Source organism: Pseudorca crassidens, chromosome 16, assembly GCF_039906515.1.
Source record: "Pseudorca crassidens isolate mPseCra1 chromosome 16, mPseCra1.hap1, whole genome shotgun sequence".
Taxonomy (NCBI): Eukaryota; Metazoa; Chordata; class Mammalia; order Artiodactyla; family Delphinidae; genus Pseudorca; species Pseudorca crassidens.
Genome location: NC_090311.1, coordinates 18804343 through 18926238, shown reverse-complemented (window position 1 = coordinate 18926238; position 121896 = coordinate 18804343). Strand labels below are relative to the sequence as shown.

At 42.9% G+C, this 121896-nt stretch overlaps 1 protein-coding gene, 1 long non-coding RNA gene and 1 pseudogene across 3 annotated transcripts; all 3 read left to right on the top strand.

Moving 5' to 3' along the window:
* Positions 1–4728: 4728 nt before the first annotated feature.
* Positions 4729–102027, top strand: LOC137208405 (uncharacterized). 2 transcript variants are annotated; one of them, XR_010935620.1, is made up of 6 exons: positions 4729–4845; positions 7000–7098; positions 7181–7270; positions 15748–16309; positions 17133–17196; positions 101903–102027. It is a non-coding gene; the product is annotated as an uncharacterized lncRNA (long non-coding RNA). The 2 variants fall into 2 exon arrangements; XR_010935619.1 differs by lacking the exon at positions 4729–4845 and adding an exon at positions 5182–5310.
* On the top strand, positions 5466–5976 carry LOC137208404 (oxaloacetate tautomerase FAHD1, mitochondrial-like). Its single transcript, XM_067708868.1, has one exon. The coding sequence runs from the start codon at positions 5466–5468 to the stop codon at positions 5886–5888; it is 423 nt and encodes a 140-aa protein (XP_067564969.1). The 3' UTR covers positions 5889–5976.
* Positions 102028–110009: 7982 nt separating the features above from the next.
* On the top strand, positions 110010–115169 carry LOC137209496 (NADH-ubiquinone oxidoreductase chain 1-like; annotated as a pseudogene).
* Positions 115170–121896: the final 6727 nt, after the last annotated feature.

Genomic DNA, 121896 nt, shown 5'->3' with positions numbered 1-121896 from the left:
CACCTGCATACAAAACCCGTGTGTGTGTACATGTGCGTGTATACCTGTCTGATGCTTGATTTATTGTTATATATTTTTCTCAATAAAGATACTGTACATTCTAGATTATAGCAGCCCAGGGTAAAAGTAGGGTCTTGATGATAGTGACAAATAAGAATTTCTGTCTCTACCTCATGTGTTCTGTGGAGACGCCAGCATCCCTTAAAGGGCTCATGAACACATCTGCTCGCCTCCTGGTAACCCAAGGCACCTGCCGTCTCTGACACTCTGGTTTTCCCATCTCAGGGATGCCAAGAGTGGCGGCTCTGCCTCCTGTCTTCTGGCTGCCCCTGCTGAGCCGTCTGTGCCCGGCTGACCAACACCAAGAGGCAGAGGATGATGTCTGCATCCAGGGGCTGCCTTCGGTAGCACCTGAGTCTGCCCAGGGTTCCAGCAGTTTTCATTTTAATGGCTCTGTAATTTTACCTTCCGTGGCCAAGATTCACGTGAATCTTTGGGGATTGGGCAGGGGGATGATTTGATGGGCGGCTGTATGGGAAGCCCCTTGCCATCCTGACACTGGTTTACTCTGTTTGGAGACGATGTGGGCAACTCTGCACCTCTTCTCCTTTCCTGGACTCCTTGTTCCTTCAGGCAAAGTCTTCTTGCCCTGATATGACTGAAGTCTAGGATGAACACAGTTTATCGGACACGCTGACCCACTGAGGACTCACATGATGGGTTTCCAAATGGGCTCCAAAGCCAGCTGGTTTGGTTCGTACCATTTATTAGCTGGGTGATCCCAGTCACATGGCTTCACCTCTTTGGGCCTTGTTACTCATCTGTAAAGTGGAGATAATAGTACTTACATCATAATATTGCTATAGAGATTCTCTGAGTTAATATAAATGAAATGGTTAAAAAAAGTGCTAGGTAGATGCTAAGCACCTAGGTCAAAAAACAACAACTGTTATTTTAACTTCAGGCTCATTCTCCTGTTTTTTAGATTTTGCTTGATTGGAAAGTTCTAATCGACATGGACTCCTCATGGACTTCAAAGGGTTGAAAGATGAAAACAGAGGGAAGCCACTCAAACAGTGCTGGTCATCACATCTACCCAGGTTCGGGGCTACATTTGAGGACCAGTGGCTTGGCTAGACCAACTTTCCTTCTTGCTTTCCTGTGTCCTTCCTTAAATATTTTTTGGACAGAACAGACTTGTTTCCTGTTCTCACTGAGCTCCAGTTCTTATAGAGAAGGAATAAAAGGAGAGAAAATAATTGGGAGAATGGGAGAGAAAAGAGATTCATAGGGTGGGCAGTGGTGTTGGGCATACAAGTTTTGGAGTCTGACAAAGACTGTCCTTGTCATCTCTAGTGTGACCTTAATTGCTTAGCTATTTAGAACCCAAGATCTTTACAAGGGGGTTACTCTCTACCTATCTTATGGGGTGGGGGTGAGGATTAAAGGAGAGAACTTATATGGTAGCTACTCAATAAATATTAATTTCTTACCTCCCTCCTGTCCTTACCCTAACAAGATAAAGCCAGGGTCATAAGTTGCCTGCCCATGACATAGACCTTGGAAGAATTCAGAAGCCTTCAAAAGATTATTTTAAAAGAGTTTATCTAGCAACACTCATTCCGTAATGATTTCCCTTAACAGATTTTTTTTTTTTTTTTTTTTTTTTTTTGTCTTTTAAAGCCGGGGGCTGGTCTGAAGCAGGTACAGGTGAAATCTGCCAACGGTAGCTGGATCCAAAGATGGCAGTTCCCTCACTTGGAAACTGACTTCTTCTGACTGCTGGTGTTGTGAAATGATGTTGGCAATTGACACATTTTGTCACTTTCCATCTGCTCCTTCCTCTCCCCACCTTCGTTGGTATTTTTGGAAGAATGGTTAAGTACATCAACCTTCAAAAAAAAAAAAGTAATTACTAAATCTTTCTTGTCATCAAGATGTAGTGGGGTTGTGTGTCATGCATAACTCTTGGCAGTGATAAATCTGGATTCTAGAAACAAGATGAATTTTTTCCTTGGCCCTTTTTTTCCTTTTAAAAAAGTTCAGCTTCTGCAGGAGCCTGATGGTTACCTTTCAGAGCTTGTCTTGATTTGATCGGTAGCAAAATGACTTTCCCATTTTGAACAGCTCTGCCGAGGTCCACCAAACCACACAGAGCTGGGTGGTGACTACAATGAACTTTGCCACTTACAAAAAATAGTTTTTTGGTTTATTAAACTTTTATGTCTGGAGTCTGAAATATGGAGCTTCAGCAATATGCTCACGTGAGCCTACTGGCTGGTTGGGCTGCTGGATGAATGAAATGGTGCTTAAGGGGGTTACTATGGAGAAGTAACTACCGCCATTTTTGAATAAGCTCACCCTGTGCGAGCAACTGGAGAAGTAATTTAGGTGCCTTATTTCCACTGAGACCCTCCAAAACCGCAGCTAGTATTTATCGAGCGTTTACTGTGCATCAAGTTGTGCTCAGTGATTTTATAGCGTCTCATTTGACCTTCATATCTTCCTAGGAAGTGTAATTACCTAGTGAGGATGCAAGGGAGAGTAACTTGACTCAGCTCTCTTCAATTTCCAAGCTAGTTTTATTGGATGATGAAACTGAAAAAGAAAAAAAGTCTTTGGGATAAATCTGGATAGCTTTAGGCCTGGCTGTATCCAGGTGCTCAAATGATATGATCAGACCTCTCTCTCCTCATACTGCTTTGCCTTCCTTTATATTGACTTTGTTCTCAGCAGAAACTCTCTATGAGAGTGGCTCTGGCTTATATCCTCCCAGCATAGAGGCCCAAGTAGAAAGAAAGTGCTTTTGCTTAGTGGCTCCAGCAGTCACTCTGAGTGTACTACATTTGGTTGCATGCTCCAAAGGTAGTCTTCAAACCTGAACCAGGGAGGTAGACTAGATTGAGTGGCCAGAGCTGGGTCATGTGCTTATACCGGGTCCTTTGAGGGGAGGAGTAAGGTCCACTCCATCCATAGCATATGAAGTGAGACTGGGAAGGGATGGTATTCCCAAAGAAAACTGGGGCCCTTTAATCCAAAGAAGACAAAATATCAGGCATCCACCACAGTTCTATTATTGGGCCCATTTCACAGACGAAGAGACTGAGGGTCAGAGAATTTGTGTAATTTAAGATCTCTCCACTGGGAAGTGCCAGAACTGGAATTTGAACCCTCAGTCTGTCTTCCTTCCATTATTTGGCCTATTTTGGGCCTGACCAAATATATTACAGTCCCTGACTCAGGAGCACCTCTTGCGTCTTTCCACGGGCTTGGCTTCCTACAGGTTAGTGGTGAGCAGTTAGAGCCAGTTGTCAAACAAGAAGTAATCCAGTTACGCAGGTGGAAGATTAGAAAAAAGCTCTGCTGTGTGCTGTGGATCTGATTCCTGTACATGACGAATCTGCCCCCAAAGAACCTTGGCAGAGCGGACAGGCACAGAGCGAGTTCCTTGGGAAGCAGGGAAGGTGCATGAACTTGCCACCCTAATATGTCACTAGGGAGCCTTCTGCTGGGCTCTGTTCTCGGGTGCATAGGAAACATGAGGCAGGTGGGCTGATTCTGCTGTCCTCGCGGTTGGGGTTGGCAACTCCCTGCAGTTGAACCAGGACCACTTGCTCCGGACACTGAGCGATCACTGGGAAGGAGATCTGTGGGCTCCCAGACCACCCTTCCACAACCTGCAGTGTTGTATCTGCAAGTGTTGGATGGGAACTTCTGGTTGCACAGGAGAGGATTCAGATGGGATATACACAGCGGTAGCATTATATTCCAGAGAGCACATGGTGAGAAGTGTATTCCGTCCCCTGTTCTCTATCAGTCCTTCTGGTCAGCATCTCCCCAAGACTTTGTCCTTGATGGAAGCACATCCCAGCACCAAATCACCACTCTCTCATTTTCTTTCTGACACTAGCAGGATGGGCCTCACGCTCAGCGCCTTTGGCAGGCAGTAGCATCCAGCTGGAATTCCATGGCACTGCTTTTGTTTTTATTGTATTTATCTTTATGGTTTCCTTCCATTATGGCAGGTGGCACTGGTTTTCTACTTACGATAGGCACATACATTTTGTGCACAAAGTACATTTCTTTTAGTAAAATAAGGTGAGTGGGTTGAAAGAAAACCTTCTTAATTAGATGTGTCATATGCGTCAGTCAGGGTTCAACCAAATAAACAGAGGCAGAAGGAAATATGTATGGCGATTTATTGCAAGGGGCTCACATAGGTGTGGGTCTGGCTAGGTGAGCTTGAAATCCATAGGTGGGTGGTCAGGGAGGGCAGGCTGGGCTGAACCTGCTTCCACAGGGGGAATTCCTTCTGCTTCTGGGAAACCTCGGCTCTCAAGGTGTCTGAACTAATTGAATCGATCCATCCAGATCATCTGGGATCATCTCCCTTACCTAAAGTCAACTGATTATGGACTTTAATCCTATCTACAGATGCTTTCACCTAGACTAGTGTTTGATTGAGTAACTGGGGCTGTTGCTTTGCCAGGTTAACACACAGGAGTTCCCACTAGATAGCGGCACAGGTGACACAGCTTAGCGGAGGTTGTGAAGGAGGTAAGTCAGTGATGGGCAGTTACTACCTGAACTAAGCAGGTGGGGCAAATGACTAGGATATTTAAGTCCTGATGAGGGAGCTGGGCGTTCAAGCCGGAAGTGAGGCTTTCTGGGCTTGGAGATGGTATTTTAGCCGTGTGGGTGCTGGCAGGAGCCTTGGGGAGTGGCGCAGGGAGAGCAGAGCACAGCAGCCTGCCTTTTGGACCACCTTCTCTTAGGCACATTTTCTATGGGACCAGCTCCTGTCTGCCTCTCTTTTCCTAATTTCGTCTGTTCAGCTTAAGAGAGGTAAGTTTGGTCTTTTATTTTTTTTAACATCTTTTCTGGAGTATAATTGCTTTACAATGGTGTGTTAGTTTCTGCTTTATAACAAAGTGAATCAGCCATATGCATACGTGTCCTCCCTCTTCCGTCTCCCTCCCACCCTCCCTATCCCACCCCTCTAGGTGGTCACACAGCACCCAGCTGATCCCCCTGAGCTATGCGGCTGCTTCCCACTAGCTCTCTATTTGACACTTGGTAGTGTATATATGTCCATGCCACTCTCTCACGTGGGTTTCTTCTCAGAAAAAGTCTGCAGGCCCGGTGTGGGGCTGCTGAGGGCCACCTGAGAGGCAGCGTCGGCTGGAGAGCTGCGCCGGAGCCTCCGCCTCTCTCCGGGGACCAGGCTGCGTCCCCAGGCCGGGCAGCGCACAGGGAGCCACCAGACAGCGGCTCCCAAGGGGACTCGCACCGCGACTCCCAGGCACCGAGGTCAGAGTCAGGGGGACAGCGCTCCGAGGTAGTCGGTCCTCTCTGGGCAGCTGTAGGCGTCCGATGGCCGGCCAGGCAGAGTCCACGTGACTCCGGGGGGCACGGGTAGGAGCGCGGCAGCCGCCAGGCCGCCGTCCCGCTCCTGAGGGTGGGGGATGAGCATCGTGTGCTCGGGCAGGAGCCGCGCGGCCCCTGTCGGGGAGATGCAGAGCGCCCTGCAGAGAAAGCCAGCCCTGCAGAGAAAGCCAGCCGGAGCTCTTCCCCGGAGCCTCCACTGCCTGCGCTCGCGGGTCCTCGTGCCCACCTACGCGTATAGCCTGCACCACGAGCTCCAGCTGGGGGTGGTGATGCGCAAGCGCTTCTGCGCCGGCCGGGAGGCCGCGGTCGTGGACTGCGTGGCCGGCTACGCTCTGTGCTTGGACGAGACCGCCAGGGACATGCAGGAAGAGTGCAAGAAGGGGCTGCTTGCGACTCAGGCCGAGAGCTCCACGGCCTCCTGCCCTGTCAGAGTGTTGGTGCCCAAAGAGAAGATTCCTGACCCTCAAAGCCTGAAGCTCTGGCTCAAAGTCAATGGCTAACTCAGGCAGGCGGGTGAAATATCCTTCATGATTTTTTTCCATCCTCCTATACCATCAGCTACGTTTCGAAGATAATGAACTTGAAGAAGGAGATATTATCTTGACCGGGACGCCAAAGGGAGTGGGACCTGTTAAAGAGAACAATGAGATCCAGGCTGGTATACAGGGGGTCGTCAGTATGATATTTAAGGTGGAAAGGCCAGAATATTGAGTCTATACAAAGCACCCTAAGTTCTTAACAGAAGTTTCAGGGGAAAAGGGAACAAGAGAAAAGCAAGAAAAGGTTATTTAATTAAATGTGATAATCCTTTAATAAGAAACCACTCTTTAAAAATGACTGGACTGCCATGCCTCAAGGAAAAACCTGATCTAGAAGAGCTGGGCCGGAAATGGAGATGAGAAACAGTGTCTTCTAGGAATCAACGAACCAAATGTTCAGAAGACTTACTTTCCTTTCCTAGAGCTGGACTGGATAAGACTTTTCACTGAGTCATTCTGGGACCAGGTGTTCAAGACTTAAAATCTGCAAAGAAAGCAGAAAAGCACGTTTCATCAGCATTTCCCAAATTTCCTTGATCATTAAAATCACCTGGAAGTATTTGTAAAATTAAAATTTCCAAATTACTGGCCCATCCCAGGCCCCATGTATTAGTTAATGGAATTAATCTCTAGCACTCCAGGTGATTCTTATCATGGAAATGTGGGAAAACACTACACCGTCAGTTAATTAAAAGTTTTATTTAATAAGTGAGCAATTAATGAGGACCTCACTCATTTGCTTAGGGGGTGAATTCTGGCCCATAGATTCTGGTTTCAGGATAATTTTGAAACTATTGTTTCCCAAATAAATACTCTGTCTTTTGTTTGCTCTGCACCCCACCCCCCAACAAAAAAGAAAAAAGTGCAAAAGGGTAGGACTCCAATCATATAACCAGGTGGTGACTGTGATTCTCATGAAGCCTCCCCTCATCACCAGGGACACCCCTTTACTAAACTCTTCACTGTCAGATGGACTTCATCTTTGAAGCCCCGAGGTGGTCCCATCCAGTGATAATGGTCATTGAATTGGAAATGTAATTACATGATTATTAATCATTTTTTTTCCCTCCAGATTGAAGAAAAACTGAAAAAGTCCATGGGGAACTTCTTCTTGTTGTGACAATTGGAAAAGGCTGTGGAACTTGCACTTAGATGAGAAGATTGATTCCAGGTGAGTTTCCTGGGGATGTGAGGGGAGGGGAGGGCAGTTGGTTTCATTTTTTAAAGACTGGAATTTTCTGTTTCCTTTGGAGGCCTTAATTAACTTTCTGGACCATGAGCCATGCCTTCATAGAACACAGAACTGATCAGATTTCCAGTGCTTGACCCACGGAGCAGTGATGGTAAGTGAACGTCTTTGCTAACATTCTGAGATTGATATTGTGACAAGTGAAGTGTGGCCTGGAAATCTTTTCCATCACTGAGAATGTACAGTGTTTGTCACGGTGATTGCCCTGGTCTAGCCCTCCTCCCAGAGCTTCAGAAGCAGGAGTTCCCCCTCTGGTGACCAGAGGAAGGACTGGATCACTTGGATCACTTTCTAATATGAGCCACAAAGAGATGGGTGGGTTTGGGTGCCTGTTTCATGTTTACCGGTATCTGAAAGGCAAATCATATTCTGGGGATCCCTAGGGGGAAATCGTCTTACTTAAGTCTGTTGAGATGAGAGGAAAAAGCATGTTGCAGCTTTCTTTTCCGTGGCCTAAAATCTTCAAGTTTGCAGATGACATCCAGCCAGGTAAATAGGTCTCATTTCAAGGGCCAACCTCACCTGAGTGGTAGGGGCTGCCTGAGGCCAGGGAGGATGCCAGGCCTTCCCTAGGCCCAAAGGGGAAAGTCCTGAGACTGTTGCTGATGTCTGTCATGGGTGGTGGGCATGGGGGTAAGAGTGGCCTGGGGACGAAGCCACAGAATGTAAAGATTAATGTTTAGTTTAATGTTTAGATTATGGTAGAATTTCTGTGCTTTTTTCCCCTCACTTAGATTGTAAACTAAGTGAGGCAGGGTTTGGGAGTCGCTCATTTATAGTGCAGGTGACTGCTTCTTTTGGACAGCCTCTTCTCTTGCCCTATGCATGCTTTAAACACGGAGCAACTCTCTCATGCCCACCTCCCTCCAGAAGCCCCTCTCTGACCCTGCCAAGGCTCTCCAAAGGCATCGGGGAGGGGATTTCACTGAACGTCTCGTCCAAGGACAAGGAGTCCCATTGCTCACTCTCCGTCTGCATCTCCTCCGGATTATTTTGGGACTTGGGCTTGGCTGCAGGGAGTGCTAGCTTGACTCACAGGGCTTAATCCCATGGGAGTTTATTTTTCTCTTATAACAAGGATTCTGGAGGTGGGCTTCCCACGGGCAGCAGCTCCACCTTGGTGGAGGTTTTCCTGGCTTCCTCTGTCTTCGAGCTCTGCCATCTCTAGCACATGGCTTTCATGCGCAGGCTTATCATGTCATGGTAGCGAGAGGACTGCTTCCCCTGCGGGCCTCAGGTCCATATTCTGGAGGAAGGAGGGGAAGAGAGGAGAGCATGTCACGTTGCCAGTTAGCTGGTCCCTTTTTATCAACATCCAGCAGGTTTCTGCTTCCATACTTCCATCTCTCCAGGCAGAATTGGGTCACATGGCCGCTTCCAGCTGCACGGGAGTCTAGGGTGTTTCTGGGTTTCAGCAGGAAGGGCAGAGCACACACTGGCAGGCAACCAGCCAGGATAGGCACAGCCTCCCAGCCACCTCCTCATCTTGCCTCTGTGGCCTGAAGACATTCCCCACGCCTCCAGCCATGTTGATTCCAGACTCCCCTTCCCACCCCAAATATCCCCCCACTCTGGGGGGTCATGGAGGTGCCCTGCTCGGATCTCCTTGCTGGGGCACAGCTGCTGCACAGCCTCAGCTGCCTGCCTTTCGATTCCCCGCCATGTTCATGGTGAGACCACATTTCCCCTGTGTCCACCCGGCCCCTGACTGAGTGCAGCAGGGTCACTAGAGTTGGCCATTCCTCCTCAGCGTGGGACTCTTCTAACAGACAGCCTTTTCTCAGAGCCTTTCCATCAGCCTGGCCAAGGCTTTCCGGGAGCTGCCCTGAAGTCTAATTTTCCTTCCCCCCACCCCCTCCCTCCCCCCCACACCGCCTCCTCTCCTGGGGGTTAGGCCCGCATCATGGTCTGAAGGCTCTTCTCTCCCCTCCTGCTTCCTCCCCTTTTATCCTTTACAGGCATTTCCCCTAAATAAACCTCTGCTCATCTAACGCTGTCTTGTTGTCTGCTTCTCGGAAGGCTGACACTGACTTGCCTCCCTTCCCACGTCTTCAGAGCCTTTCCCTTATGTGGAGAAATTTCACTTGCTGGGATCTCCAGTTTGCAGTGAGAGCCACATAGTTTTCCTTGTAACCTCTTCATTACCCCTTGACTTCTAAAGAAGGTAGTGCCCGAGGTAGATTCTTCGTTTGAATTCTTTTAGGAATATTTCCCTTGCCACAAAATGAATCAGTCACGCTTATTGAGAGTTTGTTATGCGCCAGGTCTTGTTTTAAGTGCTGGGGGAGACTAAGATTTATCAGTCTGGGTCCCTGCCCTGCTGGCGTTCACAGGCTAGTGGATTTAGGGAAGAGCCTTGCTTTTTCATTGGAAGGGGGTGTGCCCTGTCCACCTGCAGTCTCTCTAAACCCTGGGGTCCTATCCAGCATTTCTACCTCGAGCCTCTCTGCCACTTTCCTGGCAAATTACAGAAGAAGCAAAGCAGCTGTTGCCCCTGCAACCAGCACATCAAAAGTCCAGGTAACACGGGCTTGGTGTAACCATGGCAACCTTAATGGGGCACAATGACCCAGCATAAATCCAGCCCCAAGCTCACTGTAAAATGTGAGGGAGCTCTGTCTCTGCTCCAGAGCGTTTGGAGGAAAGGTGCCTTGCTCTCCGTGCATGCCCAGTAGGTTTCCCTAATACAACAGGAGTATCAGGTGATGCTACCCTCAGAGTGCAGAAGAGCAGGAAGCCCTGTTGTTAGTGCAGGATGGTTTTCCGTGGCCTGTGAACTGGGTTGATAGATTCATCTGGCCATTTATTTACATGCTCTGGATCTGCCTTGGGCTTGCTAAATGAAGCCAGATGGGCGCTCTAGCCGTGGAAGGAACAAGGGACGTCTTATATGCAAATATGCATGTACAAGTGCGCACAGTGCCATGCATGTGGATGAGTCAGAACTGCCCTGTGAGTAATTCCTTACATCTGTCTGTTGTCTCTTTTCACCTTGCATGGCTGGGAATGGCTCCATCGCTATGCCTACTGACGCCAGTGATACATTTTCTGCTCCCTTTGCTGAAACCTGCCTTCTTCATAGCCTCCAGGTTTTGCCCCAGGTGTCATGTGCTCAGAGTGGCCCTCCCTGGCTATTGTAGCAAGCCCCCAGCCCCCAGTGACCCTCTCTTCCATCACTCTGTCTCCCCCATAGTCCTTAACCTTTTCTGCATCTAACCTTTCTCATTTGTGTGCTTTTTTTAATAGATCTTCATTGGAGTATAATTGCTTCACAAGACTGTGTTAGTTTCTGTTGTACAACAAAGTGCATCAGCCATATGCATACATATGTCCCCATATCCCCTCCCTCTTGAGCCTCCCTCCCACCCTCCCTATCTCACACATCTAGGTCATTGCAAAGCCCCGAGCCGATCTCCCTGTGCTATGCTGCTGCTTCCCACTAGCTAACTATTTTATATTCGGTAGTGTATATATGTCGATGCTACTATCACTTTGCCCTAGTTTCCCCCTCCCTCGCCTTGTCCTCAAGTCCATTCTCTATGTCTTTATTCTTGCCCTGCCACTAGGTCCATCAGTACCTTTTTTTTTTTAAATTCAATATATATGTGTTAGCATACAGTATTTGTTTTTCTCTTTGAAAAAGGAACCCTCCTGCACTGTTGGTGGGAATGTAAATTGATACAACCACTATGGAGAACAGTATGGAGGTTCCTTAAAAAACTAAAAATAGAGCTGGTTTATTTTTGTTCTCTATCCGCACTTGCATGTCACTTGCATATCTATCGTGTTTTATCTCCTGAGCATCTAGCAAAGGGCCTGGCACAAAGTAGGTGCTCAATAAATACCCATTGAATGACCAATTGAATACTTCTTCCAGGCCCTTGGTGTCCAATAGTGGTAGCAGTATTTGGAATCCATAACCAGGGCAGTACAGGGAAGACCCCAATCTTGAAGGACTTTTTCCCTCCTTTTTCTGGAAGCTCCCCCTCTTGCCCCTCCAAGTGCCATGACCTTTAGATGTAGTTTGGCTGTAGACAGGCTGTCAGTTCTCACCTGTTGGAGAGAGAGCAGGGGAATCAGTGATTGAGGGGAAGTGGGGGGAGGGCAATGGAAAGGGGGTGGCTCCACTCTCCATCTTTTGGTGTTTATGCATATTTCCGAATCTTTATCCTATTATTAAAAAGGGCTCTGGGCTAAGTACAGCAAGCTGGGAGGTCTCAAGTAGAACCAGACAGATGTCTCTGTTTAACTCATAAGCTGATTACATCCTGCTGTGTCTCAAAAAATCAAATGAAAAATAAAAACTCCTCAACCCCTGCCTCTTCACACTTCATTTGACAAGACACGAGTCACGCTCCTTTGGTAATAGCCGTACCAAAGGAAAGGCTGGAAAGGCTTACTTCTACTGTTACTCTGCTGCGTGTTGACTTCCTTCCACAGTTGCAGTCCTGACAGGGGATCATCAAGGTTATCGAATGTTTGAATGGCTTTGGGCTGGAAGATAATTTATAAATGGGATTGACACCCTTCTGTTTAGCATGATGCTGGTGATACGACACTGTGACCAGGGCCTGGGTTAAATGCCCTATGGCAGATGTTTTGGAGAGAAGACAATGGGATTGTCTCACATTCCTTTGACAAGTGACTGCAGTCGTAGAATGACATTTGTACCAGTCCCAGTGACGCTGCATGTTGGTTGAGCCTGACCCTTGCCTTCTCCCTGATTAGAGAGGCCAGCATGCAGGCAATCTACCTGGAGAGCTGGGAAGTCCATTCCATCAGGATGGATGGGGAGGGGCTGGCAGCCTCTTTAGCAGCACCTCTGCCAGCCTGCTCTTGCCCTCTGCCACCCCTCCACCTGCATCCGGTTGTTATGGCTGGATGGTAATGGCTTGGTCCCTTGGCGAGGACTGCTCCCTCCTTTGGGTTGAGCTCTCCGGCTCTTGAGAGTTCCAAAGGCTTTACTCTGCCACTCACTCCCCTGTGCTTGTGGTCCTGGAGCAGACAGGCTTGATTGGTCCTTGCTGAGGCTGATGTGATGAACTCTCAGCCTCTGTCCCCAATCATGTCATTTTCTAGGTGCTTTGGAGTTATTGAATGGTTTCTTTTTCTGGCTTTACTTGTCCCTTCAGCTATGATCTTCACTTTCCTCCTCTTCTGGCAGCCAAAGGCTTTTGATGTCAAGCCTACTTTCCCGAAATCTGATGAAAGGCACAGAAGCTGAACTGTCACCCAGTGTCAGGGATCAGGTGTTGCTTGCTCCCCCAGTGACTCTTCCTGTTCTTCCAGCAAACAATTTTGGAACTGCTTAATTGCTCAGAGCCCATCTGAATTCTCCTGGTGTGAACAGGGCTGTATTCTTGATCACATTAAGACATTTAAAATGGACTTCAGGGATTTCCCCGTGAGCACCTACTTTGTCTCATTGCCAGGGGCAAGGGTCTCCTTGGCTCTCCATTGAAGGGTGAGATTAATTTTCTCTGCAACGTCTTTAAGTCTCAGGGGTGGTGAAATTGTGATGGTTGGCTCTGTACTGGGAAACCTTGAGAAGACTCGTGGGCTTGAAGTATAGAGGTAAGACCAAAGAGGGGAGAGAAGCCATTGGCATGTGAGATTGACAGTTGATGAGCTGCGTCCACACACTTGTCCTTGGGAACATAATTCTTATGGTTCTGATGTTTCCTGACAACAAAGTAGGACAAAGTGAATCAAGTGTGTGGTGTCAGGTATTGGACATTGGAGTTAGGTGAAGGCAGAGAAAATCTGTGCGAGATCTCTGAGGTTGGATTTGTGTGGCGGGCATCATTCAGTTTAGCTTCAAGACAATGGTGTTTTTAGGAAGAAAAAGGAAGAACTATAGCCTAAACGTGTCCAGTGTACCAACAAATATTCTGATGCTTAATTTAAAAAAATACTTTTTATTAATTGAGCTCCTACTGTTTCTTAAAGAACTTTGCATGTATTATCTCCAATCATTACAAAAGCCATTCAGGCTGGTGGAATTATCTCCACCTTACAGGTAAGACCCAACACATTGAACAGGTCCAAGGGGACGTCTTGATGCCCAGCCTTGCCCATCTGAGCAAAAGGCACTGCTCTCCCCTTGTAGAAGCTGCAAAATTGGCTGTTGTCCCAAATTTCCTCCCCCTTACCCTGACCTTCAGTCTGTGAGTGTGTGTCAATTCCACCTCATCCCTGGGACTTCTACATTTCTCTGTTTCCACTTTTACTAGCCTCATCCACATCTGCATGGTCTTCTGAGTTTGTCTCTTGCCCCTCCAAATGTCTTCTCCACTCAGCATCAGAGCAGTCTTTACAAAACACAAACCACCCATGGTACTCGACTGCTTAAGATTCTTCAAGGACTCGCCATTCCCAGCCCGCCCCTTCTGCCCCATCCTATCTGGTTTCCTTCTCACCCACCTCCCATTACACCCCCCTTCCACTCTGAAGCATGCCCCCATGTAGTCTTCCTGCGTTGGTTTCCCCTGCCTCAAGCACTCTGCATCCTCCTTCTCCCAGGTCAGTGCCTCTTCTTCTTTAGGTCCTGTCAGAAGCCTCCTTGGGCTCCCTTGTTATTCTCCATCAGTGGATTCATTTTAATTTCCTCACGTTCAGAATGGGGCTGTGAAATCTGCATTTTGACTAGCTCCCTCGACCCTATGATTCTAATGCAGGCGGTCCATTACTTCCATGGAAAACGTAAGGGCAGTTTTCTTACATGCTGCTACAGCTCAAGACAATTTTTTGAGAAATGCAAGCAGAAAAGGAGTCCTCTTTGGGCAGTGCCTGTAGAAAAGCCAAATGAGATAAGAGACTTTCTATGTCCTTGATAATATGTAGGAGGTATTATGAAAACCAAAACATTATGTTACTATGCTTGACCTTCCAGTTAGGCACCAGGCTTGACCCCAAATGTTTTTTAGACACTTCCCCAAGGCCTCATTCTTTGAACCTCAACAGGTAAAAGTAGCCATGTACTACTTTTAGGTTATGTACGTAAAGATAGTTGCAAAGGTGGTTTGGATAGCAGCTGTATATTAGGAGTGTTCGATCTCTCAGGGTGACAGCTGTGGCGGGGTTGCTGGTTGTGGAATGGATGTGTTTGGATGTTTGTCATGTGGTCTCATTACCCTCGGCAGCCCTGAGCCCAGGTAACATTGGACTGGTGTGAACCCTGCTGCACAGACTTTCCAATCTGGCAGCTGTTTGGACATTTCTCATTTTCAGTTGACAGATTCGATGCTGTCCCACAGCAATGAATTCTAGAACTACACTGATGCCACCAAAGATCTGGAAAATTTTTAGTGTCCCCAAAGGACCTGTGCGGTTTTTGGAAGAGGGGAAAAAAAGGGTTATTAAAAGAAGATTATCACACAAAAAGTGCAGTAGACATGAGGGATTTCTTCAGTTCTTTGTTTATTCCTGTTATTTGGAATCCAGGGAGATGGTGGTTTGCCATAGTGAGTTGAGTTTTCTGAACATGGTCTTGATTTTTAATTGATGCCTTTCCTTCAAAGGGTTCCATTTTTGTCAAGTTTTAAGTGTAAGCCTAAGCTTGGATTTTTGTGGATTTCCTTATTAAAGTAATGAGGAAGAAATAAAATATATTGATATTTATATGTACACAAATGCACATACTTCTTCAAAAACAACTTTCCTTCAAGTCATCTATTCCTATTCCATCTATTTCCTTCAAAACATCTTCAAGTCAAACTATTTTTCCTGTATTCCAAACATAAAGGAGAAATTTGTTCAAAACAGAACCAACTGTCCTTCTCACTGATTCTCCCTCTTTATTTCCCATCTGTCCTCCCAAGGACCTTTACTGAGTGTTTTTCTTTGCGTCTATCTTGTTCACAGTTGCATACATAGAAAGTAGGATATCATCTGGTATAGTCTCTGCCCTCACTGAGTTTACAGTTTGGGAATTGGGATGAGGGAGGGGGAGATAGGCATTTAATAAATTATTTAAGAAATGATTACGTTTTCATAAATACTATGAAAAAATACAAGATGCTGTGAGAGCTCTTTACAGAGGGTCAGGAAAGCTTCCCTGAGAAGGTGCCATTTAAGCTGAGACCTGAGGGACGATGAGGGGTTGGCTGAGTGACCCCGAATAGGGCCCCAGCATTCCATGCAGATATCAACAAGCAGCATGTGCAAAGGCTCTGGGGCAGGAAGCACAGAGCATTTGAGCAAACAAAAGAAGGCCAATATGTTAGGGGAGACATTTGCAGGGGTCAGACCTATGCAGGCCTCTGTAAGCCAAAGCCAAATCTGTGTACTTAATTCTAAAAGCAGTAGGAAGCCATGGGAACGTTTATGCAATGGTTTGTGTTCTTAAAAGCACGTTCTAATGTTGAAGCTAATTGAAGAGAGTCAAGAGTGAGGAGTGGGAAGACTGGCCAGGAGGCCATTATAGCTGAGTCATGAAATCATGGTGGTTTGAAAGGGTAGTGAGGTGGGAGAGTAAAGAATATATTGGAGAAATGTCCAGCAGGTAAAATTCATGACTGAGGGAGAAGGAGGTGTCAGAATGACTCCAGCATTTCTTCTTTGAACGTACAGAAATGCCATTTTCTATGATGGGGAACCTGGAGACGGTTGGAGGTGGGGAAGAAGGCCAGTTTGGTTCTGCGCTTGTGGAGCTGAAGCTGCTTTGTCACCCCGGTGGAGCTGTCGAGAAGGCAGGTGATGTGTGAGACTGTGCTTGGAACACAGATCTGTCCCAGAAAGATGCATTTTGGAAATTTCACCATTTGCTAGAACAAGTTTTTCTTGACTCTGAATGTCCCTTACCTAAAGAACATTACCACTTCAGCTGCAATGCAGGATTCACAAAAGTGCCAAACACTTGTTCCACCAGCTTGGACTTTGAATAATAGGTGTCTGAAACCCCTTCAAAGTGGACGAGAGAGAGAGAGAGAGAGAGAGGGTGAAAGAGACCCTGACACATACAATTAACCATCACCATCGGACACTAGAGTCTACAGAGCTGGGGCAGCAGGCAGTGGTCACGAGGCACCGTGGTACCAGGGCTTGTCATGAGCTAGGGAGAGGATGAAGACAGCCCATCTGAAGTCTCATCTAGAGAATGATCCACAGGTTTCAAAAGTCAATGGAGAGCCAGGTAAGCAAGCTCCACGGAAAGAGAAGAATGATACCAGAGATGAGCAGGGAAAAGCCCTGAGTCAAGTATTCAGAGAGGCTGGTAGGGCAAATTAATAGTCAAGTATTCAGAGAGGCTGGTAGGGCAAATTAATAGCCTGTGAAATGCCCAGGATACGGGTCATAAATACATGATGCTGGGAGGGTAGCAGGTCCATGCCTCCTAAAAACTCTCCCGGGAGGAAAAAATTTTAACTGTTGCAACTCTAATAGATTTTCAAAATGATCTGAAACCGCTACATAAATTGTGAAATGTAGTGCCTAGTTCTATTTGTATTGCCACAGTGTAAAAAGCATACTCCTCCCAGCCATCAAAATAGCAAAGCAAAGGAGAAAAGGAAGGGTTTTGTTTGGACATTGGAAAGGGTCTTTCACTGGCTGACTCTATCCTTTTACTCTCTCTCTCCCCTCCCCACCCCCCTGATCCTTCTCCCTACATAAGCCCCTCCCCCAACCTCCCTCTTCACTCCTTCTGCCATGTGAGTTAACATTTCTGGGAGATTCTGGAATAATTAGGTGGAGTCATAAGAGACAGAAATAGCTGTGTTGTGGTGCAAAGTGAGAAATCACGGTTAAAGACCGTGACGTGTGTGATGGTGGAGGGCACTGTTAGTCTCGGTACATACTGAGGCAGGCTTCTGCTTCCCCTGCCTCTCCCCCAAGAACTTCTTATTTGTTTATTTAGAGAAGGTGGGTGCCTGGGTGAGAGAAGGTGAGTGTACTTCACTGTAAAGCGTGTTCATATTGACTCGGTGCATAAATTCATTTTTCTTTCTTTTTTTCAGTTACAAAATTATGAGACCCCGGTTAGATTCTCAAAGCTGTGTTTTCCTGGCCATGTTGTCTTGGGTGAGTCACTTAGTCTTCCTGATTCTCGGTTTACTGAAAATCTGAGATGACAGTGGTAATCCCTGTCCTACCTTCATGACAACTTTTAAAAATTGAGGATTAAATGAAATGACACATGTAAATTCTTTATAAAGTAATTAGTTATTGTTATTCCCCTTGACATGAATTTGAATTCAGTTGCATATACAATAGAACTATAGAAATATGGGTTAAAAAAACGTAAGAAAGCAATGCAATGAACACTAAGGAGGGCAACTGCATATAGCAGAATCTGAGGCCAAAGAGAGTTCTTATCAGCACTGAGTGTTGAACTTCCTAGCAAACGAGGCATAAAGGGAAATAAGCTAGTAACGATGCTTATCTAGCAGGAGTCATCAAATTTTTACCAGAAATTACAGCTGGTAATTGTATGCCCTGCTTCTAGCTTAGGGTAGGCTCAAAATATTTGCTGAATTGAACAAATTCAAATAAGACCTTGCCTTTAGCCTAGCGGGAAGGAGTTTGTCATGTGTATCCTCGTATATTAAGGGACCACATACAACACAAGGGGCCAGTTTCCAAAAGCTGCTTTAGCAGTGGTACAGAAATTGTATTCTTAGGACCATCTCTTTTATTGACTCCCATTGTTTGGTCAGTTAATCATTTCTGGGGCACTGTTTGCTACGGACACTGCACCGGTTCTCTGCAGAGGGAAAGGAGAGCGGTAAGGACCCAGACTTTCAAGTTCTAGAATGTAACCCAGAAAAATACTCCCTGTGGGCACAAAAAGATACGCACAAAAAAGTTTACAGTGGTATTGTTTGTATAACAAGGAAAATGGATACAATGCAGAAGTCCTTCCGTAGAAGAGTAGGTAAGTAAACTATAGGACCTCCCAAAGATGGAGTACTGTGCAACTGTTAAAATGAGTAAGGCAGAGCCACATACTTCATGAGGGAAGTGTGCTCCTGTCTTATGCTACTTAGTGGTAAAAGCAGTTTGCAAAACAGCATGTAGGTGATGGTTTCATCTTCAGGAAAAACTATAATTATTAATAATTTATATTTTTTGATACACAAATTGTTGACAAAATACGCACCAAACTGGCAGTGGTTATCTTGTGACAGAAAGATTCTGGGGGAAGTTTCATTGCCTACACTCTGTATCTCTCTGAGATGTGAATTTTATATTGCCTTGTATTACATGTGTTATCAGAAGGAGCAATAAAGATACTAAGTACTGTGCAGGGAGCTGTGGATAACATGTATAAGTTACTGTCCCCACCCTTGTAAAGGTCAAAGTCCAGTAGGGGAGAAAGCCACTGAAGGAATGATGCCGTCATGTGAGCCCTGCAGTGATAGAACTGTGTCTAGGGGGCACAGGTGCCATGGGAAGGGGCGGGGTGGGGGAAAGGGTGATTGGAAGGGCATTGCAGGGAAGTTGATCCTGAGCATGGTCTGGAAAAACACCCAGCGTGACCATGACCAGGAAGCTACATCAACAAGCACCCAGTGAGGAGTCAAAATGGTCACCAGCATGTTGGTAGCTCAGGAGGTATCTCCGTCCCTGGGACATTCTGACTCATGAAATGCCACAGGAGGCCAGACGATGGAGGGGACACTTTAAAGACACATGTTCTAAGGGAGTCACAGAGGGTCAACTCCAGTTTTCTACAGGCCAGTCACATGGTTCTGCGCATTCCCCCGTTTGAAAGAACTTGGCATTAAATCAGAGCTTAGTTGGTGATCTAAGGATGAATTTCGATAATCCTAATTAATCCCTAAGCTTCCTGCATCACATTGTTCTTAAATCTTGACTTTATAGTCCACAGGTAAGACCCAAGGGTCATCAGTGCGTATATTTATTCTGAGATGAAATCACCAAGATACTTTGATTGATAGCAGGGTGAAGGACAGGGCCTCAAGTTTCTTACTGACAGAAAGAACATGTTTTCCCAATGTTTTCACATTTGTTTATCCCATGAAGAGCTTTGGCGGACACATTGGTGACCTGCCTGTTTTCTCTGGTCTTTAGTGTTGGTCTTCCTGGCACTGCATTCCCCCCGGAAAGCTGCTTGTTAGACTTTGGCATCCTGACTTGGGAGGTGGTTAGGAAACACAGTTTGGGATGGAGTGAGTCCAATGTGAGCTGTCTCTCTCCAACCCTATTCTCGTGCAGAAGGACTAGAGATGGAAAAGGAGAGAGAGAAATGGGAAAGGTGGGCCGACTGAGTCAAGGACTGCTCGCCAAAAGGAGCTGTTCTAACCAGAGCCTTACATCCCGGCTGATTGGGGATCTTTATTTCCTCCCAGTTTTGCTTCCACTGGCTGACCCCATACACAGGCTCTTGGACGCCATTTGATCAGTAAAGTGTGTGTTGGACGGTGCTCATATCTCTCTTGGTAACCTATATACATGCCTTCTAGAGGCATGTATATAACTTTCTGTCCCCCAGTAAACTTATTAATGCGTATAACATACATTTAGAAAGGTACACAAATCATAAATGTATCACGTGATGAAAATTCACAAACTGAACATACCTGTCAAATCAGCTCCAGATCAAAACACAGAATACTATCAGCACCTTGGATGCCACCCGCCCTCCTGACACAGATTACCCACAACCCTGCCTTATAATGCCTTAGATCAGTTTTACCCGTTTTTGAACTTCAAATTATACTTTTGTGTGTTTCTGATTTATTTGGTTCAACATCATGCAATTGTATTTTTATGAATACTCACCTTACTCTTGATGGACATCCTGGTTATTTGAATTTTCGGGTATTACTATGGTACGATGAACATTCTTGTACATGTGTTTAGGTGAACATATGTACCCATATCTGCTGGGTATGTTCTTGGGAGTAAAGTTGCTGGGTTGTAGGAATGCATATGTTCGATTTTAGCAGATACTGCTAAATGGTTGTTCAACATAGTTGTACTAATTTGTACTTTTACCAGCAGCAGTGTGTAAGAGTCTCAGTTGATTTACATCCTTTCCCACACTTGGCATGGTTTGCCTTTTTCATTGTAACCATTCTGGTGGGGGCATGGTGGTATCTGTAGCTTTTTAATCTTGCTTTTCCCTGATGACTAACTGAAACCAATCCCCTTTTCATCTACGTTAGCTAATTTAGATATTCTCTTTTGTGAAGCACCTGTTCAAGTCTTTGGCCTATTTTATTGGGCTGTGTTTTACTTAATGATTACAGGATTTCTTTATATATTTTGGATGAGTCTTTTGTTAGATAAGTGTATTGCAAATACATATATCTGTGGCTTTAAAAAAAATCTCTTAACCATGTCTTTTGATGAAAATTTCTCAATTGCAATGTAGCGTAATTTATCAATCTTTTCCTTTATGGCTAGTGCCTTTTTAAAAAAATATATTCTAAAATATTTATTTATTTATTTTTGGCTGCATCTGGGCTTAGTTGTGGCACACGGGATCTTTCGTTGTGGCATGTGGGCTCTTCACTGCAGTGCACAGGCTTCTGTCTAGTTGTGGCTTGCAGGCTCATTAGTTGTGGCACGTGGGCCTAGTTGCCACACAGCATGTGGGATCTTAGTTCCCTGACCAGGGATCAAACCAACGTCCCCTGCATTGCAAGACAGATTCTTAACCACTGGACCACCAGGAAGTCCCCTGGCTAGTGCTTTTTGTGATACTGGTTAAGACATCTTTGTCTAGTCTAATGTCATAAAAATACTCTCTGTGTTTTCTTATAAAAATCTTATGTTTTTCCCTTCGGCATTTAGGCCAACTGTTCATCTGAAACTGATGTTTGTGAGTGGTGTGTGGTAGGGGTCATGTTTCCCCATATGGATATCCAATTGAATTAGCGCCCGTAATTTAAAAGAGTGGCCTTTCCTACTGTGCTGCGTATTCACTTTTGTTATAGCCCAGATGACTGCATCTTTGTGTGTTTATGTCCCTAGACTGTCTTCTGTGTCTTTGGTCAGTTTGTCTGTTCTTATGCCAATACCACCACACTGTCCTAATTACCGAAGGTTTGACTTCAGGTAATGTAAGTCCTTTGTTGTTATTCTTCAAGGTTTTTTCTTTGCACATTTCCATATAGATTTAGAATCCCTTGTCAATTTCCAAAGGAAAACCTGCTGGAATTTTGAGTGAGATTACTCACAACTGGTAGATTAATTTGGAATTTGACATCTTTTCGACATTGGCTCTTCCAGTTCACCAACATGATATAGCCCTCCATTTATTTGAGTTTTCTTTACCTATTTCATAATGTGTTGTAGTGTTCAATGTAGAGATCTTCTTTTAATTTGTTTCATTTTTCATTGTATTTTCTCTTTTATTGGTCAGTTGTCCTAGGAGTTTATCCGTTTTATTAATCTTTCAAAGTTGAACTTTTGGATTTGCTGATTGAAGCCATATTTTTTCCCCCTTTTTCCTTTTGCAGTAATTCTAGATTTACAAGAAGAATTGTGAAGATAGTACAGAGAGATCTCACATATTTTCCCCTCAGTTTCCTCTAATGTTAACTTGTTATATAACCATGGTACGTTTTTTACAACTAAAAAATTATTGTTGGCACAATACTGTTAACTATATTGTAGACATTTTTTCTTATCCCCCAAGTTTTTCCGCAAGTATCCTTTTTTCCCCCCTGTTCCTGGATCCAATCCAAGATACCACCTTACATTTATTTCTCATGTCTTTCTAGTCTCCTCCAGCCTTTGACAGTTTTTTTGGGTTTTCCTTGTCTTTCGTGACCTTGATACTTTGGATGAATGCTGGTGAGGTATTTTGTAGAGTGTCTCTCAATTTGGTTTTGTCTGCCATTTTCTCATAATTAGACTAAGGTTATAGATTTTGGGGAAAGATACCTCAGAAATGATAACTCATTACATCAGATTGTGGGTTACATGATGTCAGTATGACAAGACGCTGGTGTTATTAACTTTGATCACTTCGTGAAGGTAGTGTCTGCCAGGTTTCTACACTGTAAAATTGCTATTTTTCCCTTTCCATACTTTGTCCATTAGAAGTGAGCCACTAAGTCCAGCTGTCACTCAAGGTGAGGGAAAGTAAACTCCACCTTCTAAAGGGAGAAGTGTCAAAGAATTTGTGGACGTGTTAAGATTTCCACAGTAGTTAACAAAGATTTTAGGAGACATACTTTGAGGCTATGCAAATATCCTGTTTCTCCTTAAAATTTCACCCATTAATTTTAACACTCATTAAAGGATATTGTCTGCAGCAACTATGACTGTAGTGTTCTAATAGTGTTTTTCTGTTTCTCTCATTCCTTATGTTTTTTTACATTGGAATTTTTCTGTAGTACACGATTGTTAACTATAGGTACAATGTTGTCCAGCAGTTCTCTAGAAGTGATTCATCTTGCTTGACCGAAACATTTTGCCCAATGACTAGAACCCCTCCCCGTTTCCTCCTCCCCAGCTCCTGGCAGCTACCATTTCACTTTTTGATTCTATGAAATCTGACTATTTTGCATACCTCATGTAAGTGGAATTGTGCAGTATTTGTCTTTCTATAACTGGTTTATGTCTCTCTCTTTTTTTTTTAAAGCAGTTTCTTACTTTATAGAACTGTGAGATGCTTCAGGCCCTTTATTGGGAAATGGTATTTAGAAACCAAGATCTGGGTATTAGCTGTGCTCATTGCCACTGGGATGTCATTGATTCTAGGCTTTCTGAGTGGACAGAGCTAGGAAATGATATATACAGCATACACATACACAGATCTATGGATCTTACTCTTCCATATCTACATTTATTTCTGTGTTCATTTGTATATGTGTTTGAAAAAATCAAGAGTTTCTACTGATATCTCTGACTCAAATCCAGCAGGGCTCATTTTAGACACCCCCCCACCCCCCCACTTGTGGTTTATCTTCTTTCTCTCATAGTGAAAAACATGGTTCTCATTATGTTCAATGTATTTATTTATTGTTCAGTCCTAGTATATAAGTAGTTTTAGACTTGTTAACCTATGCCCCTGTGAGACAAATTTACCAACTATAATACTCTGCCTTTATGTCTTTAGCATTACAGTATCTAGATAAAACCCTGTTTTTCTAGAGGTTGTGTCATAAATCAGCTTCATTTGTCACATGTGTAAAGTTTAATCAGGAAAAACTTGTGATCTTGGTGGAGCAGATTATGAATCCAATAATATATTGGAAAGGAGGTTAGGCAAGGCCTCTACTTTTCTCAAGATTCTGACCAGCTGGAAATAGACACAAGTTGCCAAATAGGAATTGGGTCTAGTATCACATTCGATACTGATGAAGATGCATTGCAGAATACAGTGGGACAGCTTCCTCTCAAGGGGAAGTCACAGCTGTTCTGAGGCAGAGGTAGAAAACAGTGGATCTGACTTGCAGTGGGATAGGATGAGTGGAAGGTGGGGAGAAGCCTGTCTAGGTGAGGAAGAATTCAGACTTTGCTTAGAGAGTAAGAGAATAGAAGGAGAGGGACAGGCAGAGAAGGAGGTCAGTTCTACTTTGAAGTGCTGTTGGGTTACAAGGACTAATTGTATGTCAGGCTCTCCAGGAGGTGAAAGGGTGTAGTGTAGTGAGCAGAAGCAGGTGTATTCATTCCAGGACTGGAGTCATCTGGAGTAGAGTGGGGATCTCTTAAGTGGCAAACCTGGGTAGGAGGTGTTCCCTCTCTGAGTTACTTTACCTGATCAACAGACTTTAGGGAAGACAGTTCTGTCTTTCCTTGGAGAGCAAGGCACTGAAATTCTTCTGAAATAAACACAGAAGTGGTAATTTTAAAAATAAGGTTTTGATTTTCTGATTATATCTTGTGCTCATTAAAAATATTTAGAAAATATAAAATTAAACAACTATAAATGTCCAAGAAAAAGAAATGTTAACATTTTGGGGTATTTTCTGTTTTTATTTTTCCTCATTTATTATTTTTTTCAAAGAACTGGCTTTTGGTTTCATAGATTTTTCTCTTTTTGTCAGCTCTGTTTCATTAATTTTTGTTCTTGATCTCATTTCTTCTACTTATTTTGGACTTAACTTTTGTGTTTTTTTTCTAGCTTTTAATATGGAAATTTAGACCTTTTATTTTAGATTGTTTTTCTTTTCTTGAATATATCTTTAAATTTCCCTCTAAGGACTGCTTTGCTGTATTGCACAGATTTTGATACATTGGTTTTTCTTTTCATCCTGTTGAAAATATTTTCTAGTTTCCTTGGTAATTTCTTCTTTGGCCCAGGGGTTATTTACAAGTCCATTTACTTAATTTCTAAATAATTGAAGATTTTCCAAATTTTCTCTTGTTTATTACTAACTTAACTTCAATGTGGTCAGAAAAGCTACTCTGCATGTTTCAGTCCTTTTAAACTTACTGAAATTTATTTTATGGCCCAGAAGATTACTTATCTCAGTGAAATTTCCATGAGCACTTGGGAACAAAGTGTATTTTATTGTTCTTGGGTGTAGTGTCTATAGTCAATTAGGTTAAGTTGTTGCAAAGTGTTCAAATCTTTTATATACTTTACTGATTTTTTTGCTACTTTAATTAATGAGAGGACTATTAATATCTCTAACTATAATTTTAGATTTGTCTGTTTTTCCTTTTAGTTTGTTAAGTTATTTGAAGCTTTGTGTAATTTGAAGTTTTCTTATTTAGTACGTAGGCATTTAGGATTATGTCTTCTTGATTAAAGACATAATTCTTGAATTTGAGGAAAGCAGATTGCCCTTCATAATGTGGGTGAACCTCATCCAATCAATTGAAAGTCTTAATAGAACAAAGACTGACCTCCTTCTCTCCTGTGAGAAGGAATTCTCAAAGGAGATGGCCTTAAACTTGAACTGCAACATTGACTCTTCCTTGGGTCTCTAGGCTGCCAGCACATCTTGCAGATCTTGGACTTCCCAGCCTCCATAATAATGCAAGGCAGTTCCTTAAAATCAATCCCTATCTATCTCAAATTGGTTCTGTTTCTCTGTAGAATTCTGATACAATTACATTCAGTAAATTTTTCCCTTTTGATATATTTTTCATGTCTAGAGTTTCCCTTTGGTTCTCTCTCTCTCTTTTTTTTTTTTTTTTTTGCGGTATGGGGACCTCTCACTGTTGTGGCCTTTCCCGTTGCAGAGCACAGGCTCCGGACACGCAGGCTCAGTGGCCATGGCTCATGGGCCCAGCCGCCCCGCGGCATGTGGGATCTTCCCGGACCGGGGCACGAACCCGTGTCCCCTGCATCGGCAGGCGGACTCTCAACCACTGCACCACCAGGGAAGCCCTGGTTCTCTTTTTTATGTTTTTAATATCTGCACTTATTATGCTAATGTTATTCTTTATTCTTGAGCATGTTTCTAATAGATGTTTAAAAAATCTTACCTGCTATTTCCATCACTTCTGGATCTGTTTCATTTGATTGATTTTTCTCCAGTTGAGTCACATGGCTTTTCCTTTTGTGCATGCTCCCCTATGTCTCTTCCTTTTCTTATGAAGACCCTAGTCATATTGGATTAGGGCTTATGACCTCATTTAAGCTTAACTACCTCTTAAAAGGCTCTATCTCTAAATACAGTCACATTGAGAGGGCTAAAGGCTTCAGCATATGAATTTTGGGGGGGGATACAATTCAGTCCATAACATTGTTGTTTCGTTTTGTTTTCCCTTAATGAGTGTCATTTAATGAGGCTTTGTTCTGGCAGGGAGTTATGTTGCTTGGGGAACAGCCTAATTCTTTCAGGGCTTGTTTTCAGTTTTGTTAGGGCAGTTCCATAGAAGCCTTTACTCTAGATCTGGTTAGCCCCACTGCTAGGGCATGGTCCTTCTGAGTGGTGATCAATGATGAGTCACTACCCTGGCTGGTCAGAACGTAAGTTTCTTTCAGTCCTTTCAGCTGTCAGTGTTCAGCTTACAAATCCCTGGCTATTATATTCCTGGCTCTGGAGTTTCACCCTATTAATGCACACCTTAATACTGGGCAGCAAAGTGAAGGGGGCTCGGAGGAGTTTTCTGAAACTCTCTCTGCCTAGCTCTCTCCTCTCTAGAATTTTGCCTCTACAAAGTCCAGCTGTCCCAGCCCACTCAAATTCAGATGTCTGTATCCTCAGTCCATCAAGATTGTCCACCTGCTTGGGACTCTCCTCCCTTTCTGTGGTCTATAAAGTTCCTCTGGTCAAGAGCTAGGGCAAAAACAGGGCTGATCTTGTTTTCCTTTTTTCAGAGATCATAGCCCTGCAATGACTGTCGCTCAATATTTGGAAACCATTGTTTGTATATTTTTCCAACTACCTAGTTGCTTACAGTAAAAGGAGATATGTATTCCCAGTTACTCTATCAAGGCATATTTGTTTATTCCCACATATTTAAGACCTACGAAAGAAACAGAAAAAATTTTTTTTAAAGAAAAAACCTTATGGTGTCTAGATGTTGTATCTCTTTGTTTCAGTTATTTTGTCTCAAAACCATTTCCCTCATCATTAAAAACTCCTTAGGATACTGTGTTAATAGGAGGCTGTATGTTTGGACTGAAGAATAAGGCCAGGGACTTGGCCTCAGTCCTGATGAGGCATTGGCACACGGAGAGAGGGGCCACTGGGCTGTGGAAGGTAGGACACTGGGGCCCTGGGGCTCCATGAGGACAAACGTCTTGTCCTCCCTTATAGCTGCACTTTTATCCATTCTCTCCAATCATATCCTGACTTTTCATCTTAGCAAATAAATACCTCTGGTTTTAGATAAGTATCTTGCTGTCCAGGCAGCTGGATGTAAACTGGAAAAGCATGGCCTTTAGATGGCAGACATATTTAGCCTTGAGGCTCTCAGCTCCTTTACTCAATAATAAAGTGCTCTTGGGAAAGCCGTGGTACCTCTGCAGAGCCTCTGCTCACCTGTAAGACAGGGAATGAGGATAATGACCTCACTGGGCTATTATCAGGTCTAATTGAGATAATATCCTCAAGAGCACTGGGTATCATGTCTGATACAGGATAGGTTTTCTCTAGCTGCCTATAGGGTTTCTTTATAAAATTGGATGTAAAGCTGTGAGCTGGGTGTGTTCAGGCCTAAGGTGAGCTGCAGGGGACTTGAGGACCTGAACGACTCTCTGTATCATTTCTTGCCTCTCTTTGTTCACGGACCAGAAAATAAAACCAGGCAGATGATCTCTACCAAGGTTATCATCAAATTCATGGCTGTGAGAGTCTAGCCAGGTGAGGCTTATCTTTATCTGACAGTTTTCAGAACTGGCTGCCCAGGCAGCAGTTTCGGTCCCTCACACAGCCTGGGACGCCAGTTGTCCTGCCTTTCATAGTGGCTGCCAGCAGCTATGCCCAGGACAGGCTGTGGTGGCTGCTACACATATGAGAATAATAGGGATCATTACAGAACAGTCTGCGTTTGGGTTATAGGCGATTAGGGGCTAGACCTTTACAAAAGACTTTTCATTCACCCAAAACAAGAAACTCAGATTTCATCTATTGTTCTTCTTCTTCTTTGCCTTGTCTTTTAGCTAGTTTCTTCTCTTTCATCATTGCTGCTGCTCTAATACGTGTGTGTCTTTTGTTTCTTCCTCTTGGAATGCCCACGTCTCCATCCTTGTCTGGCTGCCCTGATTCATCCTTCAGAACATGGCCCCTGATTGGCTCACATTTCCCTCCTTGACACTTGCTCTCATCCTGGCTCTTACTGTACTACTTAGTCATTCCCTGTTTGCTCATACATATTTTCTGGCACCTGGCAGGCATGTTTTTGAATAGCTGAGGAAATAGGGAGGGAAGATGGTTAATCAGTTAATCTGATAAGTAAAATGAATAGAGGTCGGAGGGATGACACAACTTGTTTTGTACCCACCACCATCTAGGAGGGAATTGTCAAAGAAGAGAGTTCCTTCACATTATAGGAAAGTCACATGTGAGATGGTCACAGATGTGTGGCAGCATGAGAAGATTCTGAAGGTTCTCCAGAATCTGCTTGAGGCCTGTCCAAGTACTCCTTGCTTGCTTGTTCCTTCATCCACTCATTCAATATTTATTAATGTATATGTGTGTCAGGCACAGTTCTAGATGCTGGAAAATCACTGGTGAACAAAACCAAAAATTCCTGTTTTCCTGGAGCTTATACTTTAGTCAGGGGCAAATGATAATGAAAGAAGAGCTCTAATAAGCGAGGTGGCAATAAGTCCAGTGAAGAAGAATAAGGCTTCATTAGGGAGGGGGGGATGGGAGGAGCTACTTTAGCTGGAATGACCAGGGAAACTTTCTTTGAGGACATTTGAATAGAGACCTGGATGAAGTGAGGAGTCAGGCATTCATATTCTGGGGAAAACAGTGTTCTAGGTAGAAGGAGGAGGAATGAGAAGGCCCTGGGGTGGGACCAGGCTTGAGAGCAGTTCATCATCATATTTTTCTCAATGGTAAGATGAGCACCGAACTTTCATTTTGTATTTTATCCTTTTGCATTATAGCTCTCACAAGATAAACCAAATAATGTCGTAGGTCCGCTTCACTATATACAGTGGGTATATTCCGGGAAAAGTGAGCCTATCTATGTGAAATTTTGTAATTAAATTCCATTCTAAAGGCAAACAAGGACCTTGTCCTTTTAAGGGATCCCATGGCTAATTCTTTCAATAGGGTGAATAATCATCCTTAGACGATCCCTTAGGTTCTTCTCATTTTAAAAATCCTATGGTTTTATGTCTCTACCGAGGCTGAACTTTCATATATTTTCATGAAGGTGGAGAAAACACAGCACGAAGTACATATAATTGGCAGCCAGCGGTTAGTCAGGTAAAATTTCATTGGAAGAGACTGAAGGGTTTTTTTCCCTGAAATGTAAGGCTTATCAATCTCTACCTTCCTTCCCCTGTTATGCAAAGGTGGCAAATTTGGGCATAAAGGAAGTAGAGATTAGAAGTCAGAGGACTGGGAAAAAAGGCTGTAAAGTAGCTGTTTCCTAAATCTCTATTTAAAAGAGCAAAAGCCCACATTTCTTCTCTTAAGGGAAGTAACTCCTTTGGAATTTCAGTTCGTGTGGTCTGTGTTATGATAAGAGCAAGTAAGGACGGTCCAGTTCTGAATTTTCTTCAGTTTCCCAGTATCATCTTGATTATTGTAAACAAACAAATGAGGCATAAATGAATCATGCAGAGTGTGTGTGTGTGTGTGTGTGCATGTATGTGTGTGTGTGGAGGAGGGGTTGACAAATGAATTTTTTACAAGTCTCCGTGTAAAGGTCCGGGTTGGGCATGGTGACTACACTTAAGAGGGCAGGGATGACATTGGCAATGTGGCTCATACTGGAGATGCTTTTGGTGAATGGATGGTTTGCTTGGGTACCCAACTCGTATGTCATGTGACAGCCTCACATGCTTTTTAAACTATTCATTTAAAATGATTCATTAGCTACTAAAGCAAAAAGGGGAAAAGAAAAGAGATCAATTACGTATTATTCACAAACAGAGTAATTTTCTGGCTTGAACAAGGAGCCAGTCCTCAACAAAGCGAGTGCAGAAGGTTCATCCTCCAGCCATTCAAGGGTCTTCCCGAGCCACCGTCACCCGCCCAGCTCATTGGTGCTGCGTGGACTTCATTTGCAGCCTACTTTACTTGACTGTGGATGGGAGGGAAGACTCTTTTCTTTTGTCCTCCTCTTTTTACCATTAGTGAGTCAGTAGGAATGCTGGTTCTGAAGACAGTTTCCTATGCTGTGTACGTTTCCCACCTCTTTACAAAGGGAGCAGTTTCGTCATGATTTTGTTGTGGTTTCTAAACCTTGAGAGGTATAGGCAGTTCCACACTCGGCCCCAAAAGTGAACAGAGACGTCTAATGCTGAGGGTAACTCCCACCAGCAGAGCCGTTTGTTTGGTATCTATAAAGTGCCTCACCGCAGTCCTATAGGTATCATCTTCATCTCCGCTCTCAGTGTGACAAGGGAACAAAAGAAGGTCTGTCTGAAATTACCTTTGGGTGAAGTTCTTAGCCTCGCCCTCCTCCTAAAACATCTTCCGAGCTCTCTCTCTCTTTCGAGTTGACATAGCTCTTGTCTGGCCCACTGGTCTGTTGCTCTTCCAATCCAAATGTTGGGTGGAATTTTTCCATGTTTGTGATATCTTTAGATGGTAAAGGCCACTTACTCATTTAGCCAAAAATAGATATCTATGGCTGCTCTGGGCCAAGCACTGCTCCCGTGTCCGGCTGTGTGGATTCCCATGGTCATGGCAGTGCTGCTTATTAATCTAGGGTCCACTTACCTCTGGCAATTTCATAGATGGACACTGTACCTCCAACAGTGCCTGATTCATTGCTCATGTGCTAGTGCTGGTGGGAACACAGAGGCTTTTAGGTCCAGTGGGCTTGCAATGAATGTTGATATTGATAAGGCAGGTGGCGATGGGATGGTTGTCAGAGATCAGAGAAAGACATTAAGGTCACTTAGTGCACTTTTATTCATTCCTCTCATATCCTCAAGGTCAACATCTCTCTCTCTCCCCCTGCTCCTCTCTTTCTCTCAAACCATATTGGATGGTTTGGCAGAGAACTCCCTCGCATTTTGAGCTCTGACAAAGAGCTTTTCTATCAGGGCTTTTTTAAAAAGCAAATTAAACAGAACCCAACAAAGTTTTTAAAAGTATTTTTTCTCAACATGTTATTATGGAACTAAAGGTTTTGTGAGAGATTAAAAGCAAAATAATCATGTATGGACCTCATTGTATTTTTATTTTTTTTGCGCGGAACGCGGGCCTCTCACTGTTGGGGCCTCTCCCATTGCGGAGCACAGGCTCCGGACGCGCAGGCTCAGCGGCCATGGCTCACGGGCCCAGCCGCTCCGCGGCATGTGGGATCTTCCCGGACCGGGGCACAAACTCGTGTCCCCTGCATCGGCAGGCGGACTCTCAACCACTGCGCCACCAGGGAAGCCCCTCATTGTATGTATTTGATCTAGTCCTGGAAGATTGCATGTAAACCAAAATTTTGTAACCCAAGTTCTATTTTAAGTCCACCCCGAACAGTTGTTATTTAAAGAAATCCTGTAAAAAGAATAACCAGGAACCCCTGAAATTTAGAGCTCGTGGAGGCAGCAGGTGTTTTCTGTGAAGGAAGGTGGGAACATGACTCTTACAGCCATCTTGGTTTAGCCCCAGACTGGTGTGTGGCATGAGAATCATGATTTTATTCTTAGGGAATTTGGGGAATCAGGAAAGAGACAATGGATCAAAAGTTATTCAAAGAATGGACAATGGCTTCATTTTTCTCCTGTGGGAAAAATTGACTCCCTGACCCTCCCTTCCCAGAAAGGATTCAGGGAAATGGCCGCAGTTCGTTCTGAAATGGCAGGAAGGAGAGCGGGGTATGGCTTGCTTTCACAATACCCAGTCACTGGACAGGGGATCATTTCTCAGGAGCCCCAGGATGCAACATTATAGGGAAAGGGGGGATTTCTACTCCTGCAGGGAAACATTCCTGAGGATGTAATTGTAATATTTTGTTTAGAAAAGAGGCAAGATCGTTTGTTTGAATATCTGGATTGGCTATAGGAACTTCATAATTTGCATTTGTTGGGGCATTTTGTGGGTTGTTATCTTGAAGAAACAAAGAAAAATTTGGTTTCAAACCCAACGTTCCACAAGGAAATGGAAATTTCACTGTTCCTTTCTGACATAAAAGGTCATCTTGTTGTTTATCTACAAAGCCAGGGGAAATTGGCTGTTGAGTATTTTGCGTTTGGAAAGACTGGCCCAAATTCAAAGAAGTCTGATGCTTTCTCCCCTCCCTGCCCTGTTTTTATTTAAAGATGCTGGACTCATGAATCACTGGGTGAAAGCTTGAAATACAGCTCCTTCTGTTTCAGAAGATGAGGGCTTCAGTGCAAAAGGAGGAACCCAAGGTCAAGGATGCCTTAGAATGCCTAAGAATGTAGACACTGAGAACATAGTTGCTATAAAGCTCCTGGTTTCTGGGTTACAGGATACACTGTACTCTCTTGTACTTGATGAAATCACTATAAAAATCTTTGACAAGATGGGGATCTCAGGCCCATCCTGAAATTTACTACAAAGCCTCAGAATAGTTACCCTTCAAGCAGGGTAGTGACATAATTGGCCAAATGCAGAATGAAAATGTGGGGTCCTTTGTTAAAAAAAAAAAAAAAAGTTAAAGGGGTTAAAACATCAACCTTTTCCTTTAAAAATACGTTATTACTTATAAAACGTAATGGTGTAATTGTGATATATCAGCAACAGCAATTATAAATAGTAAAAAATAGGTTTGTTGCCATAATTTTATATACTACAATAAAAAATAATACCTTATCAATGTGATATCTTGATTGACCATAAGATTTTTCTGGCTCTCTCTTCTGGAAATCCATTTGTCAGATTTATGAAAATTTATACTTTTAGCAATTTCATTTTCAGTTGACATAATTGAAAGCAGCATGAGTTGCTCTTTGCAAGTGCAAGATCACAAATAAGTTTTGATCATTTTAAATTTTAAAATGGATCTTTCTGCTGACGTAACTGTTACTGGGAGTTAAGCGTGTCTTATTGGCTATAATAGCATTAGGATAAATTTCTAAAAAATTATTTTGAAATATAGACCGGTACATCCAGAGCTGATGATTCTGGCCTAACAGGTTTTCTAAAAAGATTTAACTCTTCATACAAATTAGTTCTGTGTAAATTTGGATTTAATTTTAAATGTAAATTTTCAGAGTGTCATTTTAATGTTTTCTCTGACATTTTCTGTAACTTGTAAAGATTCCATAAGCAACTGAAAGTGGTCTCACAAGTCATATATATTTCCAAATGCTTGTTTAGGTCATCTATTGTCTTTCTTCATACAAGGATGAATTAATTTAAAAACTGTCCTTCTTTTAAAATTGGTTATTTTAAAGTTTCATATGAAAATGTTCTTTTCCGTGGAATGTGACCACCTTTAAATTCAATTTCTGTTTCGAAGCCTGTGGATACTTGCTTTGCAATGTTGCAGTTTTCAAAACTGGATTCTTTGAAGAATCCTAATAACTCGTGGATATGCTTTATTGCAATGTCCATGTGTACATTTTTATTTTGTGATAATTTACTGACAAAGTTTATTGCCTGAGCACCAGCAGTTTCCGTCCTGGCACTCAGGACAGGGAGTTCATATTTATGCAGATGTCACAGAGCTGGGCTCTGAGGACTGACAGGTGAGCAGGCCTCCTGCTTCCTGGGCTGTTGCAGCCGCTCTTGCTGCTGTAACTGCCCTTGCCATCCCCACCTGGGCTCAGGTCCCAGCCCTGGCTTCCCCCACAGGGTCCCATGACATCCTGGATGCCCCTGGCCTATACTGCTGCCTGGTGTACATCCTCTCTGCTCGTATGTATCCTCCATTGTCACATCAGACTTCACTTACAAAACGCACATTCAGTGATAAAATTATTAAGAATTTCAAGACAGCAACCCTAGAGCATAAACCAAGTATGGGGTCCCTTCTGGGAGCGAGTCCCTCTGTGAGTGCACCGGTCACATACACGTGAAGCCTGCCCCTCCTGGACTAGAGAATGTGGCCAATTGAAGGAATGCAGCCTAGCTTAGTTTCTGGTGAATTATCTTCATATTCCAGGAAGATAGAACTCCAGGAAGTTCTCCCTCATGTCCAGCCTCGGCCTCAACAAGGCCATTTTTTATTTTTTTATCCTTTCTGCAAACATTTTACCGTTCACATTTATAAAAGCCTTTCATTAGTTCACCCAGTGAACCAAGGTTCACCTGAGTACAGACTAGCACCTGTTTTCACATCTGGGGACACTGATTTCTTATATCCCTAGCCTTACTTAGAGACCATGAGGTTTCACAATTAGAAGGGGCTTTATACCTCTCCTAATCCAGTGGGTCACCAACCTGGTTCATCATCAGAGTCCCCCGCAGGATTGTAAAAATGTGATACTCCCTGTTCCTATCCCTAGAGATTCGGATTCAGGACATCCAGGACGAGGCTCAGACAGCTGCATTTTACCAAGTGTTAGCTGGGGATTCTGATGGGCAGCCTGGTTTGGGAATATCTGATGATTTTCCTGATTAGGAATTTGTTCAAGGCTCCGCAGTTTTATTCCCTTCTTTGTCCCTGACTCCAGGGCTCATCTCATTCTTCCTGTAATTTGTCTTGCTTTATCTGACTCAGCAGTACAAGCCCCTACTGCTGTGTTTTCCCATCTTCAGTCACATAGCTGTAAAACGGAAGAGGCCAGAGGCCACTCCCTCTGGACACTCCTCTTATGTTAAATCCTTTCTGTAGCTCTGTGAAGTCACTTTCAACCAATGTAACAAGGAAGGTACCAGGTTGCCAGGTCCTTGACAAGCTGGCACCAGTGAATGGAGAAGGATGTGTAAATGTGGGAGCACGTATGAGTGCGTGTGAGTGCTCCGGTGTGCGTGTGTGTGTGAGAGTGCATGCGTGAGCAGGCTCGGCGATGATAATGGTGGAGGAGATGAATCAGGGTGGACTTTAAGTGCTACGGTATTTCAGACGAGAAATACCAAACCCAACGAGGGATTTCATCGAGGCCTAAACCTCATGAATGGTTCAGAAGGGTCAGCAAGGACTAGCTTATCTAATTCACAAATATACCTTTTGAGGCATAAAAGAGGTAGTTTTAACAACTTGTACCACTTAAGATAGTCTCTGTTTCACTGCAATAATAACCCCCAAATCTTAGTGGCTGTAACAACTCACAGCACATGTCCGCTGCACATCTTTGGGGAACTTAGAACTTGTCTCTTCTTTTTGAGACTCAGGCTGATGGACTAACCTCTCCCCAACACTGCAGTTTTCCAGCAGAGGGAACATCCCCCTCAGCAAAGAATGCCCTGGCCTGCAAATGACGCATCATCTCTGCTCACAACTCTTTGGCCAGAGCTAGTCACGTGGGCCATAGAACAGAGACAATGAGATCATACAGAAATGAGAACTGTTGAGCACTCTACAAGTTCAGTTACTCTTTTGAGGTATTTTAAAGAAGGTACCGCTTTATCTAGCAGAGCGTAAGCATCTGACCTAAGGAGTGGGAGAGTCCAGAAATAGGCCATCTTAGAAGATTAGATGTATTCATGGATAATAGATCCCCACCATTGAAGGCTGGAGGAGCCGCTCTGGGAGGATCTGGCTGAGATGAAAATGTTTCATGTTGTTTTCTCTCATTGTATCAGAGATCCAGGTGGTAAAATGGGCTTTCTTCCTGGTTCATTTCCTGGGCATTTTTCTAATCCATGTTCTTCTCATGCCTCCATGTAGATCTTGATGGTGAAGATGGAGATTGGTGGGTATGATTATACATCACAGAGCTTAGAGGTGACTGACTGGGAGTTGTTTTTCTAGTTCTCCCATAATTCTATGTTGTCCTAGATCTTAATCTTACCCCTTAGCCACCTTGCCTCCTGTTTCAGTGTTTGATTCCCTATTATGTGATCGCTTTGGACAAAAAGCTCAAATTAAACGGGAGGTCCTCATTTTATCAGGACTTGGGACTTAGGGAGAACTTTGAAGTTATTACAAGTGGATGAGAAACTGTGGGTCCAAACACGGGACAGCCACGTATGATCAAAGTGTTTTATGTTTTTGAGTTTTAGAAGCTGTGGAAAGTAAAGGATAGATGTAAAATAACAACAACACAACTCCAGACATCCTAGAACTTGGAGAAGATATTCACCTTTTAGGAAAACAAGTCGATTTTTCATTGACATATTGTATCTGAAGAATTGCAACGTTGTCAAGAGTTCTTGCTTTGGAGTCCGACATACATGGATTGAAGGCCCAGCTTCAATAGTCAGAGTTCTCCAGAGAAACAGATCCAAGAGTCCAGTAGGCTCGCTCTCGCTCTCTGTCTCTCACATCTCTCACATCTCTATCAGGCTTGGGACATCTCATGTATCTCATCTCATGTATGTATGGAGTTTTATTAGAAGGAGTTGACTCCCATAATTTTGGAGGCTGAGAAGTCTCAAGATCTGTAGTCAGCAAGCTAGAGAGCTAGGAGAGCCAATGATGTATTGACATGTTCTGGTCTGAAAGCCAATAGGATTGAGACCCAAGAAGAGCCAGTGTTTTCAGTCTGAGTCTAAAGGCTGGAAAAGACCAAATGTCCCAGGTCAATCTGTCAGGAAGGAGGAGTTTTCTCTTAGCCTTTTTCTTCTATCCAGGTCTTCAGTTGATAGGCTGAGGCCACCCACATTAGGGAGGACAACCTGCTTTACTCAGTCTACTGATTCAGATGTTACTCTCACATCCAGAAACTCCCTCACACACGCACACACACACCCAGATAATGTTTGGCCAGCTCTCAGGGCTTGACTGTGGTCCAGTCAAGTCGATACAGAAAATTAAAAACCACAGCAGCTCTTTTACTTAAGAGCTGTGTGAACTTGAGCAAGTTACCTAGCATTTTTTGCTTCATTTTCCTGCTCTGTAAAGTGGGATAATTAAAGTGTTTGCTCATAGGCTTGTCTTGTGGTCTGAATGAGAATATATAACAGTCAGTGAAAATGTACTGAGTGCTTAGGGTATACCTGGCACTGTGCTACTGCTGCTGTTATCACCCCCATCATCATCCCCAAGAAGAAGCTGTTGATGATGGGTCTCCTCTCATCCAGGGTGAGTTGAGAGAGGCAGGGTGAAGGGGGGGTCTGTGGAACAGTATAATTGTTCTCTGGTATCATAATTTCATGGTTGGTTGTCACATATGCTGCTGTAAACTTTTCATTTCCTTTTCTTCCTTTTGAATGTGAGTCTCTTTCGAGAACCATTTCAGTCTACATGTTTGTGATTTATTTACTGTGAACACATTGCTCAGTAACTAGGAAGGGCCATTTTAAAAAACATGGACCTTCTGAGCCTCTTTAAGGGGTAGAGCAGAGAGCTTTCTGCAGGCAGCAAACTACTTTGCCCAGTGGTGACTGTTGGCCCAGAGGCTAATAATTCAGGAGGTTCAAGTGAGTTCCAAGCTAGGCCCCCCCACCCAAAAAAAGCCTTCTTCTCGTCTTTATTTGCTGTTAAGTAAAGTGATATTTATATTTAAAATGCCTGACAAACTCCATCACTTCTTTTATATGTAGGTTGATCAAGGCATAATGTTTACATACAGCAAAATTCACTCTCGTAAAGTTTACAATTTGATGAGTTTTGACAAATGAATATGATCGTGCAGCCCCCAAAACAATAAAGATACATAACATTTTTATTACTTTGACAAAGTTCCTGTGGCCCTTTGCAATCAGTCCCCTCTGCACATTCCGAGCCCAGAAACCACAGATTTGTTTCTGTCCCTATTGTTTTATCTTTCGTGGACTGTGATGTATGTGGGATCATATGGTGTGGAAATTCTCGTGTCTGGCTTCTGTCATTTAACATAATGCTTTGGGGATTCATCCCTGTTGTTGCACACATCAGTAGTTCTCTTTTTAATTGCTGAGTTGTAGCCCACCGTAGTGATATACTAAAACTTGTTAATCCATTTTCTAGATGAAGGACAGTGGTTTGCAGTTTTCATCTATTATAAATAAACTGCTATGAGCATTCACATACAGGTTTCTGAATGAACATAGATTTTTACTTCTCTTGGGTAAATAACTAGTAGTGGGATTTCTGGGTTGTATGGTAAGTATATGTTGAACATTGTAAGAAATTTCCATATTCTTTTCTAAAGTGGCTGTATCGTTCTGCATTTCCACTAGCAATGTATGAGAATTCCAGTTGTTCCGCACTCTCGTTGACACTTGGTATGGTCAGTCCTTCTAATTTTGGCTACAAGTGAGTGATGTGAGCATCTTTTCATGTGCTGATTGACTATTCGTAAACATTTTTTTGTAAACTGTTTAAATTATTTGCCCACTTTTACTCCTTTATTTTTTATTGAGTTTTAAAAATATATATTCTGTATTCATTTTTGGGGTCAGATATGTGTTTTTCAAACATTTTCACCCAATATGATGCTGTTGTTTTAATTTTCATAAGTCTTTTGAAGAACAGAAGTTTTTAATTTTGGTGAAATCTAGTTTATTATATTTTTCTTTTATGGTTCATATATTTTTTTGTCCTATCGAGGAAGTCTTGAGTAATCCAAAGTCATAAAATTTTGTCTTGCTTTCTTCAAGAAATGTAATTGTTTTAGCCCTTGTAATTGTCTGTGTATATGGAGTGAGATAGGGTTAGGAATATTTTATTCTTTCTGTCTGCCTATTAACAGCCAACTGTTCAAGCACCATTTGTTGAAAAGACTCTCCTTTCTCATGGAATCTTTGTTGAGAACCAATTGGACTCTCTTTGCTTTATTCATCTATATGTTTATTCTTATACCATTAGCACACTTCTGATTTCTGTGGCTTCACAGTGAGTCTTGAAATATGTTAATGTGTATGCTCTACCTTTGTTACTCTTTTTCAAAATTGTTTTGGCTATTCTAAGTCCTTGCATTTCCATATAAATTTGGAATCAGCTTGCCAATTCCTAAACAAAATCCCATTGGGATTTTGGCTGGCATAACATTTAATCTACAGGTTAATTTGTTGAGAAATGACATCTAAACAATATCGATCTTCTAATCCATGTATTTCAGTCTTCTTTATCTTAGTAAAGCTTGTAGCTCTCAGTGTACAGATATTACAAATATTTTGTTATATTTATTCCTAAATTCTTTTTTGTTTAATGCTATTGTAATGGCATTTAAACATTTCAGTTAACAGCTGTTTGTTGTTAATATATAGAAATAAATATTTTTGGCCATCCTTACTCTTTTAGCTTATGTAGGCCTTTGCTTTTAAAATGAGTTTCTCAGTGTGTAGTTAGATCTTACTTATTTTTATCCGATTTGACAATCTCTGTCTTATAATTGGACTGTTTAGATTATTTACATTTAATTTATAATAGTACATTACTGTTTACATTTAATGTTATTATTCATGATTGGATTTAAAACTACTGTCTTGCTATTTGTTTTCTATTTGTTACATCTGTTATTTCTCATATTTTCATAAATACAGGCTATATAAATATATATTTCAGTCCTAAATTGTTTCATATATATAATAACCTTTGTTTATTGTCCTCTCAGGTCTAGGGCTTTTAAGGCATGTTGAATGAGGAGAAATAGCTTTGGTATCAGTTAGCTTATGTTTGAATCCTAGCTTTGCTGTGAGCTTGGGAGAACTACTGAGCAACTTTGTCTTAAGTTTTTCATCTCTAAAATGAGGACAGTAATAGCCCCCTCCCTACCCATAGGGTTCTGTGAGGATGAAAAGAGATAATGCATGCAAATTGTGTAACAGAGGGAGCTCATAGTAAGTGCTCAATATATAGAAACCGTTTTTCAACCTTCAATTACATCAGAAACATGACTTCATATTTTATGCAATCTTTATAACTGTCATTCTTATGGCTGGATAATAGTCTATGATGCAAATACAAACCACTATGACTAACTCACTTTCATTTGGTTTGACAGGTTATTTCCAGTTTGGGGCCATTCTAGATAATACTACAATAGTTAATGTCTTTTTTCCATAAAATATCCTTTTTTGTTTTAGTTTACCGATTTCCTTTAGAAAAATCCTTGGAATGGTATTTCTGGGTAAAGGATATGAACCTTGACATGGTTCTTGCTATATACCCAAGCATGCCTTTGGGAGTCACAGTAGGGACCGGAAAAAGATGTCACCCTCCAACTCTGATTCTAACGGGAACTGGAAGATATTCCTCGCTCATGTCCCTTTGAAAGAGGCACCTTCATTTTGTCTCTTCCTCTGTTGAGTGAACCGTCCTGGCCTTTCCCGCTCATCCTAATGGCTCATTACTCACACCTGTCATCCTTTCAGTGGTTCTGCAAAATTGCAAGGCTTATTTTCATGTCGGTTGTCTCTGCTTGGAGGCCCTCAAGAAGAAAATCAGCCTGCTGTTGATGGTGGGATGTCTGCTTTGCAGCTCTCTCCTTATTTGGCTCAGCTGGAAGTGTACATTCTCTGGGAGGGGTCCTTCCTGAGCTGCTTAGAAGTTTTCAAGCTGGAGAGAGAAGCGGGTCCTGGTGTCCCTGACTAAGAGACCTGATTTCTCGTGCAGATGCTGTTGCTTGAGGATAAAAAATAGGGAGAAGAGCCCTCCTTTTCCCATAGTGTCAGCGCCCATGGCTGCTCCCACCGCAAGATCTGTCTGTTCCTTTTTCCTGCCTTCTCGTCTCAGGAACTCACTCTCTGAGCAGTCTCACTGTTTCACTAGAGTCTAGATTAGAGGAAACAAACATACACACAAAAACATGTGGTTTCAAATTAGGCCAAGAAGTCCAGTTTTGAGGGAGAATTCTGCAGCTCTATCCAGGTAGGACAGGAAAGTTGCCAAGTTTACGGAAGTCGGATGTTTGGCAGGAGGTCATGGTGAGCCAGGCTATACTCCGAGCCTAGAGCCTTTCTTTATGCTCCCTCAGGGCATCTTGGACCCCAGGCATTGATCAAACGGTGGCAGTACCGAGACTGTCCATTTGCTGTACAACTCAACTTGGTTCTATGTTGAGAATGTTTCAGGTGGGCAATATTTAAATTTGAAGACACTGAGTTCAGTCCCACAATATTTAATGTATCAATACGTCCATTCATTCGGTCTCCCAGGTCAGCTCTCTGCTGCCCTGTGGGCTCACCTGGAAAGCCACAGAGGCTTAGGGCAAAGGCTTCAACCTGCATCCTCTTAAATCTAGCCAGCCTTAGATCAACCAGCTTTTCTTCAATTCTCCTCTTTTCACCTCAACTCCTGTTGATATTTCAAGTCTTTTATCCCCGCCCATCAGCAGTCTTGGGTGAGGGTCAGCTTCCTGCCTCTGTCACTTCTCAGATTCCTCTTTATCAGGATAATGTAAAGTGTTCCATCCCTTCGGTATTAGATACACCTGTCACACACCTGCTTTTTCACATTGGCTCCTTAAAATCCTACTTCCACATGTATATTTCTCTAAGGTACTGGGTGGTTGTGGATGTGAAAGGGGATGTAGAGATGAGGGGAGGGGAGCCTCCAAGGAGGTGAATTTATTGGCTTTGAATCCACACTAGAAAAGTGAGTGATGGGGAGGGAGGTTCTTATTACAGAGAAAGTGGTATACTCAAGTAATACACTCTGAATTAAAAATGAACATCCTGTGGAGAGAAATCCCACGCTCATTAGTGGTTTATAAAGTTACCTTGCTCTACCTGTCTTAATGATTGCTCTTCAGTTCGTGCCAAAGTCATAACGTAGGAGTCTTATTGTAGGGAAACCACGTTTTATGTGTGTGCCTCTAAGGGGCCTGGAACAGCACAAATGCATTTGTTTTCAATTATGAAAAGAAGTTGGAGTCACAGTCAGAGGCGCTATGCCTGAGTTTATGAATTCCGACTCCCCTGTGGGAGGGGCAGTGACACCAGCCGAGACCCCATGTCTCTGGTCCATGATGGTACCTCTCAGCCTTTTCCCTCCAAGGCTCTGGGCAACTTGTGCTCAGAAAGCAAGCCAGGATAAAAGGGTTTCTGAGAGAGAACCCAGGAGTACCTTGTCTTGAGTTAAATATTGATAGAACTTCCTGAGCACCCAGAAGGAAAAGGAGGGATAAAGAGGCTTTTCCAGAAGGCGCATTCTTCTGTGCAATGAAGTAGCTTTCTTTCATCCATCTTCCAGACCCTCTTGTTATATTATTTTCCTGGGAAGAAGGTTTTAGGTAGTGTCGTGTTGAGTTAGTCCATAGGCAGATAAATACACGCTTGAGGTGTCAGCCAGACAGAGGCATCCGAATGAGGACTGCATGTGTATTTTGTTTCATAGCCATATCCACAAACATATATATGATACAGATAGATTTTAAAACAAAACAAAATGTGCCTGTATGATATAGATTTAAAATAAAACAATGTACATGATTATTTAAATCCACACACATTTACATAATAGAGTGACATGCAGGGGTGGTAATATATAGGCTTCAGAGGTGTTTTTTATTGACATGTAGTTGATCTACCATGTTGTGTTAGTTTCTTCTGTACAACAAAATGATTCGGTTATACATGTGTATACATTCTTTTTTTATATTCTTTTATATTTTAATATTCTTTTTCCATTCATTCATTCCATATTGAATATAGCTCCCTGTGCTATACAGTAGAACCTTGTTATTTATCCATTCTGAAGATAATAGTTTGCATCTAATAACCCCAAACTCCCAACCCACTCCTCCCTCACCTTCCTTCTCCTTGGCAACCACAAGTCTGTTCTCTATATCTGTGAGTTTGTTTCTGTTTTGTAGATAGGTTCATTTGTGTCATGTTTTAGATTCCATATGTAAGTGATATCATATAGTATTTGTCTTTCTCTTTCTGACTTACTTCACTTAGTATGATAATCTCTAAGTCCAGCAGTGTTGCATCAAACGGCATTATTTTATTCTTTTTTATGACTGCGTAGTATTCCATTGTGTATATATATATATATATATATATGCACCACATCTTCTCTATCCATCCATCTGTCGATGGACATTTAGGTTGTTTTCATGTCTATTGTGAATAGCGCTGCTATGAACATAGGGGTACATGTATATTTTAGAGTTTTGTCTAGATATATGTAGGGCCTCAGAGTTTTAATTAGACCCTGAGGAGGTTGGGACCTTGCCTACTTTTATGAAACCCAGACCCTAGGGTATGTACCAAGACTACTTGTGGCCTCCTTTTCCCTGGAATTACTGAATAAGGAGGGGGAAATGAATCCTTCTGGGAAGGTTTGGTCTTTTCCAGATGTACTGGAAGGTTCAGGGTGGTGTGACAAGCAGCTCGGGACTTCTTTGTCACTCACAGTGTGGAGGCATAGTTGCTGCAACACTGGTCCTCAGTTTGGGTCCAGCTGGGGGCACATGTGACAGTAAGCATGGGGAGTTTGGGATCACTCTGCCTGGTTTGATGATTTTTGCATTCCCAGGAAATTTACTAATTTTTAACAGTTCCAGAAATGAATTCATTTTCACTCTTCAGGAGAATATATAGGATGTGAACTTTGGAGCCAGGAAGTTATGAATTAAACTCTTAGCTCTTGCACTGATCAGCTTGTGATCTTGAAAGTTACTTAAGCTCTCTGGGCTTTAACTTCCTTGTCTGTAAAATGGGGCATAAAATGGACCCCTTCATGGAGCAGTTTGGAGGATGCTCAAGAAACGTTTTGTTCCTTCCTTCTTCCCTCCTTGCTCTCTGAATTCCTTCCTCCTTTCTCTTCTTCCATCCTGCCTCAGGTTCTACTACTTTCCCACACTGCACTCGGGTATGCTTTTTGGGAAGGATCCAAAAACTCGATTGGTGGAGGAGCACAGACCGAGCTCGTGGGCGGGGCTGGCCAGGGGCGGGCGTGCTCTGTGCATGGGAAAGGCTGGCAGACGGGGGTGTCCAGGACAGGAGGAGTTAGTGCCGGATCTGGAGGCCTGCAGCCTACCAAAGGCAGAAGGCCTGGCCGTGTACCCCACTTCTTGTGAACAGAGAAACAGGAGCCTCCTGGAAGATATTACATACCTGACATGAGTCACGGTCAGGTACTTCGGATGCCTTTTACTGTTGGTGACTGCAGTCACCTCAGAGTAGGGAGGGCTCTAGGGGTGGGTTGGGGAGGCGTGGAGTCCATAGTGAGACCCAGCGGGCTCACATTTAAGGTGATGGCCTGGGGCACTTGCGGGAGTTAGGATGGGACAAGGCCCTTTCTGATTGGGTGGGGCTTTTCCTTTTAGTTTTCTAAGCCTTCGGTTCTGACTGACTTCTCACCTTTGCTCAACCTTGCTTCAAATCCAGAAAATGCACCAGAAATGAGGATAGCATTTGAGTCACTTGAGCGTTATCCTGACTATTCTTTTCCAGGGCTAATATGGACATTCTTCTAAAGTATGCTTGAAAGAGAATGAATGTGTGTGCTGCCTAAATGAATTTATTGTGAAAACAAAAGCACTTCATTCTCCAGATTCCTTCAAACACTTGATCTTTCCTCTGGTTTTCTGGCCCTCGTCCTTCATGACCCATCTCTTTTCTGGGAACTTTTTCCTGGCTTAGAATCCTAGCCTTGCCCTGCAGGAGGCAAAGGGAGGCCATACCCAGATCACTTTGGGGGAGCCAAGGGGAGGACCTACCCTATCCACTGAGCCCCAGGGCTGCACGCCAAGGTCCTAAGCAGAGACTCGGTTTCTTAACATGTCCATCTGAAAATAGTTTTCCTGTCATAAAGTCGGTCCCAAGGGGATTGTCAAACTATCCAAGGAAACTAAGTAAATATAGACATTTGCACGTTAAAATTTTATATTATCTATGTGGTCCACTCTATGGTTCCAGTTTAGCTTGGTGACTTTTGAAAATGAGTCATTTAATGTTAGCTGTGTTCCCAGATCCTTCTCAAATCTTCTCCCACCACGTCTCCAGCCTCGCTGGAGCCGGAGTTGGGCCTGGCATATGACAGGTCTGTCTCGGAAGCAGTTAGGGCTCTGGGTTAAGGGTTTGCTGGTGCCGCCCTTTCACCTGGCTTCTTGGATGTTGTTTGGGTCAGGATATTGTGGTTTTTGTAGATCATTCTGTCTTCTCCCCTTCTTATTCATTTTAAATTAGTTTACTTATTCTTCCAGCATTTATCAGTTGCTTGCTCTGTCCCAAACATTGTGCTCAGCCCTAGAGGAAAGGGGGATCTGAAATGGAATATGGTTCTTGGCCCCTATCCGGGGCTTTGCAGTCAGACGGATAAGCCATGTTCCCCATTAAGGTAAATAATACAGGGTAAATAATGACAAGTGACACTTACTGAGTTCTCAGTATTTGCTAGACTCTGTGTACATTGACTCTCATCTATTATTGCCTTCAATTTCTATAACACTTGGAGCATACATTTCCCCGTCTCACAGATGAGGAAGCTGAGGCTAGAGGAAGTGAACAGCTGCCCCAGGTCCTAGTGCCAGAGTCAGGATTTGAACTCAGATCCATCCAACTCCAAACCTGAAAAGGTAAAAAGTGATAAGTGCCACAATCGTGAGAATGCTCTCATTTCTCAGTTTCTCATCCATAAACTGGGGATCGTCTCCCTGCCGTGCTCCCCGCAGGGCTGTTGAGATGTTAAAAGTGCGCATGAGAAAAGGCCTTGAAGTATTCTAAGGGCCACGTTGGAGCCAGGTGGTTTCTATATGTTTTTTTTTCTGCAGCTGCTTTGGAGAAAAGGCTTCAACATCTCTGGACCCGCATGACCAACACTGTGACTGTGAGTGATGTCATGGGCCTCTGCCTGTGGTGTCCAACTTGGGGCATAAGGAAGCATGAGCTTGACAATGGTGGCACCAAGGCCAAAGCCACTGTCAGGGCTGGCAATAGCCATGTGTCTTTGGGGCACTTGGAATGTGCTAACCCTTTGCCAAGTAGGATTGTCCCCCCTGCCCCAGCTTTATTGAGATATAATTGACATACAATATTGTATAAGTTTAAAGTGCACACTGTGTTGATTTGATACAGATATACTATAATATGATTAACACCGTAGCTTAGCTAACACCTTCATCACGTCACATAAGTACCATTTCTTTTTTGTGGTGAGAACATTCCAGATCTACTCTCTCAGCAGCTTTCAAGGGTATAACATAGTATTGTTAACTCTGTGCACTCGATCCCCTGTCTTTGGACCTTGGCCACCAGGGCCCCTTCCCTGGGCCCTGACTTTGGCTGTCTTTCCGCCATGCCTTCCCCAAGAGGGGAGGTGTCTGTGGAACAGACCCAATGGAACATGCCCATTGAAAGCCTTCATCTCCTCGAGTACTGGGAACCCTAGAATTTCCTGCCCACTTAGGCAGGCCATCTTCCCTGAATCTGTATTCCCGAGGTCAGACCATGCTGCTAGTTTGCACAACCGTAGGCCCAGAGGGTCTGGGGGTGTGGGGCAGTGTTTTCAGTGCGTGTGTATGAAGCTTCGAATATGTCCTGAGTTGTCTGCACTTGATCCTAGTGCAAGATCCTAGGGCTGTAGCATAGAACCTGGCTGGAAAGTGAAGGGCAGTGAGCTGCAGGCCAGGGGGCCTCTGCTGGTGCTTTGCACAAAATGTTAGGGGTGAGCTTGTGCCAGGCACTTTCCTGAGTTATTCCCTGTAAACCAGTCCGTGTGGTGTGCACTCCACCATCTGCAGATGGAGAAGCTGGGGCTCACATAGCTTAAGTGACTTGTTCAAGGTCATGGACCTGGGCTTCTAACTCAAGTGTCTTTCCAAAGCTCAGCTTATAAACCACCACCTGACATCCACAAGCATTGGAGTCACTTTGAGGTGCTGGTTAAAAATGCAGATTCCTGGACTTCTCCCCACACTGACGCCTCAGGATCTCTAAGGTGGAGATCTGCTAGGAGATCTGTTTTTAAATGGTCTCCTTGTAGGACTCTTTGCTCGCTAGCAGGGATCAAGTCCAGACCTGCCCTATCCTATCCATATGACCTTGACCAAGTACATCAGCCTTGTTGTGCCTCTGACACCTCCTCTGTCAGTGGGGATAACAGCACCTGCTCTGGCAAGGATTGCAATGGAAACAGATTGTGTGTGTGTGTGTTATGCATTTGGCATAGGGTAGGTGCTTCGACAGGGTGAGTTGAATATCTCGCCCTTCTTTTGATCTTTCTACCCAACTGGAGTCTCACCCTTCCCAGAGGGTTTATTACGTTGGTTCTACTTTCCCAGGGCCGAATTATCAGGAGTATCTCCTAAATTAATTTGTTTCTGAGATCTTAGCTACTAAGAGTTGATGGTTTAATAACCCCTTCCTTGGCTATTGGCAGAGGACAGGAGACTCTTGGAGATGAAAAAACATTCAGCATCCATGGGTCTGGCTCCTTGACATGGACTTCTGTGCTCTGTTGGGTAGGGGAGAAAGCCACAGCTTTTTTTATCAAAAGGGAGGCACCACATAGGAAGCTGCTAAGTGTGGCCCCTTCCTGGGCTAGCTTCTGCGACCTTCTGAAAACACCTGTCACTCGGAATCCTGCATCTGTGTTCTTGGGTCTCTGCTGTAGTTTAGCTCCTCTTCTCTCTGGTTTCCCCTGTCTTGATTTTTCTGCACTGGAAAGTGGAGGAAAAAAAGAAAAAAGGTACCTCCCTTTAGATGGGCTGTGTTCCGATTCCATGAACAGAACCCACCCTTGGAGGGCCACAGAGGAGGTGTTAGAGTCTGACAAATGCCAGGAGAAATTGATCACAGGGAAGGTAAGATGCCAGGGAATCACTTGCTGTCCCTGTTGGGGAGACACCCAGACAGACAAGCTGTCAGGAAGGGCCTGCACTGCTTGTACCACACAGCTGTGTTCAGGAGAGGAGGGAGCTGCCTTTATAACCCTTAGTCTCTTTCACACCCTCAGCATGTGCCGTGTGGCCCTAGGTGTTGTGAGGGTGCCGCTGTGGTCTCTGGCCCCAGAAGCCCCAGGCTTACTGAGGAGGCCAGGCACAGGACTCAGGAAACACTCAGCAGTGCCAGGCATGCATGGGGGTGGCTGTCCCGCCAGGGTGCAAGACACCCAGAGGGAGGGATTCTCCCCCTAGGCTCAGAGCAGCTTCCTTCAGGATATGCGCCTGACTGGCCGTGAGGGTGGGCTGCTTCTGTTTTGTTTTTGTTTTTTTTTAAATAAATTTATTTATTTTATTTTATTTTATTTTTGGCTGTGTTGGGTCTTCGTTGCTGTGCGCGGGCTTCCCATTGCGGTGGCTTCTCTTGTTGCGGAGCACGGGCTCTAGGTGCGCGGGCTTCAGTAGTTGTGGCTTGCGGGCTCAGTAGTTGTGGCTCACGGGCTCTAGAGCACAAGCTCAGTAGTTCTGGCTCACAGGCGTAGTTGCTCCGCGGCATGTGGGATCTTCCCAGACCAGGGCTCGAACCCGCGTCCCCTGCATTGGCAGGCGGACTCTCAACCACTGCGCCACCAGGGAAGCCCTCCTTTGGCTCTTAAATGTCACTGTGGTTCCCTCTTGTGGAAATGGCTTTCTCCATCTAGACCTGGGGAGAGCGCTCCCTTCCTCCTGTTGAGCTGCCCCAGTCTGTCACACCCTTGCTTCTGAGGCTCCTCCCACCCTGAGCTGCCTGGCCGGGCCATGCCCGCTCACGCCTTTGCCCACATAGCTCCTTCCGGGCTGATAATGCTGCTTCCTCCTGCAGTGCCCCACCTGCTGAATGCCAGCTCATCTTCAGGCCCTTCAAGTCGCGGCTCTTCCCCTGCTCCTGTGTGCAGTGTCCTCAAGGAAGGCGGAGGGGCTCCTTCTTCTGTGCTCCTAGCACACCGGGGTGCACACCTTCCTCACGGCAATCCCTGTGGGCCTCCACTGTGGTTTGTGCATCAATTTTCCCACCAGACTCTAAACAATCCTAAGGGCAGGGGCTGGGCCTTGTTCACCACTGTTCTTTCACCCGGCTTCCGGCACAGGCCTGGCCCGTGCTGACTCAGCCCATGTTTGTTGAATGACTGAAGGATTGTGAGGTGAAACAGCACCAGACTTAGAATCAAAGGACGTGGGGGGCCTCTAGAGCTGACTTGAGGGGGCCAAATAGCTGTGAGACCTTGCCCCAGATGGCCTCACCTGTGTGAGACAACATTTACAAAAGCACGTGGGAAAGTACAGATAAGAAGCCAGAGTTCCCGGAAAGTTGTCTTTATTTCCTGGTAAGCCTGTGACATTATGGAGAACAGCCAGGAGACGTGCTTTTAATCATGAATAGAAGCATGCAAGAGCTGGCCTCGTTCCCAATACAAAGTCCTTAAAGCCAGTAATTTAGTTTAACCATCCACATAAGTCGAATATAGGGTTCTGTAAAAGACACTTGAGGCCTGGGGTTTTGGTCACGGCTCTCCCCTTGTTAGGCTGTGAGATTTTGGGAAATGCGTCTGGGACTCGGTTTCCCCGAACACACTTGCCTCTTACTTGTAAAATGGAATTATCAAAAGCTCTTGCCCTGCTGGCCTCACAGGGAGGCTGTGAGGACCTAGTGAGAGAATGATTTTTCCCGGGGAAAGCACCTGGGATGTCGTAAGGTAGAAACAGGAGGGTCAGTGCAGGGATGCTGCTGGTGCCCCATGCAGGTACCCCCCAGAACCAATGACTGTGAGCGTTGGCCATGAGGGGGCACAGTTGTGCCCTTCCTGTGCCCTCGGAGGAATGGGTGCCTCCTCGCAGAGAGCTGGCCACCCTCCTGGGCTCCTGCAGCCCACAGGCCTGGTGGACGACACAAAGCTACAAAAGAAAGGCCGGCCGCCTCGCTTCAGGAGAGGCCGGCGTCTGGTGCAATTGGTGCCTTAGCTTGCCTTCCTGAATCCCTTGGGAACCCCAGACAGCCCATTTTTAAGTGAGTTGCTCTCCTAATCATTGTGTTAGTTCTCCAGAGAAGACCATCTAATCTCTGTATCAAATACCAAAGTCACTACAAAAACTAGAATGACCAGTATGTCTGGCTTGCTCTTCAGAGCCCCAGGGGCCTGGCGGGATGCCCCAGGGAATGGAGGTGCTTGTGGGAAGAAGAGGGAGGCCCAGAGGGTGTGTAGGCTTCCCTGCACGGATCCAGCCCTCATTCTGATGATGCGTTTGGGAGCTGTGGCTCAGAGAGGTGAAGTGTCTGGTCGAGGTCCCATGGCTAGTCAGAAGCAGAGCAGTGTCTAGAACCCAGGTTCCCTTAATCCAAGATTAACGCCCTTTCCACTGCATGTCTTTCCCTGCCAGAGCCCTGCCGGGAAACACAATTCCTCCTGGATGGTTTGATGAGGGGAGTTTATAGAGCAAAGGGCAGGGTTATGAGAATCCACAAGGGATGTTGAGGTACCCAGAGTCAAGCAGCAGCAGGAAGCTTCCACCATCACTGGGTCTGAAGTATCCAGGGGAGAGAATGGTCTTCTTGGAACCCCCCGAGAGCTGTGAGTGGAGAAGTGGCCGTGGCAGGGGCTGAAGTGTGGAGGGAGCAGCCCCTGCCCACCATGCGGCCCAAAGCAGGGAGGGGGGAGGGGAAGGATGCTCTGGCAGCACATCCATCGGCTGAGCCTATCGGAAGGCAGCCGCAGGCCCTGGTGATGCAGTTCCTGGGCAGAGAAGGGCGGAGAATGGAACTGAGGAGACAGAGAACAACCAGCACACCCTAACCACACAGTCATGCCATCCTCCCAGGGTAGCGGCTGGACAGTGACAGGACAAGCCCTCAGCAGATTTCAAGGCAGGCTTCCTGGCCCTTTGTGTACTTGGCGGTGAGTTCAGTCCTTGTGAGCATGCGCCGTGTTCCCTGAACCCCAGAGCTGTCTGCTGTTCTGAGGGGGGCTTGTCTTTCTGAGGGACCAGGGAAGCAAAGTTTCCTTGGTGGAGGATGAGGGAGTGAGTGATGGGACAGAATCCTCTGGACGACTCCATGAGAAACGCACCAGGTTCTAGAGTGGCCAGCCTCTGCAGAGTTGGCATCAGTGATTCATGGGCGTGCACCTGAAGGGTTCGGACAAACCTTGGAACTGGGTTTTGCTGACAAAGCCCCGCCCCACCATGACAGGCAGATTGTGCAGATTCGGAGGCTCAGCACCTGCACACCGTCTCAGTGAAGAACTTTATTCAAAGCTGGGCTATTCGTTATGGTCTCGTGTGTCCTAGAGAGAAAGGCTCAGTTCTGCAGGAATAATTTTTATGTTGTATAAAACAGTCTTTTCTTCCAAATTTTTACCCCCGAGGAGCAGAGTCTTTCCTTGGCAGGAGCTCTGGAGGGAATGCCCAGGGGACCAGGCAACACTCCAGTTATTTTAAAGTCAAGCATATTCACACTGATTTCAAGGACAGTGTGGTGCTCTTGTTGACTCAATAAGCATGATCCTGCATAAGCGATGATTGACTAGCAGGCTGGGCTGCAAGGTGGAATGGGGAACATGCAACATGCTGTCCACCCACCCCAGAACCCAACGTGGCGAAAGGAAAGGGATGCACGTTAAATGTGATTCTCTGCTTCATATGGTCATGCCCAGAACATCTGCCACCACAGACTGTTGGCTGTTTGCCTTTCCATGCTCTTTCAGGCCAGCTTCCTACGTTGAGGTTCTCCCTGGATGTTAGTAATGTTTTATTTTCTGATTGTGGGGTAAGGAGTGCTGTGCCTCTGAACATCATTGCCTGCAGATTCTTGTGCGTGTAGCCAAGACAGTTGATGGTCTCCAAGCAGTTCTTCTCAGGGATCCTTGGGAAACTCCTGTCCTCTCTGCTCTGAGCTCTTCTATTAGGTCTTTAGAAAGCCTGTTTAACTTCTAGGTATTCCCAACTTAAGTGGGCTGTGCGAACAAAAATCGGCCTAAAAGGAGCTGGTCTTCTAATTTTCCTCATCAGCATTAGTAAAACCTGGTGGAGAAGCTGAGACACGGGAGTCAAACTTATGTTGAGTATGTGGACGAGCTCTGAATGCCTCTACCTTTTAGCATTTGGCACAGGGAGACTGCTTGTCAGCTACTTTCTTTTCATTCCTCTTCTGTTTAACAAATATTTCTATTTTTTTAACATCTTTATTGGAGTATAATTGCTTTACAGTGTTGTGTTAGTTTCTGCTGTATAACAAAGTGAATCAGCTATATGCATAAGTATATCCCCATATCCCCTCCCTCTTACATCTCCCTCCCACCCTCCTTATCTCACCCATCTAGGTGGTCACAAAGCACTGAGCTGATCTCCCTGTGCTATGCAGCTGCTTCCCACTAGCTATCTGTTTTACATTTGGTAGTGTATATATGTCCATGCCACTCTCTTACTTCATCCCAGCTTACCCTTCCCCCTGCCTGTGTCCTCAAGTCCATTCTCTACGTCTGTGTTTTATTCCTGTCCTGCCCCTGGGTTCATTAGAACCATTTTTTTTTTTTTTTAGATTCCATATATATGTGTTAGCATACAGTATTTGTTTTTCTCTTTCTGACTTACTTCACTCGTATGACAGACTCTAGGTCCATCCACCTCACTACAAATAACTCAATTTCATTTCTTTTTATGGCTGAGTAATATTCCATTGTATATATGTGCCACATCTTCTTTATCCATTCATCCGTCGATGGACCCTTAGGTTGCTTCCATGTCCTGACTGTTGTAAATAGAGCTTCAATGAACATTTTGGTACATGACTCTTTTTGAATTATGGCTTTCTCAGGGTATATGCCCAGTAGTGGGATTGCTGGGTCATATGGTAGTTCTATTTTTAGTTTTTTAAGGAACCTCCATACTGTTCTCCATAGTGGCTGTACCAACTCAGATTCCCACCAACAGTGCAAGAGGGTTCCCTTTTCTCCACACCCTCTCCAGCATTTATTGTTTGTAGATTTTTTGATGATGGCCATTCTGACTGGTGTGAGGCGATACCTCATTGTAGTTTTGATTTGCATTTCTCTAATGATTAATGATGTTGAGCATCCTTTCATGTGTTTGTTGGCAATATGTATATCTTCTTTGGAGAAATGTCTAGTTAGGTCTTTTGCCCATTTTTCGATTGGATTCTTTGTTTTTTTGGTATTGAGCTGCATGAGCTGCTTTTAAATTTTGGAGATTAATCCTTTGTCAGTTGCTTCATTTGCAAATGTTTTCTCCCATTCTGAGGGTTGTCTTTTCATCTTGTTTATGTTTTCCTTTGCTGTGCAAAAGCTTTGAAGTTTCATTAGGTCCCATTTGTTTACTTTGGGTTTTATTTCCATTTCTTTATGAGGTGGGTCAAAAAGGATCTTGCTGTGATTGTGTCAAAGAGTGTTCTGCCTATGTTTTCCTCTGAGTTTTATAGTGTCTGGCCTTACATTTAGGTCTCTAATCCATTTTGAGTTTATTTTTGTGTATGGTGTTAGGGAGTGTTCTAATTTCATTCTTTTATATGTAGCTGTCCAGTTTTCCCAGCACCATTTATTGAAGAGGCTGTCTTTTCTGCATTGTATATTCTTACCTCCTTTGTCAAAGATAAGGTGACCATATGTGCATGGGTTTATCTCTGGGCTTTCTATCTTGTTCCATTGATCTATATTTCTGTTTTTGCGCCAGTACCATACTGTCTTGATTCCTGTAGCTTTGTAGTACAGTGTGAAGTCCAGCAGCCTGATTCCTGCAGCTCTGTTTTTCTTTCTCAAGATTGTTTTGGCTATTCGGGGTCTTTTGTGTTTCCATACAAATTGTGCAATTTTTTGATCTAGTTCTGTGAAAAATGCCATTGGTAGTTTGATAGGGATTTCATTGAATCTGTAGATTGCTTTGGGTAGTATAGTCATTTTCCCAATGTTGATTTTTCCAATCCAAGAACATGGTATATCTCTCCATCTGTTTGTATCATCTTTAATTTCTTTCATCAGTGTCTTATAGTTTTCTGCATACAGATCTTTTGTCTCCTTAGGTAAGTTTAACCTAGGTATTTTATTCTTTTTGTTGCAATGGTAAATGGGAGTGTTTCCTTAATCTCACTGTCAGATTTTTCATCATTAGTGTATAGGAATGCAAGAGATTTCTGTGCATTAATTTTGTATTCTGTTACTTTACCAAATTCATTGGTTAGCTGTAGTGGTTCTCTGGTGGCATCTTTAGGATTCTCTATGTATAGTATCATGTCATCTGCAAACAGTGACAGTTTTACTTCTTCTTTTCTGATTTGGATTCCTTTTATTTCTTTTTCTTCTCTATTGCTGTGACTAAAACTTCCAAAACTATGTTGAATAAGAGTGGTGAGAGTGGACAACCTTGTCTTGTTCCTGATCTTAGAGGAAATGGTTTCAGTTTTTCACCATTGAGAATGATGTTGGCTGTGGGTTTGTCATATATGGCCTGTATTATGTTGAGGTAGGTTCCCTCTATGCCTACTTTCTGAAGAGTTTTTATCCTAAATGGGTGTTGAATTTTGTCCAAAGCTTTTTCTGCATCTATTGAGATGATCATATGGTTTTTATCCTTCATTTTGTTAATATGGTGCATCACATTGATTGATTTGCGTATATGGAAGAATCCTTGCATTCCTGGAATAAACCCCACTTGATCATGGTGTATGATCCTTTTAATGTGCTGTTGGATTCTGTTTGCTAGTATTTTGTTGAGGATTTTTGCATCTATGTTCATCATTGATATTAGCTTGTAGTTTTCTTTCTTTGTGACATCTTTGTCTGGTTTTGGTATCAGGGTGATGGTGGCCTCGTGTAATGAGTTTGGAAGTGTTCCTCCCTCTGCTATATTTTGGAAGAATTTGAGAAGGATAGGTGTTAACTCTTCTCTATATGTTTCATAGAATTCGCCTGTGAAGCCATCTGGTCCTGGGCTTTTTTTGTTGGAAGATTTTTAATCACAGTTTCAATTTCAGTGCTTGTAATTGGTCTGTTTATATTTTCTATTTCTTCCTGGTTCAGTCTCGGAAGGTTGTGCTTTTCTAAGAATTTGTGCATTTTATTGGCATATAGTTGCTTCTAGTAATCTCTCATGATCCTTTGTATTTCTGCAGTGTCCATTGTTACTTCTCCTTTTTCATTTCTAATTCTATTGATTTAAGTCTTCTCCCTTTTTTCTTGATATGTCTGGCTAGTGGTTTATCTATTTTGTTTATCTTCTCAAGGAACCGCCTTTTAGTTTTATGGATCTTTGTTATCATTTCCTTCATTTCTTTTTCATTTATTTCTGATCTGATCTTTATGATTTTTTTCCTTCTGCTAACTTTGGGGTTTTTTTGTTGTTCTTCTTCTTTCTCTAATTGCTTTAGGAGTAAGGTTAGGTTGTTTATTTGAGATGTTTCTTGTTTCTTGAGGTAGGATTGTATTGCTATAAACTTCCCTCTTAGACCTGCTTTTGCTGCATCCCATAGGTTTTGGGTCGTTGTGCTTTCATTGTCATTTGTTTCTAGGTATTTTTTAATTTCCTCTTTGATTTCTTCAGTGATCTCTCGGTTATTTAGTAGCGTATTGTTTAGCTTCCACATGTTTGTATTTTTTACAGTTTTTTTCCTGTAATTGATATGTAGTCTCATAGCGTTGTGGTCGGATAAGATAGTTGATATGATTTCAATTTTCTTAAGTTTACCAAGGCTTGATTTGTGACCCAAGATATGATCTTTCCTGGAGAATGTTCCATGAGCACTTGAGAAGAATGTGTATTCTGTTGTTTTTGGATGGAATGTCCTATAAATATCAGTTAAGTCCATCTTGTTTAATGTGTCATTTAAAGCTTGTGTTTCCTTATTTATTTCCATTTTGGATGATCTGTCCATTGGTGAAAGTGGGGTGTTAAAGTCCCCTACCATGGTGTGTTACTGTCGATTTCCCCTTTTATGGCTGTTAGCATTTGCCTTATGTATTGAGGTGCTCCTATGTTGGCTGCATAAATATATTTACACTTGTTATATCTTCTTGGATTGACCCCTTGATCATTATGTAGTGTCCTTCTTTGTCTCTTGTAATAGTCCTTATTTTAAAGTCTATTTTGTCTGATGAGAATTGCTACTCCAGCTTTCTCTTCATTTCCATTTGCATGGAATATCTTTTTCCATCCCCTCACTTTCAGTCTGTATGTGTCCCTAGGTCTGATGTGGGTCTCTTGTAGACAGCATATATATGGGTCTTGTTTTTGTGTCCATTCAGCCAGTCTATGTCTTTTGGCTGGAGCATTTGATCCATTTACATTTAAGGTAATTATTGATATGTATGTTCCTATTACCATTTTCTTAATTATTTTGGGTGGGTTTTTGTAGGTCTTTTCCTTCTCTTGTGTTTCTTGCCTAGAGAAGTTCCTTTAGCATTTGTTGTAAAGCTGGTTTGGTGGTGCTGAATTCTCTTAACTTGCTTATCTGTAAATGTTTTCATTTTTCTATTGAATCTGAATGAGATCCTTCCTGGGTAGAGTAATCTTGGTTGTAGGTTTTTCCCTTTCATCACTTTAAATATGTCCTGCCACTCCCTTCTGGCTTGCAGTTTCTGCTAAAAAAATCAGCTCTTAACGTTATGGGGATTCCCTTGTATGTTATCTGTTGCTTTTCCCTTGCTGCTTTTAATATTTTTTCTTTGTATTTTATTTTTGGTAGTTTGTTTAATATGTGTCTCGGCATGTTTCTTTTTGGGTTTATCCTTTATGGTACTCTCTGTGCTTCCTGGACTTGATTGACTCTTTCCTTTATCATGTTAGGGAAGTTTTTGACTATAATGTCTTCAGATATTTTCTCAGACCCTTTCTTTTTCTCTTCTTCTTCTGGGACCCCTATAATTTGAATGTTGGTGCATTTAATGTTGTCCTAGAGGTCTCTGAGACTGTCCTTAATTCTTTTCATTCTTTTTTCTTTGTTCTGCTCCCTGGAAGTTATTTCCACCATTTTAGCTTCCAGCTCACTTACCTGTTCTTCTGCCTCAGTTATCCTGGTATTGATTCCTTCTAGAGTATTTTTAATTTCAGTAACTTTATTGTTCATCACTGTTTGTTTGCTCTTTAGTTCTTCCAGATCCTTGTTAAATGTTTCTTGTGTTTTCTCCTTTCCGTTTCCGAGATTTTGGATCATCTTTCCTATCATTACTCTTAATTCTTTTTCAGGTAGGTTGCCTATTTTGTCTTCATTTATTTGGTCTTGTAGGTTTTACCTTGTTCCTTCGTCTGTAACATATATATATATATATTTTTTTTTTGATGGGTGGTGCTGTATTCCTGTCTTACTGGTTGTTTGGCCTGAGATGTCCAGCACTGGAGTTTGCAGGCAGTTGGATAGAGCTGGGTCTTGGTGCTGAGATGAGGACCTCTGGGAGGCCTCACTCTGACTGATATTCCCTGGGGTCTGAGGTTCTCTGTTTGTCCAGTGGTTTGGACTCGGAGCTCCTACCACAGGAGCTAAGGCCCAACCTCCGGCCTGGGAACCAAGATCCCACCAGCTTCGTGGCGCAGAAAACAAAAGAAAACAAAAAAAGGAGCAGTACAATATCAAAGAATAAAAAACAAAATAAAATTAGATAGATAAAAAATATATTAGGAAAAATAAAACTATAATTGAAACAACTGCAACAAGGTAAAATAAAACCAAAACAGGAAAAAGAAAAGAAAAGAAAAAGGCGCAGGGTGGGGGGGAACAAGCCAAAAGGAGAGATCACTCACAAAATATAAAGGATAAAGTAAAATTAGAAAAGTAAAAGATTTATTAGGAAAAAAAATAAAAGAATTAACAACAATGAATCAACAAAGTAAGACAGAACCCCAATCTAAAGGAGGAAGAAAGAAAAGAAAAGAAAAAATAAGCCTTGGCTATGGGGTCGGAGTTTAGGTGGGGGGTGGACCTCTGGCAGGGGCGGGGTTTTGGGTGGGGCGGGACCTAGGTGGGTTGGGCCCAGCCACTCCGCAGCATGTGGGATCTTCCCGGACCGGGGCACAAACCCTTGTCCCCTGCATCGGCAGGTGGCCTCTCAACCACTGCGCCACCAGGGAAGCCCTGTAAGTGTAGCTTTGAACTTAAATTTAGTGCAGTCTTTTGGTCCATCCATCCATCCGTCCATCTTTCACCCATTATCCATCCATATATTTGCTTCATATTGCCTTGCATCACCACATAGTTCCATATGGCTACAAGGGCTACAGAGAGATGCTAAGCCCTGTGTCATTATTCATAATTTAGCTAACAGGTTGGGCATGGCTATGGTCTCTGCCGCACTACAAAAATGGAGATATTGTTAGTAAAATTGGGAGTGTAAGGTTTCTCTCGTGATGGGAAGGATGTAGAATGTCAGTTGAAAGAGAGGACATGTCCTGTGGCTCATGGCTCTTCTCTGGTACCTCTTGATGTTTAAATTTATGATCTTTTATTCACTCATGTGCATTCGTCTGATAAATGCTGATTAAACACCTGCCATGTACTAAGTACCAGGGATATAGAGATGGATAAGAAGTCACTTGTGCCTTCAAAGGGTCACAGGCTGGAGGATTAAGCTAATCCTCAGTAAATTTTGAGCTTGAGGTTAGAATCTGCCCCCTTCATGTTACCCAATCCCAACCTATTTGACAGTTTGAAAAGGGGTGCTATTTTTGTCCTCCTGACTCTTTTTTCCAGAAAGTTAGGCCAGGCTTATCACATGCCCCAGTCAGGGCTATGACTGAGGATTCAAGCAGATGCACACTCGGGATCCCTTGGTGACAGGGTTGATGGTAATCAAATGTTCATGTAGACTTGGGCTGGGCGTGGAAATCTAAGACAGTGTGGCTTAGTGTTTTTTAGCTGGTGTGCTAGAGACCACCCAACCAAAAGCACAGCCCTTTGTGAACTAGTTGGATGACCTCAGGCAAAGTTACTTACCCCTTTGTGTCTCTATTTCCACCTGTGTAAAATGGAGACCATCACAGTCCCTAAATCATAGGTGGACACGTTCTGTATGGAACTGTGGTGGTGGGTACCTGACAGTGCACTGATCAATATCATAGAGCTACAGTCTATAAAGAATATATTTTATTGTATGTAAATTTAAAAAAATCAACCAGGATGTGTGTGTTGGTGGGGAGAGTAGGAATGCAGACTAGAGCAAATGAATCTAACTGTATTTAAAATGAATCACATAAGCACACTGGGGGGTCTGGGGATGAAAGGAGATGACAGAAGTTACCTGTCATACACGGGAAAAACCTTGTATACTTTAGTAAAAAAGGTGAAAAGAATTGCACACAAACATGATACTCTAATTGGTAAATTTGTTTCTCACAGGGTATGGCTTAGCAATTCTGAAACTACTTAAATTTATCCTGCTTGTGACTAATGCTTTTTCAATCTGAGGAATCTCTTTAATCCCAGAAAGTTCCCTACTGTCATATCTTTGGATATAGCCTTTCTCCCATTATCTTTCTTCCTTACTTCTTGCTCTTCCATGCCCTCTAACTTCTCCTTCATAGTCCCCATCTCGCATCTCTCTGGCATCCTGGGTAAGTTTTCCAGATGAAATGTCCATTCACTAATTCCCTCTTCGGTTGATCTGCCAGCAGTTTAACTGGTCACTCTCGTTTCAGCCTCTCTCTGCCTTTCCAGTGTTCTCTCCCATCAGCCTCTTACTTGCCTTCTCTCCTCAGCTCCTTCAGAGAAGCTGTGCTTTCTGCCTCGAGACCTTTGTGCACGCTGTTTCCTCTGTCTGGAAAACCCTGCTCCTCCAGCCTCCTTCTGGCTGGTCACTGCTCAGTCTGCATTTTCAGCAACCTCACTCTGAGACTCTGGGGAGCTTGCCTCATAGCCAGATGAGCTACTCCCTGCTGCATTTGTTCTGCGTCCCCTCTGATTTCACTTAGGTGACACTCCATTGACATTTTTTTCTCAAAATCTTGTTTTCCTCTTGGTGGGAAACTCTTGAGGGTCTGCATCTACCCCGTGTTCCCAGTACCCGGCTGTGAGATGGGCACAGAGCAGGGCTCAGTCCGTATGTGTTGAGTACAGGGATTAGTGCTGGCAGCTCTGATGAGCATCTGCTCAAAATGGATTCTGTCCTTTGGGTGGCTTTAGTTCTACTGTCTCCTCAGCTGCCTTTCTCTCTCTTCCCCCTTCTCTCCTCCTTCCCAACTTCCTTCTAATCACGGCAGAGTTGGAGAGCCTGGCATGATTCGGGAGTGTCCTTACTTCCCACCTCAAGCCCTCCTAGTTTCAACCTTCTTCTGTGCGTACTTGGATGCAACAGGGGGAAGGAAACAGATCCAGTCTCACAGGCTAAGTCCCTGGGTCACCCGTGAATGTGCCCCCAGATGTCCTCTTCTTTTCTTGTCCTGGGAGCCAAAATACTTCTGGTAAGTGATCCTGCCGCTGAACACTGCTGAGTGATCAAGCCCTCGGTATATCCAGGAGGCAGGAGGCGCGGCTTATTTTTGATCTTCACGTGGCTTCTTCTGAGTCCATCTCATTCTAGTCTTCAAAGGAGGATGGCATTTATTGAAACAGGGCTGAAATCAACAGAGAGACTTGCTGAGGGAGTCACGTGCAGCCCCACGATGTTGTCACCTGTCTTACCTGTGTCACCTCACTTGAGCTGACAACCTGACCTTTCCGGCCCTGGTAGCCTGGGCTGGGGGGGCTCCATTCCCTAGGGAGCTGAGCTGTGGCAGCAGCCAGGTTAATGTCTTGCTCCTGTTTGCCAACACCCAGCTGACATGCTAAGCAGGAAAGCTGGCCAGTTTATTTACCTGTAAGGAGACTCAATCCACATCATTGTCTAACTCGGGCTTGGCTTTCACCCCAGTGACTCGCTGAGTGGGGCTAGTAGGGGCCTATGCAAGGATTTGGCTGCTTTGTCTTTTCTGTGTCTAATAGCTCTTTTGGTTCAGGTGTAGCTACTGAGCACTGTAAACCCCCATAAAGATGGTTATTACAGAAACATCCAGGAAATATTGTTAATTCACTTGCACCAGCAGAGACCTATTGAGCAGCACCAAATGGTGTTGATTAGCAGAGACAGGAACAAACAGGATTAGAAACCACCCAGGAGGGAGGCAGAAGCAAGCGTCCAGATGAGCAGGCATCCTGTGACCCAGGGGTCATTCTCAGAGTGACCCATGCCCCACCTGGCCGTGGGGTCTGCCCTCCTCTTGGCTCACGTTGGGTTCCTCTAAAAATAGACCCTGAGATGAGGATTTGGTACAAGCAGTTCATCTGGGAGGTGATCTCAGGAACCACGATGAAGGAGTTGGGGAAGTGAGCTAGGGGACGGAGGAAACCCAATGAGGGGTAAGCTGTTGAGTGGGGACCGCTGTGGCCTGCTGGGGCTCAGTCCTGTTGAAGAAACTCTGAGAAATTGTGTGGAGCACACCTTGGACTTGGTCTTGCCGCTCACACCGCGGAGAGAGAGAAGGGAGATATTTGTCACGAACTCCTGTCCTTTATTGGTTGAGAGTTGCACCTGGGAGATTGGCTCCCTGGCATGCGCAGCTTCCCTGAGCCTGGTTGAGCAAGGTCCCAAGGCAGAGCGTGTCCCCAGGTAGAGACACAGGAAGCCAGCCGCTATGGGAACCATCTGCAGGTGGCCCAGGGGCTGGAGCATGGGCGCGGCCGGGTCTGCTCCTCCTGTAGCTACAGAAAGCACAGTGGTTTCTGGTTAACTGCAAACCCAAACCTCTTCATTTAAAAATAAGATCTGGCAATGTATATATGTCCATGCCTCTTTATCGCTTTGTCACCGTTTACCCTTCCCCCTCCCCATAGCCTCAAGTCCATTCTCTAGTAAGTCTGTGTCTTTATTCCTGTTTCACCCCTAGGTTTTTCATGACATTTTTTTTTTCTTAAATTCCATATATATGTGTTAGCATACGGTATTTGTCTCTCTCTTTCTGACTTACTTCACTCTGTATGACAGACTCTAGGTCTATCCACCTCATTACAAATAGCTCAATTTCATCTCTTTTTATGGCTGAGTAATATTCCATTGTATATATAAGGTAGATAGCTAGTGGGAAGCAGCCGCATAGCACAGGGAGATCAGCTCGGTGCTTTGTGACCGCCTGGAGGGGTGGGATAGGGAGGGTGGGAGGGAGGGAGACGCAAGCGGGAAGAGATATGGGAATATATGTATATATATAACTGATTCATTTTGTTGTGAAGCTGAAACTAACATACCATTGTAAAGCAATTATACTCCAATAAAGATGTTAAAAAAAAAAAAATAAGATCTGATGGGCCTAGTGGGAATGTGATCATTAGAAAGCTTTAGAATGTGGAAAACGGCTTTCAGGGGCGCTTCCAGTTTCTCCCAGGAGGAGTGGTGTGGAGTTTGGTGGAGGGACATCGTGGCCACCTTTCCAGGCCTGGCATCACACAGTATGGGGACGCACATCCCAGCTCCTCTGTGAAGCCTCTGTGACCAGCCTGGTCAGTGACTGTTCTCTTCCAACCCACTGTGGTACTTACCACCTACAATGTCATTGGGAATTTGTTTTTTTCTTTTCTTGTGCATACCTGGTTTCCCCAACTAGGAGGCAAGGCTCTTGGGGACCAGAGTCATGACCTACACAACCCTACTCTAGACTGTGAGACCTTTGAGCTATTGGCAGTGTGAGCCCCACAGAGTTACATACCGTAAGCCAGCTCACTGGGTTACTGGGCAACGTGTTTTCCTTCCTGGGACTGGAAGGAAAGAGCACTTGATTCTGGAGAGCAGTACAATAGGACTTTCACTGAAATGTGTTTAAGGGCCAACATGCCAGGCACCATTTGGAGACTGTGACCTGTATTAACTCCTTTAATGTTCACCAAGTCCCCATTTTGTAGATGTGAAAACTGGGGCATAGACAAGTTAAAAAACGTGCCCTAGGTCTCTCACGGGAAAGCCCTTATCTGCACTCCGGAGCCAGATTCTTTCTTGCCCCTGTGCCACATGGCTCCCGTGGTAAGGAGGGCAGGAAAGTTGGCTGACGTCAGGTACCTTGCTCACCCCTGGGGGGTTTCTTGGAGCCCAAGCCAGGGGTGGCTGCTGGGCTTCAAGATAGCCTGGAACAAGAGCCTGAAAGGCAACAAGAGATGAAGCAAGTTGCCTCACTCTGGCTTATTCCTGCTTCTCACCGTGTCTTCTTCCCTTTTCCCTCTCTCAGCAGCTTGATTCCCTCTATACACGCGTCAAAATGTTTTTGCCATTTAAGCACCAACTGAGACGGGCCATGGGAGCTGTGTTCCAATCCCAGGGGAGAGAGCCTGACTGTTGCACCCTCATGCAGTCTACCACGCCTGGGGGTGGGGTGATGGAGCACTAAGCCCACTCTCCACTCAGTGTTTCTGCCCTTCCACGTACCCCTCGAAGATGGCCATTCGGTGGTCACTGTCCTGAAGAAGGATGTGGAAGGGTTGTCAACCAGCTGGGTTCTACTCTGTTTTCTTTTCGCTGCCGCTTTTGCTTCCAGTTTCTGGGGCCCTCTACTCTGGTGAAGCCCTGCTTGATGCCAGCTGGAAGCCTCAGTGTCTCCGGGAAGCAGAGAGAGGATGGAGGAAGGGGAACCCTGATGTCATCTTTGGTTTTTCTGGACCATGTGTGCCGAGGGTGCCTTGGAAGGGATGCGAAGTGGGTGGAAGAACATGCTTTCTGGGCTCAATGGTTCTCAATCCCGCCGGGGGTGATTCCTCTGAAAATTCTGATTTCCTTTGGTGTAGGTGTGGTTCAGGCATCAGAAATTTTTAATGCTACCCTGGTGATTCTAATGTGTATCCAGGACTGAGAAACTCTATCTTGGCTCTAGTCTGTGGTTGTGAAAGAGAGTGCGAGATCCCAAGCTGAGCTCCAAAATCAGCTTCCAGAGGAAATGGCTCGTCTTTTTGTTTTTCTCATGCTCCCTTATCTTCCGGCTTCACACGAAGTCCCACGTGGAGTCAGCATTCTACTACCACTGTCGGCATCAGTGGATGAATCGTTCTCTACCTCCAGTCCTTCTAATGCAGGGTATGTGAGGCAATTTGGGGGGCTGGAGCAGTTATACATTGATGCCAGGTCTGCCCAGACATCCTCTGCTAGAACGAGTGTCTGTGTGAGTGCCCACCACTGGAGGATTAGGTCCCTGCGTAAATCACTTTGAATGTACAGATCTTTCCTTTCATTAAGAAGTTGCTTCTCGGGGCTTCCCTGGTGGCGCAGTGGTTGAGAGTCCGCCTGCCGATGCAGGGGACATGGGTTCGTGCCCCAGTCTGGGAAGATCCCACATGCCGCGGAGCGGCTGGGCCCGTGAGCCGTGGCCGCTGAGCCTGCGCGGCCGGAGCCTGTGCTCCGCAATGGGAGAGGCCACAACAGTGAGAGGCCCGCATACCGCAAAAAAAAAAAAACAGAAGTTGCTTCTCGCCCTCCAGGGAGCTGTGGATGCCTCCCTGGCATTCTGCCTGGGGAATGAGAGAAGAGTGATGCATTGGGAGGCCATCAAGAGAGTGACTTGGCGACATCTCTGGCTCTGTACCCCACTCCTCCTTTTGGAAGGCGGTTCTCACATGGTGGTCAGCGTCCAGGCAGAAAAGCTGACTCAGGGCTTAGGTGAGGGCCTTTCAGAAGATGTACAGGTTCAGGGCTAGAGTGCAAGATGCTCGTGGTAGGCCTCCGGTTGAATTAGGACTATGCTTCCAGCCCCCCTGAATCTCAGATTAGATTAGATTTTAGGGGAAGACTGAGATAACTCCCTTTTCCGCATTCTTCTCTGAGCCTTATACTTAAGTGTTCTCTTTCGTGTGGTAGGTTGCTTCTACAGTGCAGGAGGCCGAAAGTCCTGCCAAATTGTCGAATTGCTTCAATAAAATTTGGTGGTGATACTGTCTTACAGATCTCTCTGATGTTTGGCATTTTTTCCCCATGGAATATTGGCTCTCAGTCTCAGTGGCTATACTGGTTGGGTCTCTTTCACAAAAACAACAGAACAAAACATATCTAGAAACCCATATCTAACTAGTTTGAGGAAAAGGGGAGATTTCTGTCCAGGTGCTAAGTCATGGCTGGATCTAGGGCTCAGATGAAGCATCAGATCCCCCCATTCTCTCCACCTCTTGATTCTGCTCTCCTTAGCGTATTGCCTTTATTCTCAGGCAAGATTTCTCTGTTGGGAAGGAAAGATGGCTACTGGCATTCACAAGCTGGCTTCTTCCAAGTTCACAATCCAATCGTTCTGTCAGTATCTGTGTTTCCATTCTCAGGCATGATTCTAATCAGCTCTGCTAGACTGCTATGCCCATCCTGGAGTTAACCATTGAGTTTGGGGGAAGGCACGCTCCACAAATCCTGGTACAATGCCCACCTCACCAAGAAGTGAGCCCAACCAAATGTGTGGAATAGGTTTGCTAAGGGGAGAGGAGTTCTATCACCAGACGTAAAGGGAGAAAGGGATGCAGGAGCCATGAAGGCAATGACTTTCCACCACAGCAGCCAAGTTTGTTTATCTTTTGGCCCACAGGGTAGTGTTGTGGGCTCTGTTTACACTTCCTCCTACCATGGTGACGTTATTGAATTGCTTCAGCTGTATAATTGGCAGAATTGGTTAATGTGCCTCATTCTGCGGCTCCATAACCAGCCTGTATGCTCTCTTTTCCTTCTCCCAGTCCTCTCTGCCCCACCCCCACCCCTGCATGAGTCACCACTAGTGTTTTTCCAGGACGATACAGCTTTGGAAGGGATAATTCCATACTGGTATCGGAAGACGATGAGATCAGTTAGTTGAAGAGCTGAGGCCGGCATCCATCTTGGCCTCCTTGGAGGATTCTGTGTTCTATAGGAGAAGGATAATCTGGTTAGAGATAATTTTGGAAAGCCAATGGGATGAGGGTGGCTCTTGGTTTTGATGGAAAGGGCACTTTCCATGCCTGCCAGGGTGAAGCACATTGAGTTATCGCAGCATGAGAAACTTGGTTTGGGGGTATCCTGTGTCTTTGGGCTCACTGAACAATGACCTGGCCACTGGCATGGAGGAGGGAAGAATAGAAAGCGTTGTTCTTACTTGTAAAGGATGCTTAGTCTACTTGTGGGGACTTGGAATGTCACCATGAAGCATCAGTGGCCGATGAGAGGCTACACATGGTTATGTCTAAGCTATGCTTTGAGTTAGAAATGAAGAGGCAAAGATTAGAGAGGGATAGAGCAGTCAGGGAAGGATTCCTGGATGTGATCTTTGCAGCATGGATAGGAATTGACCAAGTGGCAGGAAGAGGCATGCCAGAAGAAGGAAGTGCTGTAAGTCACACCACAGAGGAAGAAATGGATGTGTGTAGGGGCCAGGTTGGGAAGCATCCTGGTGGGGGGCGCAGAGGCATAGTGCAGAGAAGACTGGGTAATAAAGAGCCTGGAATGTGCTGGCCTCGGCCAAAAGTCTAAGATTACCTTCCTGGCTCAGCCACGCTAGAGGCTTGGTCTTTGTTCTGCATGCCTTCCATCTTGGCTTTCCTTGATTCCATTTGTATCAGATATTAGGTAAATTTTCAGTGCTGGTCACTACTGAGTATGGGAGGTGTAGCTCCCCCACGTAGCTCCTCCATGGGGTCAAAGACCAGGCAGTAGAATGACTTCCTATGGGCTCTGGGCTGTCCAGGGTCTATTTCTAAGGGAAATCCCCTAAGGGAATCCCCCACAAGGGTCCCTCATGGGCAAAACAGAAATGAAGAGGCTTTGGAACTCAAGTTTATTAGTAGACTATTGTTTGCTGGAAGTTAGGTAAGGCACAAGACACAGCAACAGTGGCTAACAATCTGGAAATTACCAAGTACTTGGCCGTTTAATTGAATAATCATTTACTAAGCCCTTCCTATGTGATGGGCTAGACAGTGCAGGGGAAACAAAGGTATTACCCTGCCTGCCTACAAGAAGCTTACCATCTACTAGGGTCTTTAATGGAGAAGAAATGGGGCACAGTAGCAAACGTGGGCTTGGTGGTCAGACAGACCTGGCTTTGAATCCTGATCCTGCCAATTACTACCTGTGTGACCTTGGACAAGCTGCAAAAACTTCCCTAAACCAAGATTTTTTTATCTGTAAAATTGACTAACACCTGTCCTTCATGGTTTTGTGAGGATTACAGATAACATATGCAATTAAGCTGCCTGGCTCACAGTAAGTACTAAATAAGTTAACGGCCACCAATATGATTTGGGTGGAAATCAGTACAGCATCCTTAGCTGGGCTGAAATGATCCCTGTAGAGAACAATGAAGAGGAGCCTGAACCTACTTTCTTGGTTGAGCTTTATAGCTCAGAGCATTTTTCGTTGAAAGAATATCTTCTAAAAGGCTGGGATATGGACAAATCTCAAATGATAAAATTTTATGGAGGATAATGAAGTAAATACCATTTCTTTAGCATCCTCTCACCAACTATGACTGTGTTCTGTCCCAGGTTCCTGGCATTATTGCCTCATTTGTACATTTCATAAATGTTTATTGAGTGATTACTATGTGCTGGGCACTAAGTATTAGATTTTTGATCCTCCACAATAGGCATAGAGAGGTTAAGTTACTCACCAACAGTCAACAGAGCTGACAGTGATGGAGTTGGATGCAAACCCTGGCAGTATGATGCTAGAATCCAGCTCTCAGCCATGAAATGGACTGCCCATTCCCATGGAGGTCTGCTTCCAGATGTTGGCTGATGCCACTGTAAAATGGAAACCCTCCTAACCATGTTTATATTTTCACAGGGAATTCTTGAGGGTAAGCAAGGCTCCACAAAATAAATTTCCAACAGTGAAATGATAGGATATAATGTTGTTTATTAGTGGACCAACTTGTCTCCTGAACACCCCCCCTAGGGGCACCTCTGCAAATGGCAGCTCTAGCCCTGGTGATCTAAGAAACCCCATGATCACTCATGGGCAAAACAGTAGCCAATTCAAGGATTCCTGGGAAAGAGTCGGAGACTACCTTGAAAGCAGAAGTAGTTTATAGGTGAAAGAGTCTTTAGACACTATCTAGCTCAAACTTCTTTCCAGTACAAGATTCACTGAGATTGGCCAGGAAGGCTATAGCATTCTTTTCTCTAGTTGAACACTGCTTCTGATAGACAGCTCACTACAGATGCCATTCTGTCACTGAACAGCTCCAGTTGTTAGCAAATTTCTTCTTCTCTTGAATCAAAATCTGCCTCCTCCTAACACCCACCAGTATGTTCCAGTTTTTCTGATAGAACAAATTTATTTCTTCTTTTGGATGATGAAGTGGTAGGGAGAAAGTGTGTTACTGTTGGCATCTGATGGAGGGTTGGCAGGAACTCCCTAACTTTCAGCCAATCATTCGACTCACTAACTTATAGATCTGTGGGTTCTGACCTCTGTACCTCTCTCTCCAGGGGAGAGACGCTAGTTCCCTGGATCCCAGATTCCCTCCCCCTACTTCCTCAGGAAACTTTATCTACCAGTTATCTTTCTCATATTTAACCTCTCCTTTTCAAATGGCTTAATGCAGCCAGCATTTAAATATATTTAAGTTTTTCCATCTTAACAACAAAAATAAAATTCCTCAGAGTGTCCTCAGCCCACTCCTCTGGTGTTTCCTTCCCTGCATAGCTAAACTTAAAAGAGTTATATCTGTTTACTCTTCCAATCCCTCATCTTCCAGTTTCTCTTCAACCTACTTTAATTTGGCTTCACTGTCACCCTCACTGGGGTGAAAGGCTAGCCAGAGGGAGGTCACCTAAGATCTTTGTCATTAAATTCGGGAGACACTTCTCAAGTCTAATTTTATGTGATCTCTGTATTCTTTTGACACCATGGACCACTGTTCAGGGAAACATTCTCTTCATTTTGTTTTCCTGGCACACATTCCTCTGTATGCACCTCCTATCTGTCTCCCCACTACTTATTAATGTCTTTGAAAATTCATATTCCAGAGGAGCAAGTATTGGGTTCATTGGAGTTCTTTCCTTGGATCTCTTTTGACTTGGATTGTTCATACTCAGTCACATGCCTTTGATTACCACCTGTATCTGATAATTCCAACATCTCTATATTGAGTTCAGATGTGTCTCTTGAGTTCCAGATCTATAGTCAACTGTCCACTTAGCATTTCGAGATGGATATTCCACAAATTCCCTCAACTCTACACATACAAAATTGAATTTGACATTTTTTTCCCTTCAAATTTGTATCTTCTCTGGTGTTCTCAACTCAATATTTGTTAACACCATCTCACCTATTGTCCAACCAGAAACTTTGGGGTTGTCTTTGACATTCACTTCTTTTTTCTCCATATAAACCACATGTTCCTCAGCCACATCTTGCTTATCTTAATGCCTAAATATTTCTTGAAACCACAGTCTTCCCCCTAGCTCCTCTGTCACTACTCTTATCTAGTCTATTATATTTTGCCTAGGTTAATGCACCAGCTTAGTTTCCTATTTCCCCCTCCATTCCTTGCACTGAGGTCAGCATGACCTTCCTAAGCATCAAATGTGTTGATATTATTACTCTGCCTAAAATCCTTCAATCACCCCACATTCCTCTCAGGATGAAGTTCTACTATGTGTTCAGTGATCTGAGGTGGTGGTGGGTTGGGTTGTTGCCAGAGGATCTCGATCAATAGATGGAGTTCAGTCCAATGAGGTTGGGGAGTGTTGCAGAACATGCAGAGATTAAGAAAGGGTGTGGTCGTAAAGGCATAAATTGGGACGATATAACCAGAAGAACAGTGATAAGGAGTGGGACAAGGGCAGAAGCCATGGGCAGATCAAAAGGCAAGACTCTTTGGGTGCCCAGGCTATTGTAGCCATTGAAGCAGCACCAGGGACAGCTCCAATGCCTTGATCCCCTTGTAGCGGCCGCCACCCTTTTTACAATCTGAGAGTTCATCTTTAATGTCTTTCATCAGTGTCTTATAGTTTTCTGCATACAGGTCTTTTGTCTCCTTAGGTAGGTTTATTCCTAGGTATTTTATTCTTTTTGTTGCAGTGGTAAACGGGAGTGTTTCCTTAATTTCTCTTTCAGATTTTTCATCATTAGTGTATAGGAAGGCAAGAGATTTCTGTGCATTAATTTTGTATCCTGCAATTTTACCAAATTCATTGATTAGCTCTAGTAGTTTTCTGGTGGCGTCTTTAGGATTCTCTATGTAGAGTATCATGTCACCTGCAAACAGTGACAGCTTTACTTCTTCTTCCCCAATTTGGATTCCTTTTATTTCTTTTTCTTCTCTGATTGTTGTGGCTAAAACTTCCAAAAAAAACTATGTTGAATAATAGTGGTGAGAGCGGACAACCTTGTCTTGTTCTTCATCTTAGAGGCAATGGTTTCAGTTTTTCACCATTGAGAACGATGTTGGCTATGGGTTTGTCATATATGGCCTTAAGCCCAGAGATAAACCCATGCACATAAGGTCACCTTATTTTTGATAAAGGAGGCAAGAATATACAGTGGAGAAAAGACAGCCACTTCAGTAAGTGGTGCTGGGAAAACTGGACAGCTTCATGTAAAAGGATGAAATTAGAACACTCCCTAACACCATACACAAAAATAAACTCAAAATGGATTAGAGACCTAGATGTAATACTGGACACTATCAAACTCAGAGGAAAACATAGGCAGAACACTCTATGACATAAATCACAGCAAGATTCTTTTTGACTCACCTCCTAGAGAAATGGAAATAAAAACAAAAATAAACAAATGGGGCCTAATGAAACTTAAAAGCTTTTGCACAGCAAAGGAAAACATAAACAGGATGAAAAGACAACCCTCAGAATGGGAGAAAATATTTGCAAATGAAGCAACTGACAAAGGATTAATCTCCAAAATTTAAAAGCAGCTCATGCAGCTCAATATTAAAAAAACAAACAACCCAATTCAAAAATGGGCGAAAGACCTAAATAGACATTTCTCCAAAGAAGATATACAGATGGCCAAGAAGCACATGAAAGGATGCTCAACATCACTAATCATTAGAGAAATGCAAATCAAAACTACAGTGAGGTACCACCTCACATCGGTCAGAATGGCCATCATCAAAAAATCTACAAACGATAAATGTTGGCGAGGGTGTGGAGAAAAGGGAACCCTCTTGCACTGTTGGTGGGAATGTAAATTGATACAGCCACTTTGGAGAACAGTATGGACGTTCCTTAAACTAAAAATAGAACTAGCATACGACCCAGCAATCCCACTACTGGGCATATACCCTGAGAAAACCATAATTCAAAGAGTCATATACCAAAATGTTCACTGCAGCTCTATTTACAATAGCCTGGAGATGGAAACAACCTAAGTGTCCATCATCGGATGAATGGGTAAAGAAGATGTGGCACATAGATACAGTGGAATATTACTCAGCCATAAAAAGAAACGAAATTGAGTTATTTGTAGTGAGGTGGATGGACCTAGAGTCTTCATGTGAGTGAAGTCAGTCAGAAAGAGAAAAACAAATACTATATGCTAACACATATATATGGAATCCAAAAAAAAAAAAAAGTGGTTCTAAAGAACCTAGGGGCAGGACAGGAATAAAGACACAGACGTAGAGAATGGACTTGAGAACACAGGGAGGGGGAAGGGTAAGCTGGGAAGAAGTGAGAGGTGGCATGGACATATATACACTACCAAATATAAAATAGCTAGCTAGCGGGAAGCAGCTGCATAGCACAGGGTGATCAGCTTGGTGCTGTGTGACCACCTAGAGGGGTGGGATAGGGAGGGTGGGAGGGAGATGCAAGAGGGAGGGAATATGGGGATATATGTATATGAATAGCTGATTCACTTTGTTATACAGCAGAAACTAATACACCATTGTAAAGTAATTATACTCCAATAAAGATGTTTAAAAGAAAGGCATTTTCCAAGTGAGTTGACAATCATACTGTTATTCAAATATTCAATAAATATGTATTGAGTTCATATTAAAAAAATCTGAGAGTTCATACTGTATTAACTGTTTGGGCTCTTTGATGCTAGGAGGACAGCCTGACTAGTAGATTGAATTCTGATTCTCAAATAGGCTGCATCCTTGTCCTTTCAGAACTCTCCAAAATTTGAGAGAAGTCAACCCCATAGTTCTGGGTGCACGGTCAGGTAAGGGAATATGGGGAATGATTCCTTCTTGTCCTTAGGGCTTATCTGTGAGAATCGGGACACTGACGCTTTCAGAGTTTTGACTAGAGCCTTGGTATGGCTCCATTTTTGTTTCCCTCAGTAGCAGATTCCCCTGCTCCTGACTCCAGAAGGTGTGTCAGCTTCATCCTGGACCAACTGGGTTTTCTTCCTCATACAGTTGTGAAATGCTGTCATGGAGCATTACACACAGATGCTCGGAGCTCTCTCCCCAGAGTCCTCTCAGGGACATGCTCTGCCTGGGCAACTTGCGGAAAGGAAATGGAGAAAAATCACTGAGATGTGCTGTCCAATGTTGCCTTCCTCAGGAAGCCACTGTGGTCTCTGTTAAATGGCCAGCCCTTCCATACTTCTGCTCCAAGCTGCTCTTTTCCTAGATATCAAGGTCCTTCCTCTGGAAGTTTCCAGGGGAGATAGAAATGGGACCGGGGAAAATCAAACTCTGTTTCTAGTCAGCATGAAAAATAAATGAGCTTACTGGGGAAACTGCTGACTTCACAGAACTCAGGGACAGGTCCCAGATATTTTAAAGATATTATAAAGCAAGTAAATTCAAATTTTAACATTGTGTCTCTTAGGCTCAGTCAGAAAATGTGTTTCTGCCTCCTGGGGAAAGGAACATTTTTCTTGGTGGCATAGTAATGATGAAGATATTATTATCCTTTTCAGTGGTGACGAGAAACTGAGAAGTATTTTGTGGGGGAGAGGATGACAAATACATGTTCTCGAAGACCAGACTAATTCCCTGAAGTCGGCAGTCTCTCGTGGTTTGATTTCTTCAAGACTTTATGTTCAAGGGAAGTTAAAGGCATTCATTAGTTCCACTTGAATATTTGATAATGACAAGCGCCCAGGATGGAAAGTGGGCTGGATCAACTTCACTGGGAAGCTGTCCTCTGAGATGAAAGCCCGATGCTGTGGCGAGAGTTGCTGAAACTTCTCCAGCAGGCAGATGAAACCAGCCTGGGAGAGGAGGAGAAGAAATTCTTAGAAAACTAGCCAAAGTCTTTACAGGGTACCCACTTGGGCCCCAAGTTGGATCCTGAGATACCCTGTGCTATTAAGAGTGGGAACTGGAGAGAAGGGTTTAAAACTCATTGTGCATTGGGTGGTAGGGAGAGGGAAGTGGGGAGGGCACACATCTGTTCGTTGCTAAGACAACTGGCACCTGATATCACAGCTCTCTGCAGAGCTCCGCTAACTCTGCTCCAAAAGCTAACAATTCATAAGTGTAGGAATCCAAGCAGGAACCCTAGGAGGAACTGGAGGGAGGCCCAGACTCCCATAAAAGCCTCCATGATCCATGACGCTACTAGGGGAATTTTTATAACTTGAGAAACATTTATCACCAATCTTCCCTTACAGAATTTCAGCATGATGGACTGCGTATCGAGTTGATACTGGTTGTTTGGGGCCGCTTGTTTGGTTTTCAAAATCTGGGGAGACCAAGAGATTACTCTGGAATTTATAAGGGAAGTTTGTCATGATTCTCTGTGTACTCTGATAGTTCCACACATCTCAAGTTTTTCCAAATTTGTAAATGGAAACTCCTGATATGGAGGTATGGGTCTGGAGGTGAAGGTTACGGACTTTGGAATGAAACATGGTTTGGGGTGGAGTACTGGCTTTGCTTCTTCCTAACAGGGTGACATGGGACATCTCACCTCTCTGAGCCCCAGTTATCTGTATGTAAAATGGAGGTATGGCCCACATCAAAGCACTACTGCAAGGATTCAGTGATGATGGATGTAGAGCCCCCAAGGTAGTGCCTGGAACGTAGCAGGCACGTGATAGTCACTAGCTGTGTAAAAAGGAGGCTGGAATTTCGGTTTGATCCCTTCTAAGTGCCACAGCTCCAGGAAGACGTTATAGCCTATGCCTTATTGAGTATACTGGTTGGGAGCTTTGACTCTGGGTTCAAACATATTTGCATTCAAATCCCAGCTTCGTTACTTGGTAGCTGGGTAACATCCCTAAGCCTCAGTTTTTCATGTGTTGAAGAGGATAAAGTACCATGAACATCACTGAATCATTGTGGGAATTAAATAGTCCATAAAGAATGCTTTGCAGAGTGCTTTGCCCAAAGAAAGTGTTCTAAAATTTAACTTTTTCATATTGTTATTTTGTAATTATTACTTCAGTGGGTTTGTTCTATCATGGGTTAGCTTAGCCTCCCAAAAAGAGGGAAGATAGATATAGCTGTATCAGTTAACTGAATGTACTTGCTTCCAGGAGCTTTTCCCCACCAGGGTGACGTTTTTCCTTTTATTTTAAATCTCACCACATTTTTTTAGACTTTAAATTTGGCAGACTTTTCTTTTGTTAGGTACCTTTGTTAACCCAGCTAGTTTTATCTGGGTGGATCAGCTAGTTTTATCAGTTAGTATAGCTTCTAATTGAATGGTAATTCCCTAATCTCTACATTTAGCCCTGAGCCTATCCCTGACGGGGTGAGGAAGTGATGAATGCATTCAACTGGTATTGGCCTTGAAAAATCTTATCCTTTATTATTCTTGGGATTTGGGGCCCAGGGAGGTGTGGAATCAGAATTTAAATTAACCCGAAAGTTGGTGTTAAAGTCAGAGCAGTTGGAGCACATTGTAGCTGGTCCAGGAGAACCCAGTGGAAAGAAGGCAGGCTGTTTGGTACTTTACCATGTAATTTCCCAAAGGTAAAAAAAGGTGTTCGGTTTCGTCACAGGTATCCTGATAAGCTTTCTCTCAGTGTCAAGGCTGATTTTCCAGGAATGGCCAGGGGCACAGGTTTGTGGTTCCCCTTGGCCTGCCCTGGGTCACATTTGGGCCACAAAATGGAACTTAGTGCTCCTGCTTCAGGCCAGAGATGCATGCCTGTTGGAGCCCTGTTGGAGGGGCAAGATGGCTGATGGCTTTCCTCGCATATAAATGAATTATCTCCTATCAAGGAATCCACTGCTGTGTAGTCGTGTGTCCTAGCTATGGGGACCACAAGTGAGGAAGTGTTCCAGCCTCTATCTCTGGGAGGCCATTTGGTCTTGTAGTTATTTTCTAGAGAATTTGAATTCCCTAGGAGAGTTTGCTTAAGCCCATCAAAATCTCTATGTCTCTGCCCTCAGTGAAACGCCAGGAGTCAGTCAAGGTTGCCAAATGATGAGCGGTAAGAATTTATTGAGATGACCTCTCTCTCTCTTCCAAATCATCCTCTTTGCCAAGGCATTCTTGGCAAAGCAATGATTCCCAAACTGGTTCACAAAATATTAATCCTATGAGATGATTCATCAAAAGACATCCGGAGATGAACACGTTTGGGGAATGCTGCTGTATGCTAGTCTCCCTTGCAGAAGTGAGTTGTGTAACTTTGGTGGGGCTTCTGGGGGCAGTATTGAGCAGCCTTTGCTACTTGGCTGTGTTTTCTCTGTGCCTAAGATGGATAGACTTAGAGGATAGTAGGAGAAGGGTTTCTGAGTCTTCCCTGCCAGGCAGCTTCCTATGGGCTTATTGATGCTTATGGAATAAGTGCCGTGTTCCCGTCCTTGTGCTTAGGAGCCATCACCTGGTGGTTTATTTTGTTCCCAAGTAGAGAAAAGTAGAGGTTTAAAATGGAACAGCGTGGGCAGTGCATGCACATGTAGACAAACTTATTCACAGATGTATATGCATCTTGTCTTTGGGATACAAGGCGCTGGAACAGTCTATAAGCTTCTTATCGCAGAGTGGGGACAGGATGAATTAGATTGTATTTGCTGTTTAAAAACCTAAGTAAGTTTGCACTGTTCTTCCATTGAAATCACATGTTTATTTATCAGATGTGTACTTTTCAACAAGACTGGAGTGTATTTGGTTACTTCCCCTGGAAAGCAATTGTTACCACGCCTTTGTAACAGGCTCTCTCTCCAGCAACCCCCTTTGTCACATTAATTCAGCCCACAGCCACGATCAAGCAAAAAGAAAATTCTAGTTACAAAGCAGAGGTGGTTTTTTTCCCCAAAGTAATGTACAGCATACATAAAGGACAGGTTTGCAGATGTAGGTAATGCTGATCAGTTCTTGGGCTTGGAAAATACACCTTTTCACGTACTTGGAGACAATCTAAACCAAACCTCTACAGAGGCAGTAAGTCACGTATAGACCCACTCATTTCTCCTAACAGACAAGGTGCAGGTTGTTGCCAGAAACGTGGGCTTCTATGAAATAAGCATCTTGACTTCTTAGTTTTAGCATGAGACAGTTGCAGCTGCCACGATATACTTCTGTAAAAATCCTAAGCTCCACGGGACTCCAGAAGACAAGGTGAAGATGACGACAGCCAACCCCAGTTTTGTCCCCCTCCGAGCAACTGGATGTTTCTGATTGACAGTTGCATAGAAAGATGGAGAGTACTGTAATTAAGACCATCCAGGGCTTCCCTGGTGGCGCAGTGGTTGAGAGTCCACCTGCTGATGCAGGGGACACGGGTTCGTGCCCCGGTCCGGGAAGATCCCACATGCCGCGGAGTGGCTGGGCCCGTGAGCCATGGCCGCTGAGCCTGTGCGTCCGGAGCCTGTGCTCCGCAACAGGAGAGGCCACAGCAGTGAGAGGCCCGCGTACCACAAAAAAAAAAAAAAAAAAAAGACCATCCAGTATGTGGCTAGAGGGCATGTAACAGGCAATTGTGATATAATACATGTTAGAATGGTATGGGTGGGAAAAGGACCAGTTTGAACTAAAGGGGGAGAGGGTGAAATATTTATTTAGTCTTTTCCAAGGGTCTGGCAGGAATTCAGGCACTTTGCACATATTAACCCTTTTAATCCTCAGGATAGTCCCATGGGACTGGTATTATTATCACGATAGGATGTCCATTAAGCCTGGAAGACCAGGTGAATATACATAATGTCATTAAGGACACTCAGTCTGCAAAGTGATCAACTAATTTTTTTCTCTGTTTTCTAACTTTATGGAACTCCATATTTTGCTGATGCAGAAAGTGGAGTTCAGCTGGGAATGGGGTTGCTGGGAGTGGAACCCAAGCTTGCCTGATTTCAAAGGTCAGGTTAGCTCAGGTGCACCCCATGGCCATGACCAAGACTCTGACCTGCCCAGCAGATGGCACGGCATTTGGCAAACAGGAATGGATGAAGTCAGGTCCAAGACAGTCAGCTAAGGCAGGGAAAGCAGCAGGTATCACAGCGGTAGGAAAAAATTCTGGAGTCCACGGGTCAGAAGAGTCAACAGTGGTGGCGCTAGGAAGCAGGTGATGCCGAAGCTGAGTATTTGCTTCAGGTCCTGTACTTCCTGGGAGGGGAAGGCTGCAAAGAAACGAGAGGCTGGAAGGAAAAGCCTGACCCCAGCAGGGATCACTGCAGGCGGACAGGCTGAGTGGGAAATGAGCCCTTCCCAGCATGAGCATGGCTGGCTTGGGAGAGGAGGGTCGGCTGTGGCCTCCATACACACAGTAATTGCAGGCCCTAGAAAGGCAACCAGAATGAATGAGTGGACTGTTCACGTTAGACTTAAGGCTGAAGGTGAGAGAAAGTTGGCTGCCTTCTATTCCAGGAAAGAAAGGGGAGTATTGCCAGGCTTAGCCCAAAATCCCTTTAGAGAGTGCTCTGACAGAAAAATAAAATCCCGTGATCCCCTGAAAGCACCTGGAAAACTCCGTTCAGATTTAGAACTAACAGTTGGCTGGATGTTTGCACAGGTCAGACCCCAGGCATGGGTTTTAGCTATCATTTCCTGCTTGCAGCATCTTATATTTCACCATTCTCTTCCTTTGGTGGCTTTTAAGAACCCAACCACTGTTTATACTTGGAAAAAAAATTAGTTGAAGGGAATCTGAATGCTGCTCCCTCCTGGAGGCCTTGCCAGAATTCCAGATGAGCTGCTTCCGCCCTGAGGCTCAGTTGCCAACCAGAGGCCAGTGCCAAACCGAGAGGCCCCAGAGCCTGGGCCTGGAACTTCTGTGCCACAGAGCAGGCCAGCCCTCTGCCAAGGCAAGGAAAACTCGGGGAGGCCCATTTGGTTTCTTCCTACCTCAGTGATTTGGGGATTTTGTGCTTAGAGATGATAGTGTTATGATGTGTCAAGTAAAGTGCTTGTTAGAAAAGGACGAGGTTGTGAAAGGTTCTCAGTTTTAAGTTGATGTTGAGCTGCGGGATACTTATCCATCTCCAGGTAGTTCATTTACTCTTATTTTTCTTCATTGCATTGATCACGGTTTGGAATTGCATAGTTATTTCTCTGATAACCTGTGTGTTATCATCTTCCACGTGGACAGGTTCTGCCTCTGCTTTGCTCATTGCCGTAGCCTCAGGTTCTAGCACAAAGCACACATAGATATCTGAGGAAGGCATGAATGAACAAGCATCGGGACCGGGCAGGGCTGAGCTGGGCTCTGAGCACAGGCCCTGGGACAGTCCACGGCCTGTCTCCATCAGCGGAAGGATAGGCAAGGCCAGGGTGCCTTCAGATGTGTCATGTGAATGGGGAAACAAGGCAGCATGTGTTGGCCAGGCTGCAGAGGACAGGGAGGTCACCGAGGACGGGAATGGTCGGGGAAGCCTTGACAGAGGTGACAGCCTCAAGTGTGCTCTTGAAGTGCTGGGTAGCAGAGGGCACCTGGGGGACCTGATAGCATGAGGGAAGGCAAGCCCACGCTGTACAGAAGAGCACACGGTGGATGTGAGTGATGATGGCCCAAACCACCAGGAGTTTGAAACGTTATCTTGGAGGTGGTAGGAAGGGGGGGTGGCACGGAAAAAGCACTTTATATGGTACTTAGCAACAACAATAATAGTAATAATAATTTAACACTTATTGAGCTCTTACTATATCTCAGGCCCTAGTCTAAACATTTTACATTAATTCTTCTAAATCATACTTTAAGCCCGTGAGTTGGACGCTACTTCCTCATTTTCTAAAAGAGGAAACCGAGGCATAGAGAAGCTAGGCAAGTCAGTGTAGAGTGTGCTTGACAGCAACCCCAGTGTCATTACCCAGCCTATCTCCCGACTTCTGTCTGGGCTTAACGCTAGCTCAGGTGGGGACGGTTTAACGACGGCTCTCCCACCCTCCCAATCAAGCCTTCGTGCAGGTGACGGTATTCTTTAAGTTTTTCATCCTCACTACTGCCACTTTTGACATGTGTTCCCTGCTTTACCCCTAGGTGACCCTTAATAGAGTCACTTTGGGGTCCTAGAACCAGAAGTCGGTGAGGTGGGCAGATTTTGGAATCTGAAGGGCTGGCTTCTAGGCCTTCCCTACTCTACCCTTTACTACAATGGTCCCCAACCTTTTTGGCACCAGGGACTGGTTTCGTGGAAGACAATTTTTCCATGGACTGGGCGGGGCGGGGGGGTGCTGGTTTCAGGACGATTCAAGTGCATTACATTTATTGGTCCCTTTATTTGTATTATTATTACATTGTAATATATAATGAAATAATTCTACAACTCACCATAATGCAGAATCAGTGGGAGCCCTGAGCTTGTTTTCACTCGCCACTCACAGGGTTTTGATATGAGTCTGCAAGCAATTGATTTATCATGGTCTCCATGCAGTCAAACCTCTCTGCTAATGATAATCTGTATTTGCAGCCACTCCCCAGCGCTAGCATCACGGCCTCAGCTCCGTCTCAGATAATCAGGCATTAGATTCTCATAAGGAGTGCGCAACCTAGATCCCTCGCATGCGCAGTTCACAGTAGGGTTTGAGCTCCTGTGAGAATCTAATGCCGCCGCTGATCTGACAGCGGGTGGAGCTCAGGCGGGAATGCGAGCGATGGGGAGAGGCTGTAAATACAGATGAAGCTTCGCTCCCCGCAGCTCACCTCCTGTTGTGCGGCCTGGTTCCTAACAGGTCCGTGGCCTGGGGGTTGGGGACCCCTGCTTTACTAGGAAAGTCCCCTAATCCTTACAGCGCTGGGGGGTGACTGTCATCACCTCCTTTCACAGAGCAGGGAACTGAAGCTCAGAGGGGCACATACATGTGAGGCAGCCAGCCTAGGGCTTGAGTTATGTGCTGGGGATGCTGGGAAAAGGGGCAGTTGTTGGAGTTCTCTGGCTTTAGGTAGTGGAGGAAGTTCCGTTTACAGCACTGTGCTTTCTTGTACAAGTGTCCCAATTTTACGTGAGCCATCAGGAAAAGGCAAATCAACAGCACGAAATGCTGTTGTGCTGCTGCTGTGCCAGCCGGAGAGCTGGATGGGGAGCGTGAAAAGCCACCATAAGCTCCGGGTGGCCACCAGAGGCGGACGAAGAGGGTGGGGTGTGTGTGTGTGGCAGGAATGAAGGACGGATAATCAAGCAAAAATGTTGCTGTGGTTACAGCCAAGAAAATAAAAGCTCTGTGTGCCAAACAGATGCCTCTTAAAGTTCACTTGGAATTTATAACCTGATGAAACAGGTGTTTTTGAAATTTAATTAAAGACCGAAACATTGTTCAAATTGTCCTCCAGTGGTTAGGAGCTGCCAACACACGCATTTGCATTGTTTGGGGATGGCGGAGCTGGAGGAGTCCGGGCACAAACTCTGTGGTTGTGGACTGAGAGTCCGCTGCTTGCACTCACAGGACTGCTGTGTCCTGAGTGTGGCTTTCTCTTCAAGTGTGAAGATGGTGCAGCGCTGGGATGAGGGGAGAGGGGCACTTGCCTCTGGAGCGAAATGTAAGGCGGTGCCAAAAGACTCAAAAATCAAGAAGAGTAATATTTTAAAGCAATATTTTTAAAAATCAAAATTAGAGAAAAAAATTGTGTTGAGCAAAATATTGAAATTTTAAATAAAGGCAGGATCTGAATCGCACCAAGCTACCCCCTAAACTCCACTTTTGACTTCCTATATTTGGGTGGGTGGAGACTGTGACTCTCCAGCCCTGTGGGGTTCTGAGAGCGGTGATGGCTTCTAGACTGTTCTATGGTCTCCTGTCAAAGGAACAGTTCCTCCCTTTCTCCCCCTCAGTCAACAGACACTTACGAAGCACCTACTCTGCTAGGCTTACTCTGTGCTCTGGTCCTCTGCATGAGGACTCTGAGATAAACAGTACACAGTCCCTGCCTGGTGAGTAAGACAGCAGGTGCCCCCTGATCACTGAGGGCACTGGGGGTTCTCCTTTTGTCCTGATAGGTCTTATTTTCTCAGCAAGGCTCCAAGCTCTTTGTGGCTGGGGACAGATCAGGATACAGAGGCGCTATGGGATTGTGGGCAAGAGGCAGGGTATGGAGTTTGAGAGCCTCATTCTGAATCCACATTTGCCACTTACTGCTTATGCTTGGGAAAGAGGCTTACGTAAAGACTTTATTTTTTAGAGCAGTTTTAGGTTTACAGCACAATTGAGAGCAAGGAACAGAGATTTCCCACGTACCGCCACATATGCACAGCCTCCCTCGGGGGTTTACACTTTTCAAGCCTCGATCTTCTTCCCTTTGAATGAGGGTAGCGTAGTCCTCACCTCCAGGGTGGTTGTGCAGATGTAGAGGAGATGATACAGGGAGTGTTCAGCACAGGGTTTGGCATATGATGAGTGCTCACAGGCGACAGAGGGAATCATTTGAAAGGCATGAGGGGGGCAAAGGCAACACAGCCTTGCATGAAGCAGTACAAAGGGGCAAAACAGGTTGAAAACATCTTTCCTGAGGCTCCTGTGGCCAGCGGGGCTTTGGAATGACTCACAAGGCTCCTGGTGACAGTAAGAGATGAGGCACCTCTCATTCTTCCCAGGTCTCGCAGGATTAACTTACTGCCTGTCCTGATTTAATTGTCTGCCCTTGTCATGCTGTCTCCCAGTGGTAGACGTATTAGCAACAGGTATAATCTTATTGTTGTATTATTAGACACTGATCATGGATAATGCACTTGGTTGATATCGGTTTTATGAACTCAGAACACGAACCGTAGTAGCTGATGCTGGGAACTTCATAAGCTGTTTTCAGCTGACCACTACTCCATGTATGTGATTGGAACAGGCTGGGCATTGCTGAGTTCTGATTGGCTTAGCTGCTTGGTAAACCAAAGGCTGTGACAGTGGTTCTTGCGGTGAAATAATATTTCCTAGGCTTTATGCCTATAGAATACGTGTTTAAAAAGAAACTTTTTATTGCAAAATAATTCAGAAAAATCCACAAATTATAGATGTATGGTTTCATGAATTTTACTAATTCAGTAAACTCAGGAAACTAGCGCTCAGATCAAGAAATGTAACATCACCCTCCAGCTCAGAAGCCCCTCCTGTCCTTGCCACACGCCCTTCCTGTCACTCCTTTCTTCCTCTAGGAGTAATGACTATCCTGACTTCTAGAAGCATTAGACTTGCCTGCTTTTGTAATTTACGTAAATGAAATCATAAAGTAAGTATTCTTTTGTGTCTGGCTTTTTTGTTTGTTTGCTTTTGTTCAACATATGTTTGTGAGATTCATTCTCACAAACACTAGTAACTAGTGTTACTAGTTATAAATCTTTTACTCTCATTTCTGTATAGTATTCCCACAGTACAATTATCTCACTATGTATTTATTCTGCTATTGATGGAAGTTTGGGTAGTTTCTACTTTTAGGCTATTAAAAATGGTGCTGTTGACAGACATATAGAACAATGGAATAGAAAAAAAAACCCAGAAATAAACCCTTGCATATATGGTCAAATGATTTCCGAGAAGACCATTCAACAGGGAAAGGACAGTCTTTCACCAAGTGGTACTGGGAAAACTAGATATACACATTGAAAAGAATGAAGTTGGATGCTTACCTTACACCATATACAAAAATTAACTCAAATGGACTAAAGACCTAAATGTAAAAGCTAAAACCATAAAACCCTTCAAAGAAAATGTAGGGGAAAACTTCATAACATTGGATTTAGCAATGATTTCTTGGATATGACACTAAAAGCACAGGCAACAAAAGAAAAAGATAAACTGGACTAAATTAAAAATTTAAACCTTTGTGTATCTAAGGACACTATCAACAGAGTGAAAAGGCAACACATGGAACGGGAGAAAATATTTTCATATTATATATCTGATCAGAGGTTAATATCCAAGTATCCAGAATATATAAAGAACTACAATTCAACAACAAAAACCCAAACAACTCAATTAACAAATGGGCAAAGGACTTGAATAGACATTTCTTCAAAGAAGATATACAAATGGCCGATACACACATGAAAGATGCTCAACATCATTAACCATTAGGGAAATGCACATGAAAACTGCAATGACATATACTTCATACTCATTAGGATGGCTATACTAAGGAAAAAACAGAAAATAACAAGTGTTGGAATGTGGAAAAATTGGAACCCTTTCGGTGGTAGGAAGATAAAATGGTGCTTCCACTATGAAAAACAATACTAAGATTCCTCAAAAAATTAAAAATGGAATCACTATATGCTCCAGTAATTCTGTTTTGGGGTATATACCCCGAAGAATTGAAAGCAGAGAACAAAACAGATATTTTTGTACACTCATATTCATAGCATCATTATTCACAATAGCCAAAAGGTAGAAGCAACCCAGATGTCCACTGATGGATGAATGGATAAAGAAAATGTGGTATATGCAGACAATGGAATATTATTCAGCCTTAAAAAGTATGAAAAGTCTGACACATAAACCTTGAAAACATTATGCTAAGTGCAAAAAAGCCAGTCACAAAAGAACAAATACTGTATGATTCTACTTATGTGAGGCACCAAGAGTAGTCAAATTCATAGAGACAGAAAGTAGAATGGTGGTTGCTAGAGGCTGGGAGAGGAAGAAATGGGGAGTTATTTGGGTACAGAGTTTCAGTTTGGGAAGATGAAAAATGTTCTAGAGATGAATGATGGTAATGGTTGCACAATAACGTGTACATGCTTAATGCCACCAAACTGTGCACTTAAAAATGGATAAGTCAATTTTACATTATGTACATTCTACCACAATTTAAGAAAAGTAAAAAGTAATGGTGCTGTTATTAACATTCTAACACATACCTTTTGATTAACAATGTATTTTTGTGTGAATTACTGGGTCATACAGCATGCATATGTTCAGCTTTAGTTGAGTACTAATGCACACCTCTCCCCTTGCAGAATCATGCGAGAGTTCCTCTTGCATCACCTCCTAGCCAATACTCTCTCAAAGAGAGAACCGTCTCTCTTTGTTACTCTGACCATTTGGGTGATGTGTAGTGTTATATCCTGGATTTAATTTGCCTTTCCCTGATGACTAATGACATTGAGCCCTATTCAGTCTCTCTTTTGAACTATCTGTTCATGTCTTTGCCCATTTTTTTCCCTATTGGGTTCTTTCTCTCATAATGTACATACATTTTTTATTTATCCTAGGTGTCTGATTATTATCTAGCATGGTGGATTCTGAAAATAAAATCCCCCCAACCACTCAAATGTATAAATTTTCATTGTACCGTTTATGAAAATTGAACTTTTATGAGTGAAGCTAGATTTTCCAGAATCTCTTTGTTAGTTTTGTTTGTTGTTTCTGGTGGTGTGTTCTAGTTTGAGCCTTTACCAGCGGAGGCCCTACAACATCACTTGCTTGATGGCTAGTTTTGGTTAGTGTGCCAACCCCAGCTACCCAGGACAGGGTCAGCACATATACAGAGTGAGCTAAGGAGGAGCGACTTAGGGATGTAAGACTCCGACCCGAACACCCAGTTGAGTCTGTTAGGTCTGCTTTGACTGTACACAGCAAATATTTAGCCTTGATGGGCTGCAGTGGGTCTGCGAAACATCAAAAATTATATACTGGATGGTATGTTTGGGGGTCTGTGCATTTTTTGAGGAGAAGGTCAAACTTTTCCTTCTATTCCCAGAGGGAGGGGTGTCTGAGGCCTCTGAAAGGGTGGGCATCCATCCTTGGTTCAACACGAGGCTAGTCTTCTTGGTTCATTCTCGGTCATCTTCTGTTTCCTATTTCCTCTCCTGCCTGTCTTTACTTGAGGCAAACTCAGTAATTTTAATATTAACCCAGTTGCCCTATGAAGGTTGTCTGGAAGGTTTTGAGCCCTGCCTTCCCCTCACTGTGGATAAGCTGTGGTGGGCTGAATCATGGCCCACAGAGGTAGCCAGGTCCTAATCCCTAGCACCTGTGCACGTTACCTTATATGGCAAAAGGGACTTTGCAGATGTGGTTAAGTTAGGAATCTTGAGATGGGGACCCACCTGGACCCAAAAGGTAATCACAAGTGTCCTTATAAAAGGGAGGCAGGGGGAGATCTGACTGTAGAAGAAAGAGGCAATGTGACCATGGGAGTGAGATGCTCTGCTGCTGGCTTTGAAGATGGAGGAAGGAGCCATGAGCCAAGGGATGCAGGCTGCCTTTATCTTTATTTCATTTTCTATTGAAGTAGAGTCGATTTACAGTGTTGCGTTAATCTCTGCTGTACGGCAAAGCGATTCAGGTATACGTATATACATACATACATATATATATATATATATATATATATATATACACACACACACACACACACACACGTTCTTTTTAAAAAAATATTCTTTTCCATTATGGTTTATCATAGGATATTGGATATAGCTCCCTGTGCTCTACAGTAGGACCTTGTTGTTTATCCATCCTGTATATAATAGTTTGCATCTGCTGATCCCAACCTCCCACTCCATCCCTCTCCATCCCCCTCCCCCTTGGCAACCACCAGTCCGTTCTCTATGTCTGTGAATCTGTTTCTGCTTCGTAGATAGGTTCATGTGTATCTTTTTTTTTAGATCCCACATATAAGTGATATCATATGATATCCACATCTTTATCCATTCATCTGTTGATGGACATTTAGGTTGTTTCCATGTCTTGGTTATTGCCAGTAGTACTGCTGTGGACGTAGTGGGTACATGTATCTTTTTGGATTAGAGTTTTGTCTGGACGTATTAGGCTGCCTCTGCAAGTGGGAAAAAGCCAACTGATTCTCCCCTAGGGTCTCCAGAAGGAGCCAGCCCTGCTGGCGTCTTGACTTAGCCCAGTGAAATGGATTCTAGACTCGAAATTAAGAGGATATATTTACATTGTTTTAAGCCACTTAGTTTGTGATAAATCTGTTATGGCAGCAATAGGAAACTCATACATGGGCTTATTAAATTATCCACCCATGGGGATAATCCACAAGGACTACTGGTGAACAGGCTCTGTTTAAGATCGATTTTGAATAGTGTGTGAACTACGTCACTAGACTGTGGGTCTTGTTTTATGAAAGGCTGCATGAAGCCCTGAGAGGCATTTAGTGGTGATGTTATCCTTTGGCTCCCCCAGGAAGAGGTCTGCTGTGGAGGAAAGGGGGTGCTGGGCTACTGGGCTGTTCTAGTTGGGTAATCTTGGGTAGTTCAGATCACCTCTCAGCTTGACAGTTCCTCCTTTGTGAATCCAAGAAACCCTCTCTTGGGGTTGAATGACCAGGAAGGGTGTCATGCGGGATCTGTTTTCCTGGCTTTTAGCCTGGTGACCTTCAAAGAGACTGGAGGTCAGCCTTCTGCCCCAGGCTCAGGGGTACATTTCTTGCCCCAGAATTCCAGACTCCCCTTGATTGAGCCTTCCATTCCTGGAGCCGGTGGAGGTTAAGAGTTGGGACTTATGACTCAAACTTGTTCTAGGTTCAAATCTTACATCCCCCTTGTTATTTTGTGGTCTCTGAAAGTCACTTTATCTTCAGTTTCAGGTTTCTCATGTGGAGGTAATAAATGTATCTAAATATTTTAAAAATATATAACAAAAGTGGAGATAATAACATATATTTTTAAGGAAAATTAGGTGAATAATACATTTCAAACACTTAACCCTAAATGAGTGACGGATGACCATCGTTAGTTACTTTCATTATGGACGCAGCTCTTCTGTCTCTACTTTTTTGGGGGAGGGGTACTCCTTCTGCCTTGAGAGCCACCCAGCTCACTCCTCACTCCATGTGGCCTCAGTGGCAGGGCCAGCAGCAGTCTGAAAGGTAAGCAGTGGCAGGGTACACAGCAGTAAGATATCTAGTTACCCAGGTGACCCTAATTCTCCGAGGACGCCTCACCAGGTCCTCTCCCTCACTTGCCAGGGGCCAGGGAGCCACTCTCGGTTTGCCTCACAGCTGTGCCCGTCCAGAGCTGCCCTGAGAATGGCACGTTCAGGACTGTGGTCCCCAAAGTCATCTGTTCCTTGTCTCAAGCCAGTTGAAAGCCCTCTCCCGCAGCCAGGCTGTGTTTCTGGAGCCAGAGCTCACGGAACCTCACCTTAATTGGACGTCTCATTATCCCACTTCTCAGACCGAGAAGGGCTCATGTGTCACCAGGGCGAGCTCAGCCAGGGAAAGGGGCATTAATCCACAGACAAGGCAGAGCAAGCTAAACAGCTGGCTGAGGGGTAGTGAACAGAGAGAGGGAGAGGGCCCGGCTCCGAGGTCCCAAGCCTTGCAAATGACTATCAGGAAACTCATTATTTCATTTAGAAATTAATTTCTCCCCGAGAGGAAAATCACTCTTGATGTGTTTATTTCCTCCGTAATGAAGGCAGGCTTCCTGCAGCTCCCCCTCTCACTTGCCACCCCCATGTTTGCTGCTGCCAAAGTATTTGGAAAAGCAGAAGGTGTGTATGTGGGATGCAGCCCGCCTACAGTGGACCTTGAAGGCCAGCAGCTCAGGCGGCTGGGCTGAATGGCAGGCAGGGGGCAGCCACGCGACAAGAGCTCCGCCCTCGCACATGTGGCCACTGCCAGGGAGACTTGGCAAATCCTTTTCACTCTGCACCTCGGAAGAGCCCTGGCAGTGAGACACACAGGCAGCTTTGAGCTTCATTTTGCGAATGACCAGGCAGAGTTAACCAGACAGACCTCACCTTGCCCAGGCTCCTGCTGAGGCCACCGCACAGTGGAAACTGGGACCCAGGTGATAAGGTTCCCTCTCCATTACTTGGAGAATGCTTTCCTGATGTATCTGGCAAACTTTTTTTTTAATGGGAAATTTCAGTTATGTGCAACAAGAGAATAGTGTATTGAAGTTCCCTGTGCCCATCACCCAGATTTATCAGTATTCAACCATTCTTTTTATCTATCCCCTCACTTTTTGTTTTTACTGGAATATTTTAAAGCAGATTTTGACATCATGTATCACCCGCAAATAATTCAGTATTTCTAACTAGCAAAGACTTAAACATAATCACCATGTCATTATCACAGCACTCAGAATTACCAGGAATTGCTAAAGATCATCTAACCCTGTCGGTATTCATTTCTCTGATTTACAAAAGGATTATTTTGGGGGTTTGTTATTTTAAAAATATATTAATTTAAAACTGATAACGAAGTTGCACGAATAGTGCAAGTAACTCTCATTATACCCTTTGCCTAAATTTTCCAAATGCTTACATTCTGCTCTATTTGATTTACTACTTATATATATATTTCTGAATTATGTGAAGAGTATATTGCAGATCATATCCCTTTACTAGTAAACACTTCAGTGTGCATTTTCTGAAAGCAAAGACATTCTCTTATATAACTACAGTATAATTATCAAGAGCCAGAAAGTTACCACTGATATAATACTATTATCTACCCTCAGTCCACATGCAAAATTTGGCAATGTTCCCAATAATTCTTTTTTATAGTTGTCTTTTCTTCCAGTCCAGGCCCAATCCAGGATCACCCATTTAGTTGTTGTGTCCCCATAGTCTTTTTCATATGGAAAAGTTCCTCAATCTCTCTCTTTCTTGACCTTGTCATGTTTTTTAAGGGTACAGGCCAGTTATTTTGTAGAATATCCCAATTTGGGTTTGTCTGAAGTTTCCTTATGATTAGTTTTAAGTTATGCCTTTTTGACGGTAATGCCAAAGCAGTGATGTGTTGGTCTCAGTGCATCATATCAGGAGGATCTTGGTGATGTTGACTTTGATCATTTGGTTAAGATTCATATGGTTAAGATAGTGTCCCCAGGTTTCTCCATTGTACAGTTAAATAAGTAACTAGTGGGGAGCTCCTTGTTCTTTGAGCACTTCCTTAACTTTTGGTGCAACAAGGTGTTCTAGGATCCCCTGTGTTTTCCCTGTTCTAGATCTGAATTCAGCTTTTTCAAAAAGTTCTTACTATTTTTAATGGAGAATAGTATTTAGAAGCCAAGCTCTGGATGCCAGGTGTGCTCACTGCTACTGTTATTCCTTTGGTGATGCCTCAGTGGACAGAGACAGGAAATGCATGTATACACATGTATTTTATTTATAAAACCAGAAAGTATTAAAATTATATTAAAACCTATAAATTAACATTGATGTCTCTAGTCCCAATCCGTACATTTTAGTTGTTCCCCGTTCCACATTTGTATCTCTATCCTCCAATCCTAAGAAACCTGGCCCTCAATGTATGTTATCCTCAAAGTATTTACTTATTTGTTCAAGCCTAGAATATACAGAAAGTGGTTTTAGAATTGCTAATACCACTGTGAAAAGAAAACCTCTTGACTACAGCTAGCATTTGTTTATAGTTCTTTTTAAAAAATTACTTAGAGTGACGTTTGCAAATCTCAAGTGTACATTTCCACACGTTTTGACAAATGCATACTCTCTTGTAATCCACATTCCTATCAAGATACAGAACATTCCCATCACCTTAGAAAGTCCAGTCAACTTTTATCCCAGTCAACTTTCCTTCAGAGGCAATCACTTTTCTTACTTTTTTCACCATAGTTTTGCCTATTCTAGAATTTCATATAAAGGGAATCATACTATGTTGGTTTGTGTTTAGATTCTTCCATTTAGCATAATACCTGTGAGATCTACCCATGTTGTGTATATAGTAATTCATTTCGTTTTTGTTAAGAACTAGTATTCCATTGTATGAATATACCACCCTCTTTTTTAATCCATTCTTCTGTTGATGGGCATCTCCCCCACCCACCGATGCCAACTTTTTGGCTATTATGAATAATGACTATGAACTTTCTTGTACACATCTTTTTGTGGATATATATTTTCATTTATCTTGGGTAAATAACTAGGGATGGAATTTCTAGGTCATAAGGCAGGTAAATGTTTAACTTTCACCTTGTTAACTAAGAAACTGATAAACTCAAAAGAGAGTTTTTTTTCCCCGAGTCACTCTGCAGTTAGTTATATAGGATCTCAAAAAGGTCTACATATTGCATTTGGTTTTCATATGTCAGACTCTCTTACCCATCTCTCCCACCCCTTATGCCATTTTATTTGTTGGAGGTACTAGAACATTTGGCTTGCAAAATATTCCACATTCTGGATTGGGTTGATTACTTTCTCATTAGGTCATTTAGCTTGTTACTCTATTCCTGGTATTTCCTGTTATCTTGCAGCTGTATCTAGAGATTGAGCAGATTCAGGTTCATTTTTTTTTTTTTTATTTGAAAGGAGCATTTCATAGGTTCACGGGTGGAGCTATGTGTTTTGTATTGTAATATATCAGGAAGCATATGTGTGCTTCTCCCATTTTTAGTGTTGCAAAGATAGACTTGTGTGGTTAAGTGATGTCAGCCTGATCTCTCCATTGTGATGTTCTCCATCAACCTTACAGCTAATGAATTTTAGCATCCATTCATAGTTATTGCCTAATCTGTTATTTCAGTGGGGTTGCCAAATGGTGATATTCAAATTTCACCACTCCTTCTGACTTTATTACCTGGGATTTTTCTGTATGGAAGAACTTTCCCCCAGTAATCTTTTCAGTACTCTGAAACAGAATTCATACAGAAAAGGCAAAGTTAAGTGATCTTTTCACTTTATCCAATTTTAGAGTAATAAGTTGGCGCCTTAGCAACCTCCAGTGGTGATGAATGAGATTCTATTTTTTTTAGTATCACGACAAACTCATGAATTTTTATATATTTGATATGTTTCAATCCAGTGCAGTCATGATTTCTTTTTCTCACATGATGTCATCTTAGGCCACTATGTTTCTCTGATTTGGCTCCTATGACTTTTGGCATGACTCCATTTGTCTTCGATAGCTTCTTTGCCTTCCTGGTACAAGACACCTTAGGCTAATGTGTGTATTTCCAACCTCAGGCTTGGATTCAGTCATTTCTATGAGAAGTCCTGGTGCCTTTTTGTGGGTAATGATATCTAGAGAGTGCGATCTGGGCCCTCGTGTTGCTCATTGCCACTGGGTTGTCATTGCTTCTACGCCTTTTCAATGGACAGAACTAGGAAATACTTATTTTTAGAAACAGAAAAAATAGGAGTACATACTGATATTTTCCATTCAAATTTAACTTCATGGGGTCTTTAATTTATACTTATTTTTGACATTTTGATTCCTAGTGATGTCCAATTGATTATTTGCTACAAAATACATGTAACACTTTAAAAATAAAAATATGCATATTACTACTACTGCATGCAATTTTTCCGCTCCATGTGGTGTCAATGATATTTTTGTGGTGGCTGGGCCTGACTGGGCTGGGCTGGCCAGGAGGATCTAAGACAACTCACTTACGTGCCAGGTGCCTTGGCAAGAATGGCTGGAAATGTGGGCGCAGCTGGGCCCTCCTCTTTCTCCAGGTGGTTTCAGGGCTATGCGGTAGTCTCTCTAGCAGGGTAGTAGGACTTCCTACATGATGGTTTATGGTTCTAAGAGAGTAAAGGGGAAGCTGACAGTCCATTCAAAGGCTAGAGTCTGACTGATCGAGTGTCACTTCCACCATATTCTATTGTTCAAAGTAGTCATAAGCCAGCCCAGATTCAAAAGGCAGGAAAAGAGGTCACAATTCTGGATGAAAGGCGTGTGAAAGAATTCATAGCTATCTTTAAACCACGACACTCCCTGCCCTTACAAATCACATACTCCAAAGAGCGTTCTGCACCTTTTATCACTGAAGAATATAACCAGGAAAGTATTCTATATTCTCTTTCATACTGCATGATCCTCCATTATATGGAAATTTCATTGTTTTTTCAACAAACCCCCAGTTGATAAGCATAGATCTTGTTTCTAATCTTGTCATGACAAAAAATGCCCCAATAAATATTTTTATACACCATCATTTTGTATTCTTGACAGTAATGATTCCTAGAAGTGTAATTGTGAGGTGAAAGGATAGGTGCGTATGTGATTTTGCTAGACATTGCCAAATTCTCCTCCATAAAAGTTGTACCGGCAACCCAGCAATGTATGAAGTGCCCATTTCACCATAACCTCACCAACAGTGTTGTCAAACTTATTAAATTTTTGCCAGTTTAACAGGTGAGAAATAGTATTTCAGTTTTTTTCTTTTTCTGGTATCCCTGAAGTTCATTGAGGTCTAACATACAAAGTAGGTACAGTGAACTAATTTTAGTGTAAAGTTTGATATACTTTTATTTACATACACATCTGTAACTATCATCATGATCAAGATATATTTCCAGAAGCTGGAAGCCTTCTTTCTGCTATTTCTCAGTCAACAGTGCTGCTAGAACTAACTAGTATTGATTTCTAGCATCATGGATACCTTTTCCTCATATAAATAAACCACACAGCATGATTTTATTTCTGGCTTCTTTCATTGAGCATTTGATTCATCCATGTGGTTATTGTAGCATGTTGGTTATTTTCTACTACTGTGTACTATTTCACTGTATGATTAAGTAAATTATAGTTATTCTGTGGATGGGCACTTAGGTTTTCCAGTTTTTTTTGGGGGGGGTGCTTTTTTGAGTAACACTAGTGTGAGAATTTTTGTCCATGTCATTTTTGGACATCTACACTTATTTCTCTTGGGTATTTATTTAGAAGTGGAATTTGTGGGTCATGGGGTAGACTCATGTTATCTTTAGCTGACACTGCCAAATAGTTTCCCAACATAGTTGTACCAATTTATGCCTGATCAGCAGCCTATGAGAGCTCTCACTGATCCACATCCTTGCCAAAATTTGTTACTAGTCTTTTAAAATATCAGCCATCCTGGTGGGTATGTAATGATGGTTTATTCTGATTTATATTTGTATTTCCTTAATGACTAGTGGTGTTAAGTACAATACCTTTTCATAGTCATTCGAATATCTTCTTTTGTGAAATGCCTGTTAAAGTTTTTTTTCCATTTTATATTAGATTGTTTTGCTGCTTTATTTTAGAAATTCTTTTTATATTCTAGATATTCTTTTGTCATATGCATGTAGTTTTATTTGCTCTTATTTTGAACAAGGTCAAATATCTTTAAAGATTTTGGGTTGTTCATATACTTTGCTTATTTTAAATTTGGTTGTTAGTCTTTTTCTGAATTTTAGATTTTCATATATTTGGAATATTAGTCTTTTGTCTATGATATTCATTGTAATAGTTTCTCTGCTTGCCATTTTCTTAACTTTATAGGATTTTTTTTGTTGTGCAAAACCTTTTAAAAAAAATGTCCTTAAATGTATATATCTTTCCTTTTATTGCTTTTAGGTTTTGAGTCATAGCTAGGACAGATTTTCCTTATTTTAATTTAGTTTAATTTAATTTTGCTGTGCCGGGTCTTAGTTGTGGCATGCCGGATCTTCATTGCCCTGTGTGGGTTCTTCGTTGTGGCATGCAGGATCTTCATTGCCCTGTGTGGGATCTTCGTTGTGGCATGCAGGATCTTCATTGCCCTGTGTGGGATCTTCGTTGTGGCGTGCAGGATCTTCATTGCCCTGTGTGGGATCTTCGTTGTGGCATGCAGGATCTTTTAGCTGCAGCATGTGAATGCTTAGTTGCAGCATGTGGGATCTAGTTCCCTGACCAGGGATCAAACCTGGGCCCCCTGCAGTGGGAGCACAGAGTCTTAGCCACTGGACCACCAGGGAAGTCCCTTCCCCATTTATTATTTAAAACTTTTAAGTCTCTACTCCGTTTGGAATTTATCCTAAAACTTTTAAATCTCTACTCCGTTTGGAATTTGAGAAATGAATATTTTGTTTTTTTCCATATGGTCATCTAGTAGTCTCAACATCATTTATTAAAACTTTATCTTTTACCATTTATTTGAGATACTGTCGTCATCAAGTATTAAATTGCCATATATGCTTAGATCTATTTTGGGGTTTTCTGTTGGATCATTGGTCTGCCTATCGATGTAATAGCACACCGTTTTATTCATAAAGGCTTTATAATATGTTTTAATATCCAGTAGGTCTAGCCCTTACCTCACCATTATTCTTTGTTTTGGGGAGCTTTCTTGGATATTCTTGCTTTTTTATTCTTCCATATGAACTTTATTATCAACTTGTTTAGCTTCAGAAAAAAATAAAACTTAACTGAATCTTTATTGGGATCACAATAAATGTCCTTATGATGCTGAGTTTTCCTAAGAACATGTCTTTCTATTGGTTCAAACAAATTTTGTGTTTTCAGGAGTATTTTATAGGTTCCCTCATACAGGTTATGCACATTTCTTGTGAGGTTAATGCCTAGGTTTTTTTTTTTTTATCTTACTTTTTAACCCCCTTTGCTATTGTGAATGGGGTTTTATCTTCTCTTCCCTTATATCTTCTAATAGGTTATTTTGTATATGTGAAGTCTGTTGCTTTCTGCAATACGTATCAATCAAGGTCGGGTCAGAAGAGAGAAACAGAAACAATTAACACAGATTATTTCATACAACTAATTGCTAACTGATATAAAGGTGTTAAGTGGGTAACTGAAAAGATGAAAAAAGAACACCAAGCTGTCACAGAGGAAGGCACTTCAGGAAGTGGCTACTGCCCATAGGGTAAAAAGGGAAGAGGATGAAGTTATTAAATCTAGAAGTTTGGGGTGGGGTCCTGCAGAGCTGACACTTGGACTTTGAGGAGGGATCTGCTGGGCTGGTGCTGGCCTCTCCAAGCTCAGAGAAAGGGCCTATGGGAAGTGGACTTCTGAGGAGAGGTCATGGACTGGCTCGAGCTGGTGTCTTTGAAGGGTGCATGAGGAGGGTGGTTCTGTAATTCTTGGAGAAACTGAAAATTGGATCCCTGCTACTGCTGCTACTAGAGTGAGGGCTCATTGCTTGGAGACATTCACAGGAATAGGAGGAAGTAGGCAGGAAGCCAACAGGAAAAAGTGAGTCCCTTCTCCCTCTTCCAGCCCTGTGGTCTCCCTCTAGGGCCCCCTACTGGTAAAAGCCACACAGAAAAATCTGTCCAAATCTGTAGTACTGACACTTAATAAAGAGATCTCACAGGTTTACATGACCTGTAAGATCTAGTAATGATAAATTCATTATTCGTTTAACTGACAAAACTGAAATTGGGTTTGTAGAATCCCATTTCTGCTTCACAAAGCTGAGTAGACATGGGTGGGTTTGGAGCTGAAGGACAGTACTTTAATTGCTGGCAAAGTATGCTAATTTTCTATTTGGTTATTTTACTGAACTCTTTTAATATTTATTAGTAGTTTTACCCATGATTCTTTTGAGTTTCATCATTTGCAAGTAGAGGTATTTTTACCTACTTCCTTCCAACTGTTACTGCTGAATTTTGATCTTGGTTCCTAAAATGTCTCAATCACAGTGACTAGGAAATCTAAGTCACACTGCTCTTGGAGTAAATTACTCTCCTTTCTTGGAATGACTTTGAGGGGGAGGGGGTTGTATCAGAGGAGAAAGATTTTCTTTGTGGCTGTCTTTGCTGAGTGCTTATAAAAACCCAACACAGCACTGACTGCTGTTTCTTGGCTGTGCCTAGGACACCAGAGGTGCCTAATGAATGCTAAATACTGGTGAGATAACTGTGTAGGTTTGCTTGTTCATCCACTCTTCCTTTTTCTGACCTGGTTACATCCACTCTCCCTTCTTCTGACATATCATCAATGAGGACACTCTATCCATGTCACTATAGTGATTGGTTCAGGGATTATCATGTGACCTAAGCTAGCCAATGAGGCTCAACCTCAGAATTTTTGCTGAAGCTAATGGGAAGAATCTCTCTCTTTTCCTTGGGTCTCCTCAGTTATTCGCTTCTAAACCTGGTAATCTTTTTTTTTTTGTTTTCCTTTTCCATTTTGGTTTATTACAGCATATTGAATAAGTTCCCTGTGCTCCATAGTAGGACCTTATTGTTTGTTTTATATATAGTAGTTTGTATCTGCGAATCCCAAACTCCTAATTTATCCGTCTCCCAAGCCCTTTCCCCTTTGGTAACCATAAGTTTGTTTTCTATGTCTGTGAGTCTCTTTCTGTTTTGTAAATAAGTTCATGTGTCATTTTAGATTCCATGTATAAGTGATATCATACAGTATTTCTTTCTCTTAGTATGATAATCTCTAGTTGCATCCATGTTGCTGCAAATGGCTTATTTCATTCTTTTTTATGGCTGAGTAAACCACATCTTCTTTATCCATTCATCTGTTAATGGACATTTATGTTGCTTCCATGTCTTGGCTATTGTAAACAGTGCTGTTATGAACATTGGGGTGCATGTATCTTTTCAAATTAGAGTTTTATCCAGATATACGCCCAGGAATGGGATTGCTGGAGCATATGGCAACTCTATTTTTAGTTTTTTATGGAACTGCCATACTGTTTTCCATAGTGGCTGTACCAATTTACATTCCCACCAACAATGTAGGAGGGTTCCCTTTCCCCCACACCCTCTCCAGCATGTTATGTATTTGCAGACTTTTTTTTTTTTTTTTGCGGTACGCAGGCCTCTCACTGTTGTGGCCTCTCGCGTTGCGGAGCACAGGCTCCGGACACGCAGGCTCAGCGGCCATGGCTCACGGGCCCAGCTGCTCCACGGCATGTGGGATCTTCCCAGACCAGGGCACGAACCCGTGTCCCCTCCATCGGCAGGCAGACTCTCAACCACTGCACCACCAGGGAAGCCCGTATTTGTAGACTTTTTAATGATGGCCACTCTGGTGTGAGGTGGTACCTCATTGTAGTTTTGATTTGCATTTCTCTAATAATTAGCAATGTTGAGGATCTTTTCACATGCCTATTGGCCACCTGTATATCTTCTTTGGAGAAATGTCTATTTAGGTCTTCTACCCCTTTTCTGATTGGGTTGTTTTTTTGTTTTATGAGCTGTTTGTATATATTTTGGAAATTAAGCCCTTGTCAGTTGCATTGTGCAAATATTTTCTCCCATTCTGCAGGCTGTCTTTTTGTTTTGTTTATGGTTTCCTTTGCTGTACACAAGCTTGTAAGTTGGATTAGGTCCATTTGTTTATTTTTGCTTTTATTTCTAAGGGAGACTGACCTAAGAAAACATGGGTATGATTTATGTCAGAGAATGCTTTGCCTATGTTCTCTTCTAGGAATTTTATGCTATCCTATCTTATATTTAAGTCTTTAAGCCATTTATTTTTGTGTATGGTGTGGGGATATGTTCTAACTTCACTGATTTACATGCACCATCCAACTTTCCCAACACCACTTGAAGAGACTGTCTTTTCTCCATTGTATATTCTTGCCTCCTTTGTTGAAGATGAATTGATCACAGGTGTGTAGGTTTATTTCTGGGCTCTCTCTTCTGTTCCATTGATCCATATGTTTTGGAGCCAATACCATGCCATATTGATTACTGTAGCTTTGTAGTATTGTCTGAAATCTGGGAGGGTTATTGTTCTAGTTCTGTGAAAAATGTCATGGGTAATTTGATAGGGATAGCATTAAATCTGTAGATTGTTTTGGGTACTATGGCCATTTAAACAATATTCTTCCAATCCAAGAGCATGGGATGTCATTCCATTTCTTTGAATCATCTTCAGTTTCCTCTATCAATGTTTTATAGTTCTCAGCATGTAAGTCTTTCACTTCACCTCCTTGGTCCTTGATGTGATTTAAAAAGGTATTTTTAACTTTCCCTTTCTGATATTTAACAGATTTCTGTATGTAAATTTTGTATTCCCCCTACCTTGCTGAATTTATCAGTTCTAGTAGTTTTTGTGTGGAATCTTTAGGGTTTTCTATATATAGTATCATGCCATCTACAGATAATGACAATTTTACCTCTTCTCTTCCAATCTGGGTATCTTTTACTTCTTTTTCTTGTCTGATTGCTGTGGCTAGAACTTCCAATACTGTGTTGAATAGAAGTGGTAGAGTGGGCATCCTTGTCTTGTTCCAGATTTTAGCGGGAAGGCTTTCAACTTTTTACCATTGAGTACTATATTGGCTGTACGTTTGTTATAAATAGCTTCTATTATGTTGAGGTATGTTCCCTCTATACCCACTTTGGTAAGAGTTTTTATCATGAATGGATGTTGAATTTTATCAAATGCTTTGTCTGCATCTATTGAGATGATCATGTAGCTTTTGTCTTTTGTTGATGTGGTATATCATATTGATTGATTTGTCTATGTTGAACCATCCTTGTGAACCTGGGGTGAATCCAGACAGGAAGCAAGTATGAAGTTGAAGTTTAAACATTGGGCTGTTGACGGCACAGAAGGCATGTGTCTGTGTGTGTGTGTGTAATACAAGGTGGTCCCATGAGAGAAGTTAAGACGAGACGACTCAGTGGGCTGAGCATTTAGGAATGAATAATAGATTAACCATAGAGGATCAGTTCAGGTTGATCATTTGATGAGCAAATATGATCAGCATTGTTGTAAACCCCTTCCCTGCAAGAGACAAGTATAAGAAACCCTGTGGGAGATCATGAAGGGCAGCGTTATTTCACTGGTCAGTGTGATTGGTCCCAAGGCAGCGCCATCTGACAGGGCAGACAACCAGAGGTGGAGGCCCCAATGTTTGCAGGCAAGGAGGCAGAACCATCTTAGAACATTGGGTGACTTGCTCAAGGACATGCAGCAGAGTTAGAGAAGTGTTCTGAATAGAGCTTCAGGGTTGCAGTGCTTTCCTCCTGGCACCTTGCATCCCTGAGAAATTCATCTGGCAGATAAAGAAAGTGGGATGGTTGAGGCACAGGGTGGATGTGTGTACAAATGAATTCGTTTTCTTTTTGGCAACTTCAGGGAAGGTGCAAAGGAGCTGACAGATATAGCTGTGGGAAACTGATTGAAACTTTCTCACGTTGCATGATTATTATTACTATTAATCAAGATAAAACCTTACTGTGTGCTGACAGCGTGGCTAGCACAGTGCCCAACATAAACATGGATGCAGTCTTCATTTAAAAAAAAAAAAAGAAATTTATAAAGCAGCAGGAGGAGAAGACAGATCACCTAAGTGAGGCAGGGCAGGTTTCATTTCGTTTCTTCTTAGGGCCTTCTCACAACTGAGAGGCTCTGCCCTAATTGTAGTGGCCTCCAGCTTCTATGATTTGCATGATGTTTGTCTGCTAAGAACACATTTTGCTCAAAAATCATTCCAGCTGTGCTCATATTCTTTCTATTTTGTACCACCTCCCTTTTAGATCAGAAATAAAAACAGTTGTCATACTTTGCAAAACCTTCATTATAAGAACTGAGAAGAAAAATAATAAAAGGGGGATGCTCTCAAGAGAAAAACTTGGAAGAGAACATAATATATCAGCCAAATAGAAGGAGGAATTGCAGGAAATGGCCTTCTAGCTTACAACTGTGTCAGACATGGGGAAAAAAGCCAGGTTGATTAAAACAACTTATCAGCTTTAAAAAAAAAAATCAGAATGATGATGTCTGGGCATATAAATTATACCTCCACCCATCCAGCCAGGAGAACACAGCAGTGAGACTGCCTGGATGGAATTCTCCAGGATCTCACTATAATCTTTATATCCCTTTCTTATCTCTTGCCTTCTTTTTGCAGTTGATGTTTACTTCAGTAAGTAAAAAAATTATTTTTTCTCCCTTCTTTTTGTTATTTCCAGCCCTTAAAGCTGACCTTAAATGTGGGCCTCCTGGGCTCAGGCTAATGATGAAGGCATAGAAACTGCTCTGTTGCTGGTCTTACTCCATGAAACCTTAACCACTTGGACACTTACACAGTAGACATTGATTATTGTCAACTATTGTGTGAGTTGATTTTAAATTTATAAACATCCTTGGGGGGCACCTACAAAGTGCCAGGCATCAGGGATGCTGTGATTAAAAAAGTGATGCATGTCTTCAACTTTCTTATAATCTAATGGGGGAAAGATTATGCAAACAACAGAGTGAGTTTACACAGAGTGCCCATAGTGTGTCAGGTATGTGGCTGACATCAGATATATTTGTGGGCACCCTCTCCCTTATCTTCTTAAAGTATCCTGAAGGATGGAAGGAACCATTACAGAGGAACAGGACCAAGGAGGGGTGTGGTCAACTCCACCTGGGTGAATGTGGGAAGATTTCATGTATGAGGTTGGCCTGAACTGAGAGGGAATTTACCAGGTGGGCAAGGGAAGGAATGAGGAAATGAGATGAGTGACGAAGGCACAGGGGAGAGAAGCAGCAGAGTGTATTAGGGAGGTAGCCATAGGTTTGGAATGACTGGAGTTCAGGGTTGGGAGCTGGCAAGAAACAAGCATGGAAGGGAAGGCAGCTATGCTCCTACTTCTAAGCTGTTTAGCTGTGGCTGCAAGGAACTTCTGTATCATGGAAGGGTGGCTTCGAGGGGCCCAGAGTTTATGGGTGAATTAAATGGTTAATGTTTGGGGCTTGGAGAGCCTTCTCCCTTTAAAGCAGAAAGTCTGAACAATGCCAGCAAGAGATGACTTGGGGAGTTCTTACTGCCCAATAGAAGCTGATAGAAAATGCTTATCAGGTTGGATCAGCCGCAGGATTTTAGGTTTTGGGCTGGCCTTACCCATAAGGAAGAGCAGCCCCATGGGCTGCAATCAACTCTTGATCACTGAAAGCCACGAACACCTCACCCTTGCGACTGTCTCTTTCAGCTCACCAAATCCTGACAGAGAGAGAGAGAGAGAGAAGCCTTGTTGGGGAATAAGACTGAAGCTAAAAGAACTGAACAGTTATAATGGTAGTTATTACAACAGCTACCATTTGTTGAGCACCTATGGTGTGCCAGGCACTCTACAGGGTACTTTGATATTTCTAGGCTGTTATGAGCAGAGCATGTAAGATTGGTATTATTATTCCCATTCTAGAGATGAGGAAACTGAAGCTCAAAGAGATGACGTCACTTGCCCAAGATCTAGGAAAGTTCTAAAGGGACAAGGGAGTGGTTTGTGTTGTGCTCACCATTGCGACCCCAGAGTCTAGCATATGTTAGGTGCTGAATGTATACTTGATGGTGAATGAATGGACAGTCATCCAACTAAAAGTGCCCAAGGTGGGTTTGGAATCCAAGTCTGTGGGATTCAGGAGCAATTCTTTCCACTGTCCTCCACTGTCACAGAGCAGAGTGTCACTGCCAGAATCAGTGTGGTAACAGCAAATGGTTGAGGAGATCCAAAGAGAGAGAATTTGCTGTGGCCCTGAAGTGGTCAAAGAAGGTGTCATGAAAGAGTCGGGTTTTAGCAGGGCTTTGAAGGTCAAAATTTGGGTGGCTGGAGGGAAAGTTCAGTCTGTTCTGGGTGGCTTGAGAAGCAGAGTGATGTCACAGTAAATAGCTCAGCCCCTGGAGTCAAACTTTCCAGGGTTCAAATTCTGACTCTGCCTCGAGGAGGTTGTGCGCTGCTGGGCCAACCTCTTTGTGCCTTAGATTAGTTCCAGATAATCTATGCAAATGACTTTACACACAGTGCCTGGCACACAATAATAGCTGGATAAATATTCGCTGTCATTAGACCAGAGCAAAGCACTTCTTCTATTTGGAGTGAAGAGAAGAGTGGGGAAGACAGGATGGGATCAGAATACCCTGTGTCTAGAAAGCAGAGTAACGGATCTGAATTTTATTTTCTACTTAAAAATATGGAATGATTCTGACAAGGACTAAATTGTTGCTGATTTGGTGTCATTCCTCACTTACTGCGAATTGAAAAGTTGGCCTTTTGCAGAAGGAGCTTGAGTGTCCCAAGTGACTGGATAATTTCTATGTTCCTGATTTTATGTCCAGGAGTTTCTCTGGGGCCTTGGATGACAGCCTTTGCTCAGGCCCAGTAAATGGAGGCCAACCTGTTAGCAAAAGCAAAACCCAAGAAGCCCAATAAAAAGTAGATGGGGTAATAAATAAACCCCCTGCCTAGAGAAAGGAAAACCTTATAAACTGAGGAAACCAGTCCCAGCCCTGTCACTAAAACCACCGCACTGAGAGATGGCTGCAATATTCTCAGCCTTTTTGCATGTTAATGCCTGAAAAAATGCAATAATCAAGCTTGCAGATGTGAAATTTACTTAGGAGCAGCCTGTTTGCTGTGATCACTGGCTTGGGATGCTGGCACTTGGCAAAACTTTGCCAAGTGGATAAAGATGCCAGCCTTTATCCCAAATGATAGATCAGCATTGAATTAAGATTTTCAGTGAGCATTCTTCATCCATTGCTTTAGAATAGTTTACAAGATGGTGTCCTGTTATTTCTACATGTTGATACATCAGATTGTTTAATTATTGCAGACAATTTATCTCTGTTCTTTCACCCATCTTTCCTCAGCCCCTCCCCACGACTGCTTCCTTCAGAAGGTTGAAACCCAGAAGATAATAGAACAAACACAGCCCAGAGAAATCTACATGAGACACCCCAAAGGCCATGGTCTTGGCAGGTTGTGGCATTAAAAGGTACATATTTGAAAACTGCTGTTCGTCTTATTAAGACAATTTTTTCCATTTAGGCCTTTACCGAGAGAGTTGGAAAAGTTAAGATGGTTCAGTAAAGGATGGTAGAGAAAGAACTGTTTAAAGGAGATATGATGGTTTAAAGCACAGAGGAGAAGCTTGGAAACAACATATGACTTAAGTTATTAAGTCTTCTAAGAAGAATGACAAAGGTAACCTGTTGTCTAAGGTAGGTAGCAGAGTAGTGGAAATACAGAATGGGTTTGGTGAAATCAAGAAGTGCTGGGTTCCCATCTAGAATCCATCACATATAACTGTGGAACATCAGACGTGCTACTTGGCTTATTTGGCCCTCAGTTTCATTATCTGTGAAATAGGGATTGTGATTTCACACTAGAAACTCTGGTCTGAAAAGCCAGGTGCAAGGCCCCTGCATGAAGCCCCCTGTGAGCACGTGAAATCTGACAAAGCACAAAGGAAAAAGAAACTGTCTTAGTTTTCAAGGTTACTGTTTTACTCAGTGGAACACTGCCTTTGGGGCAAAACAAGAAAGCAGCAGAGGCTAGCTGAGTTCATTGTCCCTGGAGATGGACCAAACAGAAATGCAAGCAGTGTGAGTCCACCTGAGGGTGACCTCAGGAAACTCAAAATACAACTTCCCCAATCCTAGCAGCAGAAGTAAGGCTCTTTGGTGGAGACAGTGGAGTGGAAGGACCTTGGACTCACCTCTTCTCATGAGCACACCCAAAACACAACTTACTGCTGAACAGCCATTGATAAGGACTGGAATCTCCCGAAAAAGATACTCTGCATCCAAGGGTATGAAGGAAGAGAGAAGAGACCACAACAAGATGGTAGGTGGGGCACACGTGCAATATCATGAAATCCCATACCCCCTGGGTGGGCAGTCCACAAACCAGAGAATCATATTGCAGAAGTTCTCCCATAGGAGTGAGAGTTCTGAGCCCCATGCCAGGCTCCCCAGCTTTGAAGGCCAGCAGGGCTTGACTGCAGGAGCACCCCAGGACTGTGGGAAGTGGGGACTCCACTCTTGGAGGGCACACACAAGGTCTCATGCATACCAAGCCCAGAACAAAGGCAGTGACTTCACAGGAGCCTTGACAGGACCTACCTGCTGGTCTTGAAGGGTCTCCTGGGGAGGTAAGGTGTGGCTGTGGCTCTCCCTGGGGATGTGGACACTGGTGGTGGATATTTCAGGGAGTGTTCAGCTACGTGAACTCTTGAGGAGGCAGACATCTTGCTTGGGTCATCAGCACCATAGCTGGCCCCACCCATCAGCAGACAGGCTGCCTAAAAACTTCCTGAGCCCACAGCTGTCTCTAGACACACCCCTTGACATGGCCCTGCCCACCAGATGGCCAAGACCCAGCTCCGCCCACCAGTGGGCAGGCACCAGAAGCCTGGACAAGCCTCTAGACCAGCCTCACCCACAGGGGACAGAGACAAGAATCAAGAATACTAGAAGCTGGAAGCCTGCGGAACTCAGTCTGCAAACACAGAGATTTAGACAAAATGAGATGGCAGAGGAATATTTCCCAGACAAAGGAACAAGATAAAACTCCAGAAGAACAAGTAAGTGAAGTGGAGATAGGCAATCTATCTGAGAAAGACTTCAGAGTAATCATGATAAAGATGATCCAAAAGAAAGAATGAATGCACAGCGCAAGAAGTTACAGGAAATTTTTAACTAAGAAATATAAAGAACAACCAAACAGTTAAAGAATACAGTATTTGCAATGAAAAATACACTAGAAAGAATCAATAGCAGAATAAATGAGGCAGAAGAGCAGATAATGGAGCTGGAAGACAGAGTGGTGGAAATCACTGCTGTGGAACAGAATGAAAAGAATTGAGGACAGTTTAAGAGACCTCTGGGACAACATTAAATACACCAATATTGGCATTACAGGGGTCCCAAAAAGAGAAGAGAGAGAAAGGGCCTGAGAAAATACTTGAAGAGATAATAGCTGAAAACTTCTCTAATATGGGAAAGGAAACGGTCACCGAAGTCCAGGAAGTGCAGAGAGTCCCAGGCAGGATCAACATGATGAAACACATGGTTATCAAATTGACAAAAATTAAAGACAAAGAAAATATTAAAAGCAACAAAGGAAAAGCAACAAATAACATACAAAGGAACCCCCATAAAGTTATCAGCGGATTTTTCAGCAGAAACTCTGCAGGCCAGAAGGGCATGGCATGATATATTTAAAGTGATGAAAGGAAAAAACCTACAACCAAGAATATTCTACCCAGCAAGGCTCTTGTTCAGATTTGACAGAGAAATCAAAAACTTTACAGACAAGCAAAATCTAAAAGAATCCAGCACCACCAAACCAGCTTTACAACAAATGCTAAAGGAACTTCTCTAGGCAGAAAAGACAAGATCACAAGTAGAAACAAGAAAATTACAAAATGTGAAAACTCCCCTTTAAAGGTAAACATACAGTAAAGGTAGGAAATCATCCACACACAAATATGATATCTAAACCAATATCATGAGAGGAGGAGAGTACAAATGCAGGATATTTTAAATGCATTTGAAATTAAGAGATCAACTTAAAACAATCCTGTATATTTATAGACTGCTATATAAAAACTTCATGGTAACCACAAACCAAAAATCTGTAATAGATACACAAATAAGAAAAAGCAATCCAAACAGAACGTTAAAGATAGTCATCAAATCACAAGAGAACAAAAGAGGAAAGGAAGAAAAAAGACCTACAAAAACAAATAGAAAACAATTAACAAAATGGCAGTGAGAACATACATATGGATAATTACCTTAAATGTAAATAGATTAAATGCTACAACCAAAAGCCACAGACTGGCTGAATGGATACAAAAACAAGACCCATATATATGTTGTCTACCAGAGACCCACTTCAGATCTAGAGACACATACAGACTGTAGTGTGGGGATGGAAAAAAGTATTCTGTGCAAACAGAAATCAAAAGAAAGCTGGAGACAAAGAAGGACACTACATAACAATCAAGGGATCAACCCAAGAAGATATAACAATTGTAAATATACAATGCACCCAACACAGGAGCACCTCAGTATATAAGGCAAACGTTAACAGACATAAAAGGAGAAACTGGGGCTTCCCTGGTGGTGCAGTGGTTGAGAGTCTGCCTGCCGATGCAGGGGACATGGGTTCGTGCCCCGGTCTGGGAAGATCCCACATGCCGCGGAGCGTCTAGGCCCATGAACCGTGGCTGCTGAGCCTGCGCGGCCGGAGCCTGTGCTCCGCAACGGGAGAGGCCACAACAGTGAGAGGCCCACGTACAGCAAAAAAAAGGAGAAACTGACAGTAAAACAATAATAATGGGTGACTTTAACAGCCCACTCGCATCAATGGACAGCTAATCCAGACAGAAAATCAATAAGGAAACACAGGTCTTAAATGAGCATTAGACCAAATGGACTTAATTGATATTTACAGAGCATTCCATCAGACAGCAGCAGAATACACGTTCTTTTCAAGAGCACATGGAACAGTCTCATGGATGGATCACATGTGGACCACAGAGCAAGCCTTGGTAAATGGAAGAAAACTGAAATCATATCAACCATCTTTTCCAACCACAATACCCTGAGATTAGCAGTCAACTACAAGGAAAAAAATGCAAAACAACACAAACACTTGGAGGCTAAACAATATGAAATGGGATTGTAACACTGATTTTGTGGTACTGTTCTGAAGAATGAAATTATGTTGAGTGCATAGGACAGTGCTTGGCAGATCACAGGTACACACTAAATTATAGTTAACAATAATAACTGATGTAAGTAACATTCTGTTGCAAGAAAGCCAAGTTAAATAAAACATGCTGTCTATGCAACTTGCTAGACAGAACATGCTGTGTTGCAACTTGCAACAGCCTGACAGAAGCTGGAATTTGTGGGATGTATTTGGGATGCAGAAGCATGAATACTGTACTGAGTTGGCAGGGACTATCAGAAGCCAGGCTGGGGAAGATAAAAAAATCGTTCCTGGGAAGGCACCAGACAGGTTGTCTTTAGTCTCTGTGGGGACTCACTAAGTCCAATAACCTTGGCCCAAACCTCGATGACTGTTGCCATAGAAACCAGCACATGTGCCCAGCAGGAGTTCATTTCTCAAAGCTTCCAGCCCATGCCAACTCCAGAGGTGAGAGAGCTGCTCTTTATCCCCGAGTGGAGGTCCTGAATCAGTGCAATTTGTGAAGCCCTAAGAGCTCTGTCCCAGAGGAACCACAGGACCAAAAAATCCTGCCATGGTCACCTTCCCATCCCTAAATGATCAACACTCACCTGAAAAAAGAAAATCCAAACATCACCATCTCAGATCAGCTGATGACCTGTAAGACGTAATTTTCCAAGGAAAGCGAAGGGCCTGCATTTTTTTTAATACCATGCAGTGGTTTGCCCTGAAACAGTTTCTCACAGTTTCCTTTTCCCAGGAAACATCTATGTATCTCAGGGAACGCCCAGCTCTGTTCCTGGCTCTTTGTTCATTCCTTTGGTACTGAGTTTATATATCACATTTTTCAACTTGGGGAACAGTTTAAAAGCTGAGCCTTTATATCCCTTTAACAAAGGAAGAAGAAAGAGAAATGCTTTTGACCAAAGTGCTTTCTGCCCAGGTTTGACATCAGGTGGGCTGATGGCCAGCTGGGATGTCAGGGACTGGAGAAATTTAACCAGTGAGAAGATTGGAAGATAAGTAGAGAACTGAATTTTTGAGTTAAAAAATGACTTCTTAGGCTATTATCCTGTGGTTTGCTGGAATTTCAGATATGCATCCACAGAAGATCTATAAAGTTTGGTATGTGCACATCAGCACAGATACCGAGATGCTCTGAGAAACTTCTTTGACGGAGGGTACAAGACTGTAGACCCCTGAAACTTTAAGTCATAGTTCGTGCGTTGACACTTTTCCTTTTCCCAATTAGCACCACCCCCCCTCAATAACAAGCTGTAGGGGTAGAGGAGAGTTAATCCTAGAAAATTCTGTTTACAATATCTTTCTAATTTAAGACAAGTTAATTTTCGATAGATTCAGACCTTGAGCTTCATGTGCCTGAATTTGGGGGGTGCCCATGCTCATTCAATAGTTCCAGCATTAAGTAAAGGTCAGTTCTGTACTTCCTGAAGAGGGAGGCAATGTATAGTTGGGAGAACGGTTCTCTGGGCCAATCTCTCAGGTACCTTCTGCAGCACCCAGGAGAACAGGTATGTGGAGCCAGGTATGTGGTGGTCCCTCCCCCTCTGCCCTCCCTCAGAGCTTGTTGTCTCTCCAGGACAGTGGACCACATCCTTTGCTTCTAGGACAGAGGTTCTCAAATTTGAGGGGACATCAGAATCCCCGGGGGGTGGGAAAAACTTGTAAACAAATGCAGTTTTCCAGGTTCCCAGAGGTTTTAATTCAGTTGATCTGAGGTGGACACAGCTGGTTTTAAGTATTAAAAAATGACATCATTAAAAACTAACATTACTATGTACTTTGTACATTATGTACCCTTCCACATATGTAAGTATATACATATGCTTTATCATACATAATTAATTCACAATTATACATATCAGGTGTTATCTATCCCATGTGTATAAGCATGTACATCAGTCTCTTGATCTTACATAACACATTATATAGTCCAAGTCACATTAGATTCCAGTCCCTACGAATATTCAAACATATAAGAGGAGGTAAGTCGTAACAAGGTGAGCACCCTGGAAAGTGTGATGAATCAAAGTGTAGCTTAAAGAAAAGCATCTAGTTTATGCCCAGGAGATTTCATACTGCATGAACACTTGGTGCTAAAACTATCCTACCAAGCTCAACTATCATAAGTAAGTAAAACATTCATCCAACATCCAAAGTATAGGAGCTAAAGACAGGATGGTGGAGCAGAAGACCTGGAGCTCACCTCCTCCTGCACGAACACAGCTAATTGCTGAACAGCCATCAGCAACAGAGACTGGAACCTACCAAAAGGGAATTCTACTTACAAAGACAAGAAATCACAACAAGATGGGAGGAGGGGCACACTCACTTATATGATCAAATCCCATACATCCCCAGGTGGGGGACCCACAATGAGAATAGTTATATTGCAGCAGTTCTCCCATGGGAGAGAACTGAGCCCCATGTCAGGCTCCCCAGCCTGGGGGTCTGGCATCAGGAGGAGGAGCCCCCAGAGCACTTGGCTTTGAAGGCCAATGACGCTTGATCGCAGGAGCTCCACAGGACTGGGGGAAACAGACTCCACTCTTGGGGGATGCACACAAGGTCATGTGCACACCAGGACATGGGGCAAAAACAGTGACTTCATAGGAGCCTGGGCCAGACCAGCCTGCTGGTAGTGGAGGGTCTCCTGGGGAGGCAGGAGGCAGCTGTGGCTTTCTCTTGGGACATAAAGGCTGGTGGCAAACATATACAAGAGCACGCATCTGAAGACTGACATCTTGCTTGGGACATTAGCAAAAACAATAGAAAAGATCAATGAAAGTAAAAGCTGGTTCTTTGAAAAGATAAACAAAATTGATAAACCTTTAGTCAGACTCATCAAGAATAAAAGGGAGACGGTCCAAATCAATAAAATCAGAAATGAAAAAGGAGAATTTACCCCCAACACCACAGAAATACAAAGGACTGTAAGAGACTACTACAAGCAACTATATGCCAATAAAATGGACAACCTAGAAGAAATGGACAAATTCTTAGGTACAATCTCCCAAGACTGAACCAGGAAGAAATAGAAAATATGAACAGACCAAATACAAATACAGAAATTGAATCTGTGATTTAAAAATTCCCAACAAACAAAAGTCCAGGACCAGATGGTTTCACAGGTGAATTCTATCAGACATTTACAGAAGAGATAACACCTATCCTTTTGAAACAATTCCAAAAAAATCCTCAGAGAAAGGAACACTTCCAACCTCATTCTATGAGGCCACCATCACCCTGATACCAAAACCAGACAAAGATAACCACAAAAACAGAAAATTACAGGCCAATATCACTGATGAACATAGACACAAAAATCCTCAACAACATACTAGCAAACTGAAGCCAACAATATATTAAAAGGATCATACACCAAGATGAAGTGGAATTTATCCCAGGGATGCAACGATTTTTCAATATCTGCAATTCAGTCAGTGTGATACACCACATTCATAAATTGAAGACCAAAGCAATCTTGAGAAAGGAAAACGGAGCTGCAGGAATCAGGCTCCCTGACTTTAGACTGTACTACAGAGCTACAGTCATCAAAACATTATGGTATTGGCACAAAAAGAGACATACAGATCAACGAAACAGGATAGAAAGCCCAGAAATAAACCCACGCACCTATGGTCAATTAATCTATGACAAAGGAGGCAAGAATATACAATGGAGAAAAGACAGTCTCTTCAATAAGTGGTGCTGGGAAAACTGAACAGCTACATGTAAAAGAATGAAATTAGAACATTTTCTAACACCATACACAAAAATAAACTCAAAATGGATTAAAGACCTAAATGTAAGACTGGATACTATAAAACTCCTAGAGGAAAACATTGGCAGCACACTCTTTGATGTAAATCACAGAATATCTTTTTGGACCTGTCTCCTACAGTAATGGAAATAAAAATGAAAACAAACAAATGGGACCTAATTAAACTTAAAAGCTTTTGCACAGAAAAGGAAACCATAAACAAAACAAAAAGACAATCTACAGAATGGGAGAAAATATTTGCAAATGATGAGACTGACAAGGTAATCTCCAAAATATACAAACAGCTCATACAGCTCAATATCAAAAAAACAAACAACCCAATCAAAAAATGGGCAGAAGATCTAAAAAGCCATTTCTCCAAAGAAGACATACACATGGGCAAAAGGCACATGAAAAGATGCTCAGCATTGCCAATTATTAGAGAAATGCAAATCAAAACTACAATGAGGTATCACCTCACACCAGTCTGAATGGCCATCATGAAAAGTCTAGAAGTAACAAATGCTGCAGATGGTGTGGAGAAAAGGGAACCCTCCTACAATGCTGGTGAGAATGTAAGTTGGTACAACCACTACAGAGAACAGTATGGGGGTTCCTTAAAAACTAAAATTAGAGCCACCATATGATGCTGCAATCCCACTCTGGAGAAAACCATGATTCAAAAAGATACATTCACCCCAATGTTCACAGCAGCACTGTCTACAATAGCCAAGACATGGAAACAACCTAAATGTCCATTGACAGATGAATGGGTAAAGAAGATGTGGTATATAAATACAATGGAATATTACTCAGCCATAAAAAAGAATGAAATAATGCCATTTGCATCAACATGGATGGACCTAGAGATTATCATATTAAGTTACGTAAGATGAAGACAAATATATGATATCACTTATGTGGAATCTTAAAAAAAAGATATAAATGAACTTATTTACAAAACAGAAATACACTCAGAGACGTAGAAACCAAATTTATGGTTACCAAAGGGTGGGGGGAGGGATAAATTAGGAGTTTGGGATTAAAATATACACACCACTATATATAAAATAGATAACCAACAAGGACCTACTATATAGCACAGGGAACTATACTCAATAACCTATAATGGAAGGGAAAGTAAAAAAAGAATATATTTATTTATTTATATATACATATACATATAATTGAATCACTTTCCTGTACACCTGAAACTAACACAATATTGTAAATTAACTATTTTTCAATCAAAATTAAAAACAATAAAGTATAGGAGATAGAAATTTAAATCAGGGGCTATAGATAAGGTACCATAAGGGAATGATGAAAAAATCATTGAAAGTACCAAAAAGCAAAGTTTACCTCTTTTAGCTTTTGCATAATGGTTTACTAGAAAACTTTAACATAGAGAACTTAAGTTAAATACTCTGAAATCAGATGAGTTATTTATGGACAGTTTACAGGAATAAACTCATCTATATGGCAAAAGAGTAGGAAGATGTATGAGTAGAGGTGACAAACCTAACAAGCCTGGTGATAGCTGGTTGTCCAGAAAAGAATTTTAGTTCAACTTGAAATATTACTTTAAAAACATAACTTTTAACATAATTGTAAAAGTTATGCAAAAAAGGTACAGCTTTTAGTTACAGGATACAAATTTCCCTAGTGAGTAAGCATTAACAATACCATAGTTGGCTTAAAGGCAGCCACCAATTAAGAAAGCATTCAAGGTCAACCGCACATTCATCTTAATACTAACAGTAAACAAACCAACTCCTAATTTAATACTGGACTAATCTATTAATTAATAGAAGTACAATAATACTGTCAATATGAGTAACAAGAAATGGTTCTCCTTGCATAAGCTTACATCAGACGGGTAACCTACTGATAGTTAACATTAAGATGAACCTAAACACGGGACTTCCCTGGTGGTCCAGTGGTTAAGAATCTACCTTCCAATGCAAGGGATGCAGGTCCAATCCCTGGTCGGGGAACTAAGATCCCACATGCCGTGGAGCAACTACGGAGCCTGCGTACCACAACTAGAGAGCCTGCATGCCGCAGCTATTGAGCCTGCATGCTAAATAAATAATAAATAAACCTAAACAAATACCTCATTATTTATTAAAACGTTTGTTAACCCAACACAGGCACACATTTAAGGAGAGATTAACAAAAGTAAAAGGAACTAGGCAATCACATACCCTGCCTGTTTATTAAAAACATTACTTGTAGCACTTCTAGTATTAGAGGCACTGCCTGCCCAATGACATCTGTTTAATAGTCAGGGTATTCTGAGTGTGCAAAGGTAGCATAATCATTTTTTCTCTAAATAAGGACTTGTGTGATTGGTCACACGAGGGTTTTCCTGTCTCTTTTAATCAGTGAAATTGACCTTGCCCTAAAAAGGTGGGAATAACATAAGATGAGAAGACCCTATGGAGCTTTAGTTAATTAATTCAAATAATAATAACTGAACTTTAAGGGATAACATAACTTTTAATGGATTAACAATTTTGGTGGGGGTGACCTTGGAGAGTAGAACAACCTTTGAGTGATTAAAACTTAGACCAACTAGTCAAAATGCTTTACACCTATTGACCTAAAACACTGATCAACAGAACAAGTTCCTATTCTAGAGTTCATATTGATAATAAATAAAGGGTTTACAAACTTGATGCTGGATCAGGACATCCCAATGGTATAACTGCTATTAATGGTTTGTTTGTTCAACAAGTAAAGTCCTACGTGATCTGAGCTCAGACTGGAGTAATCCCAGTTGATTTCTATGTATTATAGATTTCTCCCAGTATGAGAGGACAAGAGAAATAAGGCCTACTTTACAAAATGTCTTCAAACTGATTATATAATCTACATTCAATTAAATTATACATACCCTACTGTAGAACAGTGTCTGTTAGGGTGACAGAGCATGGTAACTGCATAAAACTTAAACCTTTATCCACAGTGGTTCAAGTCGTCTTCCTAAGAATATGTTTATAATCAACGTTCTTTCACTAATTACCCAGTTTCACTCACCATAGCATTCCTCACTTTAACTGAATGGAAAATCCTAGGCTATCTGCAAATCCAGAAAGGGCCAAACATCATCAGCCTCTATGGATTATTACAACCCATTGCTGATGCAGTCAAATTATTTATTAAAGAACCACTACAACCATCAATCTCATCAATTTATGTTTACTATTGCACCAATGCTAGCCTTAACCCTGGCTGTCACATTATGAATTCCTCTTAACACACCTTATCCACTAATTAATATGAACCTAGGCATACTATTTATACTAGCTATATCAAGCCTAGCCGTTTATTCCATTCTCTGCTCTGAATGAGCTTCAGATTCAAAATATGCATTAATCGGAGCTCTATGGGCAGTAGTACAATCTCATATGAAGTAACATTAGCAATTATTCTGTTATTATTCCTACAGATAAATGGATCATTTATACTTTCAACAGTAATTATTACACAAGAACACCTATGACTATTTTTCACATCCTGACCCCTAGCCAGAAACTGTTTTATCTCTACTCTAGCAGAAACCAGTGGAGCCCCACTGGATTTAACAGAAGGAGAATTAAAACTTGTATTCAGCTTCAGTGTAGAAAATGTAACAGGCCCATTCACCCTATTCTTTCTAGCAGAATATGTCAATATCATTATAGTAAGTATTTTCACAACCATCTATTTTTAGGAGCATTTCACAATCCCTACATGCCAGAATTATATACAGCCAATGTCATCATTAAAACACTCCTGTTTTGATTACTGTAGCTTTATAGTACAGTCTGAAGTCAGGGAGCCTGATTCTTGCAGTTTTGTTTTTCTTTCTCAAGATTGGTTTTGCTGTTTGGGGTTGTTTGTATTTCCAGACAAATTTTAAGAATTTTTTGCTCTAGCTCTGCAAAAAATGCCATTGGTAATTTGACAGGGATTGCACTGAATCCGTGGATAGCCTTGGGTAGTATAGTCATTTTGACAATAAACTTAAAATCTTTTGCACAGCAAAGGAAACCATAAACAAAATGAAAAGACAACCCACATAATGGGAGAAAATATTTGCCAACGAGGGGTTAATCTCCAAAATATACAAACAGCTCATGCAGCTCAATATAAAAAAAACAAACAACCAAATCAAAAAATGGGCAGAAGACCTAAATAGACATTTCTCCAAAGAAGACATACAGATGACCAAGAGCATGTGAAAAAATTCTTAACATCGCTAATTATTAGAGAAATGCAAGTCAAAACTACAATGAGGTATCACCTAACACCCAGTCAGAATGGCCATCATCAAAAAGTCTACAAACAGTAAACGCTGGAGAAGGTGTGGAGAAAAGGGAACCATCCTACACTGTTGGTGGGAATGTAAATTGGTACAGCCACTATGGAAAACAGTATGGAAGTTCCTTAAAAAACTAAAAATAGAGCTACCATATGATCCTGCAATCCCATTCCTTGGCATATATCTGGAGAAAACCATAATTCGAAAAGATACATGCACCCCAACCTTCACTGCAGCACCATTTACAATAGCCAAGATATGGAATCAACCTAAATGTCCATGGACAGATGAATGGATAAAGAAGATGTGGTATATATACACAATGGAATATTACTCAGCCATTAAAAAGAATGAAATAATGCCATTTGCAGTAACATGGATGAACCCAGAGATGATCACACAAAGTGAAGTAAGTCAGAGAAAGATAAATATATGATATCACATATATGTGGAATCTTAAAAAGTGATACAAATGAACTTATTTACAAAACAAACAGACTCACAGACATAGAAAACAAACTTACAGTTACCAAAGGGGAAGGTGGGGAGGATAAATTAGGAGTTTGAGATTCACATATAGCCATTACTTTATATAACATAGATAGCCAACAAGGACCTACTGTATAGCACAGGGAACTCTACTCAATACTCTGTAATAACCTATATGGGAAAAGAATCTGGAAAAGAATAGGTATTTGTATAACTGAATCACTTTGCTGTACACCTGAAACACAACACTGTAAATCAACTATACTCCAATACAAAATAAACATTTTTTAAATAAAAGTAATTAAAACAAACAAAAAACCCACTCCTAACAATCTCCTTTCTATGAGTTCAAATATCCTATCCACAATTTTGATATGATCAACTTACCTCTTAAAAATTTTTTTTTACCACTAATCTAGCCCTATCTATATGAGAGGTTTCTCTACCTTTCATCACATGAGGCATCCCACCACAAACATAAGAAACATGTCTTACAAAAGAGTTACTTTGATACAGTAAATAATAATAGAGGTTTGAACCCTCTTATTCCTAGAATCATAGGAATTGAACCTACCCTTAAGAATTTTACTTTCAGTTTTTCACCACTGAGGATGATGTTGGCTGTGGATTTGTCATATATGGTCTTTATTATGTTGAGGAAAGTTCCTTCTATGCCTACTTTCTGCAGGGTTTTTATCATACATGGGTGTTGAATTTTGTCGAAAGCTTTCCCTGCATCTATTGAGATGATCATATGGTTTTTATCCTTCAATTTGCTAATATGGTTTATCACATTGATAGATTTGCGTATATTGAAGAATCCTTGCATTCCTGGAATAAACCCCACTTGATCATGGTGTATGATACGTTTAATGTGCTGTTGGATTCTGTTTGCTAGTATTTTTTGAGGATTTTTGCATCTATGTTCATCAGTGCTATTGGCCTGTAGTTTTCTTTCTTTGTGACATCCTTGTCTGGTTTTGGTATCAAGGTGATGGTGGCCTCATTGAATGAACTTGGGAGTGTTCGTTTTGCACAGCAAAGGAAACCATAAACAAGATGAAAAGACAACCCTCAGAATGGGAGAAAATATTTGCAAATGAAGCAACTGACAAAGGATTAATTTCCAAAATTTACAAGCAGCTCATGCAGCTAAATAACAAAAAAAAAACAACCCAATCCAAAAATGGGCAGAAGACCTAAAAAGACATTTCTCCAAAGAAGATATACAGACTGCCAACACACACATGAAAGAATGCTCAAAATCATTAATCATTAGAGAAATGCAAAACTACAATGAGATATCATCTCACACCAGTCAGAATGGCCATCATCAAAAAATCTAGAAACAATAAATGCTGGAGAGGGTGTGGAGAAAAGGGAACACTCTTGCACGGCTGGTGGGAATGTGAATTGGTACAGCCACTATGGAGAACAGTATGGAGGTTCGTTAAAAAACTACAAATAGAACTACCATATGACCCAGCAATCCCAGTACTGGGATATATATACCCTGAGAAAACCATAATTCAAAAAGAGTCATGTACCAAAATGTTCATTGCAGCTCTATTTACAATAGCCCGGAGATGGAAACAACCTAAGTGCCCATCATCGGATGAATGGATAAAGAAGATGTGGCACATATACACAATGGAATATTACTCAGCCATAAAAAGAAACGAAATTGAGCTATCTGTAATGAGGTGGATAGACCTAGAGTCTGTCATACAGAGTGAAGTAAGTCAAAGAGAAAGACAAATACCATATGCTAACACATATATATGGAATTTAAGAAAAAAAATGTCATGAAGAACCTAGGGGTAAGACAGGAATAAAGACACAGACCTACTAGAGAACGGACTTGAGGATACGGGGAGGGTGAAGGGTAAGCTGTGACAAAGCGAGAGAGAGGCATGGACATATATACACTACCAAACGTAAGGTAGATAGCTAGTGGGAAGCAGCCGAATAGCACTGGGAGATCAGCTCGGTGCTTTGTGACCGCCTGGAGGGGTGGGATAGGGAGGGTGGGAGGGAGGGAGACGCAAGAGGGAAGAGATATGGGAACATATGTATATGTATAACTGATTCACTTTGTTATAAAGCAGAAACTAACACAACATTGTAAAGCAATTATACCCCAATAAAGGTGTTAAAAAAAAAAGAATTTTACTTTCGGGGGACCTTCAAGATGGCAGAAGAGTAAGACACGGAAATCACCTTCCTCCCCACAGATACATCAGAAATACATCTACAGGTGGAACTGCTCCTATAGAATATCCACTGAACGCGGGCAGAAGACCTCAGACCTCCCAAAAGGCAAGAAACTCCCCATGTACCTGGCTAGGGCAAAAGAAAAAAGAAAAAACAGAGACAAAGAATAGGGACGGGACCTGCACCAGTGGGAGGGAGCTGTGAAGGAGGAAAGGTTTCCACACACTAGGAAGCCCCTTCGGGGGCGGAGACGGCGGGTGGCAGTGGGGGAAGCTTCGGAGCCACGGAGGGGAGCACAGCAACAGGGGTGCGGAGGGCAAAGCGGAGAGATTCCCGCACGGAGGATCGGTGCCGACCAGCACTCACCAGCCCAAGAGGCTTGTCTGCTCACCTGCCGGGGTGGGCGGGGCTGGGAGCAAGGCTCGGGCTTCGGAGTTGGGATAACAGTGAGAGGACTGGGGTTGGCAGCCTGAACACAGCCTGAAGGGGGTTAGTGCGCCACGGCTAGCCGGGAGGGAGTCCGGAAAAAAGTCTGGAGCTGCTGAAGAGGCAAGAGACTGTTTCTTGCCTCTTTGTGTCCTGGTGCACGAGGAGAGGGGATTAAGAGTGCCGCTTAAAGGAGCTCCAGAGACAACGCTAAGGCTGCTGCTGCCGCCCCCAAGAAGGCTGTGTGCAAGCACAGGTCACTATCCACACCTCCCCGCCCGGAAGCCTGTGCAGCCCGCCACTGCCAGGGTCCCGGGATCCAGGGACAACTCCCCCAGGAGAGCGCACAACGTGCCTCAGGCTGGTGCAACATCACTCTGGCCTCTGCCTCCGCAGGCTCGCCCCGCACTCGCACTCCGTACCCCTCCCTTCCCCAGGCCTGAATGAGCCAGAGCTGCCGAATCAGCTGCTCCTTTAACCCCGTCCTGTCTGAGCAAAAAAACAGACGCCCTCTGGTGACCTACACGCAGAGTCGGGTCCAAATCCAAAGCTGAACCCGGAGCTGTGCGAATAAAGAAGAGAAAGGGAAATATCTCCCAGTAGACTCAGGAGCAGGAGATTTCATCTCCACAATCAACTTGATGTACCTGCATCTGTGGAATACCTGAATAGACAACGAATCATCCCACACTGAGGAGATGGACATTGGGAGCAAAGATATATATTTTTTTCCCCTTTTTCTCTTTTTGTTAGTGTGTATGTGTATGCTTCTGTGTGTCTGTATACCTTTGCTTTTACCATTTATCCTAGGGATCTGTCCGTCCGTTTTTTGTTTTGTTTTACTTTAAAAAACTTTTTTCATAATAATTATTTTTTATTTTAATAACTATATTTTATTTTACTTTATTTTATTTTATCCTCTTTCTTTCTTTTTATTTTTTCCCCCTTTTACTCTGAGCCACGTGGATGAAAGGCTCTTGGTGCTGCAGCCAGGAGTCAGTGCTGTGCCTCTGACGTGGGAGAGCCAACTTCAGGACACTGGTCCACAAGAGACCTCCCAGCTCCACGTAATATCAAATGGTGAAAATCTCCCAGATATCTGCATCTCAACGCCAAGACCCAGCTCCACTCAACAACCAGCAAGCTACAGTACTGGACACCCTATGCCAAACAACTAGCAAGGCAGGAACACAACCCCACCTTAGCAGAGAGGCTGCCTAAAATCATAATAAGGCCACAGACACCCCAAAACACACCACCAGACGTGGACCTGCCCACCAGAAAGACATGATCCAGCCTCATCCACCAGAACACAGGCACTAGTCCCCTCCACCAGGAAGCCTACACAACCCACTGAACCAACTTTAGCCACTGGGGACAGACACCAAAAACAACGGGAACTACAAACCTGCAGCCTGCGAAAAGGAGACCCCAAACACAGAAAGATAAGCAAAATGAGAAGACAGAAAAACACACAGCAGATGAAGGAGCAAGATAAAAACCCACCAGACCTAACAAATGAAGAGGAAATAGCCAGTCTACCTGAAAAAGAATTCAGAATAATGATAGTAAAGATGATCCCAAATCTTGGAAATAGAGAAAATACAAGAAAACATTTAACAAGGACCGAGAAGAACTAAAGAGCAAACAATGATGAACAACACAATAAATGAAATTAAAAATTCATTAGAAGTGATCAGTAGCAGAATAACTGAGGCAGAAGAACGGATAAGTGACCTGGAAGATAAAATGGAAATAAATACTGCAGAGCACAATAAAGAAAAAAGAATGAAAACAACTGAGGACAGTCTCAGAGACCTCTGGGACATTAAAAGCACCAACATTCGAATTATAGGGGTCCCAGAAGAAGAAGAGAAAAAGAAATGGACTGAGAAAATATTTGAAAAAGAATATAGTTGAAAACTTCCCTAATATGGGAAAGGAAATAGTTAATCAAGTCCAGGAAGCACAGAGAGTCCCATACAGTATAAATCCAAGGAGAAACACGCCAAGACACATATTAATCAAACTATCAAAAATTAAATACAAAGAATACATATTAAAAGCAGCAAGGGAAAAACAACAAATAACACACAAGGGAATCCCCATAAGGTTAACAGCTGATCTTTCAGCAGAAACTCTGCAAGCCAGAAGGGAGTGGCAGGACATATTCAAAGTGATGAAGGAGAAAAACCTACAACCAAGATTACTCTACCCAGCAAGGATCTCCTTCAGATTTGACGGAGAAATTAGAACCTTTACAGACAAGCAAAAGGTAAGAGAATTCAGCACCACCAAACCAGCTTTACAACAAATGCTAAAGGAACTTCTCTAGGCAGGAAACACAAGAGAAGGGAAAGACCTATAATAACAAGCCCAAAACAATTAAGAAAATGGTAATAGGAACATACATATAAATAATTACCTTAAATGTAAATGGATTAAATGCTCCAACCAAAAGACATAGACTGGCTGAATGGATAGAAAAACAAGACCCGTATATATGCTGTCTACAAGAGACCCACTTCAGACCTAGGGACACATACAGACTGAAAATGAGGGGATGGAAAGACATATTCCATGCAAATGGAAATCAAGAGAAAGCTGGAGTAGCAATTCTCACATCAGACAAATTAGACTTTAAAATAAAGACTATTACAAGAGAAAAAGAAGGACACTACATAATGATCAAGGGATTGATCCAAAAAGAAGATATAACAATTGTAAATATGCAGCCAACATAGGAGCACCTCAATACATAAGGCAAATAGTAACAGCCATAAAAGGGGAAATCGACAGTAACACAATCATAGTAGGGAACTTTAACACCCCACTTTCACCAATGAAGAGATCATCCAAAATGAAAATAAGGGAACACAAGCTTTAAATGATACATTAAACAAGATGGACTTAATTGATATTTATAGGACATTCAATCAAAACAACAGTACACATTCTTCTCAAGTGCTCATGGAACATTCTCCAGGATAGATCATATCTTGGGTCACAAACAAGCCTTGGTAAAAGGATAGATCATATCTTGGGTCACAAACAAGCCTTGCTAAATTTAAGAAAATTGAAATCATATCAAGTATCTTTTCCACCCACAACGCTATGAGACTAGATAGCAATTACAGGAAAAAATCTGTAAAAATTACCAACACATGGAGGCTAAACAATACACTACTTAATAACCAAGAGATCACTGAAAAAATCAAAGAGGAAATCAAAAATTACCTAGAAACATGGGCTTCCCTGGTAGTGCAGTGGTTGAGTCTGCCTGCCGATGCAGGAGACATGGGTTCGTGCCCCTGTACGGGAAGATCCCACATGCCACGGAGTGGCTGGGCCCGTGAGCCATGGCTGCTGAGCCTGTGTGTCTGGAGCCAGTGCTCCACAACGGGAGAGGCCACAACAGTGAGAGGCCCGTGTACTGCAAAAAAAAAAAAAAAAAAAATTACCTAGAAACAAATGACAATGAAAACACAATGACCAAAACCTATGGGATGCAGCAAAAGCAGTTCTAAGAGGGAAGTTTATAGCAATACAATCCTACCTTAAGAAACAAGAAACAGCTCAAACAACCTAACCTTACACCTAAAGCAATTAGAGAAAGAAGAACAAAAAATGCCCAAAGTTAGAAGGAAAGAAATCATAAAGATCAGATCAGAAATAAATGAAAAAGAAATGAAGGAAACGATAGCAAAGATCAATAAAACTAAAAGCTGGTTCTTTGAGAAGATAAAATTGATAAACCATTAGCCAGACTCATCAAAAAAAAAAGAGAGAAGACTCAAATCAATAGAATTAGAAATGAAAAAGGGGAAGTAGCAACTGATACGGCAGAAATACAAAGGATCATGAGAGATTACTATAAGCAACTATATGCCAATAAAATGGACAAACTGGAAGAAATGGACAAATTCTTAGAAATGAACAACGTTCTGAGACTGAAACAGAAATAGAAAATATAAACAGACCAAATCACAAGCACTGAAATTGAAACTGTGGTTAAAAATCTTCCAACAACCAAAAGCCCAGGACCGGATGGCTTCACAGGCGAATTCTATCACACATTTAGAAAAGAGCTAACACCTATCCTTCTCAAACTCTTCCAAAATATAGCAGAGAGAGGAACACTCCCAAACTCATTCTACCAGGCCACCATCACCCTGATACCAAAACCAGACAAGGATGTCACAAAGAAAGAAAACTACAGGCCAATAGCACTGATGAACATAGATGCAAAAATCCTCAACAAAATACTAGCAAACAGAATCCAAAAGCACATTAAACGTATCATACACCATGATCAAGTGGGGTTTATTCCAGGAATGCAAGGATTCTTCCATATACGCAAATCAATCAATGTGATACACCATATTAACAAACTGAAGGAGAAAAACCATATGATCATCTCAACTGATGCAGAGGAAGCTTTCGACAGAATTCAACACCCATTTATGATAAAAACACTGCAGAAAGTAGGCATAGAAGGAACTTTCCTCAATATAATAAACAATATGACAAACCCACAGCCAACATCGTCCTCAATTGTGAAAAGCTGAAACCATTGCCACTAAGATCAGGATCAAGACAAGGTTGCCCACTATCACCACTATTATTCAACATAGTTTTGGAAGTTTTAGCCACAGCAATCAGAGAAGAAAAAGAAATAAAAGGAATCCAAATCAGAAAAGAAGAAGTAAAGCTGTCACTGTTTGCAGAAAGCATGATACTATACATAGAGAATCCTAAAGATGCAACCAGAAAACTACTAGAGCTAATCAATGAATTTGGTAAAGTAGCAGGATACAAAATTAATGCACATAATTCTCTGGCATTCCTGTACACTAATGATGAAAAATCTGAAAGTGAAATTAAGAAAACACTCCCATTTACCATTGCAACAAAAAGAATAAAATATCTAGGAATAAACC

What these genes read in the sequence shown, in the direction of transcription:
- LOC137208404 (XM_067708868.1), top strand. Translation starts at nt 5,466, where the DNA reads ATGAGCATCGTGTGCTCGGGCAGGAGCCGCGCGGCCCCTGTCGGGGAG.